Here is a 102,891-nt window from a genome sequence, read left to right on the forward strand (position 1 = left end):
CTGTACTTCTCATAACAGACCAAATTAGTACAGTGCTGGCTTTATCTGAAATTTCTGAAAGCTTTACTGCTTTCTGTATGTTAAATGGTAAACATAGTTCATGACAAAAAAAAAAAGGACTCTGTGTAAATCAATCTCCTAGCTGCCTCTTACAACAAGACTTCTGTCCTTAAGCTCTTCCCTTATGAAATTCAAAAGTGCTAATATTCACATCAGTTTAGTTTAGTGGCATATGACATCTCTTTCTTAAATAGTTCTCATGCTTCTGGTTAAAGATATTACAATAAAGTCAAGCATTTAATTTCACTCTCTCCTAAAATTCTAATGAGAGTAAAATGATTTTTAAAAAGACATAAAATCCACAAGGACAGAGAAGAGTGGAAAGCAAATAATAGTAACAGAATTTCATATGTTGAAAACCACTGGATGAGGGAGTGGTAATCAAGATAATCTTTACATAGTCTTCAACTCAACTAAACTTCAGACAGTTTCTTCCTGACTATGGACCCTGTGCCTCCACTTTCTTATAGAGCTTTACTCTCAAAAACTTGTTAAAATTTTTCCCTGCTCATCTGAAATGTAAATCTTCTCTCAGGCTCTGGCCAGTTTTACAATCTAGGGATCTCTTTCTCAATGACCTGGGAACCATCCCTTTGAAATGTAATTATTAAGAAAGCACACCTATCCTCCAGTCTCTGTGGGAGGATAGGGACCTAACTTTGATGGTCAGACAACAGACAGGCAGTTAGCAAGCACAGATGGTGTAATCATTTACTCAAGCCTCCTGGAACACCCTCCAGTACGTTGAAACTGGCTCAACTCAGCACTTCTGAGCTACCTTTTGTTTCAAGGGAGTTGAGTTCCATCTCTCTCCCCAACTGCAATAGTCTTTAACAAAAGCTTCCCTGTCTAGCCCTGTGTAGTACAATTTTTCTTTGACAGTGATAACAGAGTTAAGACATGGAAAAGGTTTTTTATCCATTTATTTACTGATGGGCACTTAGGGGTGCAGAGGTTCTTTTGGATTGGTGTTTCAAGGTTCTTAGGATATAATCCTAGTAGTGGAATTGCTGGGTCAAAAGGCGGCTCCATTTTTAGTTTTGAGGAAATTATTCCATACTGTTTTCCATAGTGGTTGCACCAGTTTGCAATCCCACTAACAGGGTTGGTACATTTACACAATGTATCACTGGTTGGTACATTTACACAATGGAATTCTACGCAGCAGAAAGAAAAGGAGCTCCTACCCTTTGCAACAGCATGGATGGAACTGGAGAGCATTATGCTAAGTGAAATAAGCCAGGTGGTGAAAGACAAATACCATATAATCTTACCATTAACAGGAACCTAATCTACAAAATGAATAAACAAGCAAAGCATGGCCAAATACATTGAAATTGAGAACAGGCTGACAGTGGCCAGAGGGGAGGGGGTATAGATAATGGGGGAAAAGGGTAAAGGGTTTACAGGAACTATTATAAAGGAAATATGGACAATAACAAGTGGGGGATGGAAACAGGGGAAGAAGATGGGGAGGGTTGGGGTGGGGGGGAAGCAGAAAACTGTACTTGAACAACAATAAAAAAAATATTTTGTACAGCTAGCTATACAATGTGTTTGTGTTTTAAGTGTTATTACAAGAGTCAAAAAGTTAAAAAAAAAGACATGGAAAAGCTGAATCCTACATTGGCAGTAGATAAAATAAAATCAACAATCTTGTCAACAGCTCCCAAATCTTCAAAAGCTCCCAAAACTGGAAGCCCTGATACCTCTGGATTCTGGTGTGAAAGGGAAATAAACTTAGAGGCGACAGCTATTTTAAAAGAAACTAGATCCCTGTATTTCCTTTTTTACCCCATGCTACAGGAATACTGTCCCTCTCCTAAACCAGGAAAAGTTGGGAGGTTTACATTCTGGAGAAGGTTGGGACTGGGGGTTGCCACATACAACTCAGATTAGTGATCTCTCTCTCTCTCTCTCTCTCTCTCTCTCACACACACACACACACACACACACACAGGAGAATTACATGAATTAAATGATTATACATGCACATCGAATGCCGAATGTTGAAACCCACAGTCCTTTATTATGCTTTTGCTCCCAGATCTCTACCTTGAGTACAGAATATTGTAAGACTTTTCTTTAGAGTCTGACTAGCTGAACAGGAAAGAACCATAAACATAAGGCAGTGAGGGTCCGTCCCTTCATCAAAAACGGCCTCCCAGCCAGACTACCCTACAGTGAAATTCAATGTTGACATCTCCACCTATAAGCACAGAGCTTCCAGCTAGTTTCCAAAACCTTTATGGTGTTGCAGCATGTATCAGTAAAGCATGTGAATTTGAAGTGCAAGCTCCTTGAATTTTCCATATGTACATACCAATGTAACCACTCCCCAGGCCAAGACATATAACATTTTCTTCAAGCCAGAGGCTCCCTCTTATCCATGATGAGGCACTATCATCTTAGAGGTAAGCACTTTTGTGATGCATGGAATTCTATGCAGCAGAAAGAAAAGGAGCTCCTACCCTTTGCAACAGCATGGATGGAACTGGAGAGCATTATGCTAAGTGAAATAAGCCAGGTGGTGAAAGACAAATACCATATAATCTTAGGGTAATCACCAAAGGGTTACTTTTGCCCTAAAGTTCATGTAAAAAGAATCGTATTGTATAACTCTTGTATTTGGCTACTTGAGCTCAACATTCATCTGTCAGACTCAATAATGTTGTTGCACATGGAAATTTGTTCTCTTTACTGCTGTGTAACATTTCATTATACAAATGAAACACTTTATTTTTCTGTCGATGGACATATGGATTGCTTCTGATTTGGCTATTATGAGTAAAGTTGAGAGAACATCCTTAAACATATCTTTTGTGGGTCTATATACTTATTTCTCTTGAGTATACCCCTAGATGTGATATTCCTGGGTAATATGGCAAACAATATTTAGCTTTAGTATATGTAGAAAAGTATTTTCCAAAAATATACAAATTTATATATATTATACAAAAATTATACAAATTTACGCTCCCTCCCAAAATAATGGACAGTCCTACTTGCTAAATATTCTCAACAAAACTAGTAGTGTCGGTCTTTTTTTCTCCAACATTTTACTACATTTTGAAAACATACAACAAATTTGATTTTTACAGTGAATACCCTTATAACAGCCATCTATTTTTAACCCTTAATATTTCATTATGCTTGCTTGTATCTTTGCTTGCTTGCATGTATCTATCTATAGGTAGATATCTATCTATCTATATCTATATATCTAATAGATATCTATATATCTATATATCTAATAGATATCTATTCTATCCATTCATTAATCTACCTTATTTTAAAATTAACTTATTGAAGTATAATTTACATGAAATTAAATGCACTCATTTATGTGCATCTTGCAAAGAGTTTCAACAAATTTGTATACCTATGTAAACATTACCACAATCAAGATATAGAGTATTTTTATCACCTTAAAAAGTTCCCTTGTATCCACATCCCAAACAAGCCCCTCTCCTACTTCCAGTCTCATGCAGCCAGCAACCTGAGTTACATCATAATAGATTAGATTTATCTTTTCCAGAGAGTCAAATAAATGGAATCTTACAGCACATACTCTTGCCTCTGGCTTTTTCTGCTCACCACAAAGTGAGATTCATCCATGTTGTGGTATATACTGATAAAAATGATTTATGTTTTCTATATTGACTGGAATTCTATTGTATTAATATACCACAATTTGTTTATGCCTTCTACAGTTGGCAGAAACTTGGCTTTGGAACCCAGCCATCATACTGTGAGAAAGCCTAAACTATGTGGAGAGACCACCTCTAGGTGTTCCAGCTGACATTCCCAGCCAACACTCAGCATCAACCACCAGACACGCAAGTGAACAAGCCTACAGGTGGTCCGGTCTCAGCCTTCTACTACCAAGTTGACATTGCATGAAGCAGAGAGGGGCTATCCAACCAGCCCTGTGCAAACTGACGATGAGAAAAATAAATGTAGTTGTTGTTCAAAGCCACTAAGTTTGGGGGTGATTTGTTACAGTGATAGATAACTTGCGTTACCATCATTGTAATTTTCTTCTTGCCAATATTTGTTAGCTTCATAAAATGAATTGGGAACTGCTGCTTTTTGTCTATTTCCTATAGCATTGTAGTAAGAGTAACTTTAATTTCTCTTTAAATAACCAAATCAAACAGCAAAACCATTAAGCCTGGATTTTTATTTGTGGGTATGTGTTGACATTAATTTAACTTTATTAATATATATATAAAGATACCATTTACCTCTGGGATTCTATTAAGGAAAACTGTAGAAATGTCTTACATTTTTACCTCTATGGTGGCTACATGGTTATGTATATAAATTCAAAAATTCAGTAACTTTGACAGGTATTGTGTTTATCACTCTCCTTAGTTTTTTTAAATGTAAAAACAATATAAGGCTATTATGGGCAACTTTTAGTTAATGAATTTCACTTACATTTGAAGTAAAATGAAAAGAATGCTTCAAAAATAAAAAATATATTAAAACCAACAAAAGAAAAATTCTGAGTAGCTTGATCATCTACTAAAGAAACAAAATCCATTATCAAACATTCCCAAAATGGGAATGTCAAGTCCCAGATGATTTTCCTGATGAATTCTTCCAAACATTTATGGATGAAATAACCAGTCTTACACAAACTCTTCATGAGAATAATCAAGGCAGAAATTGAGCCAAAGGATTTATTTCATGGTGATAGATTAGCTTAACATTTGAAAATCAATCAATGAAATCCACTACAGTGACATAAAAAGGAGAATAATCATTTCGAAATTTCAATAGACGCCACAAATGCATTTGATAAACTTCAATATCAATTGGTGACAAAAACCTATAGGAAACTGAAAATAGAAGGAACTATCCTTAATCTGATAAAGGATTTCTACAGAAAGTGTCACACAAGGAAGAAAGACTGAAAGCCTTTCCTGGGAATCAGAGTCAGGGACATTTCTGTCACTCTTTCTTATTTCTATTGACCATTCACTAGTGGTCCCAAACAATATAATGAGGCTAGAGAGAGAAATAAAAATGCATAAGAATTGGAAATTTTTAAAAAACTATTATTCTTATTAGACAACCTGACTCTATACCTAAAAAGTCACTCCAAATCTCTAACTTATTGCATTAATAAAAGAATATATCAAAGTCACTGGATACAAACTTGATGTATACAAACCAGTTGTATTTCTGTATATCAGCCATGAACAAATAGAAAAAACTTGAAACAGACTATTTACATTAGAATAAAAAGGAATACATGCCCAGGAACACAATTAAGAAAATGTTCAAAACCTTAAACAAAAAATTTAAGACTACAATTTACAAAATATTAAAACCATAAATGTTTAAAAGTATCATTGAAAGAAACTAAAGTAGGCATAAAGAAAGAGATATACCATATTAACGGAATGAAATATTCAGCACCATAAGGATACAAATTCCTCCCAAATTAGCCTATGAATGAAATCACAAAGTCCCAGCAGGAGGGGTGGGTGTGGGTGTGTGTGTGTAAATGGCAATTTTAATGCTAAAGTTCACATAAAATGCAAATACCAAGGCAGATCAAGGCACTTTGAAAGGAAATAAATTTAGAGGACTTACACAGATATCAAGACTTACTATACTGTGGTATTGGGCAAGGACAAACAAATTGACCAATGAAAGAGAACAGAGTCTAGAAATGACTCACAGACAAATGATCACCTGAGTTATTATAAATGTGACACTTCGACATGTCAGGGAATGACTGATCTTATCAATAAAGTATCTGAGTTCACTGGGTATCCAAATGGAAATAAATAATTTGACACTGACCTCATGCTGCATGTAAAAACCAATTCCAAATGGACTGATATATCAATAAAAGATAATAAAGATTTTAGGTGAAAACACAAGAGGGTATCTTCATAATCAAGTACTATGCAACTCTCTCTTGGGAGACGAACAGCAAACCCATAAAGAAAAAATAAATTGGACTATATTAAAATTAAGAATTTGTATTTATCAAAAGACACCAATAGAGAGAGTAAAATGCCAACCCTGAGAGAAGAAAGAGATACTTGTCATGTGTACACATCACAAAATACTTGTATATAGTATAATAAACACTTTCAAAGTAAAACGTGGAAGAAAACCTAATAGACTTGAAAAATGTGCCACAAAACATAGTATCATATATTTTAATAAATATGTAAAAAGTTTTTAACTTCATTAGTCATCAGGACAATATAAATTTAACAAACTATGTGTCACTACTACACACATACCAAAATAGCTAAAATCAGGGGGAAAAAGACACTATACCAAGTGTGAATGGGGTAGGATCAACCAAAATTCTCATATCCACTATTTTCACCATATTGTAATCATTTGGAAAAACTAAAGCTGAACACATGCAAAACCTAGAACCCCAAAATTCTACTACTAAGCACATCAACTAAAATGTATATATATTTATTCCCTAAGAAGCAAGTATAAGAATGTATATATGCCCACTATTTATGAAATACCAAACTGGAAATCATCTAAACAATGGTAAACAGTAAAACAGATGAATTGTGATTCACCCATCAGTGGAATATTAGCAGCAATTACAACAAATGTACAGCTATGTGCTCCTGTCTGCCCCAGTCCCACTCTCCCTCATGGAGGATTTGGACTGTCCATTGCAGTTTTCACCTGTCTGTATCTCCCATGTGTGAGGAGGAGGGAGGAGATAACTTATCTCTCACATTCCCAGGTCTGAGGAAACTCATTTTCATGTAGACCTCATTAAATTTTGGACATCGACCTAATGCTGCAATGAGATGAGATTCTGAAGCTCTTGGGAAAGAGTGAGTCCACTTGGAGTGTGGAAAGAATGTAAATAATTTGTAGCAAATTCAAAAGGGCCAGAAATTCTTTGTTAGATGAGATTAACTTTCTTCCCTTAGTTACAGGCCTGGCCTTGGTGACTTGTTTGACCTACAGAAGTCAGTGAAAGTGGGATTCTAGGATTTCTGAAGCTAAGTTTGACAAACTCCACCTTGGCCTCTTAGAATGCTTGCTCTGGAGACACCCGCTATCAGAACCCTGCTACCGTGCTGTGAAGAGGCCCAGCGGACACCGACAGGCCAAGTATAAATGCTCACAACTAACTATCAAACTGAAAACACATGGGTTATTAAAAACATGGTACTGATAAAACTAGCTATGTATGAAAAATTGAAAATAAAGGTAGATCTAGCCCTGGCTGGCGTAGCTCAGTGGATTGAGTGCGGGCTGGGAACCAAAGTGTCCCAGGTTCGATTCCCAGCCAGGGTACATTCCTGGGTTGTAGGCCATAACCCCCAGCAACCGCACATTGATGTCTCTCTCTCTCTCTCTCTCTCTCCCCCCCCCTTCCTTCCCTCCCTAAAAATAAATAAATAAAATCTTTAAGAAAAAAAGAATTAAAAAAAAATAAAGATAGATCTTTTTCTCTCACTACACCACAACATAAATTGCAAGTAAATTAAAATTTTACACATGGTATTTAAAATTTAGAAGAAGGAACTAAATGGATTTCCTTGATCGATGAGATATAATGGACTTTCCAGTATAAAAATGATGAAAAAATCACAAAACCAAATACCTACCAATTTTGACTACAAAAATAATTTTTAAAAATTTCTATACATATTGGAATGTAAACCACAGAAAATAAAACACCCAGAATAAAATGTTTTCATTATTCTTTACTGTCTTTAATATCCATTTTTAAAGGCACAGGCACCCCAATAGAAAAAAAAGGGCAAATATATTAACAGGATAATTTGAGGCATAATTACCCATGGTAAAAGATCAAATAAAACAAATATTAATCTTACTACTAACCAAAGACATGCAAGTTAGAACAATGAGATTATTTTACACCTATGAAATTGTTAGTAATTAAAAGCAGCAATGACCCTGGGATGAAGTATAATTGTTAGCAGCATGGGCTCCTGAGTCATGCAGGCCTAGGTGGGAACTCCACTTCATCATTTAGTAATTGTACGGCCTTGGTCAAATCATTTTCCTCCCTGGGCCTCGGCTTTCTCATGTGTAAAACTGGGAAAATAATAGTTCCTATATCCTAAACTCGCTGAATTCTGTGAGAACATGTAATGAAAGTGTTCAACAAGTACAATACGAGGCAGTAGTGATAAAATGCAGATGTCACATTTTCAGCAGCTGCTACATATCTCGTATTATGGCTAGTATGCTTTATGTAGGCTGCCTCATTTAATTGGGAGTTTAGGACTTGAGAGCATTGCTTCATATTAGGATTACCCTGTTTAGACAAACCTCTAGCAGAAATAGTCATGTCAGAATTTATGCCCCTGATGTCACCCTCAAAACTGTTTTCCCCAGGATACAGGACAGACATTAAACTGTCCAGTGTACAGACAGGAGCTTCCTGGAGGCCTCCAGCAAGAAGCTTCTGAATCACACTTCCAAGACCCACGTCTGAGACTTTAACCCCTGGGAAAGAGATGCCCTCGGTTTTCCCAGGACCCAGCCAGAGTTGGCTGGAGAGCAGGCTGCACAACAACTCTGAGGTTGGCTCTAATGAGCGCTTGAGGGGATAGTGTTTTAGGAGTCTTTAAAACCCTATGGAAAAACCTCAGCTTTACTGACTGAGCCAGAAAGGTCACAGGCAGTCCCTCGTTGTGAACTTTCCACTCAGAAGAGAACTGAAGATATCTGAAACCAATCCGTACTTTAACAGGTGAGAATCTGGAAGAGGTAGGGTTCCCGCATGCACGCACGCGCGCACACACACACACACACACACACTCCTCTCCCTTCCCAGCCCAACAACTAGGCAAGTTTCTTGGATAGATGATCTATGGGAAGTCTCTGCCTCAGATCAGAATCTTCTTTTTAAACCAAAAAACAAATGGAATACTCAAATATTCATAAAAGCTTCCAAAGTGGAATATGAAATCAATATAAGATCAATATGAAATGACCCCTCACACTAGCTTGCTTTGCATGCTAGGAGAGAAAAAGAAAAGCAGCTACTTTCAAGCCCAGAGAACTAGAGCCTGGTTTCTTTCACTTTTCCTTCTTCTGAAGAAAAGCAAGTATCAGAGGGATACGATGCAAGTGCAGAGGCGAAAGCACAGGCTTTGGAGTCTGGTACACCTGCACTTGACTCTCATTTTCTAGCTATCTGATCTTGAGCACATCAAATATCTCTGAGACTCGGCTTTCCCATTTGCAAAGTTGTTGAGAATGGTAATACCTACCTCGTAGCCTTGTGAGGAATAAAACAATGCCATCAAGGTGTCTATACTTAACAAGTCTCTGCAAATAGATACTTATGTGTTGATGTCCAAAAGAACAGGGGAACTGAAATGTTAGTTCCCACAGTGAATACAAGTGCTGAGGAGCAAATGGGGAGGTGGACAAGGATGAAGGAGAGTGATGAAGGAATGGTAGCCTCTGTGGAGGGGGGTCCTAACAGCACAGGGAGAAAAGGGGACATCACTGATACTCACTGCTTTGTCCCACATATCCTACACCCCCAGTTAGGGAAGAATACAGGGGCTGCCGCTGAATGGGTGAGGTCAAGTTCTAGGACTGAGAAGGCAAACAGAGAGCAAGTTATCCCGTCCTATCATTGTGTGTTTGGGCGAAGGGTAGTGTTGGGGATCATGCATCTCCTTTTTAGTAAGCTTAAATGACTTTTCCAATCTTGCCTCAAGGATATGTTCAATTCTCACCTCCTCCAATAAACAGCCCACACCAACTTCTCCCTCAAACCGATCTCTTTTCTCTGACCCTATGATAGCACAGAATGCACCATTTGTATTTGAATGGTTGTTATCTTGATTCTTCTCTAAATGTCCCAAGGGTATTTTCTTATAAGATCCATAAATGCTCATTGACAAGGTCCATTTATTCTCTTTTTTCCCAGCATTTTTTCTGGCTACAGAGAAACATCTGTAAAATGATTTAATAATTCAATTTTAAGGAATTTCCTCAAAACTAAAGATGGAACTGCCTTTCAACCCAGAGATCCCATTGCTGGGATTATACCCTAAGAATCCTGAATCCTGAATTCAAAAGAACCTATGCACCCCAATGTTCAAAGCAGCATTATTTACAATAGCCAAGTGCTAAAAACAGCTTAAAGGAGCACCAACAAATGAGTGGATCAAAAAAACTGTGGTACATTTACATAATGGAATACTACACAGCAGAAAGAAAGAAAGAAGGAACTGCTACCTTTCACAATAGCATGGATGGAACTGGAGAGCATTATGCTAAGTGAAATAAGCCAGTTGGTGAAAGACAAATACCACATGAACCCACCTATGAATGGAACTCAATCCATAAAACAATCAAATGAGCAAAACAGAACCAGAGACTTAGAAATAGAGAACAAATTAACAGTGACCAAAGGGGAAGGGGGTTGGGCATAACAGGGGAAAGAAGAGAAAGCAGCAAGCCAAGGAATATGAATAAAGGACTCCTGGGCATGGAAAATGCAGGGTGTTGAGTATGGGATTGGGGGAGATGGGGCACGGGACCACAATGAGGACAAAGGACAACTGTAACTGAACAACAATAAAAAAAAAAAGAGACTGGCCAAAGAACATATATGCATATATGCAGAGCCTATGGGAACAGAAAACAATGTGGTGAAGGCTGGTGGGGGTGGCTGGGACTGGATGGAAGGGGTCAAAGGAGGGGAAAATTGGGGACATCTATAATAGTGTCAACAATAAAAAAGCATATGATTTCTGTTTTGTTTTAAAAATAAAAAAAGAAAGCTTTGGAACAACATGCAGCATTACAACACCTGCATCTGGGGATTCCAAAAGGAGAAGAGAGAGAACAAGGGATCAAGGACCTATCTGAACAAATAATGACTGAAAACCTCCCCAACCTGATGAAGGAAAAAGACACACAAGTCCAGGAAGCTCAGAGAGTCCCAAACAAGCTGGACTGAAAGAAGCCCACACCAGGACACGTCACAATCAAAACAGCAAGGCTTAAAGACAAGGAGAGAATCCTAAAAGCCACAAGAGAAAAGCAGGTAGTTATATTACAGGGGAGCACCAATTCGACCATCATCTGATTTCTCAACAGAAACACTTCAGGCCAGAAGGGAGTGGCATGAAATATTCAAGGTGATGAAAAGAAAGGAACTACAACCAAGACTACCTTACCCAGAAAGGCTATCATTTAAAATCAAAGGAGAAATAAGGATCTTCTCAGATGAGAAAAGGCTAAAGGAATTTGTTAACGCTAAACCAGTACTGCAATAAATATTATAGGGTTTGATTTAAGAAGAAGTCCCTGGCTGGTGTAGCTCAGTGGACTGAACATGGGCTGTGAACCAAAGGGTCGCCAGTTTGATTCCCAGTCAGGACACATGCCTGGGTTGTAGGCCAGGTCCCCAGTGGGGACCAAGTGAGAAGCAACCACACATTGATGTTTCTCTCCCTCTCTTTCTCCTTCCCTGCCCCTCCTCTAAATAAATAAATAAAATCTTTAAGAAGAAGAAAAACAACAACAACAACAGAGGAAAACAGTTTACAGTAAAATGGCACTAAATACATATCTATCAATAATCACCTTAAATGTAAATGGCTTAAATGCTCCAAATAAAAGACCTAGGGTAGCTTAATGGATAAGAAAATAAGACCCATATATATATATGCTACCTCAAAGAGACCCACTTCAGATTGAAAGGTACACAGAGACTAAAAATAAAAGAATGGAAAAAAGATATTTCATGGAAAAGGAAAGGGGAAAAAATATGGGGTTGCAATATTTATATCTGACAAACTAGACTTTAAAACCAAGGATACAGTAAGAATCAAAGAAGGATACTATGTAATGATACTCCAAAACAAAAGGATATGACCCTAGTAAACATGTATGCACCCCATGTAGGAGACCCTAAATGTCTGAAGCGAATCTTGATAGATACAACGGGACAGATCAACAGAAATACAATCATAGTGGGGGAGTTTAACACCACATTAAGGTCAATGGATAGATCTTTGGAACAGAAAATCAACAAGGAGAGAGCAGCCTTAAATGGCCCACTAGATCAAATGGATTTAATTGATATCTTCAGGGCATTTCACCCCACAGCAGCAGAATATACATACTTTTCAAGTGCACATGGAACATTTTCTGGATAGACCCCATGTTAGGATGCAAACCAAGTCTCAATAATTTGAGTAGATTAAAATAATATCAAACATCTTCTCTGCCCACAATGCTATGAAACTAGCAATCAATCACTAGAACACTGAAAAACACACAAAGACATATAAGTTAAATAACATGTTATTAAACAATGAATAGGTCAATAAGAGCAAGGAAGAAACCAAAAGTTACCATGGAACAAATGAGAACACAACAATCCAAAATTTGTGGGGTGCAGGCAAAATATCCTAAGAGGGAAATTCATAGCATTACAGTTTTATTTCAAAAAAAGGAAGGAAGGAAGGAAGGAAGGGCGGGCTCAAATAAACAATCTAACTTTACAATAAAAGAAACTGAAAAGAACAACAAACAAAGCCCAAAGAAAGTAGAAGGGAGGAAATAATAAAGACCAGAGCAGAAATAAACAAAAGTCTTAAAGATGATACAAAATTTCAATGAATTTAAAAGCTGGTTCTTTGAAAAGATAAACCAGATTGACAAATCTTTAACTAGACTCATCAACAAAAAAAGAGAGATGACCCAAATTTAAAAAATCAGAATGAAAGAGGAGAAATAACAACTGACACCAAAGAAATACAAAGGATTGTAAGAAAATATTAGGAACAACTATATGCCAACAAACTGGACAACCTGGACAAAATGGATAAATTCCTAGAAACATGCAATCTTCCAAAACTAAATCAGGAAGAATCTGAGGATCTTAATAGACAGATTATAGTTAGTGAAACTGAAGCAATAATAAAAAAAAAAAAACTCCCAACAAACAAAAGCCCTGGACTTAATGGCTTTGCAGGTGATCTTTATCAAACATCCCAAGAGGAGGGAAGGCTTCCAAGCTCATTTTACGAGGCCAGCATTTTCCTAATCCTAAAACTGATAAAGACACAACAACAAAAAAAGAAAATTATAGGCTAATGTTCACATAGATCATATTCCAGGAATGCAAGGTTGGTACAACATTTGCAAATCAGTAAATGTAATTCACCACATAAACAAAATGAAGGATAAAACCCACATGATATGATCATATCAACAGATGCAGGAAAAGCATTTGACAAAATTCAGAACCCATTTATGACAAAAATTCTCAGCAAAGTGTGACTAGAGGGAATATACCTAAATATAATAAAGGTCATATATGACAAACCCACTGCCAGCATCATACTCAATGGGAAATAACTACAAGCATTTCCCTAGAGATCATGAAGACAGGGACATCTGCTTTCATCTCTCTTATTCAACATAGTACTGGAAGTCCTAGCTGCACCAATCTGACAAGAAGAAGAAATAAAAGGAGTCCAAATTGGAAAGGAAGAAATAAAGCTGTCTTTATGTGATGGTGACATGATACTATACATAGAGGACCCCAAAGATTCCACCACGAAACTATGAGGACTGATAAATAAATTCAGCAAAATAGCAGGATACAAAATTAATATCCAATATCAGTTGCATTTCATATGCCAATAATGAACTAACAAAAAGAGAAATTAAGAAAATCCCATTCACAACTGCTTCAAAAAGAATAAGATGCCTAGGAATAAACATAACCAATGATGTAAAAGACCTATACTTGGAAAATTATAACACACCAAAGAAAGAAGTTGAAGAAGATACAAATAAATGGAAGCACATACCATGTTCATGGATTGAAAGAATTAACATCATTCAAAAGTCTGTATTACCCAAAGCAATCTACAGTCAACGTAACTCCTATCAAGATTCCAATGATGTACACCAGAGAACTAGAACAAATATTTCAAAAATTTATGTGGAACCACAAAAGGCCCACAGTAACAGTGATCCTGAGAAAGAACAAAGTTGGAAGAATCATGCTACCTAATATCAAACTATACTATAAGGGTGTATTAATCAAAACAGCATGGTACTGACATAAAAACAGACACATAGATCAATGGAACAGAATAGAGAGCCCAGAAACAAACCCACCCCTTTATAGTCAATGAATATTCAACAGAGGAAGCAAACACATAAAATGGGATAAAGATAGTTTATTCAATTAATGGTGTGGGAAAATTGGACAGATATATGAAGAAAAATAAAACTAGACTGCCTTCTTGTACTACACACAAGAATAAATTCAAATGGATTGAAAACTTAAATGGTAGGCCCAAAATCATAAAACTTGTAGAAAAAAACATAGGCAGCAAAATCTTGGACATTGTTTGTAGCAATATTTGATCAGATATATCTCCCCAGGCAAGGGAAACAAAAGAAAAAAATAAACAAATGTGACTATATAAAACTAAAAAGTTTTTGCACAGCAAAGGAAAATATCAACAAAATAAAAAGACAATCCACAGAATGGGAGAACATATTCACTGATACATTTGATACAGGGTCAATATCCAAAACCTATAAACTACTTACAAAACTCAACACCAAAACAACAAACAACCCAATTAAAACATGGGCAAAGGACCTGAATAGTCACTTCTCCAAAGAGGAGATATAGATGGCCAATAGACATATGAAAAGATGCTCAATGTCACTTATTCATCAGAGAAATGCAAACTAAAACCACAATGAGATATCATCTCACACCTATTAGAATGGCTATCATCAATAAATCAACAAACAACAAGTGCTGGTAAAGATGTGGAGGAAGGGGAACCCTTTTGCACTGTTGGTAGGAATACAGATTGGTGCAGCCACTGTGGAAAGCAGTATAAAGATACCTCAAAAATTTATCACGGATCTGCCTTTTGACCCAGTGAACCCACTTTTAGAAATATATCCAAAGGACCCCAAAACACTAATTTAAAAGAATATAAGCACTCCTGTGTTCATTGCGGCATTATTTACTATCATCAAATTATGGAAACAGCCTAAGTGTCCATCAGTAGATGAGTGGATAAAACAACTATGGGACATTTATATACTGGAATACTACTTGGCCATAAAAAAAGAAAATTTTACCCTTTGTGACCATATGGATGGACCTGGAGAACATTATGCTGAGTCAAACAAGCCAGTCAGAGAAAGAGAAATACCACATGATTTCACACATATGTAGAATCAAATAAATAAAATGAACCAATAAGCAAAACAGAGACAGCCTCATAGATAGAGAACAGGATGACAGCTAAGGGAGTGGAGGGTTAGAGGTTAGAGGGAATGAGCAAAAAGGAAAAAGGACTCATGGTCTTGGGGATGTGAATCAACTAAGGCCCCTTTAGGCACAATTGCTAGTACAAGAGTCCCCCCTTATCTGTGGGGGATATGTTCCAAGACCCCCAGTGGATGCCTGAAACCTCAGATAGTACCAAACCCCATATATACTGTTTTTTTCCTATATATACATACCTATTATAAGGCTTAATTTATAAATTAGGCACAGTGAGAGATTAACAACAATAAAATGGAAAAATTCTGATAATATACTCTGATAAAAGTTGTGTAAATGTGGTTTTTCAAAATATCTTATTGTATCACCCTTCTTGTAATGATGTGACATGATAAAACACAACCACTCCTGAATCTGTGAAACCATCCCTTACTTGCCGTAAACAGCTTGGTGTCCCTTGTTCCAGGAGATCCCCTGCTGAAGTCTTCATATAGGCTCAATGGTTCCTGGTGCAACACACTACCCTCAATCAGAATAGGTTTTATGTTCATATTTCCCACCCACAAATTCAATGCCTTGCCATCTTAAGTACTTATCATACCTTGTGGCCATAACTTTTTCAGTTTGAGGTGCAACAACAAAACTAGCACACATTTTTTTCCTTCTTCAGAAATTCATAGAAGATCCACTCTTACTGTAGACCTTAGCAACCTCAGCATGATTTTTCTTCCCTTATTAACTTTAGAATTTTCAATTAAAGGAAGCACTTATGGCCTCTCTTTGGCATATCCAAATGGCTGGCATCCCTACTCTTGCACTTTGGACAAACTAGGGCTTACTTGAACAGAAGCACTGAAATATCATGACGACAGATCTGGTCACCAAAACAGCTACTAAGTGACTAGCAGGGCATTTTAGTGCATGCAGCGTAGATGCACGGGACGGACCAAGAGATGATTCATGTACCAGGTGGGATGGAACAGAATGGTGTGAGATTTTGTCACACTACTCAGAATGGGATGTGATTTAAAACTTTTGAATTGTTTATTTCTGGAATTTTCCATTTTATATTTTCAGACCATGCTTTACCTTGGGTAACTGAAATTTCAGAAAAGAGCATCTACTGTATATATCAGTCTAAACCCTCTGGAGTGTCACTGGGTAGTATCGGTTAATATATTCCCTGTGAATCAGCATTTTCATCCCTTTCATTACTTTCATTCCACTTCAGAAAATTGAACATATATATCTGTAAAATTCTGTAAACATTGTATAAAAGATATTTATAAGAATATTCACAGCTGCCCTATTCAAACTAGTCCAAAACTGGAAAACACTTAAATACCCATCCACATGATAATGGATTAAAAATTGTGGTATATTTACATAATAGAACAGAATGAAAATAAATAAACCAAATACATACTAAGCACTGATAAATCTCACAAACAAAATAGTGAGCAAAATATATATATCAGACAAAATGGATAAACTGGTCCACATTAAATTTAAGAATTTCTGTTCTACAAAAGACACCGGTTGCACTTGATGAGGATAATAACACACAAAAGGGTTAACATATCGGCTAAGATTCTTGGACTAAGACAATGTCAAGTTCAGACGAGAAAAGAGATGCCTCTTTCCCATTGTCCCCATCTGTTGACCCAAGTTCTTCCTCTCAGCCACAGATGGAAGTGAACAGGGCAACAGTGGCAGGCTCAGAGCGGTGCCTGATGAGATGATAGACTAGGGGAACATTCTCTGAGCATCTGCAAGTAGAACAGGAATCCCACTTGAAAACAGCAGTGCCCTCTCTCTTCTCTTTAGGGATTCAGAAACAATTAGTTTCTGTTTCCACTAATGAGAACCCTAGGGCCTCCAAAACTACTAAATATTCTCAACATAAGCCCCCTCTGGCCCTCTTGGTTCATTTATTATGGCCCCAGAAACCAACTGCACAGTTGCCTACACTTCTACCCAATAAGGGGAAGAGGCAGAGCCTCTAGAGAGGGCTGTGATGTGAATGTGCCATTGTCCAAGGGGAAAGTGTTAAGGCTGCAGAACCTCACGGCTCAGTAACATCCGAGATTGGCTGAGATCAGCTGGGTGAGTACTGAGTCAGACAGACCAGGGTTCTAGTCTGGGCTTTTCTGCTTGCCAGCTGCCTCATTTAGAACAAATCACTTCACCTCTTTATACTTTAGTTTCATATTTGAAAAACAGAGAGTTCACCTTATAAGATAGTGAAAATACAATGAGGTAAGGTAAGTAAAGCACTTTTTACACAGTGGCTGGCAGGATGTTAACAGCCAATACTTGTTGACTCTTCTTGCAGTTGCTACTATTATTGTTGTGATGTTTTGTAATTTGCCCAGAGTTAACAGATGACAGGGGCAGGATCAACACGCAGGCTTGTCTTACCCCAGGGTCTGCACTCATGAGCACTATGTCATTCTTTCTCTTTCTATGGAGGGAAAGACTCAAGAGAATGAAACTACGCTGGAAAATTATGAGTCAGCTACTCTGTCTTTCTGAAATGACACATCTCTTGACTGTTCCTTTCTCCAACTTCGTTCCAATGTTCACGGTGCAGATATATCTGTGCAGAATAGTTTCTGTTCCTTTTAACAAGGGTTTTGCAAGGATGTGGTGGTTAGGAGGCTGCCCAACTCTACCTGAACTTCAAATCCTACATGAACTTTTATCTTCAGAGCCCAAAACTAACTGGCTAAACTCTCTATATCACTACCTCCAAGTTTGGAAAAGAAAACCCACCTGACCCTATTTGAATCAGCTGATTCCATCGTACGTACCATCACCTGTGGCCAGAGAGCCCAGGTCATATTTCATGCAACTTATCATCCTGCTCACTATTACCAGCCACATTGGTCTTCCTGCAGACCCTTTTACCACCTTGGGACATTCATATATGCTGAAAAGTTCATATTCCTACTCTCCTTTCTTCTATTCATGATGTAGCTAATTACTAATCCAGGTACCGAATTATACTGAACTTTCTCAAAGAAATTGTCCCTGAGCTCTATAATCTAGATTAGGTCCTTCAATTATACTTTCTCAGTGATATCACTGATATGTATCTCTCCTTTTCAATACTAATCAGAGGTTTCTGACTATGTGTTCACTTGTTTAATTGCTTATTGTCAGTCTCCCAAACTAGCCTGTAAACACAGGAACTGTGCCTTATTTGATTAACTTTAAATATCCAGTGCCTACAGGCATTCCTGGCATAAGGAATATTTGAATAGGTGAAAAATGACAAACGTGGCTCCCTAGGCCCACTGTGGGGGCAGCTAAAGGACTGACTGCACAGTTACATTCCCAAAGTAGCTGACAAATATCTATAGTTCCCATGAGAAAATAAAGGTCTGCCTGCTTTAGGAAGTGGAATTGCATAATGGACTAAGTTCCAGGTTTGGTAGAAGAGAGACCTTAGTGTGAGTATCTACTTGTCCTCTTATTAGCTACATGATCTTAAGCTGGTCAGTTGGTCTCTCGGAGCTCTGTTTCCTGACCTGAGAATGTAAGATAAATATGGCACATAGGTTGTATGGATTACGTGGCAGACCATCATTGGAACACAATAAACACATCATAAGTGATTTCTAAATCTACAATCCTGCAAGTGGTCCCTGAAACCTTTGCCTTTTTCCTTCTCTCACTATCTGCAAGTAACACAGAAACATCCACATCTCTGGCTCCTCTCCTTTTAGTCCCCTTATGTTTCCAGGACATTCCTGGGACTCTGCCAGGAATGAGAAATATTCTAGAGATCATTTCTCTGATTCTTTCAGCTATCTAATTTTTGAACAGCACCTGTTGATAAAGGAAATGACCTAATTCTTCCTTTTTTACTTCAGAGAATTTCACTATTTGTACCTCTATGGGCGCAGCAGGAGGAGTGGAAACCTTTCACTTCACAGCCCAGAGCCTCCACTTACGGCTCCTTAAGCAAGTCACTAAGCTCTTTAAAACACAGCCCAAATTCACTCTGAATCCCCTATGTGTTTCCTTACTCCCTGTTTGCATTCCCACCCCTACAGTCCTTCTCTCCACAGTAGTAGAATGATCTTTCCATACCATAAGTCAGATAGTGGCTGTCTACTGCTTAAACATACACCCATGCCCACAGTTTTCCGTACTGAGAATGTGCATCTCTGGTCACATGGGATCTGCTCCTGCCTGCCTCCTCAACCTCCTCTCCTACCACTCTCCTTTGCTCACCACACTTCAGCCACACTTGTCTCCCTTCTGCTTCTCCAAATGCCTGTGTTCATCCCATGTTTGCATTTACTGTTCCTTGTATCTGAAACACTCTTCCACCCAGTTCTTTGGCGGTGCCTACTTATCTATTCCTTCATAGTAAGTTTTTTGCTGATAACAAATTTAAAGTAATCTGCTAGTCACCACTATATTTTGTTTTTATTTTAGCACTTTTTTGTTTGTGTGCTTATGGATGACTCCTCTGATGTGAATATTATTTACACAAGGGCAAAAACCTTACTGTATCTGTTACCATTGCTTCTCTGGTACTTATAGCAGGGACTGACACATACTAAATACTCATTGAATGTGGAATGAATAAATGAATTAGTTTGGGGTGCCTCATTCATTAAAGCCAGATCACTGAAGACTATAAACTCTAAGACTCTAAAATCAGAATTTCCACATTGAAACTTTACCTCTGTCTCTTTCTAGGAGACTCTTTGTTCCTTCATCGATAAAGTGGACATAATAATTACTCATAGAGTTAAGTTTTGGTCAGATCATGAATAGCTATTAACATCCTGATTCCATCTTTATTTTATGCCTTTCTTTTCATCAAGACGATATTAGGGCAAGAAAAATTTTTGAAGCTCCATCCTCCATTGTATTCCTTAGTTATACCAGCGGCATGAAACCAGGAAACCACACATTCAGTGTCTCCGAATTCCTCCTTCTGGGCCTGTCTGAGCAGCAGGGACAGCAGCCTCTCCTCTTTGGCATCTTCCTGAGTATGTACCTGGTCACCCTGGTGGGGAATGTTGTCATCATCCTGGCCATTGGGTCTGATCCGCACCTTTACACCCCCATGTACTTTTTCCTGGCCAACTTCTCCCTCACAGACCTGTGTTTATCGTCTACCACAGTCCCTAGGATGCTGGCGAACATCCTGGCCCACAGGCACACCATCACCTATGCTGCATGCCTCTCTCAGATCTACTTCTTCCTTTGGTTCATTGGTTTAGATGTTTTCCTCCTGGCGGTGATGGCATATGACCGGCTTGTGGCTATCTGCCACCCCCTTCGCTACACCCTGGTCATGAGTCCCAGACGCTGTATCCTGCTGGTGGTCATATCCCTAATCCTCTCTCATTCATACTCTCTAACCCACACCATTCTCCTGGCTCAACTATCCTTCTGCGCAGACAACATCATCCCTCACTTCTTTTGTGAACTTCTCCCCCTGTTGAAACTCTCCTGTTCCAATACTTATGTCAACCAATGTGTGCTGATATACTGGGGAGGGGCATTAACCATCCTGATCCCCTTGCTAATCATAATTTCTTACATCCGCATTGTGGCTGCTATTGTGAGAATCCCATCAGCAAGTGGGAAGTGGAAGGCCTTCTCCACTTGCGGCTCCCACCTCTCAGCTGTGTGCTTGTTCTATGTGTCTGCCATTGGGGTGTACTTCATTCCCTCCACTGATGATTCTGCCAGCAAGGACAGGATTGCAGCTGTGATGTATGCTGTGGTGACCCCCCTGCTGAACCCATTCATCTACAGCCTGAGAAACAAAGACATGAAGAGTGCCCTGGGGAGACTTCTGAGCCGAAGGGCACTGTGATCTCTGTGAGGCCAGAGACATCATTTGGGGAATTCAGGGGAAATCAGCTTATCGAGTTATCTTGGTATCTGTAGCCACTTGCTAGGTTTCTAATCTAGAGCAAATTAAATAACTTCGTTGGGCCACAGTTTCCTCACCCATAACAGGATGTAACAAACTATTGTCTATCATGCAGTAATTTGGAAAGGGTTAGAAGAAAAACTATCTATATAAATATGTAAATGTATTTGTTCCAAGTCTTATGGGTAGATCTTCATTACCTTCAACAATATTCAGTATGTACCTCTGAAGTAAATATTTGCATTGCACAGAAGAAAAAACAAACGCTCAAAAGGGTTCAATTATTTGTCCAAAGTTACACAGCTAATAAGAGGCAAAGCTAGAATTTGAACACAGATAACTGATTCCAAAATGCATACATTTAATAGCTACTCTATGCGTAAATAGACGAATCCACATGTTCCTCTCAATTACTAGCTTTCTTTTTTTCTTGCTTCCCTCACACTGTTCACATACACAGCTCCAATCAATAACTTCTTCCAATACTAGCGAATGATTTGAAGATGAGGCAAGGCAAATAAGAAACTAGAGGATGGAAGAGTAAATAGATTTGGAGATTCTGGTGTCCCCCACAAGGAAGCATGCCCCTCCTTGAGCATAAGTCTCTGGTTAGATATTCTGAAATGACTTAGGAATCAAGCCACATGATCAGAGAGAAGGATGCCTAGGCCACATTATTTGGGGTCCTCACTAAATTTATCCTACCAAACCTTCCTTCTTCAGCACTATGCCAAAAGTCTATGTTTAGATCTATCTTAAAAGATAACTGTATTGACAACAGTATGGTGGTCACCAGAGAGAAAGGGGTAGAGGAAGAAAAAAGGAGGGTAAAGGGAGTCAAATAGATGATAATGGAAGGAGACCTGCTTTGGGTGGTGGACATACAACACTTTACACAGATGATGTATGGTAGAGTTATACACTTCAAAACTTGTACAAGGGTGGGGCAAAAGTAGGTTTACAGTTGTTTGTATAAAAAATAATACAACAATTAATAAGTAATAAATAACTAGGGTACTCACAACTGTAAACCCACTTTTGTACCACCCTGTATAATCTCATCAATGTCACCCCAATACATTTAACAAAATTGTTTAAAAAGATAACTATTAATTTTATTATTGCATCTCTCCCAGGGATGCTGCTAAGGATATATCCTAACAACCCACAGAGGATTTTTCAGTAACCCACAGGAGAAGTTTTAGAAACTGCACTGCACTCTGTTGATTTCTTCCCTATATAATTATGACGCTACAGAGCTCCCGCTGACATATTCAGGTTTTTAAAATAGTTTTTTTAAATGAAAATAAGACATATGCTGGAGTCAGAAATACCTGGGCTAATGTGTTAGATCTACCATTCACAGCTTGTATGACTTTCAGCAAGTTATCAACATCCTGGAGTCTCAGTTTCAAAATATAAACAAGTGAATAGTAATAGTAATGACAGTAATTATCATCTAAAGCTGTTGTGAGAATTCAAAAAGATAACACATACAAAGCCCTTAGCAGAGTGTCAATATATATGCTGTAATATGCAAATACTGTTTAAAACACAAATCATACCCAATTTTCTCTTCTCTTTTTCCTCTCCTCTTCCTTCTCATACTTTTCCTTCCCTTCTCTTCCTTTCCACCCCCTCTCAGAGAGAAGCTTGAGTTTTGTCATTTTATTTTTTTATTTTATAAAAGACTTTATTTGTTCATTTTTTTTAGAGAGAGGGGAGGGAGGGAAAAAGGGAAAGAAACATTGATGTGTGAGAGAAACACTGACTGCCTGCCTCTCACATGCCCCCAACTGGGAACCTGACTTGCAACCCAGACCCTGGGAATGTGCCCTGACTGGGAATCAAACCAGTGACCTTGTGGTTTGTATGACGACACTCAATCCACTGAGCCACACCAGCTAGGGCAACATTTGCCATTTTAAATGCACAAGACGACATGCGCACCCTAACCTCTTCCTAGTGAGTGAAACTCTGGTATCAGAAAACTGCCTGCAACTTTAATAAGTGTTCTGAGGCAAACAGGTTGCCATTTGTCACACAAGTACTAGAAGGAAACCTGGTAAACTCCTCTTCAATTTCAGTGAAGAAAACATCTTTCATTCAAAATCAAGAGGTAATGAAATTTTGATGAATTTGACGATATAATTTAAAACTTTTCATGGCAAAGAAACACTGTAAACAAAGTAACAATTGACACACTGTAAAAGATATTTTCAATATATATTACAAAAAAAGACAAACGTTGCTTTAACCAAGAGACCAAAACAAACATCAATATTAATAAAACATGCCAATACTATTTACTTCCTGATATGATATAATAAAATAAAGATATAACTTCACTTTCATGATATGTCAAAATGCTACAATCTGAGTACAGTCAGGTAGAAACATCTGACAACCTCAAACTGAGGGACAGTCTACAAAACAGCTAACTGTCCAGGGCTCTTCAAATGTGCCAAGGTCATGAAAGACAGAAGAGCTACACAAAATTAAAGGAAATTTTAACAGTGAGAGGCACTGTGTGATCTTAGACTGGATCCTCGACTTGAAAAAAGACATGACTGGCAAGTGACACAATTTAAATGAGGTCTGTTGATTACTTAATAGAATTTTATCAATAACACTTGGATGTGGTAATTGCATTGTAGTAATTGAGGAAGCTTGTTTTAAAGTAGATACGAATGTTTTTTACTATTCTTGCAGTATTTTGCAAATCTAAAATTATTTCATAATAAGTGTAAAAAAATAAAAACAAAAGCTTTTCAAGAAACCAGTAACAATGAAATATGTGCAAAGCTATAAATATTTTAGTTTACTTTTATTGTTTCTCTTTTTCTTTAAGTGTATTTTATTGATGATGTATTCCACTTGTCCCATTTTTTTCTCCCATTTATCCTCCTCCACAAGGTACTCCCACTCCATACAGCAATCCCACCAATTCCCTCAACAGAAGAAGTGATGGATGGTGCTGCCTGCACAGAAAGAAAGCCTAGCCATAAGCAGCGTGTGTAAGAGGGCAGTGAGGCTAGAGAGAACCCAGCATGCTATGAGAAGGAGCACAAACACAAGAGGACTCATGAGTGTGGAGCAGTAAAGGGGCTTGCAGATCGTGGACATAGCAGTCATAGGCCATCACCCCCAAGGTGTCCGACCTTTTGGCGTCTCTGGGCCACACTGTAAAAAGAAGAGTTGTCTTGGGCCACACATTAAATACATAAACACTATCAAAAACTGATGAGCAAAGAAAAGGTTTTAAGTAAATTTATGATTTTTTGTTGAGCTGCATTCATAGGCCTGCATGCAGCCGGCAGGCCGTGGGCTGGACACCCCTGCAGGCCAAGAGGAAGTAGTCATCTAGTGCACCAGTTATCATGAAAAACTGCACCTGGGCCAAGCCCCCACCACATGATATGGTCTGACTATGTGTCTGGATGCTTGCCAGCATCTTAGGGATTGTGGTGGAAGAAAAGGAGGCATCAGCAAAAGAGAGGTTGGCCAGGAAGAAGTACATGGGGGTGTGAAGGTAAAGGTCAAAGCCGATGGCCAGGATGAGCAGGTTCCCCGACAGAGTGATCAAGTACATGCCCAGGAAGATGCCAAATAGGAGAGGCTACTGCTCTGGGCTCTTGGAGAGGCCCAATAGGAGGAATTCAGTGACAATGGACTGGTTGATTCTATCCATGTGCCACTCTTTATAGATAGAGAAAAAAGAGATATGGTAAACTTGCCAGAAAAGTAATGCTTGTGGCCCTCAATGATATAGTCATATTTTATTCAGGAGATTAGACTACACAGGTCCCTACACCCTCCCTCCTGGGTCTCCCCTAACTCTTCCCTACTCCTCAATTTACCTGGTAAAGGAGAGTAAGCAAGCAGAGAGATTAAAACACAATAGCAAAGTGGTAGATATTAGTGGGAATGTGAGTTCCAGGCTACTTCCATCCTTGCTATGTAGCATACAGGCATTAAGAATTGCCATTTGCTGAGCCCAAGGCACTGTACATTGCAGCATCGAACTGAATACTCTGTGAAGCATATGATTTTATTATCTGATATCACAGATGAGTTACACAAGGCTCAATGATATTAAGTCATTTACACAAAGTCACAAAGAAGAGAGTATGTACAGTGTGGACTCTGAAGCCATCTCCCAAGTCCTTGAGCACATTCACCTCTGAGCTTAACCTCTTCCTCACCAGGAGGCAGACATAGGTAACTCGAGCTAAGGGAATAGTTCCCACTGCTCATCTCAGGAAGTCTGGGCCAGAATACAGAGACGCTGACTGTCTGCCCCTTTCTCGCTGCACCCACCGTATTGATCTGGCCCAAACAGCATTCACCACCAAAGGAACCCACCCTGTGCCTGTGTTCTCCCTTTTGGTCTCAGAGGATCAGGCTTCAAGCATGCAGGGCTCTTCTTAGCCTATAGCAACTGAGAACGTTGAAAGGACCCAGTCCTGCTGGCTCCATTTACCTGCTGGCTCCATTTAGCCAGCTATAGAGCCACAGTCCAGATCGCAGTGGTGGGTGTTAGACATAATTGTGCACATTGTCATAGGACTATTTCTAGGTTCTGGGCCTCTGGAGTCAGATTCCCCTGGCTGATCCTCAGAGACAAACATGGAGTAATTGCTCCAGCTGCATACTTTGACTCCCTAGGCCAGCACTCACCCAGGAGCACAGGAGGAGAAAGTGCAGAGTGCATCAGTGGGTTTGCATTTGTGCCCAGGGATGTGTGTGTCTCTCTGATCTTAGTGCGGTGGTTGCTCTGGCGTATCTTCTCAGAAAACTGGAAATTGTGGCAGGAGGAGGCCAAGACTGAAGTTAGAGGTTTGGCCCCAAAACTGGCCAAAAGATTTTCAGGCCCTGCTACCTTGAGGGAAGGGGTGTTGTTAGACTTCTATGATCCTTTGGATTTCAGGTTGTTGCTATAGGTGATTAGCTTAAACAGCTGGTTTCTATCCACTGAAGCAATCCTTGAGAAACTGAAATCAACAAAAAACCCAGGAAATTATAACAATAATATTAAAACTGAGAAATCCCATGAGGATAAGGAAGACGATCATGAGCTGGAATAGAATGTGGGAGCAGAAAGCTAGGTTGAGAACTGGACTAGGGAAGAAGTCTATTGCTGCTCTGTGAGAGGATATTGGGGGGAAAGTTAATTCAAAGACCCTGACTGTAAGGGTAATAGGGGGAAAAACCATGGTGTCTTGTAGCACAAACAATTCAGAAAAGGGGCTCTGATGGCTTCTTACGCTCACTCCTCCTAAGAGGCCAGAGGACATCATTACCCTGTTGGCTTATGTATAAAAGGGCTGGCAGTGACTGGGGGTCCTCTTAAGTGTCATGGCATATCAGCATGCTAAAAGGCTGCCATCCTACCAGCTTAGGCACTGGGTCCATAAAGCAAATAAAGCAGCAATGATGGGGAATTTCCCTAATCCTGGTGACAGAGGTCTGATTACCCGGAAGAGGCAGTTTACCAGGAACTGGGTAGAGAAGACTCCTTTTAAGTATGTCCTATAACACTAAAAAAAAAAAAAAAACAATACAGCTAAAAACTAAAACAGAGGTCCAATATTTGACTTGATTGAAAATTCAAAATCTATTGAAGATTTTATGCAACTAGCAAATGAAAGCACGCACTGAATGGCTCTTGCACCTATATAGTTCTGGCTCGGAATTACCTTTAATTCCATGATCCTCAAACTAATATTGAATCCCCTCATATTCTCAAGTAATAACAGGATTCATTTCACTTATGGAAATGGGCATGCCAGGTCCACCCACCCCAACATTCACAGGTTTGTCTCCGATCTTTCTTTTGCTCCACTGGGTGTTCATGGCACAAAGAATTGCCCACGTTGATGCTGCAGTCATTACTGCACATGCCTCACCAAATGGAAAGCTTTAGAAGAGGGTCATCAGTTATTGAGGAAAAATGGTATGATACAATGGGTATATCTCTTTGCTGAGCACCCCAGTGGAGAAGCCCTCACCACTACTGAGCAGACTACCACTAACACTGACACATGGCAGCTATTCCTCAGGGAGCACCAGCAAATTCTAAGTCTTCCCTGCCCCTTTACTTAGTCAAGGTCACTGCAGGGCTGCTACCTTTTAATCCTTCAACTGGGACATCCTCGATCAAGGATGGAATACAAGCACATCAGCACAACTGGCTAAACCCCAGGCAGTCACTTTGGCATTGGAAGATGCCCCGGGAAACAACTGGCCCCAATTACACATCTTCAACAATGGCCATGTGATTTGGTCCAGCCAATGGCAACAATTTCTCATTCAGGTTGTCCTCTTTGGGGTAAAATGCTCTGGAAATTCCTTGCCTCTCAAATAACTGAGAGAAAGGGAAGTTTGTCTACAAAGGAACAGTAGTCATTAATCAACAGACTTAATAGCTACACTGAATGCACTGAAATATTTTTAATGCATAAACCTAATATTTTGAACCCAATATTTTATACCCAGCAAGTTGCCATTTGAATGTACAGACATATTCTATTCTTAGATATATAAAGACTCAGTAGGTTTGCCACACAGAGACTTATAGAAGAAACAGATACATTAAAATAGGATATAATGCAAGATATATGGAAATTGAAGATGGTCAAATATCTTGATAAAATTTGGGTTTTTTTAAAGGCTTAAACTAGAAATGAGAGAGCATATTTATTAAATCATAATTAAAATTCATACAAATCATTATCAAAAGACAATCATTCCAGTAAAAATGAGCAGACTCTTTTTACAAAGAAGATATAGGAGTGATGAAAATGTGCTTAACATCACTAAGAACTGGGGAAGTGTTCATTAAAACCATAATAACACTTCACATGCTCCAGAATGACAAAAATGTTAACTCTAAGATTTCTATTGTGAGAGAACATGTTGTTTTCTGACTTATCTACCTGAGAAAACCAAAGTCTAGAAAGGATAAGTGAACTTCATAAAATCACAGAGCAGTTCACTTGGAGTTTTGGGACTGGGATTGGGCAATGAACCAAGGCTTTTCCCACAATGGATATTTCAGAGACCAGTATTCCCAGGTGTCTCTGCAACTTCCATCAGAGAGCTCTGGGGACTGTGCTGCAAACTGCAGGTAGATAACTTTGTTCTTCCTGGGATCCTAGGCAGGCTGGCTGGCTGGCTCAGGACTGAGGATACTCTGCTCTCATTTCTCCTTCCTTAGAGCAGATGAGGGCTCCATGTTCCAGGGTCATTTATGCCTTAAATATAGGGGAAGACGCTGTCTTTCCATTTGGTCATCAAATACAACTTCTTCAGTCTTGACAAGTGAGAACTGACAACAGGATAGTCAAAGAGCTATCTCAACATGAAGAAATAAGGAGCAATTATTGACCCAACTAAGGACTGACAGTAAGTTATTGCCTATATGTCCCCTTTTCCAGTTAGTCAGGAGAAGCAGAGTAGTCCACACTTTCAGGAATCCTGTTTTTGATATCAGTTGTAGTGCTGAACTGGGACAGAGTACAGCAGCTCTTTGAGATCTGTTTACTCATTCATCAATAAAATAGTGGACTTAATGTCCTTTGGTTCCTAAAGGGTGGGGTGGCAAGGTAGCTATGATGAATTTGACCCTCTGGTCCCTGAAACCAGTTTCCTAAAACCTCCATGTACTCCTGAGAGGGGCCTGACATGTGGATGGAGCATGTCAGGCTGTGCTGGCTGTTTTTCAAATATGTAAATGCAAGAGAGTTGGGGGAACATTTCTCAGCACTGAGAAGGGGCATGTGAAGATATGTTCATGTTAAATCTGAGTTCCAAGCATTCCTTTTCTCTACATTCTTTTTAAATTAAAACAAAGTAATATTTAGTTCAAATATAAGATATAAACAAACCATGAGTCCAGTACTTGTGAAAATGCACAACTGATTACTAATTCAACACCCACACTTAGCATAATGTCTCCAGAGTAGGAGCTCCTTCTTTCTCTCTGCTGCATAGAATTCCATTGTGTAAATGTACCATAGTTTTTTGATCCATTCATTTACTGATGGGCACTTAGGTTGCTTCCAGCACTTGGCTATTGTAAATTGTGCTGCTATGAATACTGGGGTGCATAGGTTCTTTTGGATTGGTGTTTTGGGATTCTTAGAGTACAATCCCAACAGTGGTATTGCTGGGTCAAAAGGCAGTTCCATTTTTAGTTTTCTGAGGAAATTCCATACTGTTTTCCACAGTGGCTGTGCCAGTCTGCATTCCCACCAACAGTGCACTAGGGTTCCCTTTCCTCCACATCCTCTCCAACACTTGTTTGTTGATTTGTTTATGATGGCCATTCTGATCGGTGTGAAGTGGTAACTCATTGTGGTTTTAATTTGCATCTCTCTGAAAGTCAGGCAGTGAGGGACAAATACCAAGGGACAAATAGCATCATTAGTCACACATATTTTCACTTTCATGTGATCAATTCTGTCACTCTTTTCCTTTAGAGCTTTAGGGTTTATATTTTGCTGAGAAAGGGTTAATCCACCTACAAGATTATAAAAAATATTCTCCCATATTTGCATATTACACATTTATAGATTTTTGCCTTTTTTATCTTCCTATCTATATGGAATTTACTTTATATGTGCTATAAGGTAGAGATCTAAATTCGTATTCTTCCAATTGAATATACAATGGTCCCCAGTTTATCTTCCTGCCACATGCAAAGGCCAAATGTCTTTTTAGAGAGATCTGTTTCTGGATCCTACTCTGCGACATGAGTTCAATTATCTATTCCCATATCAATACTGTGCCATTTCAAGTAACAAAGCTTTGTTGCATGTTTTACTCACTTGGAAGAGAAACCCATCCTCATTGTTTTGTTTTGTTACTCAAAATTGTTTGTTACTTTTGTACATTTTCTCTCCTTGACAAGCTTTAGAGTTGACTTGACATATTCTATGAAGAATCCTACTGGGGGCTCCAGTCAAGATACCATACTCACATCCTCCCAAAGCCACATCAGAATTACAACTAAGCTACAGAACAACCATTATTCAGAACCTCCTGAAATCTAGGTGAACAGAAGTCCTACAACTAAGGATATAAAGAAGCCACACTGAGACTGGTAGAAATGGGCTGGTTCCACACCAACAGGAAGCAGACAAAAACTGGGAGGGATATCTTGGCTGCAGAGGTCCCGGCTGAGGAGTGAAGAGTCCCAGCCCCACACCAGGCCCCCCAGCCCAGATATCCACTGACAGGAAGAAAAGTCCTATAACTTTTGCTGTGAAAACCAGAGGGGATATGGCTGACTGAGATCAAGGGTTTCCGGAATCCCAGACAGTTCCTCTTACAAGGCCCCCACACAGACTTATTCAGACTCACTTCCTCTGAGCTCCAGCACTGGGGCAGCAGCTCTAAAGGACATACAGAGAAGAACCGAATTGTCTGGCATCAGGGTGAGAGCAGGACTAGCAGCTTTCTCCCAGACAGAAATGCTGGCAGAGCCCATTGCTACTTTTCTGAGCCCTCTCCCACAACAGAATCAGCAAACTCCACATATGAGTCTCTATCAACTTTGCTCACACTGTTTATCCTACCCTGCTGATTCCCTGAGACTCTGCCCCACCTAACTTGCTAGCCCACCCAAGCCATTTCCAGTGGCTTTTTCATACAATGAATGACCTGTCTTGACTCATGCTTTAGACTTTCCTAAAACTCCTAAAACAAGCAGCATCTGGCCTTGGCATGCCCCCATACCTCTCACTAAGAAGCCCCAGGTCTGACACTAGCAGCAGTTGGCCTTAGTTTACAGGTTGGCCTTCCCTGGGCACTTTCAAGCTCAGAACAAGTAGCAACCATCTGCAGATCACTTTGTAACTCATTCCAGGTGGCCCTGGGTAGAATGGTCAGCACCTCCTGGAGGCCCCAGAGCCAGTGCACCCAGTGAACTGCTTCAGACCATGCCAAAGCACCACACAACTACCTCCCCAAAAGACATACTCAAGGGGCAGACTCAGTGGGCACGAGGGGCTTGCTGAAGAAAGTCCTACTCCATGGGGTGGGCCCCTGCAGCTGGTCCTCCACAGTGGTCTCAGCCAGCTTTTGTAGCTGAATGGCCTGTGGGTGAATTTTTCCCACTGACATGCCAACAGCAGTCAAGGCTCAACTACAGCAGGAGAGGGCACACAGCCCACATGGGGCTGGGAAGGGTGCACTGGAGTGCCAGGTCAGGTAAACAGAGAAGGCTGTGCCACTGGATCCTCCAGGGTACCTACTCTATGAGGCCACTCTACCAGGTCTGGGAGACAACACAGAGAGGCTGCCAAAATGAGGAGACAAAGAAACATGGCTCCAATGAAAGAACAGAACAAAACTCCAGAAAAAAAAATAAACAAAATGGAGACAGATTGTCTAATCTGCTAGATGCAGAGTTCAAAACACTGGTTATAAGAATGCTCAATGAACTTAGGGGAAGAGTAGATGAACTTAGTGAGAATTTCAACAAAGACATAGGAAAGATAAAAACAGAACTAGAAAACATAAAAAAAGAACAAGTCAGAAATGAAGTATACGTTACAGGGAATCAACAATGCAGTAGATGAAGCACAGGATCAAATCAGAGATTTGGAAGACAAGGAAGGAGAAAACACCCAATCAAAACATCAAAAAGAAAAAAGAATACAAAAAAAAATAAGCATAGTATAAGAAACCTCTGGACCCTGGCTGGCATAGCTCAGTGGATGGAGCCCGGGCTGGGAACCAAAGTGTCCCAGGTTCCATTCCCAGCCAGGGTACATGCCTGGGTTGCAGGCCATAACCCCCAGCAACCACACACTGATGTTTCTCTCTCTCTCTCTCTCTCTCTCTCTCCCTTCCCTCTCTAAAAATAAATAAATAAATAAATAAATAAATAAATCTTAAAAAAAAAAAAAAAAAAACCTCTGGGACAAGTTCCAGTGTACCAACATTCACATCATGGGTGTGCCAGAAGGAGAGGTGATACAGCAAGGGATTGAAAACCTATGTAAAAAAATAAGGAAGATGAACCCAAAAAGGCCCATGCCAAGGCACATCATGATTAAAATGCCAAAGGTTAAAGACAAAGAGAGAATCATAAGCATCAAGAGAAAAGCAGTTGTTACCTGCATGGTCACTCCCATAAGACTGTCAGCCAAGATCTCAACAGAAACTATGCAGGCCAGAAGGTATTAGCAAGAAATATTAATTTCTACCAAGCAAAGCTACTACCATTTAGAATCAAAACACATATAAAGAGCTTCCCAGGCAAGAAAAAGCTAAAGAATTTCATTGCCACCAAACCAGTATTACATGAAATAGTAAAGGGTATTCTTTAAGAAAAAGAACAGGAAAAAAGATTTTAAAAAATACAAATAAATAAAATGGCAATAAATACATATCCAGCAAGAATTGAATCTTAAAAAAAAAAAAGAACAAGTGAAACAGAAGCAGACTCAAAGATACAGAGACACATTTTGATGGTTGCCAGATAGGAAGGTGAGAAATTAAGAAGTACAAATTGGTAGTTGCACAATAGTCATGGAGATGTAAAGTACAGCATAGGGAATGCAGTGAATAATACTGTCATAATTATGTATGATGTCAGACAGGTGTGAGATTTAGCAAGATGATCATTAGTAAATTATATAATGTCTAATCACAGGGTTGTACAGCAGAAACTAATATTATATGTCAACTGTAATTAAAACATAAAAATTATTTAAAGAGAAAAATCCTACTGGAATTTTTGAGTCTACTGAATATGTGTATTAATTTGGGGGAATTTACATTTTGATTCTATTATATTCCTAACCAAGAATATGGATAATGTGATCAATGGATCACCTTCTAAAACCTACTACTTATAGGGCTTTGTTGTCTTGATGGAGTTTATTAATACACAATCTTAGGTGTCGCATGTTTGAGAAATAAAGGGAAGAGACCTTGATACTTCACAGTAAAACGAGCCAGAGAGAACTACAGCAACAGCAGAGACACAAGCTCATGGGAAGGCCAGCAAGGACACTCAGTCTCAGAGCATGGGATCTTGTCTGAAGACAACCAACTATTCAGAAAGAAGCAACTCTCCTGAAGGATGAGGAATTTGTAAGCTTTCAGGTTCTATATGATCTATCACTAAAATTCAACAAAACTCTCATTCCATGCCATAAATATTTTTTAAATGCTTCCTTCTTCCCTCTGGAAAAAAATGAGTAAAATGGACATTCTTCTGCATTAATTCCATTAAGTTATATTTCATGACAAACCACTTTAAAAGCAGGTTGTCAGCAAAGAGGACAAAGGGGAGACTTTGAAGAATGTAGACAGAGCAGAGAGTAACCAAATAATTACAAAATTATTTCTGACTTATAAAGACCACTCTGGTCACCAGGTGGAAGATGAATGGGGTTGTGAGGACAGCTTCCATTTTCCCACATACTCTTCTCTCCACCCTTATCCTCCCTGCTCTATGCCCTATAAGGCTGATATGTGTCAAAAGGTTCCCTTTCTGAAATTCAACAATAAGAAAACTGATTATAAAATGGGCCAAAGACCTTAAAAACACCTACCAAAAAAATATACACATGAAATATAAGCATATGAAGCAATTCTCAATATCATAAGTCATAAAGGAAGTGCAAATTAAAACCATAGTATACTACCCTACAGCTATCAGAATGGTCAAAATTTGGAAGCAACCGAGATGTCTATTAGTAGGTGAAAAGAAAACTGTAGTATATCCAGACAATGGAATATTATACAGCACAAAAAGAAATAAGCTTTCAAGCCATGAAAACACATGGAAGAAACTTAAATTCATATTATTAAATGAAATAAGCCAATATGAAAAGGACACAGGCTATGTGATTCCAACTATATGACATTCTAGGAGAGGCAAAACTAGAGACAGTAAAAAGATCAGTGGTTGCCAGGAGTTAGAAAGAAAACGGAAATGAATAGGTGGAGCACAGAGGACTTTCAGGGCAGTGAAACTATTCTCTGTGACACTATAGTGGTGTCAATATACACTTGTCAAAATCCACACAAGGTACAATGCCAAGAGTGAACCCTAAAGTGGACTATGGACTTTGGGTGAAGACACAAAAATGAAGACTCATCAGTTCTAACAATGCATCATTCTGGTGGGTATGTTGATGATATGGGATGTCATATGTGCATAGGGGCAGGGAGTATATAGGAAATCTCTGTACTTTCTGATAAATTTTGCTATAAAGCTATAAAAAGAGCTCTAAAAAATAAAATCTTTACTTCAAGGGAAAAATAAAAGAAAAATATCTATGTAAAAGTTGTGATTGGTATGCCATTTGTGAGTTAGTGAAGCTAAATATCCTGCTCAAATTCACCCATTCAATAATTGGTGGAACTGGCATTCAAAAACAAGTAGACAGGCTTAAGAAACTGAAGCAATATAATATCTGAAAAAAAGCAAACAAAAAAAGAGAAATGAAGTTAAGTATTGCAAAACTTCACACAGCTTGTAAGAGGCAGAGCCAGCATCTGAATCTATTTCATCTCGCCCCAGAGCCAGTACCTTAACCCCTTCCCCAGAACACTACCCCTGCAGCCAGACAGTCATACATGCAGATCTAGGGCGTCAGAGATGTCAGAAGGCATCACATCTCCTTCCAGGTAGGTACACATAAGCCCACACACAGACATGCACATGAGAACATGCATGTACAAACAGGACATATGCACATTAAAATAAACATATATAGTTCATATGCATGTACATGAACATGGCTCCACCCCTGCTGTTGCATAGCCCTAATTCCCTTCCCAGGTAGAAGGCTACACCTCTGGGGCTCAGGTTCCCCACAGGCTCCTGGATGGAGACTTTCTGAGGGCATCGGAATTACTCTACTCTCCTGAGAAGACTGCAGGGCCAATGCCCCCAGGGCTCTCTCTGGCTTGCTGGGAGGGCAGGCCCCTGGCTTTCCCTTTCTATCAACAATTTCCTCAGTAGATAGAAGAACCAGCACATTTCTGAAGCTAGGTGAGCACGACCAGCACCCTCCATCCTCGGAGATTCAGAGCCTGATCTTAATCCCCTGGCAGGCACCAAGCATGTTCAGAACTCTGAATCTCCCGTCAGCCCACACAGGTAGGCAGGCTGAGGGACTGGGGACCAGAGACTATGGGGCAACACATTCATATGATCTTCCTCCCTTTTCCTCATCCTATCTTCTTCTGTATTCCATTTCAACAGCCAGGAAACAAGTAAGCAAAGAAGTCAGAATAATGCAAGGCGCGCACTCTGAAGCTGGACTCTACCCCATCTAGATTGTACACTTAGGCAAGTCACTTCAATTCCCTGTACCTCACTTTCACTATGGATAAAATAGTGGGCTGTAAAGACTCAATGACCTAATGCATGCAACGTTCTAAGAGCAGCATCTAGCATGTGTAATGCTGTGAGAATACACAGGGAAGGGGCTGCAATGGAGTGGGCATCTCCAACAGGTGAGGTGCTCCAACACTCCCGGGTGAGGTGCTGCAGCTCAGCAGAGGAACACAAGAAATTAGTTCCCAGCATAAGCCCTGCTTTATTCAAGCACCTCTGGTTGCTTGGAGACTAAAGGTATATTGAGACTGAGGGAAAAGAGTTATTCACACAAAGAATTCCAATGAACTTACTCATATTTTACTCGTATTTTAAATGTCCTCCTCCTTAGAATCTAGAACAGCTGGGAAGGGAGAGGTAAATCTCTAATCTGATATAGTTGTGAAACTAGACAGAAAAGGGAGACTTTAGAGAACTGAAAAGAGAAGCACCAGCCTTAAAAGGGCTTTCCCCCATTCCTAAACTGGTCAGTCATACCCGTCCAAATGCAAACAATGTAACATAAAGTTAAATATGGAATGAACTCCTTACTCCATCCCAACAATTTCGCTTCAGAATGAAGCCACACACAGACCACAACAAACACAAATATAAAGATACTTTTTTACCAAAATGGGATTATTCTGTAGGCTTTGTTCTGCAATTTGCTTTTATCAGTTAAAAAGTACCATAGACAGTTGTGTAATGGAGGTAACAGCTTAGCATGAGTAGCTTCCCCTCTGCCACCAGACTGGCTGAATTAAAATCTCAGCTCTACCACATCCGCACTGTGGGATCTGGTGAATTACTTAACTTTGCTAAATTCTGGGAGGTTCTTATCTGTAAAACAGGGATAATGATAGTGTCTATCTCATAGGATTTGGAGGAAATAAAATTATTAAAGACATGCAAAGTGCTTAGTTCAGTGTGGGGCATGTACTGACTGCTAAATGTTGGTTAACATCAGCAGTTACTTCTTTACAGACTGTATGACACTGAATAACGAGAATGCACTATAAATTTTTTAGTAATTCATCTATTTGGATATTTGCATTGTTCCTTCTATGGGTTGATTTGTTCATTTGTATTGTTATAAACAATGCTATAATGAAAATGTGTATGCATCTCTGTGCTACACACATGACTATTTTTAAAGGACAAATTTCTTTAAGAGGAATTATTGGATCAATAGATATTGATTTTCAATTCTGACAGAAACTACCAAAAGGTCTATACTGATTATCATCTCATTACCACAGTATATGAGGATCTTTTTCCCTTTAAATATTGCCCCAAAATTGTGTTGATGTGATGTGTGAAAATTATACTTCAGTGTAATTTATATTTTCTGATTGCCAATGAGGTTACACATTTCATTTTTTGTGGGGGAGTAATATTTTCTTCGCATCAATAGATTCATTTTAGCTTCACTTGCTGTCTCTTTGGGGGTAATTTTCACATTTTTCAGTATTTTGTCTATTGCATCAACATTTTACTTCTTGTCTGAAATGACATCCCCATACTGAGACCATTAAAATATGATCCTTTTTTTGGGGGGGGGGACTTTATAGTTTGGAATTTTTATTTTAGATTGTTCATTTATATGGGTTTTATTTTTATGTGTGGTTAGACAGAAATCTAGCCTCATTTTTCCAAAGATTCAGCCAACTGTCATAAATATTATTATCTATTCTCCCTACGTTGCAATGAAATAAGTTTGTATTACATTATTCTATATAGTTTAAGATCTGTGTATATGTATAAATACTGATACACAAAATGCATGTTGTTCCATTGATTTGTCTTTCTCAGTGTATTTTTATTGTTTTTCATTATTTGTGTTTTATTTGCTTATTTATTTTAAAGTATATTTTATTGACTATGTATTACAGTTGTTCCATTTTTTTTCTCCCCTTTATCCCCCTCCACACGGTACCCACACTTCCTCCAGCATTCCCCCACCTTAGCTCATGTCCATGGGTCTTACATATAACTTCTCTGGCTTCTCCATGTCCCATACTATTCTTAACCTCCCCCTGTCTATTTCATACCTACCATTTATGCTTCTTACCTGTACCTTCTCCCCCATTTTCCCCTCTTCTTCTCCCCTGATGATAACCCTCCATGTGATCTCTATTTCTGTGAATCTGTTCCTGTTCTAGTTGTTTGCCTAGTTCATTTTTGGTTGGGTTTTGTTTGTTTTTTTTTTTTTTTTTGGTTCAGTTGTTGATAGTTGTAAGTTTGTTGTCATTTTACTGTTCATATTTTTTAATCTTCTTCTTTTTCTTAGGTAAGTCCTTTTAACGTATCATATAATAAGGGATTAGTGATGACGGACTCCTTTAGCTTTACCTTATCTTGGAAGCACTTTTTTTGTCCTTCCATTTTAAATGATAGCTTTTCTGTATAGAGTACAGAATGGATGTAGGTCCTTGCTTTTCATGACTTTGAGTATTCTTTCCAGCCCGTCCTTGCCAACAAGGTTTCTTTTCAGAAATCAGCTGACAGCCTTATGGAAACTTCTTTGTAGGTAATGGTCTCCTTTTCTCTTGCTGCTTTTAAGATTCTCTTATCTTTAATCTTACATAATTTAATTATTATGTGTCTTGGTGTGTTCCTCTTTGGGTCCAACATGTTTGGGACTGCTGAGCTTCCTGGACTTGCAAGTCTGTTTCCTTCACAAGATTGAAGAAGTTTTCTTACACTATTTTTTCAAGTAAGTTTTCAATTTCCTGCTCTTCCTCTTTTCCTTCTGGCACTCCTATGATTCCTATGTTGGAACACTTAAAGGTGTCCCAGAGGTTCTTAAGCCTCTCCTCATTTTTCTGAATTCTTGTTTCTTCATTCTGTTCTGTTTGAATGTTTATTTCTTCCTTTTGATCCAAATCATTGATTTGAGTCCTGGTTTCCTTCCCTTCACTGTTGGCTCCCTGTGTATTTTTTTTTTATTTCATTTTATATAGCCTTCACTTCTTCCTTTATTTTGTAGCCATTCTCAATAATTTTCTATGAGCATACTCAACCTTAACCCTCCTGATTACCAGGGTTTTGAATTCTGCATCTGATAAGTTAGCTCTCCTTGTTGCTTAGTTCTTTTTCTGGAGTTTTGACCTGTTCTTTCATTTGGGCCATTTTTCTTTATTTCAGCACACCTATTATGTTGTAAGGGGCAAAGCCGTAGGTATTTGCCAGGGTGGGTCAACCCACTTTGCTGCATTGTGGTGCTGTATGTGGGGGAGGGGTCAGAGAAGGAACAATGTTGTTTGCTTGGGTCTTGCCCCACTTTCAGTCACTTCCCCCACTACCCACAAGTGAATTGTACCCTTCGAGGTGCTATCCTGGTGCTGATTCCCGGGTAAGTGGGCTTGTGTACATTCTAGGACTCCATGGGCCCCTCCAACAGACTCTCCTGTGAGACTAGCAGTTTCTCCTGCTGCCACAAACCCTACAGGTTTTTGTGGCCAGAGGTTGTGAGGCTTCCTTTTCCCAGCTCTGGAACCCTGGGCTGCACGCTCTGTCTCACTCCCCAGTTGCTCCTCCCAGTTTGTCAGCACACAAATGTGGGACTCCCCAGTCCGCCTGCTGCTGCCTTGCCTTGTGTCCTGCCTGTCCCAGCTGCCTGTCTCCACCCCTCTTACCAGTATGGCTGAATGTTGGGTCTTTAACTCCTTAGATGTCAGACTTCCATACAATTCAATTTTCTGGCTGTTCTGGTTGATTTTTGTTTTTAAACTGTTTGTTATCCTTTTGGTTGTGTGAGGAAGCAAAGCATATCTACTTACACCTCCATCTTGGTTGGAAGTCTATTTATGTACTTTGATTTTTAGATTAGAAAATTTCCGTGTTATTATTATAATTTTTTCCAAAATTATAATGCCTTTCTTTAGCCATTTACTCTACTAGATAAATTTTAGAATTAAAAATTCTCTGGAAGTATCATCGTTTTACACTGCTTAGATGTATATATGAAGGAGAAATGATGTACAAGATACTATAATTCAAACTGGCTAATAATTTAAAAGATGGTATTGTTTTCACAAAGCTGGATAGATTGGTATAAACTTGTATTACTGCAATACAGCAAGTTTGTTGTTTATTTTGTAATCAATTCTCAGCTCTTATGAAAGGAAATAAAATTTAAGGTGAAGATGCTCAACAGGTTGTGAAAGTTGTTTTAAAGGATTAATCTAAAATATTTTGACCTAGTAAAATAATCAACACATTAAAAAATCCCCTTGGGGTGTTATTACAGGTGCATTGAATTGTGTAATTTTTTAAAAATTTACTTTTTTCCAGCTTTGCTGAGATATAATTGTGCAAGTTAAGGTGTACAATATGATGATTTAATACATTTCTATACCGCAATATTATTAACACAGTAGGGTTAGTTAATAACCCCATCACCTTACATAATTAGCACTTCTTTTATGTGATGAGAATGTTTAAGATCTACTCTCTTAAGAAGAAATTGTGGTTACCAGGGCTTGGGGAGGGTGACTGGAGGAAATGAGGAAGTGTCGTTTTGAGATACAAACTTCTCATCAGTAGATGAATTAATCCTAGAGATCTAATGCACAGCACAGTGACTGTAGACAATATTGTAGTATAAACTTCAAGTTGCTAAAAGGCTAGATATTAATTGTTCCCACCACCAAAAATATAATTACATGACATGATATATATGTTAGCTAATGCCACACTGGTAATCATACAACAATATAAAACTGTATCAAATCAACATTTTGTATACCTTTAAACTTACAGTGTTATACATCAATTATATCTCAATATAAATAAATAAATAAATAAATAAATATCTACTCTCTTGGCAAATTGCAAACATGTCATGCACTATTGTTAACTTTATTCGCCATGTTCCACACTAGATCCCCAGAACTTAATCATCTTCTAACTAGAAGATTGTACCTTTGGTCCAACATCTCCCCATTTTTCTCATCTCCCACTACCAGCAATCACCATTCTATAATCTGTCTATGAGTTTGGTTTTTTTAGATTCAGCCATGAGAAAGAAGAAAATCCTTCCATTTGCAACACATGGATGGATTTTGAAGGCACTATGCTAAGTCAAATAAGTAGAAATAAAAGGACAACTACTACATAAGTAACACTATTACTTATGTGTGTAATCTATAAATTGCCATTCTCTAATATTGAATCCTCCCTTTTTAGGAGAGTATCTCTTTTTATTCAGATCACAACTTTAGTCCTTTATAGTTTCTTCAGATAGATCTTTCACCTTTCCTTTTACTTTCTCTTCTAGGTTTATTCCTAAGTATTTTTTAGACTTCTTGTCATTGTCAATTGAAATTTTTTCTCCATACCTTTTCTAATATAAGAAAAGTATTAATATACTTTTAATACTTTTATATTAACATTAATATAAAATATTAATATATTCACCATTTTGGTGAAATCTTCATATGTTTAAAGTCTTCAGACGTGTATCAGCACTTTTCTAGATATACAAGTCACTTAAAAATGATAATATTTTCTAACTTAATGTTCATGCCTCCTATTTATTTAATTTTTCCTTTTCATTGGCTCAGACTACCATTAAAGCAATGCAGTTCAGTAATGGTAACAGAGGCCATCCTGACCTGTCTTTCCCAAGATACTGGTGGGAATCAGACTTTTATATTCTAAGTTTTATATTCTGGTATTTTGAATGTTTAGAATAAAAACTTCATAGTTTTTAATCATAAAAATTAATATATTTAAATAATTAATCTTAGTAATATAGGCTATTCCTGATAACACTCCTATTTTGAGTGACATCCTGAACCAAAAACTTATCACTTAAGTGGCCAGATTCTATCAGCCAAACAGAGATATTTAAATACATATTAAGCAGATTTTTCCCTGAAAATTCAAAAACTCTCATCTAACTTCTGTGGATATCAAGAAGCAATGATTAAATCTGATGCTCATTTGAGTCCTGTCCCAACTCCCACAACCTCTGGAACTATCAGTAGAAGAGGATCCTAGTTAGAGGACTCATTTATGCAAACCCTGTATCTTTGAAAGCATCCTGATTAAAGGTGTGACCCAGCAGCCTCTTCCCCTGGGATTAAAAAAAGTGGCTAAGGAGTTGGTCAGGAAACAACCTCCGAAGAATCTTTAAAAAGAGAATTGAGAAGAACTCAAACAAATTAGGCTACATAGAAGGCCCTAAGAACACACGAGAAAACTTTAATTTCTCACCTAGGAAGCAACTTGGAATTTTCAAACTTCTCCCTAGTGGGATTTTACTCCCTATTTCTCTGTAGTTTCTTGAAGTAAACAATCTCTAAAATCCTAACAAATAGCAGTGGACTTTTTATATAGGCTGGAGGTTAGGGAATAAGCTGTATTGATCAAGTTGCCACTCATATCACTTCCATTTCTTCTCCAACCCTGCCCAGGAGGCAAGAACCATGGAGATGAAGAACTCCAGCAGCAGCACTTCAGAATTTATTCTCCTGGGCATCTCTTCCAACCTACAACTGCAGAAACCCCTCTTTGTCATCTTCCTTGCCATGTACCTGGTCACTGTAGCAGGAAATGTGCTCATTGTCCTGGTCATTTACTCTGACTCCCGGCTCCATACACCTATGTACTTTTTTCTCAGCAGCCTATCCTTTATGGATATCTGCTTAACAACAGTCATTGTGCCCAAGATGCTGGTGAATTTACTGTCAGAGACAAAGTCTATCTCCTATGTGGGCTGCCTGGTCCAGATGTACTTTTTCATGGCATTTGTAAATACTGACAGCTACCTGCTGGCCTCTATGGCCATAGACCGGCTGGTAGCCATCTGCAACCCCTTCCGTTGTGATGTGGTTATGAACCCGAGACGCTGCCTCCTCATGCTGCTGGGTTCTTGTGCCATCTCCCACCTGCACTCCCTGTTCCGTGTGCTGCTCATGTCCCGCCTGTCTTTCTGCGCCTCCCATGTCATTAAGCACTTTTTTGTGATACCCAGCCTGTGCTAAAGCTATCCTGCTCTGACACTTCCTCCAATCAGGTTGTCATCATGACTGAGACCCTAGCAGTCATCATGACCCCATTCCTGTGCATTCTCTTCTCCTACCTGCGAATCATCATCGCTGTACTCAAAATCAACTCAGCAGCAGGGAAATGGAAGGCCTTCTCTACCTGTGGCTCCCACCTCACTGTGGTAATCTTGTTCTATGGGAGTGCCATCTATGTCTATTTCAGGCCTCTCTCCATGTACTCAGTGGCGAAGGACCGGGTGTCCACAGTTATGTACACAGTAGTGACACCCATGCTGAACCCATTTATCTACAGCCTTAGAAACAAAGATATGAAGAGGGGTTTGAGGAAGTTAAGGGACAGAATTCACTCATAGAAAGAACAAGATTATGTAATATCATAATTGGGAGATGACCTAAGAGATGATATGTTATCCTCCTTCCTGCTGTTTCTCACATGGCACCCACAGAAGTCATGACAGGTGGTGCTGAATAGCAGTAAGAACAGTAACCAGGAAGCTATAACACTTGGTGTCTATCAGTGAATGTAGCCAAATATATGTTTAATCCTAGACTAAGTATTGCTAGAAATCTAGATTTTAGGAAAACAATTTCTTCCACCCAAGAAATGGTGGAATAAGGCTATTTCCAAATATGTTTTGTGTAAGTTTGACAGCAGCTAGTCCTCAAGGAATTCTAAAGTTCAATTAGTTTTCAGAATAAGAAATTGGGTGGATTTGGTCAGGGACTGGCAGACTCTTTGAGGAATGAACTAAGATTGTCCTTAAGGCTGGTTTGAACTTTTACAGATCAAAATTCATTAGATAAGGAAACAGGCAGAGAATTTCAAACAGTGGAAGTAACCCAAGTAGGCAGAGGCAATAAATACTGGATTGTGGCCTGACTGGTGTAGCTCAGTTGGTTGGAACATCATCTTGCAAACGGAAAGGTTGCTGGTTTGATTCCCAGTCAGAGCACATGCCTGGGCTGCAGGCCCAGTCCCAGGAAGCTGGGGCATATGCAAGAGGGAACCATTTGATGTTTGTCTCATACATAAATGCTTCTCTCCCTCTCTTTCTCCCTCCCTCCTCCTCTCTCTAAAAATAAATAAATAATATCTCTTAAAAATACAGTGTTTAAGAAACAGTGAAAAGCCCTGCGAAGCTTGTTCAATTAGAGAGCAGGAAGAATAACACTGGAAAGACAGACTATAGAAAGCAGACGTAAACTCTACCAACACCAAAGTTTTATCACAACGTTGAATACTCAGTACTTGACTCCCTTCTCTTTCGTCTTAATTGCTCCTTCCTCCACATGGCCAGAATCCTCACTGAGATGCCCCTTATACCCTGGGATAAGCAATGTGTACCAGTCAGGATAAGCTAGGTTATGCTGTGTAAAGCAAACAATCTCAAAAATCTTTGGAACTTAAAAACCAAAGGTCTATTTATTATTTACACTGCATGTCCACCATAAAAAAGTATAAGGATGTTGCTCATTTTATACACTCGGGGACCAAAGCTAATGGAGCAGTCACCTTTGTAAACATTAATCACTACTCTGTCAGAAGCTGTGATAGGTTCAAAGATTTTTTGTGAGAAATAGATACTCAGGTTCAGAAGTGACTTACATCACTTCTGACCGCAACTCATTGTCTCCAACTAATCTCATAGCCCCACCCAACAAAATAGAGCCCACAGCAAAATCCAACAGTATATCTGTAAAACGGAGAGCCAAAAGTATTTGGTGATCATCATTAATGACCATTACACAATCCTAACCACACACAAATGAGTAAGTGTAAACTTGTTGCTTAGTTAATCCTTCCCTGATTATGTTATTGTCAATAGCAACAGTAATGTAAGATATTGTATATGCTCTTGGGAACTCTTTTGCCTCCATTATTTCATCAAGTTTTTACAACCAGCAGATTTTATGGATCGTAAGCTTGTGGTTAGCAGGACCTAAAGTTGAACACAAGTCTTTTAGCTGCTGAAATAATACATCTTGAGCCATCATTAAAATATCAATAATAGAACAAAGAAGCCCTGGCTGGCATAGCTCAGTGGATTGAGCTCGGGCTGCGAACCAGGCATCGTAGGTTCGATTCCCAGTCAGGGCACATGCCTAGGTTGCAGGCCATGGCCCCCAGCAACTGCACATTGATGTTTCTCTCTCTCTTTCTCTCTCTCTTTCTCCCTTCCCTCTCTAAAAATAAATAAATAAAACTTTTTTAAAAAATAGAACAAAGAAATGATCATTGATTGTTCTTGTAGATATGTTCTCTTTAGAGAATGGTTGACTAAAATGTTTCTCCAATTTCCCTGCAGAGATTTTTAAAGAAGAAATTATTCACTGTTGGAAGACTGTATGTTTCTAGAAATTTGTCCATTACAAAGTGGAAAAAAATTAGGACAACTGTAACAGAATAACAATAAAAAAATATTAAAAAAAGAACTAGTTTTTTGAAATACAGCAAAATCTGAATTTAAAAATAAAAAGAAGATATGAGTAATGGAGGCTAGGCCAATTTATTCAAATGTCTTTTTATCATCACCTGTGGACATGCTTATTGATTTTAGAGAAAGGGAAGGCAAGGGGGAGAGGAGAGAAACGTTGATGTGAGAGAGAAACATCAATCAGTTGCCTCTGAGATGCACCCCAACTGGGAACAGAACCTGCAACCCAGCATGTGCCTAACCGGGAATCAAACCTGCGGCCTTTCGGTTTGCAGAGTGATGCTCCAACCAACTGAACCACATTGGCCAGGGCCTTTATTTTTTCATTTTTCAAATGAGAACAGGAGGAGTTCCACTTAAAAGAAGAACAGTTTTGTGAAAAAATGTCAAAAACCTGGCAACAAACTCAAATGCCCACCAACGTTAGAATAGATAAACACATTACAGTACAACCCCACAATGGAATGTAAGTCCACAATGCCACAGGTGTAATCCTAAAATCCAAAAACGAAGGAAGGAATTTCAGAGCGTTTCAGCAAACTCATTTTGTCACATGTGGAGTGATATATGGCTATTTAAAAATATGTACTTATCATATTTGGTATGATATTCATATGTGAAGGTTTACAGTGAACTCATTTTAGCAGGAAAACGTGACCTGAACTTACATGAAGCTATTAATAGTCTGTATTAGTTGAACTTAGTGTGACTCAGCTGTGGAAATACTATCTATTTCATGATGGAGTCCTCCCCCAGAAACTGCTCAGGAATCCTCGACAACATACACATAACCCCAAATCCTAAAGTTCTGCGACCTGAAAGTCAGCAGGGGGCGCGACTTGAGAATGAGCAGCGGTGACCTCCCCGAGACAACAGTAGACCAGAACGCGCTTCGGCTCTGTGCATCCACCGGAATAAATCTCAATGGATAAGGTTGAGCGAAACAAGCAATTTACGGAAGGCTACAGAAAGTTTAATTCCCTCCAGAAAAAGGGCAAAAGGGGGCGAATCCAACCACTACCGCACACAGTTAAGACACCTAGGTACGCCAGACGGCAAGCGAGCCGGCACCACGGAGGACCCTGAGCGCCCAATGAGAGAGACCAGGCCTCTCCAGGTCCGCTGGGCAGGGGGCAGAGTAACCAGCAAGAGAACTTACGCGGCTGCTCCCGGGTGCCACAAGGTCAGGAGGTCTCCGCCCCGGCCCGCTGGAATCTTCAAGTTACCCAGAGGCTTTCACGGGGTTGAGTCACGTGTATGGCGCAGACCGTCTCAACACCTCGCGACTCTCTCGAGGCTGCGCCCGAGAACACGTCTGCCACGGCGGGAATGGCGGGGAGCACTTCCGGTCCAAGCCGAGGGCGGGGGCGGTGAGGAGACTGCGATTGCCCGGATGAAGCTCTCAGGTCAGCCGGCGGTCACGTCCTCCCCACGACCACTGCCAACAAAGCACGTGATTTAAAAGAGGGGCTCACGAGGCTTCTAGAGGGTTCAGCTAGGTACTGTTTAAAGCTTAAAGCAGAGTGGCGGAAGAATGGACATTAATTTTATTATTATTCTTTAAACAGCACATAAATACTTTTATACACTCTTTTACATGCAAGATACATTTACAACGAAGATAAATAAATGCAGAATCGCGCCCTGGGCCTTAGATAGAGTCTACATATTATTCACATCTCTGTTCTCTGGGGTCATAGAAAATACGAATGTTGTCTCTTCTGCATGACATTTGAAGGCAATGATCCTGACCCCTAATCTATTTTATCTTTATTTTTTTTACATATTTTCTAGGACATAATGTATTTCATTCTTGAGGATTAGAGTCTTAATTAGAAAGAGTGGACTTCATAAAAGAGATGGGGCCTATTCAGGGTTAAGGCTGGAAGGGTGGATCCCAACCGCACCTCACCTGAGGGAGAGACCAGGAATACCCCACGGGGCCCAGCTCTGATCATTCTGAACAGAGCCATCAGTGACACTGCTGGAACTGATGGCCACAGTCTAAAAAGAAGAGCTGGGGGCTGGATAATTGCCCCGTCTTGTTTCTAAGGAAGAGGTTGGAACATAGGTCCCAGGTGACATGGCCTGAGAAAAGTCAGCAGCTCCTCCTGGCTCCTGTGCCTGAGATGTCATAAATACCTGAGCCTTCGGTCTGTGCTATTCCTAGAGGCAGATAAAGGCTCTGGGACTCCAGCTGTGACTTCTTGGGAAGACAATGGGACAGCAAACCCAATCTGCTTTTCTTTTTAAGATTTTATTTATTTATTTAGAGGGAGGTGAACGGAAGGAGAAAAACATCTATGTGTGGTTGCCCCTCACATTTCCCCTACTGGGGACCTGGCCTGCAACCCAGGCATGTGCCCTGACTTGGAAACAAACCAGCAACCTTTTCATTCAGAGGCCCACGCTCAATCCACTGAGCTATACCAGCCAGGGCCCCAATCTGCTTTTTGGAAATGTCAGAGACTGGGGCTAGCCAGCATCTCCAGGTAGCAAGTGAGGCAAAGGGATGGAGAGGGAGAGCAGAGTCTACCTAAGGCTCACATGTACACACACATGGGCACACACATACCCATGGAACATACACATACACACAGGGCAGAGAGCTTTTCCCTTTTTCTTTTTCCCTTTTCTTTCCTATATCCCTATCTGCCCATCATTTTCTAGCTCTCTGATCACCATGAGGGGCGTCTAGTCCTGGTGTTCATCACATCCCTGACAGTCCAGACGGAAGGCACGGTGGAGAGTGGGTCTCGGACCACCCTTCCCCAGCCCCATCAGTAACCAGGGCATAGCCCTAGCACAGTAACATAGCCTGATTCACTCTCAGTCCACTCAGACAGGCGTGCTTCCCAGAATCACTCTCAACCGCCACGCTAGGCCAATGCCAGTGATTACCTCCTCTACATCTGCTTAAAGTTGACTACCCTCATTCATACCCTTTCTTTTTCATGAAATTTGAGTCAGCAAATAACTGTTAAGATAGACTTATTTATTCCCATTCTACAATTAATAATGCGGGGACTCTTATGATGAAGTTATTTGTCTAAGCTTATACTTGGTTTCCAGATGCCAAAACAAGTACTTTGCCATTGACAGTTCTGAGTAGTCATAATCCTTCAAAGGTGATGTTGATAATGATGATGACAGTGATGACGATGATTTTTAGTATTGACATCTCACGACTTACAAGCCGAGCCTGCAGGCAGTGACCAGGACACAGCGACAAAGCACCCTCACTTTATTGGAATTTCTCATCTTCATTGCACATCATGGTCCATGAACAAACTTCAACTGATTCCAGATTTTGGTCTCTTCAACAGGCTTATCAGGTGGGGTTTTATCTTTATCTTATAGATAAGAAAGGCGAGGGTCAGGAGGAGTAAACATGTCCCAGGTTTAAATGGCGTTGAGGAACAGAGCTGTAAGGAAACTCATCTGATGCTTTTTCACTACATCCTGTGTCTCAGGTTCACAATTCATCAACTACTGCTGACCACGACAGTCACGCCACTCCCCTTAATGGCAGCGTAACTGGCCCTCCATATGTGTTATTGTGATAATAACTTCAATGATTCTATGCCATCATGGAATAGACTGCCAATGTGGTTACAAACCAGGAAACAGAGATCAGAGTTAAGTAACTGGCCAAGGTCGGACTGAGAACTAGAAACAGAGAAAGGATTTCCATCCCAACATCATATGCCAAAGCCCAGAAACTAAACAAAAGATGTTAATGGTGAGATTGATGATTAAAATAAAAATGATGTGCCCTTACGATAAAGTGCTTTTCCATTTGCAACATTGTCATAAACACACTAATTAAAATGACCTTCAACACCAAAGGGGGCCAGAGCCCTCCCAGCCCACCTGGAGAGCCCTAATTCTAAGCTGGCCCCTGCTTTCATCTCCCCAAATACACACTCACAAACATATAGACTGAGCACCTTGTTTTGCAGAGTAAATCCTAGTGTATACGTGGCCCCAAAATGAGCTCCACACTAAGATGATGAAATTAAGAGTAAAAGTGTTCCAAAGTTTTTTAAAAGTGAATTACATTTGTAGATGTTCTTTCAAGTGAATCCCAGTTGGGTCTCTTTCAGACAAACCACGGGGAAAATTTGCAGGAATCTAGAACCCAAAGTACATTTCCACCCTGATGCCTCATTATCATAGTCTATAGCCCTCATATCTGGACAGGTGTGCAAACCAGCAGTTACAGCTACTAGTGAATCTCAGTGACTTCTTCAAGGAATAGAGAAAACCAGACCACAGTGCCTGGACTCTGCCATATTGAGAGTCTATCTTTCCTTAAGGAAGATCCTTCTCTAATTTCTCTGCCTTAAAAGGAAATTAGGAACCCAAGCAGCGTCTCGGACTTCTTGCTCCTAGGCTTCTCTGAATGCCCAGAACAGAAGTCCCTCCTGTGCTGGCTCTTCCTGGGCATGTACTTGGTCCCCCTGGTGGGAAACCTACTCATCCTCCTGGCCACAGCACTGGCCAGCACCTCCACACCCCCATGTACTTCTTCCTGGCCAACCTGTCCTTCATCAATACCTGCTTCTCCTGCTCCATTGTCCCCAAGGTGTGGTGAACATCCAGACACAGCACCACACCATCTCCTATGCTGGGTGCCTCATGCAGAGATATTTCTTCATGGCGTTGGCCCTGCTGGATGACTCTCTGCTGGCTGTGATGGCATATGACCGCTACACAATCAGCTGTCTACCCCACAATTCCATGTCCCCAGCACTGCCTGGGGGCTGGTCTCTGCATCCTGGCCCTGCTCCCACCTCCTGGCCTCCTCACTCACTCTCCTGTGTTTGTGCCTCCCATTCCATCCCACGCTTCTGTGATTTTCACCCATTCCTCAAACTGGCCTGTTCACACACTCACCTTTCAGGCCACTGCAAGCAGCCCTTTCAGGTGCAGTCCCTCAATCCTGCGTCCTGGTCATTTATGCCCATGTGATCCACACCATCCTCAGGGTCCCCTCTGCTTGGGGGAAACACAACATTTTCTCCACCTGTGGCCCTCTCCTGTCAGTGGTCACTCTCTTCCATGGTACACTCTTTCTGGAATATTTCCATCCCTCATCCTCCTATTCAGTAGACACTGGAATGGTGGCACCTGTGATATACACAGTGGTGACCCCCATTCTAAACCCCTTTCTCTATCGCCTGAGGAATAGGGACATGAAAGGGGCTTTGTGGAAACTCTTTGGTTGGGCAAGATGTTCTACCCCATACAAATCTTTCCCCAGAGTAGAAGTCCAGACTTTTCAACAGACCTTCTTCCCTGGACTTGACCCTTAGAAATCTGAAAGACTCATGCTCACGATGGATGCTTAGCCTTACAAGAAGATGCAAGAAAATGAAGACTCTGACTCTGCAGGACTGGCATTGGACCCACTGGCCAAGGACAGAGCTGCAGCCTAGAGGGAAGGAGTGACCAGAAGTCCCTACAAGGCGACTTGGTACGTGGATCTATGTTTCCAAGCACATTCTACCCAGAGCTGGGAATACCAAAGATGCCAGCAAACACTTGGCTTCTAAGAAGAAACCCAACAAGAGCATAGTGTTGGACTGTGAATTTGTCCCTGACAACAAGAAATGATGGCAAGACTAGGCAGGTCAGAACCTCAGTCTAAGTCACTGGGCTTCAGAGACCAATTCTGACCCTGCCTGGGAAGAAACTCACTCATTGGTCTTGACATGGAGAATATGACACCAAGTACATAGAACTGTGTGTGGCCTGAAAGGGCAAGAATATTCTAGAAAAGGATCCCAGGTCCAGAAAGATTTAGAGATTTGTCTACTGTCACATATCTGGGATTAGATCTTTGTCCCTGATGGGTGATTCTGTTTCTTATTTGTTAGTTGTGACCAGTCTTTATTCTTTACTTTTTAAACTCTGTTTTATTTTTTTCCAACTGAGAACTCATTCATGTCATTATAGTAAATGTCTAAAATATTTAAAAAATAATCCCTTCTTAAAAGAAACCACTGTGAATACTTTACACAAATTCTTATGGCCCTTTTCTCTGTGTGTTTATCTAATATTGTTAACCTGCTGACTTTTTCACATGATCTTATAAGATAATGTTTTCTATACTATTATTATTAAATCTTCATAAACATTTTCATAATTAATATTATAGCAAAAGAAGGTACCATATTTATATATAATCTTCCATTATGGATTATTAGAGTCTTCTAATTATTCTCACTATTCTAAATAATGACACAATGAAAATCATTGTAAATAAACCTACGTACATAGATTTTCCCAGGTTCTTACAGCAAATTTTAAGAAGTGAAGTTGTGGGGTGGAACATTTTTCTAGTTCATGATACATGTTGGCAAAAGAGTTGACAAAACTGGCCCTGGCCAGGGTGGCTCATGTGGTTGGAGCATCATCCCATACACCAAAAGTTTGGGGGTTCAATCCCTAGTCAGGGCGCATGCCTAGGTTTTGGGTTTGATCTCCAGTCAGCGCATGAATGTCTCTCTCTCTCTTTCTCTTTCTCTCTCTCTCATCAATAAACATATGTATTTTAAAGAGTTCACAAAACTGTTAATGATTTGCATTCCAGCAGACATTCTTCAAGAGTCCTCTTTTCTCTGCATCCTACTAGTACTTTCTGTTCTATTTTTTTACTTAATTGCTGCAAATATAATAAGCAAAAAGGTACCTCTTTTTTGTTTAATTATTTTTGCTTACTAACTGTTGTCTATAAATAAATTTTATTTGTTCTTCTGTTCATTATTTCTTCATGCCATTTAACTACTTTAAAGATTTCTCTCACTCCTTTCTATATTAGAATTTTAAACTCTACACTTTCTTACTTATGATGCAAGCTTTGCCCAATCACCTTTGCTTCCCTCAGTTTTCTTTTTGATCTTTCAACATACATAATTTTTCAACTTACATAGATGCAACCGATTTAAAAAATCTCCTTGTGACCCTCCTGCCAGTGTTATCATGGGAAATCCTCCTCTGTGCAGAGTTCCCATGACCTGTTTTCTATTTTCAGTGTGACCTGCTATTTTTAGTGTTTCATTGAGACACAATCCATATGCCATAAAAGTCATCCTTTTAAAAGATATGGTTCAGTGGTTTTTAGTATATAATGTGTTATTTTTACTGAAATGACATAGGACTTTTAAACAATATATTTTAGAATAATATCAAATATTAAAGTAATCATCTCCCTCACATCTCTCATTTTCTACAGGAGTTTCTTCCCTGTTCCATGTCACGTGATTATTAGAAAATGGGAGGCTGAGTACCTCTGACCTGTCATTCACTCTTATACACCATACGCTTTTCTCCCCAGAGCCTCTGGCCTGAGTGCTATTTTTCCCTCTGTGGCACCTCCCTCCACTCCAGGCCCACCCTGTTTGAGTCCCGCAGGGTCTGCAGAAAAACCCCCTCTCACCCCCGTTCACTCTGATCACCTGGACATGATCTGTTTCTCTTGTGAGCTCCTCTGTTGCTTCATCTACGCTTCCCATTCCTGCCCTAAGACCAAGAATAACATAAAGGAGATGTTCACAATCGTTGAGGTTGGTCACTTTATTCTCAACAAGGCTGCCAGGACCATTGGACGGAGAAAGAGTCGTGTTTTCGACAAATGGTACTCGGACCACTGGTTACCTCAATGCAAAAGAATGAAGTTGGATCTTTACCTCACATCACACACAAAAATTAACTCAAAATGGATCACAGACCTCAGTGAAGAACTAAAACTACAAAACTCTTAGGAGACAGCATGATAGTGAATCTGTGACTTACCTCACATGATGGCTTCTTAGGTATGACCCCAAAGGCATAAGCAGTAGTAGAAAAAAAAATGGATAAATGGACTTCATCCAAATAAAAAGTTCCAGCCCTGGCTTGTATGGCTCAGTGGGTAGGGTGTTGTCCTGCAAACTGAAAGGGTGCCAGTTCAACTCCCAGTCAGGTCACATGCTTGGGCTGTGGGCCAGGTCCCTGACCAGGGGTATGCAAAGGGCAACCGACTGATGTTTCTCTCCCTTTCTCCCTCCCTTCCTCTCTCCCTAAAAATAAATAAATAAAATCTTTAAAACAATTTTTTGAAGTCCTGTGCTTCCAATATACCACTAAGAGAATGAATAGACAAGCCACTGAAAGGGAGAAAATATATGTAAAGCATATGTCTGATGAAATATTTAGATTAAGAATACACACCTAACTGAAATGGCAGCCCTGCCTGGAAGATGCCCAGAGCTTTCCTTAGTGTCCCCAGCATTCTGCCTGCTCAGAGGCAGCTTGCTGCGCCTATCCCCAGTGCCACAGGTGCCCCTTCTTCACAGGTTGCCATCATCCCTATCTTGGACTGTGACCACGCTGCTCACTCATGTCCCTTTCAATCCCTCTGCTCACAGCAATCAGAGTGATCTTTTGAAATGAAAATTTCGTCATGTCTCAGTCCTTCCTTAAACCTCTCAGTAGCAACTCACTGCTTTTAGGGAAAAAAACGAAAATGAAAACTTCAGCATGGTCTGTCCGTGTCCCCTGTTTGTCCTTTACCTGCCTTCTGGCTCAGTCACACCTCGGTCCCCATCCTTCTCCGAGTCCCAGCCCCACTGACTTTTCGGTTTTTCAAACGTTCCATCTACATTCCCACCTGCAGGCTTTTGCACAGTTCATCACTCCAGCCTAAAACACCATCTCCTGAGTTTTTATTTAGTTAATTATGACTCTCCCTGTAAAATCCATGGGAAAAAAAGGGGACCATGGCTATTTGGTTCATCTTTAAGATCTTAAATTTAAGCCCAGCACATGGTAGAGTGCAATAAGCATGAGTTAGGTGAATTAATGGACACTCTGCTAACATAAATGGCAAGTTAGCCATAAGATGCACTGTAGAAATGAGGTGATTCCACGTTGCAGCTTCCCACCCCGTAATGGTCTACTCCACACAGGCAGAGCCGCTCAGCCCTAACCACAGGGTCACCCCATTCCCATCTTTTAGGGGATGTTTCTCAATGCTAGGTGGATGTCCCAAGTGGTTTTCAATCCTAGGAGCTTTAAAAACTCAGCCACGCCTACCCCCAATCCCCACCAAGGGCTCTAATTTAATTTCCTGAGTGCAAAGATATCTATGAATCAATATGGAGAAACATTTGGATATATTGGGTTTTTTTCTTTTTTTTAAATTTTATTTTAATCATTGTTCAAGTACAGTTTTCTCCCTTTTACTCCCAATCCAGCCCACCTACCCAACCCTCCCCACTTCCCTCCCATTACCACCCTCCCCCTAGTTTTTGTCATGTGTCCTTTAAGTTTGTTCCCGAGAACCCTTCCCATTGTCCCCTGAAATTCCCTCTTCTCTCCCCAGTGGTCACTGTCAGCCTGTCCTCTATGTCAGTGTCTTTGGTTATATTTTGCTTGTTTCTTTGTTTTGTTGTTCAGATTCCTGTTAAAGGTGAGATCATATGGTATTTGTCTTTCACTGCCTGGCTTGTTTCGCTTAGCATGTTTTCCAACTCCATCCAAGCTGTTGCAAAGGGTAGGAGCTCCTTCCTTGTTTCTGATACATAGAATTCCATTGTGTAAATGTACCACAGTTTTTTGATCCATTCATTTACTGATGGGCATCTAGGTTGCTTCCAGCATCTAGCTATTGTAAATTGTGCTGCTATGAACATTGTGATGCATAGGTTCTTTTGGATTGGTGTTTTAGTATTCTTATGATAGAGTCCCAGCAGTGGAATTGCTGGGTCAAAAGGCAGATCCATTTTTAGTTTTCTGAGGAAGTTCCATACTGCTTTCCATAGTGGTTGTACCAGTCTGCAGTCCCACCAACAGTGCACTAAGGACCCCTTTTCTCCACAACCTCTCCAACACTTGTTTGTTGCTTTGTTTATGATGGTCATTCTGACTGGTGTGAAGTGGTATCTCACTGTGGTTTTAATTTGCATCTCTCTGATAGCTAGCGATATTGAACATTGTTTCATGTGTCTTTGGATTTTCTGTATGTCCTCCTTGGAGAAGTGTCTGTTCAAGTCCTTTGCCCATTTTTTAATTGGATTTCTTGTCTTCTTAGAGTGCAGTCTTGTAAGTTCTTCATATATTTTGAAGATTAAACCCTTGTCTGAGGTATCATTGGCAAATATGTTTTCCCATACAGTTGGTTCTCTTTTAATTTTGATACTGTTTTCTTTAGCTGTGCAGAAGCTTTTAATTTTGATGACGTCCCATTTGTTTATTCTTTCCTTTATGCTCCTTGCTCTAAGAGACAAGTCAGTAAAAAAGTTTCTGCGTGAAATATCTGAGATTTTCCTATCTATGTTCTCCTCTAGGACTTTAATGGTGTCATGTTTTATATTTAAGACTTTCATCCGCCTTGAGTTTATTTTTGTATATGGTATAAGTTGGTGCTCGAGTTTCATTTTTTTTTTTTTTTGCATGTTCCTGTTCAGTTCCCCCAACACCATTTGTTGAAGAGGCTATTTTTACTCCATTTTATGTTGCTTCCTCCTTTGTCAAATATTAACTGACCATAGAGACTTGGGTTTATTTCTGGGCTCTCTGTTCTGTTCCATTGGTCTATGTGCCTGTTTTTATGCCAGTACCAGGCTGTTTTGATTACAGTGGCCTTGTAGTATAGTTTAGTGTCAGGTATTGTGATCCCTCCTACTTTACTCTTTTTTCTCAAAATTGCAGCAGCTATTCGGGGTTGTTTATGATTCCATATAAATTTTTGAAGTGTTTGTTCTATGTCTGTGAAATATGCCATTGGTACTATAATAGGAATTGCATTGAATGTGTAAATTGCTTTGGGTAGTATGGCCATTTTGATGATTTTAATTCTTCCAATCCATGAACACAGTATATGTTTCCATTTGTTTGTGTCTTCCTTGATTTCTTTCCTGAGTGTTATGTAGTTTTCTAAATACAGGTCTTTTACCTCTTTGGTTAGGTTTATTCCTAGATATTTTATTTTTCTTTTTGCTATTTCAAATGGGATTTTTTCATTGATTTCTGCTTCTGCTGTTTCATTGTTGGTGCACAGAAATGCCTTTGATTTCTGGATATTGACTTTGTATCCCACTGTTTTGCCAAATTCGTTTATTAGGTCAAGCAGTTTTTTTGTGGAGTCTATAGGATTTTCTATGTACACTATCATGTCATCTGCAAACAGTGACAGTTGTGTTTCCTCCTTTCCAATTTGGATGCCTTTTTTTCTTTTTCCTGTTTGATCACTGTGGGTAAAACTTCCAGTACTATATTGACTAGAAGTGGTGAAAGTGGACAGCCTTGTCTTGTTCCTGATCTTAGTGGAAAAGATTTCAATTTTTGCCCATTGAGAATGATGTTGGCTGTAGGTCTCTCATATATGGCCTTTATTATGTTGAAGAATGTTCCCTGTATTCCCACTTTGCTGAGTGTTTTTTATCATAAATGGGTGTTGTACCTTATCAAATGCTTTTTCTGCATCAATTGATATGATCACGTGGTTTTTGTCTTTGCTTTTGTTTATATGATGTATTACATTTACTGATTTGCGAATATTGTACCATCCTTGTATCCCTGGAATGAATCCCACTAGGTCATGGTATATGATCTTTTTAATGTATTGTTGGATGTGGTTTGCCAGTATTTTGTTGAGGATTTTAGCATCAATGTTCATCAGTGATATTGGCCTGAAGTTTTCTTTCTTTGTTGTGTCTTTATCTGGTTTTGGAATTAGGATGATGTTGGCCTCATAAAAAGAGTTTGGGGGTCTCCCATCTTTTTGGATTTTTTGGAATAGTCTGTGAAGGATAGGGGTTAGCTCTTCCTTAAATGCTTTGTAGCATTCTCCTGTGAAACTATCTGGCCCACGGCTTTTGTGTGTTGGGAGTTTTTTGATTACTGCTTCAATTTCTTTTGTTGTTATTGGTCTTTTCAGGCTTTCTGCTTCTTTTTTATTGAGTTTTGGAAGATTCTATTTTTCTAGAAATTTGTCCATTTCACCTAGGTTTTCAAATTTCTTGGCATACAGTTCTTTGTAGTACTTTCTTACAATCCTTTGTATTTCTGTGGTATCTGTTGTAATCTCTCCTCTTTCATTTCTGATTGTGATTATTTGGGTCTTCTCTCTTTATTTTCTTGATGAGTCTGTTTAAAGGCTTGTTGATTTTGTTTATCTTTTCAAAGAACTAGCTCTTGGATTCATTGATCCTTAGAATTCTGCTTTTAGTCTCTATGTCATTTAATTCTGCTCTGATCTTGGTTATTTCCTTCCTTCTGCTTGCTCTGGGCTGTCTCTGTTGTTGTTCCTCCAGTTCTTGTAGACATAGGGTTAGGTTGTTTGTTTGGAATGTTTCTAAATTTTTTAGGTGGGCCTGTATCACTATGAACTTCCCTCTCAGGACTGCTTTGGCTGTGTCCCATAAGTTTTGGGGTGTTATGAGTTCGTTTTCATTTGTTTCCAGAAACCTTTTGATTTCTTCCCTAATATCATTCTTGACCCATTCATTGCTTAATAGCATGCTATTTAATCTCCATGATTTTGAGTGTTTTTGGTTTTTCCTTTGGGTTGGTTTCTAGCTTCAGTCCCTTGTGATCCAAGAAAATGCTTGGTATGATTTCAATTTTGTTGAAATTGTTGAGGCTTGTTTTGTGTCCTATCATGTGGTCAATCTTTCAAAATGTTCCGAGTGCATTTGAAAAGAATGTGTATTCAGCTTCTTTTGGATGGAGGGCTCTGTATATATCAGTAAAATCCATTTCATCAAGGCCATTGTTCAATGCCACAATATCTTTGTTGCTATTTTGTTTGGAAGATCTGTCCATTTTTGATAGTGAGGTGTTAAAATCTCCCACTATAATTGTGTTGCTGTCCATATCTTTCTTGAAGTCCTCTAAGATTTTCTTTATGTATTTGGGTACTCCTATGTTGGGTGCATATATCTTTACAGTATTTATGTCTTCTTGGTGGATTCTTCCCTTGAGTATTATGAAGTGACCGTCTGGGTCTCTCTTTATGGACCTTTTTTGGAAGTCTATTTTGTCTAATATGAGTATTGCTACCCCAGCTTTTTTTTCCTGTCCATTTGCTTGGAATATTTGTTTCCAGCCCTTCACCTTCAGCCTGTGCAGCTCTTTTATCCTGAGGTGGGTCTCTTGTAGGCAGCATATATGTGGGTCATTTTTTCTTATCCATTCAGCTATTCTATGTCTTTTGATTGGAGCATTTAAACCATTTACGCTTAAGATTATTATGTATAGGTACTTACTCATTGTCTTTTATGTACGTGTGTTCCTCTCTCTCTCTCTTTTCCTTCCCTTCCTTAAAGCAGTCCCTTTAGAATCTCTTGCAGAGCTGGTTTGGTGGAGGCATATTCTTTTAGACTTCTTTTGTCTGGGAAGCTTCTTATTTGGCCTTCTATCTTGATTGAGAGCCTTGCTGGGTAAAGTAGCCTTGGTTGCAGACCTCTGGTTCTCATTACTTGGAATATTTCTTGCCATTCTCTTCTGGCTTGAAGTGTTTCCATTGAGAAGTCAGCTGCTAACCTTATTGGGGCTCCCTTGTATGTTACTTCCTGTTTTTCCCTTGCTGCCTTTAAGAGTCTCTCTTTGTCTTGAAATTTTGCCATTTTAATTATGATGTGTCTTGAGGTGGGCCTCTTTGGGTTCCTCTTGATTTGGACTTTCTCTGTTTCCTGGATTTGTGTGACTTTTTCTCTTGTCAAATTAGGGAAGTTTTCCTTCATTACTTTTTCAACTAGGTTTTCTATCGCTTGCTCTTCTTCTTCTCCTTCTGGTATCCCTATTATACGGATATTATTACAATTCATATTGTGTTGCATTTCTCCTAATCCCTCTTCATTCTTTCTGAGCCTCTTTTCCTTTTCTTGCTCTCTCTGGGTGTTGTTTTCTACTTTGTCCTCTAGCTCACTGATCCAATCTTCTGCTTCATCAATCCTGCTTTGCATTCCTTCTACTGTGTTCCTCAGTTCAGAAATGGCATTCTTCATTTCCTCTTGCCCTTGTTGAGAGTTTCTAATTCCTTTTTCATGTTTATATAGTTTGCAATGAGATTGTTGTAGCTCCCCTCTAGTTTCTGATAGCTCATTGTGAGTTCATTCAACTTCCTGATAATCATTGTTTTGAACTCGCTATCTGATAGTTGAGTTGCCTCTATTTCATTTAGCATTTTTCCTGAGGTGTCCTCCTTTCCCTTCATTGGGGATTGTTTCTTTGTTTTCTCATTGTTCGTGGGTTTCTTCTTGTTAGCCTCTGTTTCTTAAATTGATCTGTTCTGGTTCCCTGTAATTATGGTGTGAACTTCTGTGGTAGAATACCTGTGAGATTCAGGGGTGCAGCCTCCTTCATGTATCCTGGTGTTCACAACTTCCCCCTACTCTTTTTTGTGATCAGTTGGAGGAGTAAGGCAAAATGATTTAAGACAGCAAGACAGTATACTATGATATTTACATTAGCAGCCAGTAGAGAAGAGATGGGTTATCCTTTGGCTCCTTATAGTGTTAACCGTGATCCTACACCCCACTATCCATGTTTTAGAAAGGATGGAAAGAAGGTAAGACTCTTAATGGGGACGAGAGGATTGTTAGTTGGAATTCGCAAGCTGTGAGGCTGTGGGAGGTCAGATTCTAAGGTAGGGTTGGAATAAAGATTAGTAAATAGGAGTAGTGTGTAAAAGAATAGAGACAACCCCCACAATAGTATAGTTCAGGAAATTGCAAAGTGGGCTGAGATCAGGTAGGGGTGTTGAGTAGTAATTACAATTGTATGAACTAGGTCTTATTAACAGTAATAGTAAAGCATCAGTCTTGTGGCAGAATCGATGAGATCTAGATAACAAGAATAAGGAGTATTGAACCTTGAGAGGTGTATTAATGGAACACAGATGAAGGATAGTAAATTCTCAGCACACTGTGACTGAGATACGAGGGGGAACCTATCAAATGACAGTATAACCAGCCAAGCAAAGAAGATTATACAGAAAGAAAAAGAATACCAAAATACTATTAAAATAAAAAATGTCGAAAAAGTGAGAAAAAGATAATACAAATTCACAGTAACTCGCAAGATCAAAAAAAAAAAAGAAAAAAAACAGAAGATGGAGTGCAGGAGAGATAAATTTGGAGTGGAAGGAATAATACTAGGATGAATGGAAGAGAAACATAAGGCATTGCGAGATATAAAAATAATAAGAATTGAAAAATAAAATGTCACTTAAAACACAAGATAAAAATCAATCAACCAACAGCCACAAAACAAAACAAAACAAAACAAAACAAAAAAACCTCTTGTTGGTTTCTAACTGGCCAGGCCAGTTTTTCTGATCTTGCTGGCTTCAGCTGGCTGAGGGACATTTGAAATGCTTATCACTCTTCCCAGCCAAATCTCAGTAAGTCTCTCAGGTACTATCCCCAGGGCATTTCTGACTTTCCCCTACAGAGCCCTGGGCGTTCCCGAGCACACTCGCTCTCCGGAGCTCACTGCCGAGTTCTCCCGGGCTCCGGGGTCCTGGCAGGGTTCCAGCTCTATGAGCTCAGGAAGTACCCTCGACGTTTTGGGATTTACTGTGCCATCTCTGGGGATCATAAAAGGGTGCGCCCATCCACCAAATTTTTGAGTTTCAGGCTCTAGGAATGCACTAAGTGCCGAGTCCCTTCTGGGTTCACAGTGCAAGAGTCAGGATTCCCGATGGGGTGCGCGCTTCCACAGTTTAGCACTGCAGGCTCCAGAAACCTGAGGACACCTGTGCCCTTTCCTGGATCGGGGCTGCAATGTCTGAGTTTTCCACCGATCCACACTCCCACAGGGCTAGGGGTTGGGGGCACTCTGCCAGGCTGCCCCTGGTAGTGCCGGCTGGAGGCACTCACTTCTCAAGGGCTCTGGGTGGGTGTTCACAGCCCCTGTGTGATTTTTCCCCCACAGTCCAACCGGCCTCTCTGTGCCTTCAAGCAACAAGGTCTCCCCTGGTGTTGCTCAAGCCCCATATTCCGGGGAGGGAGCTGTGACTCCCCTCTCCAGGGAGCCCTGAGGCAGACCCCTGAGCACCGGGCCTGGGGACTGCAATCCCCCTGGTCCCCGCACTGATCCCTGGGTCCCTTTTGTCCTGAAGCAGTCTCCTTACCGTCTGGTTTTTCAATGATCGCAAGAATTTTTGATGTCCTGTTTCCAAAAATGTTTCGGTAACCTAGGCCACTTGCTCTGTTCCTTCACCGATTCACGAGTTTTCCTCCTCTTCACAGAAGCCGAGAATCATGCTGCCTGGAGTAAAGCAGCCATCTTTCCCCCCCTGGATATATTGTTAAATGGAAATAAGCAGCATGCAAAAGGGCACTTATAGTACTGAATGTTTTTGTAAAAATTAAGGGGATACAAAATATATATATGTCTGCCCATTTGAGCAAAAAGAAACACAAGAAGAATAAATCAGAAACTAATGAGGTGATTACCCAGAGAAGGTGGACAGAAGAGATGGGAGGTAAGTATAATAATTAGCACGGTTATGACCATGTTGTCTTTTGCCACTAGAAAATAAATAGAAGAGGTGGTGCATAAAGCAAAATAGAATCAAGAAGACAAATGAACCTAACTATGTCTTAAATAAATACCATAATTAGACTAAAGAGGAAAATAATGTAAGTACCCTAGTAATTCTTGAACCCGGAATTTTGTCTATATACTCTCACAATAAAAAAAAAGGAAACAAAATCTTAAGCTGTACTTAGCGTGTCATTAACAGTGGTATGAGTTCAAGATTCTGAACTACTTCCCATGTGTCCAACATTCGGCAAGCAAGTAACACTGAGGATATCTCTGATGTCTCTTTCTCATCTGTCACTGTCCCTAAAATGCTGATGACCATGCAGACTCACCACTTCATTTCCTACCCACAGTTTATTTCTCAGTTGTATTTTTATTTATTTTTTGGTTGTCTTGATCATTTTCTTCTGGGGCAATTTTGGTTCTGTACTTTTCTTCCTCATTAAGCAGTGATGGCATATGACAGGTATGTGGCCATCTGTCACCCTCTACAATACACCACCATCATGAGGGAGAGGCTGTATGTGCTGCTGGTGGCTGGTCCCTGGATTATCTCCTATGGCAGTGCACTGTTGCACACCCTCCTCCTTGCCCAGGTGTCCTTCTGTGCTGACAGCATCATTCCCCACTTTTTCTGTAGTCTCTCCATTCCACTCGAGCTGTCCTGTGAGCTGGTCATATTCACTGAAGGGGTTATGGTTGTCATTTTTCCACTGAGTGGCATCCTGGTTTGTTATGGCCATACTAGAGCCTCTTATCCTGAGAGTCCCTCTACCAAAGGGATTGCAAAGCCTTGTCCACCTGTGGCTCCCACCTGTCCATGGTGTCTCTCTTCTATGGGGCAATTTTGGTTCTGCACTTTTCTTACTCATCAAGCAACTCCACTGACAAGGACATGATCGTCCCTCTGATGTACACAGTAGTCATCCCTGTGTTAAATCCTTTCATCTACGGTCTGAGAAACAGAGATATGAAATTGGCTCTGAGACTATTGTCAGAAAAAGTATCCTTTTTGCCAAGTTCAAATCACCTAATTGTGTTCTTATTTCACACTCTGACCTTGTTGGACATCCTGAAAAATGGTGTGTTGACCACCCATCTCTCTAACATCCTCTCAACTTCCTTACTGGATCTATTCCCTTTTACTTTACTCTTATTTGTTGTCCTCTTATTCTTCCATAATCCGAAATATGCCATTTCCCACAACACACATTCAACTTGTAGTCTTCAAACTCCTTATTAGTCAGGCATGGCCTGATCATCCTGAATAGCTCACACTGTTGTGTTCTGCTGCTGAGAAGAGATGGAACACTTGCTAAGATCACAGAGCACACCAACCACCTCTCTCAAAAGGAAAATGGCACCTGCACTTTATGCTTCCTTCTAAAAGATAAAACTGGTTTAGCTTCAGGCTACGATTACAAGTGTGAAATGTGGCTATTTCTGACTCCTATGTGGCAGAGAGCAGAATTCCCAAGTGTGTTACAGTGCCTCACTTTGTCTGTAATGCAGTGAACAACTGGCCCTTCAAGCAAAGCCAGTTTTTTAAGTTTTGTGCAATACTGTTTTGATAGGTAAGAAAAAACCCTCTTACCTGTAAGAAAAGGTAACATGACTCGCAATCATAACTGTTTCTGTTGTTGAAGTAAATGAGATATAAATCACTTCCCTATTTCCCCTTTCTTATCTATTGTTTCCCAAAACTACAAATATTCAGCCATGTTTCTAATGTTTAGTTTAATCAAGTCTAGTACATTTACCATTTTAATGTAGTATATAGTTAATAAAATACTTCTGATGGTTTCCTAAAAGCTAAATAAATTTAATTTCATTGTGTTTGTGATAAAAGCATACCAGGGGAGCACTCCATAGGAAACTGTAATTTTTGCCTTTGAATTGGATTTTTGTGGTGAGATCAGGCTATGTCTCTCTGATTAATGGTAGTCTGGGAAAATATTGTATTGTTCCCAAACTGAGAGCTCCCATTTTGGATTCCTTTTATAAGAAGAAATTTTATTTATTTTTAGAGAGAGGGGAAGGGAGGGAGAAAGAGAGGGGGAGAAACATCGGTGTGAGAAACATTGACTGGTTGCCTCTCGTATGTGTCCCAACCAGCGACCAAACCTGCAACCAAGGCATGTGCCCTGACCAGGAATTGAATTGGCAACCCTTAGTTTTTCAGGACAATGCCCAACCCACTGAGCCACACTGGTCAGGGCGAGAGCTCCCACATCTAATAGGGAAAAGCTAAGTGCATGAGTTCCTATTTCATGCATATAAAAATTCATGCAACGTATTTGTTGCATGGCTACTCTGTGCCAGGAGATCTTAGTTCTGTGAATACAGATTTTTATATAGATCCGCAAACTCATCCCCATGTGGGACTTACACCCCAGCCCTCCTGCCTCTACTCATTCAGACTTCTTTGTCTTCATAGCACTTTCTAATCTTCTAACACACCTTAAATTTTACTAATTTCCTTTCTTGTCATTGCTTCTTTACTGGAATGTAAGCACTACACAAGATGGGTTTGGGGTCAGAAATAAAGAAATAAACTGTAAGTTTTCCTTATACGTAAATACTGCTATGAATAAAGGAAATGTAAAATGGGGGAGCAAGATGGCCATCAAAAAGAACATCTTACCCTTTGCGACACCATGAATGGACCCAGAGGGTGTTAGGCTAAGTGATATAAGACAGCCAGACAAGGACCACATAATTTCACTTACATGTGGAATCTAAAAACCAAAATAAATTAACAACAACAACAAAAAGTCAGAAGCATACTCACAGATATAGAAAACAAAATGATGGTTGCCAGATGGGAAGGGTATTAGGAGAATGGGTGGAAAAGCTGAAGGGATTAAAAATGTACTAATTGGCAGTTACAAAATAGTCACAAGGATGTAAAGTACAGCATAGGAAGTACAGTCAATAATATTGTAATGGCTGTGTATGGTGTCCATAGGTACTAGACTTATCAGGGGGATCACTTTGTAAGTTATATAATCATCTAACCACTAAGCTGTATACCTGAAACTGCTATAACATCAAATGTCAACCGTAACTAAAAAAAAGGAGGGAAGTAAGAGTGCTGGGGGTGTTTATAATTTACATGTGTGGTTCTGGTAGACCTCACTGGAAAGGTAACATCCAAAGACCTTAGCGAGGACAAGGGAGTGAGCCATAGGGATCTCTGGGGATGAGCATCCCAAGCACAAAAATCAGCAACTACATGCTCTGAGGTCAGACGGTGCCTGGCTCATTGCAGGAACATTGAGGGGGCCTCTGGAGCCGGACAGGGCCGATTCCAGGAGGGACGGTAGGCGGGAAGTTTAGAGATATCAGCATACCAGATCTGTAGGGCACTTAACAATCACAGTATCAACAGGTGTATTAGTCAAGGGTGTCCAGATAAATAGAACCAACAGAGTGTGTGTGTGTGTGTGTGTAGGAAGAGAGATTTAAGGAATTGGTTCATATAATTGTGGAGATCGGTAGTCCAAATTCCGCAGGGTAGAATGAATGGGAGACTGTAAACATGGGAAGAAGTTGCAATTTGAGACTAAAGGCCTCTGCTGACAACATTGTCTCTTCCTTGGGGGGAGCCAGTCTTTTTCCTGTTGCCCTCAACTGACTGGATGAGGTCCTCCTACATTACGGAGAGCAGTCTGCTTTACCCCGAGTCTGCTAATTGCAATGTTAATCCCATCCAAAATGAGAAAACCTTCATAGAAACATCTAGAATAATATTTGATCCAAATATCTAAGTAACACAGTCAAGCCAAGTTACCACATAAAATTGACCATCAAACTTGAGTTTTTGGTATTCAGTCTGAGTAATTTGGGAACCCACTGGAAGGTATTCGACAAAGGAATAACATGAGCATACTTAATTTTCTCACTGTTTCTTTAACAAACACCAGGCTTTTTTGAGGTATACTTGACATACAATGGATTCCACATATTTAAAGTATACAATTTGATCAGTTTGGGCATAGGTACAGACCCATGAAACCATCACCATGAGCTGCCGGGATCATGAAGTTGCCCCAAGCCTACACCTGCTCCTTCTGCGCTGCTTCCAGCTGTCACCCAGAAAATCACTGGTCTGTTTTGTTCACATCAACTAGTTTGCATCTTCTAGAAGTTCCGCCAACTGGAATTATACAGAATATATTCTTTTACTGTTCTTTCACTCAGCATAAGTATTCGAGATTCACCTATGTTGTAATATGTATCAATATACGTTACATTCTTCTGCTCATTGGTTCATTCTTTTTATTGTCAAGTAGTACTCCACTGCATAGATATACCTCTGCTATTTTGCCCATTCATCTGTTGATGGATATTTAGGATTCTCCCTAGCTCTGAACCTGGTTTTTATTATATCCCAGCAACTTTTGCCATTTACCCATCATTTATTTCACATAAATTTTTTTCTGAATCCCCTACACGTCCATGTGTGTTCTTCAAGAAGAATTTCTATTTGATTCACTGCTATGTCTCCAGAGTATATATCACTGTCTTACTTTTGTGAGAACCTTACTAATTATTTAAGAGAATGAGTGACGGAATGAACAAATGAATTCATTCTACATTACAAGTGCCTATTCAAGCCACAGCCGATCCCCAGGGATACACAGACATTGACAATGCTGCTCAACACTTAGTAGTCTTTCATTACATGCTCACTTATCACCCCTCAAGCTCACGTGGAGACTACTATTATTATTTCCACTTTGAAGAACCCGAGTCTCAGAGAACTTTGATCAATAATTCAGGTATTCACTCTTAGTAAATGCTGGGGGCAGCCCCGAGTCTTTCCTCCAGAGTGCACAGACTCAATCACCTTACCCCAAGACAAGGCACAGACCCTACCCTCCAGGACCCTATAGGGGAGTAGAAAGAGCAGCCCCTTCAAAGGGGCTTTAGGTTCTAGGGGAGGTCTGTGTCATGTTGTGGGAGTCTGCTGAAGGCCACACACTGCCTGGGCCATGTGCTGCTGTGCAGAGAAGCTGAATCATGATGAGATGCCGCAGGCACCTGGGCCCTTCCTGCTTCCCATCTGGAGACCTGGCCAGAAGCCTGAGGCATCACTGACATTAAGGACACTCTCTCCTGTGACTCCAGTTGCAGCCCAGCCACTCTGGACCCTGAACAGGCTCCTTCCCAAGGGCCCAGGAGGAGTTAGGCAATCATCCCAAGTGGACTGCTTCTCTAGTCAGGGACTTGGGGATGTGTCCCTCTAGGGCCTCTGTGGGTAAAAGGAGATCTTCTGCTCGTCATTTTCAAGCTGATGAACAGACATGAAAGTCAGCAGAAAGTCAGTCCTTGGGCCACTGTAGTCTGATCTCTGTCCTTTAATCCTGAGTCTGCTGCACCGAAAGTGAGGACCCACATCACAGCACGAAGCACAAGGTATCAGAATCATAGCCTGGTATACATCAGAAGGGCCCCAGAAATCAACAGTCATGTGTGTGTGTTGTATAACTTTGTGTGTGTGAGTGTGTATGTGTGGCTGACTCACACACTGAATGCCTCCGACCAGGACCCATGTAAACCAGGGGAGGCTGGAAACCTCCTCAGTGATGTGAGCCCTTATTGTACTTTTGTTTTGTTGCTTGTGTGCTGTCTGTAAGACCTTGTGCGTCACTTGTGATTTGAATATGTGCGGCTGCTGGTGACTACAACGTGTGTGGTGGAGGATGCTTGATAGTTCTCTGTGCACTGTGGTATACATGTGAGAGTGTACGTTGTGTGAGTTTTGCACAGGTTTCTGTGACGTTGACTCACACTGTCAATGTATTTACCCACCCCAAGTATAAACTGGAGAGAGAAGTCTGTATGTCTCCTTTGTTAAGTGTGTGGCTGTGAAAGTGTGTGAGTGCTTTTGTGTGTAACAAACTCACATCTTGATTTCCTTCACACAGATGTGTAGGATAGAGACTTAAAACCTAATACAAAAAAAGGCCAAAAAAAGTTGTTTTGATACATTTGGACTCTCCACTTGCTAGAGACCAGAATCCACAAGGCAGCTCTAAAAATTCCCGTTTTAAAAATCTGCTGGGGGCCATTTTTCAGTGATTTGAGTAACACAGGAGGGCCCCTGGAAGTCCAGCAGTTTTGACACTCTTTTGCAATTTTGTTACATAGTTTAGACACTAAATGCTCATTTCTGATGTTGCAGGTGTCTACATAAAGTCTTGGCATTTTTTCCTACTTAATAGCTTTGTGACCTTAGCTTTGGCCTGTGTTGCCCATCAGCCTCCACTGTCAAATGGGAATACTTTTAATCGCTATAGAATCTTGTAGGTAGGTGCTTCGGTTCAGGGCACATTGCCAGCACTTAGGAAACTACAGCCTTGTAGAGGCCGAGACAGTGGACTGTCCATTTCCTGACCTCTCAGGAGACGAGACTTGGTACAAAGCCAGGAAAACCAGGTCCATCCATAGACTCTCTCCCCAACTTCCTGGTAGCGGCTTCTCTGTACGATGGAGCACGTCCCCAGTCTCCTCTTTTGCTCGTGACGCTGAAGGAATCCGGCACCACCTCTGTGCTGTTCCCTTCCCTTCAAATTGGGTTCGTCCACGAGATGCTGGAGATCCCAGTTACTTCCTGGGATACTTAAGACGGTCAGCTACTCACACAACAATGTCCATATAAAGTTCCTCTCGAAAGCATGTGGATATTTTAACATTTAACTTTCACTTAGTGTTTTTCCTCCCATGGGAAGAAATGGGTGGATTCTCTTCCTAGTGAACAGAGGATCAGAAAATCTATCTTTGAGTCCAGGCCCCACTATGCGATGTCTATGTGGAATTCTGTAAGCTATTTCACTACTCCTGATAGTAAATGAAAGAAAAAAAACCACTGTCCTCTCTGCTTCTCAGGCATGGAATTAACTGTCAGTTGGCTGAAACTGAAGGTACATGCAACCATATGCAAACTAAAGGGCTGCAGGAATATGAGTGGGGACTGTTGTTGGAACAGAAGGATTCCCTTAAATCCTGAAATAATATTTCTTAAGGCCCTGGATCTTTTGTATAATTAAAGAGAGGGAGAAACAGTAGGATCAGAGGAGCAAAGATGCCAATAAATTTAAGACACAGGAAAAAATTGTGACCATAGCAGTTACTAAGGTCCTTGCTCCTTCTGATCATGTATATAAACGAAGTTTTAATAACACCTACCACATAGGACTACTGAAAATTTAATAAGGCAATAATGGAAAAATGTATTTGCTTGACATACTGTTCATTAAATGCCAATTATTATAAATGTGAAGATCAGTACTGGGAAAGAGTGACGGTCAGGCAGGTAACTGAATTCTAATAGGCACTTCCCATGCTTCAGTGCCCCCAGTGCTCAAAGCCAGATCTCAGGTATCTTGCCGTCTAGGAATACTCATTTCTGAGCCTACATGAGGCACCAGATTCACAAAGAGATGAATGAACTGAAGTAACGTTCATTTTCTGGCATACAGATGAACATGGACTAAGACATGTTATCACCAGGGAAGGTGAGAGCTCAGGTAAGTCAGCACCAACTGACCTTTGTGCTGACCTCTCATACATCTCATGATGATTCAATTCCTGCAGTTGATCTTGGCTTTATTTGGATAGTTACTCCATCATATATACAATGGTTAAAATTTTGTGTTTATTTTATACAGGGCACTGTTCCTAGACACTGATGTCTTGAATTAGAATCCTCTTATTAACTCCAACAATGTGTGATGTGTGTGATATTGGTAACTTCACATCACAGGCCTACAGCCTGAGGCCGTGAGAGATTCAGCTGCTCCAGTAGTCCACCCAGAAAGCGGTGGGGCCAGACTGGCAGCACAGGGAATCTGCTGCTTTGCTTACCTTTCCTCAGTCCAGCCAGTGTTCCTGAGGGTCGGTGAGCTAAGGGAAGAGCTCCTGTGTGTCCCATTTATTCTTGCAACTCCAATTATTACCATAGTGCCAGAAACCTGGTTTATAAAAAAAAAAAAACAAAAACAAGAATGAGTTTGCTCTGGTTTAATTTGAAGGAAACCGTGCTGGGAATTGAGGGTATGATGCCTGCTTTGGTAGCACTAGCCAATCACATAAATGCAAGGTCTTATTCCATTTTTCAGGAGAAAATAAGTAAACCTACTGTGGTGACCAAAATCACACTTTAAAAATCTCTGCCATTTTTCACTGCCCTTTAATCCCCAGAAGACAGAGGAGGACCATGAGCAGGAACAACCAGAGCAGCGTGTCTGAGTTCCTCCTCCTGGGGCTCCCCATCAGGCCAGAACAGCAGGGCGTGTTCTTCACCCTGTTCCTGGGCATGTACCTGACCACAGTGCTGGGCAACCTGCTCATCATCCTGCTCATCAGGGTGGACTCCCACCTGCACACGCCCATATACTTCTTCCTCAGCCACTTGGCCTTTTCTGACTTTTCTCTGTCATCTGTCACTGTCCCAAAGATGCTAATGGACATGCACACACAGCAACAATCCATCCCCTATGTGGGATGCATTTCTCAGTTGTATTTTTTCATACTTTTCGGTGGTGTTGACAATTTCCTTCTGGCAGTGATGGCATATGACAGGTATGTGGCCATCTGTCACCCTCTACACTACACCACCATCATGAGGAAGGGGCTGCGTACACTGTTGGTGGCTGCCTCCTGGATTATCTCCTGTGGCAGTGCCCTCTTGCACACCCTCCTGTTGGTCCGACTGTCCTTCTGTGCCAACAATGTCATCACCCACTTCTTCTGTGACCTCACTGTGCTCCTGAAACTCAGCTGCTCAGACATCTCCCTCAATGAGCTGGTCATCTTCACTGAGGGAGGAATGCTCTCTTTCCTGCCTTTGGCTATTGTTTTGGGCTCATATATCCGTATAGGGACCATCATCCTGAAGGCTCCCTCCACTAAGTGACTCTTCAAAGTCTTCTCTACCTGTGGCTCCCATCTCCTTGTGGTGTCTTTATACTATGGGACATTTGCAGGTGTTTACTTTTTGTCCTCTTCGTGGGATTCCAAAGATGTAATTGCTTGGGTCATGTATATGGTTGTTACCCCTATGCTGAACCCCTTCATCTACAGCCTGAGGAACAGAGATATAAAGCAGGCCTTAGAAATGTTTGTCACCAGAGTTAATGTATTTAAGTGGAAATCACTAAATCCTCTTACTGCAGTCAGGAGCAGAGTGAGGCACATGTCTTAACACTATTGTAAGGTCGACATATCCCCACAACTTTAACAGAATATCCCTTGTGCGATCATGTATTAGTGTTGCTAATAAGTCAACGAGGTCAGGTTTGATACTGGGATTATTTATAATTCTTTATTTCTAATTAACACTTTTCACTTCATCATCTCTTATAAGGTATGTGTCTGGCATGAGAGCAACAGTTTGAAGGCAGCTTTCTCCCAGAGGGGAGTACAGGCAGATCCCATGATTTTTTGTCCATGTACTGTCATAATAAAAAGAAAAAGGTGGGAACGAAGTCTTAAGCTGTAGTTCATGTGTCACTAACAGTGGTATGATTTGAAGATTCTGACACTACTTGCCACATATCCAAAGATTCAGCAAATATGTAAACACTGAGGAAAAGGGAAGTGATGGCTTACTCTCACAGGAAAACTGTTATGTGCGTGGAAATGCAGAGGCTGGAGAGAACTCTCTGGTGTCAACCTAGAACTGGAGATATCGATTCAAACTCATGGGTCTTAAAAATTATACATTGATGGAAATTTGTATATGTCAGTATCTATACTGTTCCCACCCCCATTCTTCCTGATCCACTCTGTGGGTAAACATTCCTTTAGTTTCCTAGTTCCTACTTTTTACTTCTGTTTCTTTTACATATATTTCCTACATGGCTCTCTAAGATCATTTAGAATGCTTGTAAGCAATCAACACATCTAAAGCTTCAAAATGAATCAAAGGGTTGGATTATAATTGAAAGAATGGGAATTCATGAGTCCATAATAAATAAGTATGTAAGTAAATAAATAAATCAAGGAAATGAGTGGGGAGTAAGGGGAGGTTTCTTCTTATAAGAAAATACAACTAAAAAAATACAAGAAATGATAGAATTGGAAGAATCACCAATGGTGACTACTTTTGCAAAATTTCGTCATGTAACAATCACCAATGGATGTTAAATAGTCAGTACAAGGTTAACATGGAAAACACTATGATTGTCTAGTTTCAAACTATCTACCCAAATGATATCTATTAACTACAAGGTTAACATAGTAACTTTAAAAAATGGTAAATTTGCAACAGAGAACCTGGCAGACACTATCTTAGCCATTTGATCAAGGATAAAAACACTAGCAATTGAAAAAATTAATATGCCATGGTTTCTAATAATATGCACTGTGGTGTATCTGCCCAAACTCTAATAAGTCTGAAACATACATACATTAATACATACATGCACACAGAGGGTAAACATAGTAAAACATTAAACATTGGGGAATCTGGATTAAGGCCTTTCCACAAATTCTTCATGCCATTTTTACAACATTTCTGTATCTTTAAAATCATTTCCAAATGAAATGGTGAAAAATCCTTTGACCGAGCTGGCACATGCCCAAGAAGAAAGGACTCCAGACATCACTGGAATCAGGGTCACTGTCCCCTAGGACTCCAGTCCCTCTGGCTCTTGGACACCCAGCTCCCTAAAGGGCAGGCAGAAATTAGCCAGAAGCTTGGGGACTGGGTGTCAGTCTCTCATTAGTCAGGGTTATTTTTGAATCATTTCTCTGGAGCTGTTGAAACAAAATGAAAGTCTGTAGAAGCACCAAGGCCCCAGGCATTTCTTCTGTTTGTGAAGAAAACACTGCAATTGTGTTGCCCTGAGGAGCTGGGCACACAGTTTGGAGTGGGTGACTGAACTCACCAAAGACGAGCACAGGTCAGAGGGGCTGGATGTCTGCACTGGGGACGTATCTGCCTGTGTGCCAGTAGGTTCATATGTGACAGTCTGCGTCCATGGCTCTGTGTCTCTGTAAGTCTGCAGGTACTGTGTATGCTCTTGTACATGCTGTTTGATGGCTGCATGTGTGTGCACATGTGTTTGTTTTCTATCTGACTCAGTCTGACTCTTTTCCTGAGTTAGACGTAACCTGGCCCTATTTTAGCCCATATACACCACGTTACCACACCCCTGTGTGTGATTAGGGACTCCTGATTCATGACTGTGATTTTAAGTACTTGCATCACAGCTGAGCATCTGAGGTGACATTGTTGGCTCTGCTGCTGGACAAGAAGATGCCTGACCTCAGAGGAGCCAATGGCAGGTCAGAGAGGGCTCACACCTCTGCTCAGCAGCATGTGCTGGTGCATGTGTGAGCTGTGTCTGTGGGTGACACATGAGTGTGTGAGAGCAGGAAGGTGTATTTTTTGTTTACTCTGTGTATGTATGTTACTATGTGTGTGACCACGTGCATGGGATGTTGGTGCTGGTTTAACGAGTGCACCTGTGACTGAACAGGCTTCACTGCCCCATGCTGACAGCCTTCCTCCAGGAAGGGGATCAGTGAGAAGGGGCAGAAGCATGCCTGCTTTTTATAAGAGGGTGTGTGCTGCTTGTTGTAGAGAGTGTGTGGCTGGGTGTGCATATGTGGTCTTTGTGTGTGTTTCTGGTAAGATTTTTGAATTTTTGTAGTTGGTGTGGTTTTGGTGATGTGTCTATAATGTCTGAGTTTTGTATATGTGGTGAAAGAGTGTTCACCAGGTGTGTCATGAGTCAGGTGTATTGATGTGCATTGCCACTGTGTTTGCAGGTGAATGGCCCATCACTGTGTGTTGTGTGTGTCTCGTTTTGTGTTACTGATGACCTGTATGTATGTATTTGTTTGACCAAAATATTCATTTGTTTTTCTCCATAAGATGGCTCTTATTGTACTTAGTTGTCTTTCATTCATTTGAAAGGATTTTGTTAGACTGTATTCTGACAGCTGTCATCTCAGTGTGCATTTTAAAAATGCTCCTCAAAATTGGTGCATTTTTGTGCAGCCATTTTAATACTGAAGATGGGAGAACATACCCAACATTTTCAGCATATTATGTTTAATTACTTCAAGGAAGGTAACAATGCAACTGAATGAAACACACACAAAAAAGATTTGTGCAGTGTATGGAGAAGGTGCTCTGACTGAAAGTGTCAGAAGTGGTTTGTAAAGTTTCTTGGTACTACTGACATTTTGGGCAAATACTTCTTTGCTGTGGGGCTGTCTTATGCATTGGAAGATGTTTAGCAGCACCCCTGGCCTCCATACACCAGAAGCTAATAGCAAGAGAGAGCAAGATACTCAAACTACTCACATCAAGAAATTTATTGGTGAAAATAAAAAATGTCTTATTTTACATAAAAAACCTAAGAGAGTTTTTGGCCAACCCAGTATATGAATGTTTATGAGCTGAGCCACATATTGGGTTTTCTTCCTTTAGCATGGGAAACTTGTCACAGGTGACAGAAATTGACAAATCAGCACTGTGTGTGTGTGTGATCTGCATCCAGGACCTTCAGTGTTTCCTTAAGTGTCCTCATTCTGGAGCACCATTAGCTCACGTAACCAAACTGTAAGCAACTCTGTTTCTTAGACCAAATCGGCTATCAGTTTCATGTAGCTGAGTATGCTCAGAATTTCCCAACCCTTTAGTTTTATTAAACTTTGAGGGCCTCCCACAAAAAAAAAAAAAAAGAAAGAAAAGAAAAGATAAAAGAAGGAGAAAAGAGGGAGAGGAGAGGGAGAGGAAGGGGAGAGGAGAGAAAAGACAAGAAACGAAAAGAAGAGAAAAGAAAAGAAGAGAAGAAAAGAGAAGAGAAGAAAAAAGAAAGGAAAAGGAAAGGAAAGGAAAAGGAAAAGGAAAAGGAAAAGGAAAGGAAAGGAAAGGAAAGGAAAGAAGAGAAAACGGCTCCAGGCATCCTGCTGTGTGAATGTATTGGACAGAATCACCATCAACTGGTGATGAGACCTTAGAAAGTTACTTCAATCCTAGGCCTCATTTTCCACATTCATAACGTAGGAAAAATTATATTGGCCTTTTGAACCTTACAGATGTCCTCACAAAATAGTAAATAAACAGAAGTTCACGTGCATAATTTTTTGGCAGTTGAAAAGTATATAAAAATGAAGGAATGAAATTATCTAGTAAGAGGACTAAGAAAAGTTTGGACAACTTTCAGTCCTCACAGATGATAGCATGCTTGGCTCCCCTAACCAATAAATGGGAAGTTTCCATGTGAAATGGTTCTGAGGATGGGTTCTGATCACATGGATGCATTACACTGAACCCTATGAAGTACCTAATGCATGCTAATTTTTAATTCATAGGAAACAGAAGCCCCTGGCTGGTGTGGCTCAGGGGCTTCTGTGGCAGCCTGTGCACCAAAAGGTTGCTGATTTGGTTCCTGCTCAGGGTGGGCCAGGACCCTAGTAGGGGGCAAATGAGAAGCAACCAATTGAGGTATTTCTTTCATATTGATGTTTCTCTCTCTTTCTCCCTCCTTTCCCTTCTCTCTAAAACTAAATAAATAAAATCTACACACAACTGAACATGTGATTATCAACTATAAAAAAGAAGATACAAGTATGCATCATGGTTATACATATAACTTGTAATATAGACGGATACACACACATGTGTGTGTTCATTTTGTCCCCACCCTGCCGCTGTGTGCCTACAGAATTGGTACCATTTAGGTCTCTATTTCTAAAAAGCTAAAATAGGTGAAAAAACACAAATTCTTAGTGCAGCTGTGAAGAGGTCTGAAATTCTGGGAATATAAGTCGAATGTGTGGATTGAACTAGGAAACACAGGTAAAATCCTTAGTCTACTACCCAGATATTCACCAAAATGTTCAGCACTGTCACAAAAGACAGCTTGTGGACTTTTCTGGTTTTGGAGCTATTGTGGCATCAGGTGGCTTTAAAAGGCCACCAATTCCTAGAGTGTCCCTGAGGTTACAGCTGTAGGTCAATGGGACTTGGCAGGTTCACAGGAAGAGAGTCACATCATTCCAACATCTTCTCAGCACTGGAGTCTCATGTTTATTCAGGTGACACAATTGATCCAGGTTTTCAGGGCTCACATTCCAATTCTGCTGCAGTGAATTGTGTATTCCCTGGACTAGTGTACAAAGTCTCCCTCCATGCTCATTGAGATCTAACCTCCCAGAAATAGGGATTTTGCTTTTCCTGTTCACTGTGGCATCTCAGTCCTTAGTAGAGGGTCTGACACAGGTTTCTAATAATATGCATTGTGGTATATCTGCTCAAACTCTAATAAGTCTGAAACATACACACGTTCATATATACATGCACACAGAGTGTAAACACAGTAAAACCTGAAACATTGGGGAATCTAGATTAAGGCCTTTCCAAGAATTCTTAATGCCATCTTTACAACGTTTCTGTATCTCTAAAATCATTTCCAAATAAAAAACTGAAAAATCCTCGTCCCAGCTGGCACATGCCCAAAAAGAAAGGACTCCATGTTCAATCAGTAATGGCCGAATGAAACAGTGAACACATCCCGCTTCTGTTCAATGAGGTCTTGTTGGCTGCTTATGGGTTTCAATGATTTCCAGGAACCACAATGGGTTACTGTGGAGATGGATACTTTTACAGGTCTAACAAATGAATAAACGTGTAGAAAAAAATTCATGATTTTCCCCAAAATTACAGTATGAGATGTGATGGTCCTAGTTATTTTTCTAGGTTCCTGAGATTCCCCAACCTCCTTCATCTCGGCAGACAGAAGAGCAGCATGAGGCCTGAGAACCAGAGCAGCGTGTCCGAGTTCCTCCTCCTGGGGCTCCACATCCAGCCAGAGCACGAGGGTGTGTTCTTCACCCTGTTCCTGGGCATGTACCTGACCACGGTGCTGGGCAACCTGCTCATCATCCTGCTCATCAGGCTGGACTCCCGCCTGCACACGCCCATGTACTTCTTCCTCAGCCACTTGGCCTTCTCTGACATTTCTCTGTCATCTGTCACTGTCCCTAAGATGCTCATGAACATGGAGACTCAGCAACAATCCATCCCTTATGTAGGATGCATTTCTCAGTTGTACTTTTTCATACTTTTCGGTAGTCTTGACAATTTCCTTCTGGCAGTGATGGCATATGACAGGTACGTAGCCATCTGTCACCCTCTACACTACACCACCATCATGAGGGAGAGGCTGTGTGTGTTGCTGGTGGCTGCCTCCTGGATTATTGCCTGTGACCATGCACTGTTGCACACCCTCCTGTTGGCCCGACTGTCCTTCTGTGCCAACAATATCATCACCCACTTCTTCTGTGACCTCACTGTGCTCCTGAAGCTCAGCTGCTCACACATCTCCCTCAATGAGATGGTCATCTTCATTGAGGGAGGAATGCTTTATTTTCCACCTTTGGCTATTGTTTTGGGCTCATATATCCAGTATAGGGACCATCATCCTGAGGGCTCCCTCCACTAAGAGACTCTTCAAAGTCTTCTCTACCTGTGGCTCCCATCTCCTTGTGGTGTCTTTATACTATGGGACACTTGCTGTTGTTTACTTTTTGTCCTCATCATGGGATTCCAAAAACATAATTGCTTCAGTCATGTATACAGTAGTTACCCCCATGCTGAACCCCTTCATCTACAGCCTGAGGAACAGAGATATAAAGCAGGCCTTAGAAATGTTTGTCAACAGGGTTAATTTATTTAAGTGGAAATCACTAAATCCTCTTACTGCAGTCAGGAGCACAGTGAGGCACATGTACTAACACTATTGTAAGGTGGACATATGCCCACAACTTTAACAGAATATGCATTCTGTTGTCAAATGTTAGTGTTATTAACAAGACAATGAGGTCAGGTTTGATACTGGGATTATTTATAATTCTTTATTCCTAATGAACACTTTTCACTTCATCATCTCTTATAAAGTGTGTGTCTTGCATGAGAGCAAGAGTTTGGAGGCAGCTTTCTCCCAGAGGGAAGTACAGGTGGATCCCATGGTATCCATGTACTGTGACAATAAAAAGAAAAAGTTGGAAACAAAGTCTTAAGCTGTAGTTCATGTGTCACTAACAGTGGTATGAGTTCAAGATTCTGCCACCACTTGCCACATATCCAAAGATTCAGCAAATACGTAAACACTGAGGAAAAGGGAAGTGATGCCTTACTCTCACAGGAAAACTGTTATGTGCGTGGAAATGCAGAGGCTGGAGAGAACTCTCTGGTGTCAACCTAGAACTGGAGATATCGATTCAAATTCATGGGTCTTAAAAATTATACATTGATGGAAATTTGTATATGTCAACATCTATATTGTCAACATCTATCCTGTTCCCACCCCTCATTCTTCCTGATCCACCTTCTATGGGTAAACATTCCTTTAGTTTCCTAGTTCCTAGTTTTTACTTCTGTTTCTTTTACATATATTTCCTACATGGCTCTCTGTGGTCATTTAGAATGCTTGTGAGCAATGAACACACCTAAAGCTTCAAAATGAATCAAAGGGTTGGATTTTAACTCAAAGAATAGGAATCCGTGAGTCCATAATAAATAAGTATGTAAATAAATAAATAAATCAAGGAAATGAATGGGGAATAAGGGGAGGTTTCTTCTTATAGGAAAATACAACTAATAAAAATACAAGAAATGATAGAATTGGAGAATCACAATCTGGTGACCACATTTGCAAAATTTTATCATGTAACAATCACCAATGGATGTTAAATATAGTCAGTATAAGGTTAAGATGGAAAAAGCTATGATTGTCTAGTTTCAAACTATCTACCCAAATGATATCTATTAACTACAAGGTGAACATAGTAACTTTAAAAAATGGTAAATGTGCAACAGAGAACCTGGCAGACACTATCTTAGCCATTTGATCAAGGATAAAAACACTAGCAATTGGAAAAATTAATATGCCGTGGTTTCTAATAATATGCACTTTGGTATCTCTGCTGAAACTCTAATAAGTCTGAAACATACATATGTTAATATATACATGCACACAGAGGGTAAACATAGTAAAACATTAAACATTGAGGAATCTGGATTAAGGCCTTTGCATGAATTCTTCATGCCATTTTTACAACATTTCTGTATCTTTAAAATCATTTCCAAATGAAATGGAGAAAAATCCTTTGAGCCAGCTGGCACATGCCCAAGAAGAAAGGAGTCCAGGCATCACTGGAATCAGGGTCACCGTCCCCTGGGATTCCAGCCCCTCTGGCTCTTGGACACCCAGCTCCCTAAAGGGCAGGCAGAAATTAGCCAGAAGCTTGGGGACTGGGTGTCAGTCTCTCATTAGCAAGGGTTATTTTTGAATCATTTCTCTGGAGCTGTTGAAACAAAATGAAAGTCTGTAGAAGCACCAAGGCCCCAGGCATTTCTTCTGTTTGTGAAGAAAACGCTGCAATTGTGTTGCCCTGAGGAGCTGGGCACACAGTTTGGAGTGGGTGTCTGAACTCACCAAAGACGAGCACAGGTCAGAGGGGCTGGATGTCTGAACCTGGGGATGTATCTGCCTGTGTGCCAGTAGGTTCATATGTGACAGTCTGTGTCCATGGCTCTATGTCTCTGTGAGGCTTCAGTTACTGTGTATGCTCTTCTACATGCTGTTTGATGGTTGCATGTGTGTGCACATGTGTGCAAATGTATTTGCTTTCTATCTGACTCAGTCTGACTCATTTCCTGAGTTAGACCTAACCTGGCCCTATTTTAGCCCATGTACACCAAGTTACCACAACCCTTGTGTGTGAGTAGGGACTCCTGATTCATGCCTGTGATTTTAAGTACTTGTATCACAGCTGAGCATCAGAGGTGACATTGTTGGCTCTGCTGCTGGACAAGAAGATGCTTGCCTTCACAGGAGCCAAGTCAGGTCAGAGAGGGCTCACACCTCTGCTCAGCAGCATGTGCTGGTGCATGTGTGAGCTGTGTCTGTGGGTGACACATGAGTGTGTGAGAGCAGGAAGGTGTATTTTTTGTTTACTCTGTGTGTATGTATGTTACCATGTGTGTGACCACGTGCATGGGATGCTGGTGCTGGTTTAAGAAGTGCACAGGTGACTGAATAGGCTTCACTGCCCCATGCTGACAGCCTTCCTCCAGGAAGGGGATCAGTGAGAAGGGGCAGAAGCATGCCCACTTTTAATAAGAGGGTGTGTGCTGCTTGTTGTAGAGAGTGTGTGGCTGGGTGTGCATATGTGTTCTTTGTGTGTGTTTCTGATGAAATTTTTAGATTTTTGTGGTTGGTGTAGTTTTGGTGATGTGTCTATAATGTCTAAGTTTTGTATATGTGGTGAATTGAGTATTCATCAGGTGTGTCATGAGTCAGGTGTGTTGATGTGCATTGCCATTGTGTTTGCAGGTGAATGGCCCATCACTGTGTGTTGTGTATGTTATTTTGTGTTATTTATGCCTTATATGTATGTATTTGGGCAAAAAGTTCATTTGTTTTTTCCATAAGATGGCTCTTATTGTATTTAGTTGTCTTTCATTTTTTGTTAGACTGTATTGTGACAGCTGTCATATCAGTGTGCATTTTAAAAATGTTCCTCAAAATTGTTGCGTTTTTGTGCATCCATTTTAATACTGAAGATGGGAGAACATACCCAACATTTTCAGCATATTATGTTTAATTACTTCAAGGAAGGTAACAATGCAACTGAATGAAACATTTAAAAAGATGTGTGCAGTGTATGGAGAAGTTGCTGTGACTGACTGAAACTGTCAGAAGTGGTTGCAAAGTTTCTTGGTACTACTGACATTTAGTCAAATACTTCCTTGCTATGGGGCTGTCTTATGCATTGGAAGATATTTAGCAGCACCCCTGGCCTCTATACACCAGAATCTAATAGCAAGAAATAGCAAGATACTCAAACTACTCACATCAAGAAATTTATTGGTGAAAATAAAAAATGTCTTATTTTACAGAAAAAACCTAAGAGACTTTTTGGCCAACCCAATATATGAATGTTTATGAGCTGAGCCATATATTGGCTCTCCTTCCTTTAGCATGGGAAACTGGTCACCGGTGACAGAAATTCACAAATCAGCACTGTGTGTCTGTGTGATCTGCATCCAGGACCTTCAGTGTTTCCTTAAGTGTCCTCATTCTGGAGCACCATTAGCTCACGTAACCAAAGTGTAAGCAACTCTGCTTCTTAGACCAAATCGGCTATCAGTTTCATGTAGCTGAGTATGCTCATCATTTTGCAAGCCATTTAGTTTTATTAAACTTTGAGATCTCCCATCCAAGAAAGAAAGAAAGAAAGAAAGAAAGAAAGAAAGAAAGAAAAGAAAGAAAAGAAAGAAAGAAAGAAAGAAGAAAGAAAGAAAGAAAGAAAGAAAGAAAGAAAGAAAGAAAGACAAGAAAGGACAAGAAAAGGACAAAGAAAACTCCTCCAGGCATTGTGCTGCGAATGTATTGGGCAGAATCACCATCAACTGGTGGTGAGACCTTGGAAAGCTACTTCAATCCTAGGCCTCATCTTCCACATTCATAACGTGGGAAGAATTATACTGGCCTTTTGAATCTTACAGAGGCCCTCAGAAAATAGTTAGTGCATCAACAGAAGTTCATGTACAGAATTTTTTGGCAGTTGAAAAGTATATGAAAATGAAGGAATGAAATTTTCTAGTAAGAGGACTAAGAAAATAAAATTTTCTAGTAAGAGGACTAAGAAAAGTTTGGACAACTTTTGGTCCTCACAGCTCATAGCTTGCTTGGCTCCCCTAACCAATAAATGGGAAGTTTCCATGTGAAATGGTTCTGATCACATGGATGCATTAGACTGAACCTCATGAGGTAGCTAATGCATGCTAATTTTTAATTCATAGAAAACAGAAGACCCTGGCTGGTGTGGCTCAGGGGATTGAATGGCAGCCTATGCACCGAAAGGTTGCTGATTTGGTTCCTGCTCAGGGTGGGCCGGGCCTAGTATGGGGCAAATGAGAGGCAACCAATTGAGGTATTTCTTTCATATTGATGTTTCTCTCTCTCTTTCTCCCTCCTTTCCCTTCTCTCTAAACATAAATAAATAAAATCTATTCAAAACTAAAAATGTGATTATGAACTATAAAAAAGAAGATACAGAATGCATCATGCTTATACATATAACTTGTAATACAGACACATACACACACACGTGTGTGCTCCATTTTGTCCCCACCCTGCCATTGTGTGCCTACAGAATTGGCATCACTTATATTTCTATTTCTTAAAAGCTAAGTACGTGAAAGACCACAAATTCTTAGTGGGTCTGTGAAGAGGTCTGAAATTCTGGGAATTTGGTCAGGTGTGTGGATTTAACTAGGAAACACAAGCAAAATCCTTAGTCTGGTATCCAGATATTCACCAAAATGTTCAGCACTGTTACAAAAGAGAGCTTGTGGACTTTTCTCGTTCCAGAGCTATTGTGGCATCAAGTGGCTTTAAAAGGCCACCAATTCCTAGAGTGGTCCTGAGGTTACACCTGTAGGTCAATGGGACTTGGCAGGTTCGCAGAGTGTCACATTGTTCCAACATCTTCTCAGCACTGAAGTCTCATGTTTACTTAAGGCAGACACCACTGATCCCAGTTTTCAGGGCTCATCTTCCAATTCTACTGCAGTGAATTGTGTATTCATTGGATTGGGGTACAAATTATCCCTCCATGTTCATCCAGATCTAACCTCCCAGAAATGGGGACCTTGCTTTTCCTGTTCACTATGGCATCTCAGTCCTTAGGAGAGGTCCCAACACAGACTCCATGTTCAATAAGTAATGGCTGAATGAAACAGTGAACACCTCCTGCTTCTGTGCAATGAAGCCTTGTTGGATCCTTATGGGTTTCAATGATTTCCAGGAACCATCCTGGGTTACTGTGGAGATGCATAATTTTACAGGACTAAAAAATGAATAAACGTGTAGAAAAAATTAGTGATTTTCCCCAAAATTACAGTATGAGATGTGATGGTCCTGGTTGTCTTTCTAGGTTCCTGAGATTCCCAAACCTCCTTCATCTTCGGCAGACAGAAGAGCAGCATGAGACCCAAGAACCAGAGCAGCGTGTCTGAGTTCCTCCTCCTGGGGCTCCCCATCAGGCCAGGGGAGCAGGGCCTGTTCTTCACCCTGTTCCTGGGCATGTACCTGACCACAGTGCTGGGCAACCTGCTCATCATCCTGCTCATCAGGCTGGACTCCCGCCTGCACACACCCATGTACTTCTTCCTCAGCCACTTGGCCTTCTCTGATATTTCTCTGTCATCTGTCACTGTCCCTAAAATGCTCATGAACATGCAGACTCAGCAACAATCCATCTCGTATGTGGAATGCGTTTCTCAGTTGTATTTCTTCATATTTTTTGCTACTCTGGACAATTTCCTTCTGGCAGTCATGGCATATGACAGGTACATGGCCATCTGTCATCCTCTACACTACACCACCATCATGAGGGAGGGGCCTTGTGTGCTGTTGGTGGGTGCCTCTTGGATTATTGCCTGTGACCATGCACTGTTGCACACCCTCCTGTTAGTCCGATTGTCCTTCTGTGCCAACAATATGGTCACCCACTTCTTCTGTGACCTCACTGTGCTCCTGAAACTCAGTTGCTCAGACATCTCCCTCAATGAGCTGGTCATCTTCACTGAGGGAGGAATGCTTTATTTTCTACTTTTGGCTATAATTTTGGGCTCATATATCTGTATAGGGACCATCATCCTGAAGGCTCCCTCCACTAAGAGACTCTTGAAAGCCTTCTCTACCTGTGGCTCCCATCTCTTTGTGGTGTCTTCATACTATGGGACATCTGCAGGTGTTTACTTTTTGTCCTCTTCATGGGATTCCAAAGATGTAATTGCTTCGGTCATGTATACGGTAGTTACCCCCATGCTGAACCCCTTCATCTACAGCCTGAGGAACAGAGATATAAAGCAGGCCTTAGAAATGTTTGTCAACAGGGTTAATTTATTTAAGTGGAAATCACTAAATCCTCTTATTGCAGTCAGGAGCACAGTGAGGCACATGTCCTAACACTATTGTAAGGTGGACATATCCCTACAACTTTAACAGAATATGCATTCTGTTGTCAAGTGTTAGTGTTGTTAACAAGTCAACGAGGTCAGGTTTGATACTGGGATTATTTATAATTCTTTATTCCTAATGAACACTTTTCACTTCATCATCTCTTATAAAGTATGTGTCTGGCATGAGAGCCAGAGTTTGGGGGCAGCATCCTCTCAGAGGGAAGTGCAGGCGGATCCCATGGTTTTTTGTTCATGTATTGTCACAATAAAAAGAAAAAGCTGGAAACAAAGTTTTAAGTCATAGTTTGTGTGTCACTAAAAATGGTATGAGTTCAAGATTCTGCCACTACTTGCCACATATCCAAAGATTCAGCAAATACATAAACACTGAGGAAAAGGGAAGTGATGCCTTACTCTTACGGGAAAACTGTTATGTGCGTGGAAATGCAGAGGCTGGAGAGAACTCTCTGGTGTCAACCTAGAACTGGAGATATCGATTCGAACTCATGGGTCTTAAAAATTATACATAGATGGAAATTTGTATATGTCAACATCTATATTGTCAACATCTATCCTGTTCCCACCCCTCATTCTTCCTGATCTACCTTCTATGGGTAAACATTTCATTATTTCCTAGTTCCTAGTTTTTACTTATGTTTCGTTTACATATACTTTCCACGTGTCTCTCTGAGGTCATTTAGAATGCTTGTGAGCAATGAACACACCTAAAGCTTCAAAATGAATCAAAGGGTTGGATTATAACTCAAAGAATAGGAATCCATGAGTCCATAATAAATAAGTATGTAAGTAAATAAATAAATCAAGGAAATGTGTGGGGAGTAAGGGGAGGTTTCTTCTTATAGGAAAATAAAACTAATAAAAATACAAGAAATGATAGAATTGGAAGAATCACCATCTGGTGACCACATTTGCAAAATTTTATCATGTAACAATCACCAATGGATGTTAAATACAGTACAAGGTTACGATGGAAAGAGCTATGATTGTCTAGGTTCAAACTATCTACCTAAATAACATCAATTAACTACAAGAATAACATAGTAACTTTAAAAAATGATAAATTTGCAACAGAGAACCTGGCAGATGCTATCTTAGCCATTTGATCAAGGATAAAAACACTAGCAATTCGAAAAATTAATATGACATGGTTTCTAATAATATGCACTGTGGTGTATCTGCCCAAACTCTAATAAGTCTGAAACATACATACGTTAATACATACATGCATACAGAGGGTAAACATAGTAAAACATTAAACATTGGGGAATCTGGATTAAGGCTTTTCCACAAATTCTTCATGCCATTTTTACAACATTTCTGTATCTTTAAAATCATTTCCAAATGAAAAGTTCACAAATCCTTTGTCCCAGCTGGCACATGCCCAAGAAGAAAGGACTCCAGGCATCACTGGAATCAGGGTCACTGTCCCCTAGGACTGCAGCCACTCTGGCTCTTGGACACCCAGCTCCCAAAGGGCAGGCAGAAATTAGCCAGAAGCTTGGGGACTGGGTGTCAGTCTCTCATTAGTAAGAGTTATTTTTGAGTCATTTCTCTGGAGCTGTTGAAACAAAATGAAAGTCTGTAGAAGCACCAAGGCCCCAGGCATTTCTTCTGTTTGTGAAGAAAACACTGCAATAGTGTTGCCCTGAGGAGCTGGGCACACAGTTTGGAGTGGGTGTCTGAACTCACCAAAGACGAGCACAGGTCAGAGGGGCTGGATGTCTGAACCTGGGGACGTATCTGCCCGTGTGCCAGTAGGTTCATATGTGACAGTCTGTGTCCATGGCTCTATGTCTCTGTGAGTCTGCAGGTACTGTGTATGCTCTTGTACATGTTGTTTGATGGTTGCATGTGTGCACATGTGTTTATCTTGTATCTCACTCAGTGTGACTCTTTTCCCAAGTTAGACCGAACATTGTCCCATTTTAACCCATGTACACCAAGTTACTAGACTCCTTGTGTGAGTAGGGACTCCTGATTCATGCCTGTGATTTTAAGTACTTGCATCACAGCTGAGCATCTGAGGTGACATTGTTGGCTCTGCTGCTGGACAAGAAGATGCTTGACTTCCCAGGAGCCAAGGTCAGGTCAGAGAGGGCTCACACCTCTGCTCAGCAGCATGTGCTGGTATGTGTGTGAGCTGTGTCTGTGGGTGTGCACAAGTGTGTGAGAGCAGGAAGGTGTATTTTTTGTTTACTCTGTGTGTATGTTTGTTACCATGTGTGTGACCACGTGTATGGATGTTGGTGCTGGTTTAACGAGTGCACCTGTGACTGAACAGGCTTCACTGCCCCATGCTGACAGCCTTCCTCCAGGAAGGGGATCAGTGAGAAGGGGCAGAAGCATGCCCACTTTTAATAAGAGGGTGTGTGCTGCTTGTTGTAGAGAGTGTGTGGCTGGGTGTGCATATGTGTTCTTTGTGTGTGTTTTTGATGCAATTTTTGAATTTTTGTGGTTGGTGTGGTTTTGGTGATGTGTCTATAATGTCTGAGTTTTGTATATGTGGCAAATTGAGTGTTCACCAGGTGTGTCATGAGTCAGGTATGTTAATGTGCATTGCCACTGTGTTTGCAGGTGAATGGCCCATCACTGTCTGTTGTGTATGTCTTATTTTGTGTTATTTATGCCTTGTATGTATGTATTTGGGCAAAAAATTCATTTGTTTTTTCCATAAGATAGCTCTCATTGTACTTAGTTGCCTTTAACTTCATTTGAGAGAATTTTGTTAGATTGTTTTGTGACAGCTGTCATATCAATGTGCATCTTAAAAATGCTTGTCAAAATTGTTGCGTTTTTGTGCACCCATTTTAATACTAAAAATGGGAGAACATACCCAACATTTTCAGCATATTATGTTTAATTACTTCAAGGAAGGTAACAATGCAACTGAATGAAACATAAAAAAGATGTGTGCAGTGTATGGAGAAGGTGCTGTGACTGATTCAAAGTGTCAGAAGTGGTTTGCAAAGTTTCTTGGTAATATTGACATTTTGGGCAAATACTTCTTTGCTGTGGAGCTGTCTTATGCATTGGAAAATGTTTAGCAGCACCCCTGGCCTCTACAGACCAGAAGCAAGTAGCGAGAAATAGCAACATACTCAAAATATCCACATCAAGAAATTTATTGGTGAACATATAAAATGCCTTATTTTACAGAAAAAAAGTAACAGACTTTTTGCCTAACCCAGTATATGAATGTTTATGAGCTGAGCCACATATTGCCTCTCCTTCGTTTAGCATGGGTAACTGGTCAGAGGTAACAGGAATTCACAAATCAGCACTGGGGGTGTGTGTGATCTGCATCCAGGACTTTCAGTGTTTCCTTAAGTGGCCTCATTCTGGAGCACCATTAGCTCAAGTAACCAAACTGTAAGCAACTCTGTTTCTTAGACCAAATCGGCTTATCAGTTTCATGCAGCTGAGTATGTTCAGAATTTTGCAACCCGTTAGTTTTATTAAACTTTGATATCTCCCATCCAAGAAAGAAAGAAAAGAAAAGAAAAGAAAAGAAAAAGACAAAGACAAAGAAAATCCCTGCAGGCATCCTGCTGTGTGAATGTATTGGGCAGAATCACCATCAATTGGTGGTGAGACCTTGGAAAGCTACTTCAGTCCTAGGCCTTATCTTCCACATTCATAACGTGGGAAGAATGATATTGGTCTTTTGAATCTTACAGAGGTCCTCAGACAATAGTTAGTGCATCAACAGAAGTTCATGTACAGAATTTTTTGGCAGTTGAAAAGTATATGAAAATGAAGGAATGAAATTTTCTAGTAAGAGGACTAAGAAAAGTTTGGACAACTTTTGGTCCTCACAGCTCATAGCTTGCTTGGCTCCCCTAACCAATAATAGGAAGTTTCCATGTGAAATGGTTCTGAGGATGGGTTCTGATCACATGAATGTATTAGACTGAACCCTATGAAGTAGCTAATACATGCTAATTTTTAATTCATAGAAAACAGAAGGCCCTGGCTGGTGTGGCTCAGGGGACTGAATGGCAGCCTGTGTACCAAAAGGTTGCTGGTTTGGTTCCTACTCAGGGTGAGTCGGGTCCCTAGTAGGGGGCAAGTGAGAGGCAACCAATTGAGGTATTTCTTTGATATTGATGTTTCTCTCTCTCTTTCTTCCTCCTTTCCCTTCTCTCTAAAAATAAATAAATAAAGTCTACACAAAACTAAAAATATGATTATCAACTATATAAAAAGAAGATACAGCCCTGGCTGGTGTACCTCAGTGCATTAGTGCGGGCTGCGAACCAAAGCATGGCAGGTTCCATTCCCAGTCAGAGCACATGTCTGGGTTGCAGGCCATGGCCCCCAGCAACCGCACATTGATGTTTCTCTCTTCCTCTCTTTCTCCCTCCCTTCCCTAAAAATAAATAAATAAAATATTTTTTTAAAAAGATGCAAGTATGCATCACGGTTATATATATCACCTCTAATATAGACAGATACAAACACACGTGTGTGCTCCATTTTGTCCCCACCCTGCCGTTGTGTGCCTACAGAATTGGTATCATTTGTTTCTATTTCTTAAAAGCTAAAATAGGTGAAAAAAACACAAATTCTTAGTGCGGTGATGAAGAGGTCTGAAATTCTGGGAATTTAAGCTGGGTGTGTGGATTTAACTAGGAAATGAGGGTAAAATCCTTAGTCTACTACCCAGATATCCACCAAAATGTTCAGCACTGTTACAAGACAGCTTGTGGGCTTGCCTGATTTCGAAGCTATTGTGGCATCAGGTGGCTTTAAAAGGCCACCAATTCCTAGAGTGTCCCTGAGGTTACAGCTGTAGGTCAATGGGACTTGGCAGGTTTACAGAGTGTCACATCATTCCAACATCTTCTCAGCACTGAAGTCTCATGTTTACTTAAGGCAGACACCACTGATCCCAGTTTTCAGGGCTCATCATCCAAATCTGCTGCGTGAATTGTGTATTCACGGGACTGGGGTACAAATTACCCCTTCATGCTCATTGAGATCTAACCTCCCAGAAATGGGGACCTTGCTTTTCTTGTTCACTGTGGCATCTCAGTCCTTAGGAGAGGTCCCAACACAGACTCCATGTTCAGTAAGTAATGGCTGAATGAAACAGTGAACACCTCCTGCTTCTGTGCAATGAGGCCTTGTTGGCTCCTTATGGGTTTCAATGATTTCCAGGAACCATCCTGGGTTACTGTGGAGATGGATACTTTTACAGGTCTAACAAATGAATAAATTTGTAGAAAAAAATTCATGATTTTCCCCAAAATTACAGTATGAGATGTGATGGTCCTGGTTGTCTTTTCTAGGTTCTTGAGATTTCCAAACCTCCTTCATTCTCGGCAGACAGAAGAGCAGCATGAGGCCTGAGAACCAGAGCAGCGTGTCTGAGTTCCTCCTCCTGGGGCTCCCCATAAGGCCAGAGCACCAGGGTGTGTTCTTCACCCTGTTCCTGGGCATGTACCTAACCACGGTGCTGGGCAACCTGCTCATCATTCTGCTCATCAGGCTGGACCCCCGCCTGCACACGCCCATGTACTTCTTCCTCAGCCACCTGGCCCTCACTGATGTCTCTTTCTCATCTGTCACTGTCCCTAAGATGCTCATGAACATGCAGACTCAGCAACAATCCATTCCCTATGTGGGATGCATTTCTCAGTTGTATTTTTTCTTACTTTTCGGTGGTGTTGACAATTTCCTTCTGGCAGTGATGGCATATGACAGGTATGTGGCCATCTGTTACCCTCTACACTACACCACCATCATGAGGGAGGGGCTGTGTGTGCTGCTGGTAGCAGCCTCATGGATTATTGCCTGTGCCCATGCACTGTTGTACACTGGCCTCTTGGTCCAACTGTCCTTCTGTGCCAACAATGTTGTTACCCACTTCTTCTGTGACCTCACTGTGCTCCTGAAGCTCAGCTGCTCAGATATCTCCCTCAATGAGCTGGTCATCTTCACTGAGGGAGGAATGCTTTATTTTCTATCTTTGGCCATTGTTTTGGGCTCATATATCCATATAGGGACCATCATCCTGAGGGCTCCCTCCACTAAGAGACTCTTGAAAGCTTTTTCTACTTGTGGCTCCCATCTCCTTGTGGTGTCTTTATTCTATGGGACACTTGCTGTTTACTTTTTGTCCTCGTCATGGGATTCCAAAAACATAATTGCTTCAGTCATGTATACAGTAGTTACCCCCATGCTGAACCCCTTCATCTACAGCCTGAGGAACAGGGATATAAAGCAGGCCTTAGAAATATTTGTCAACAGGGTTAATTTATTTAAGTGGAAATCACTAAATCCTCTTATTACAGTCAGGAGCACAGTGTGGTACATGTCCTAGCACTATTGTAAGATTGACATCTCCACAGAAGTTTAATAGAGTATCCACTCTGTTGTAACGTATTAGTGTAGTCAATGTGTCTACAAGTCATGTTTGCTACTCAGGGTATTAATCATTCTTCATTCCTAACTGACAATTTTTCTTATCATCTCTTCTAAGCAACATGCAAAGCCTTATGGCAAATACACTGCAGAATTATAATTGTGGATTTGTCTTTTTCTCCCTTTAGTTTTGTCAGTTTTTTCTTATGTACTTTTACACCGTTTTATTGAGGACACACTGATTTAACACCATGATCCACTCCTGCTGAACTTTTTTTTTTGAACTGATTCTTATGCTGGCTTTTGTTGGCTTCAAGCTGATTGCATGCATGTCTTCCCAACATACATTCAGTGGCATCTTGTTGGTAGAGTGCAGTGAGCCATGATCACAGTATTTTCTGTATAAAAATTGGCATGTGGTATATAAAGTAAGGCTTTTAACAAAAGAGACAGACTTTAAAAAAAAACTATGGTACATTTACATGACAGAATACTACCTAACAGAAAGAAAGATGGAGCTCCTCTCCTTTGCAAGAGTATGGATGGAACTGGAGCAAATTATACTAAGCGAAATAAGCCAGGTGGTGAGGGACAGATACCATACAATCTCACCTTTAAGTGGAACTTAATCTACAAGACAAACAAGCAAGCAAAATATAACCAGAGACATTGAAGTTAAGAACAAACTGACAGTAACCAGAGAGGAGGTGGGAGAAGATAATGGGGAAAAAAAGGGGAAGGGCTTTCAGGAACAAGTATAAAGGACACATGGACAAAACCAAGGGGGGTTGGAATCAGGGGAGGGAGGTGGTGATGGCTGGGGTGGGAGTGGAATGGTGGGGGGGGGGCGGGAATACAGACATCTGTACTCGAATAACAATAAAATTAAAAATAAATAAATAAATAACAAAAACAATAAATGAACAGTACATGACTTTCTTTATAATTCAGATATATTGCTAGCAAGTGGTCCTACCGTAATACCTTATGCACTTCTCACATTGGTATAGGTACCTTATATCTACTCTTTATATACGTGTGTGTGTGTGTACACACACACAGATATAGAGATAGGGATACTCCATTACAAAGGTAGTAAAGATTCCACTTCCATTCTCTTGTGCTTAGTATTTACATGGTATTTCTTTTCCCTTACTTTAAACTTTTCTATGTCCTTACACCTGTGAGGTGTTTGTTGTTAAAAGTGTAAAGTAGGAATTTGCTCTTCTTATGTATAGCAACAATTATTTTATTTCTGGAGAATTTTATCCATTGACACCTAATGTAATCATAACATATTTGAATTTATATTTTCTGTACTACTAGATTTTATTTGACACATCTGTTTCATATTGATTCTCTTTTGATTATTTATATATATATATATATATTTTGCTATTTGATCTCCTTTCTCTTATGATTTGTAAGTTATTATTCTTCTATCATTCCTTTATCTGCTTTATGCAGAAATTACCACCTACTCTTTAATTTTTTAATTTTAGTTTATTTTACAAAACATGAAATTGACCATTCTGGCCATTTGAGGTACACAATTCAGTGGCATTTAGGAGACTCATCACCAATATCGCATTCTAGAACCCCTACAGGAAATTCTAAAGAGCATCAATGCAACTGAGTATTTTGCAACTGCGAAAAAAACAACAAAAATATCTATGAATCAATATAGAGAGGTATGACGATATATCGTTAGATGAAAAAAGCAATGTGTAAAAGAGCAATTATAGCATGCTACATTTTTTGTAAAATAAAGGAGAAACAAAATATACATATGTCTGCCCATTTGAGCAGAAATAAACACAAAAAGAATAAATCAGAAACTGATAAGAATATTTATGTACAGGAGTGGGAACAGAAGAGATGGGGAAATGAGCATAATTATTTGTATAGTTTTGACTACGCTGTCTATTGCCACAAAATAAAAATAGAAGAGGTGGTGCATAAAGCACAACAGAATAAAGAAAACAAAGGAACCTAACTATATTTGAAATTAGTATCATAATTAGATGAAAAAGATAAATAAAATGACTCACAAACAATTCTTGAACCCTGAATTTTACCTTTATACTAACACAATAAAAAAACTGGAAACAAAGTCTTAAGCTGTAGCTAGTGTGTCACTAACAGTGGCAGAAGTTCAAGATTCTGAAACAACTTCCCATGTATCCAAAGATTCAGCAAATAAGTACACATTGAGGAAAAGGGAGTGACTCCTCTCTCACGGGAAAGTTGCTATGTACATGAAAAAGGAGAGTCTGGAAAGAACTCTGTGGTGTCAAACTAGAACTAGGGACATCAATTTGAACTCATGGGTTTAAAATATATACATAGATAGAAATTGATAATGTTGCATATCAACAGGTACACTGCTCCCATACTCTGCTCTTTCTGTCCCTCTCCTCACCCACCTCAAGTGGGCAAACATTCCTATACTTTCTTAGCTTCTAGTTTTTACTTTTTGTGTTTCCTTTTTTAAAATTTATTTTTTGGGTTTTTTTTCCATTACCATTTATCCCCCTTATATCCTCTTCCACCTCTAACTACCCACTTCCTCCTAGCAATCACCACACTGTTGTCCATGCCCATGAGTCATTTTTTTCTTTTTGCTTGATCCCTCTACTGCATACCACCCTCTTCCCGAGAGTTGTCATCTTGTTCTCTATCTGTGAGTCTGTCTCTATATTGCCTGTTAGTTTGTTCATCTGTGATATTGTCCTGTAATTTTTTATCTACTGGAGCTCAGGGTAAAGTGGCTTTAAATGAAAATTTTATGCATTGGACCTTTATGAGGCTTTCTGAGTCTACAGCTGTCCCTTCCTGGCATATAGAAACCCTGCTGCTTTTCCCAGCTGGATGGTATCTGGGTTCCTTACTGGCTCTGGTGCTGTAGGCTGGGGAGCCCAGCGTGGGGTCTAAAACCCCCACTCTCAGGGGAACACCCTGGCCATTGTGATATGTCCCTCCAGAACTTCAGCCACCACCCATGGGAGCCCAGCCAGCCCTTACATGCTTCCTCCACACTCCCTGCCAGTCTCATTGTGCTGAAGTTATTTCTTCTGTCTGTCTGTGGTTGTAAGGCTTCTCTCTAGCTAGTGTTCAGTTGCTTATTCAGGACAATTTCTCTACAATGTAGTTGTAATTCCAGGTTGGTTTTGGGAGGAGGTTAGTGTAGCTTCCATTTACTCCTCTGCCATCTTGAATCTCAGGACCACAATTCTGTTTCTGTTCTGCTTGATTTTTAGATTCAATTGTTGATAGTTATGTATTTATTGCTATTTTAATATTCATAGTTTTGATCTTCTTTTTCTTAAATAAGTGCCTTTAACATTTCAAACAATAATGGTTTGGTGATGATGAACTCCTTTAGCTGTACCTTGTCTGGGATGTGCTTTATCTGCCCTTCAATTAAATGACAGTTTTGCTGGATAGAGTAATCTAAGTGTAGGTCCTTGCTTTTCATCACTTTGAATAATTAATGCCAGTCCCTTCTAGCCTGCAAAGTTTCCTTAGAGAAATTAGCCTGCAATCTTATGGGAACTCTTTTGGTGGTAACTATCTGCTTTTCTCTTGCTGTTTTAAAGATTCTCTCTTTATCGTTAACCTTTGGCAACTTAATTACGGTGTGTCTTTGTGTCATCTTCTTTCCATCCATCTTGTTTGGGACTCTGTGTTTTCTAAACTTGTATGTCTATTTCCTTCACCAAATTAGGGAAGTTTTCTCTCATTATTTTTTCAAATAGGTTTCCAAAGTCTTACTCTTTCTCTTTTCCTTCTAGTACCCCTATCGTAAGAATTTTGGTACACATGAGGTTGTCCCAGAGGCTCCTTACCCTATCCTTATATTTTTGGTTTCTTTTTTCTTTTTGCTGTTTTGATTAAATGTCTTTGCTTTATTTTCCAAATCATAGGTCTGATTCTAGTCATCCACTCCACTGTTGATTCCCCCAATAAATTGTTCTTTATTTCAATTCGTGTATCCTTAGTTTCTGATTGGATCATTTTTATGCTGTTAAAGTACCCTCTGAGTTCCTTGAGTATCCTTATGACCAGTGTTTTTGGACTCTGTAGCTAATAGATTATCTCCATTTTGTTTAGTACTTTTTCTGGAGTTTTGTTCTGCTGTCTCATTTTGGCCATATTTCTTTGTTTCCTCATTTCACCAGCTTCCCTGTGTTTGTTTCTATGTATTAGGTAGAGCTGCTTTGACTCCTTGTCTTGGTAGCATGGCCTAATGTAATAGTTGTCCTGTAGGGTCCAGTGACTCTGCCTCCACTCTTACGCAAGCTGGGCACTCAAGGTGCACTCTCTGTGTGGGCTGAGTACTTCCTTCTCCTGCAGCTGAGTATTGGTAGCTGTTGGCAGATTAATGGGAGGGATTTGCCCAGGCCAATCAGCTGGTAGAACTGGCTGTGATCACTGGCTACCAACCACTTCCCTCTGTGGCTTGTAGAGGTGGTGGTGTTCCAATGTGGTCTATAACTGTCCACTGGGTGCACAGGCTCTGGGGTTCCTCAGGTGATACAGGCCAAGTTCAGCCACCACCTGTATTCTTTCTGGGGCCACTTGACATAAGCTATAAAGTGATCTGCAGGTGGCTGCTGATAATGCCAGTCCTAGGACCTCTTAGCAAGAGGTAAGGGGTTTGGGCTCATCTGTTGCTTTGAGCAGATTTAGAAAGGTTGGAAGTCTGTGCCTACCTAAGCCATTTATATGGGAAAGCCACTGTTAACAGCTTGGTGGGTCCATAAGTTGGATAGGGCATAGACTTAGGTGATCACCAGGGATAAGCAAAACATGCGAATCAGGTAGCTGGAATCTAAGATACAGTGCTACCACACTGTGGCTTTGTAAGGGAGACGGCTCAAAAAAGGAACAATGGCTCCTACCAGAATGAAGCTGACCCCAGTTTTCACCCTGATGCCAGATGCTTCAGTTCTTCCTCCTATGTCAGTGGTGCCCTTCAAGCTGCTGCCCCAATGCTGGAGCCCAGAGGGACTAAGTTCAAGTAAGATTATATGCAGTGCAAGGCCCTTTAAGAGGAAAGGCCCAAGAATCCCACAGTTTCTTCCACCAACCCAACTGCCACTTATTTTTATAGCCAGAAGTTATGAGGACTTACCTTCTTGGCACTGAAACCAGAACCAATGGCTGGGGAATCTGGTGTTGGGCTGGGATCCCTCGCTCCTGAGGTCTTCCTCCCAACTTTTATCCACCACACATGTGGGACCAGCCTATTCTTCATCTCCAGTTCTCCATGTCTCCACCCCTCCATCCCTCCTACCTATCTGGATGAATGTGGTTTCTTTAATTACTCAGTTGTCTGACTTCCATACAGTACGATTTACTTACAGTTCTGATTGATAGTTGTTCTGTAATTTAGTTGTAGTTTTGCCCTGGTTTTGCAGGGAGGTGAGCTCTGTTTGCCTATGCCTCCATCTTGACCACAAGTCCTCTAATCATGTGGTTTTTATCCTTCATTTTGTTTATGTAGTGAATCACATTTACTGATTTGGGAATGTTGTATCAACCTTGCATTCCCAAAATAAATCCTATTTGTTCATGGTGGATTATCTTTTTGATGTCTTGCTGTATTTGGTTTGCTAATATTTTATTGAAGATTTGAGCATCTATGTTCATCTGGGATATTGGCTTATAATTTTTTTGTAGTGACCTTATCTGGTTTTGAAATTAGTATAACGCTGGCCTTGTAAAATGAGCTTGGACCCTCCTCTTTAATTTTTTGGATTCGTTTGAGAAGGAGAGGTGTTAGTTCTTCTCCAAATGGTAAAATTCAGCTGTAAAGCTATCCAGCCCAGGGCTTTTGTCTGTTGGGAGTTTTTTGATGACCACTTCAATTTTACCTGGTGTAATCTGTCAATTTGACTAGGTGTAATCTGTATGATTCTTATTCTTCTTGACTTAGTTTTGTAAGATTGTATGTTTCTAGGAATTTCTCCAATTCATCCAGGTTGCCCAATTTGTTGGCATATAGTTAGTTGTTCATATTTTCTTACAATCTTTTGTATTTTTCTGGTGTCAGTATTCATTTCTGATTTTATTTGGGTCTCCTCTCTTTTTTTCTTGATGTGTCTGTCTAAACACTTGTTAATCTTGTTTATCTTTTCAAAAACCAGTGTTGGGTTAAACATTATTTATATCATATTTTAGACTTTATATACTTCTTCTCTGATCTTTATTATTTCCTTCCTTCTACTCACTTTGGGCTTTGTTATTCTTTTTCAAGTTCCTCTAAGTGTAAAGTTAGACTGCTTTTCTTGAGTTTTTTCTTATCTTGAGATAGGCCTGTAATACTATGATTTCCATCTTAGGAATGCTTTCCCTGTGTCCCACAGATTTTGGGTGGTTGTGATCTAATTTTTATCTGCTTCAAGGCATCTTTTGACTTCTTCCCTGATTTCACTGTTGACCCATTCACTGTTTAATCTCATGTTATTTAGATTACATGTCTTTGTATATTTTTCAGTTTTTTTTCTTATGATTGATTTCTAGTTTCACAGCATTGTGGTCAGAGAAGATGTTTGATATGATTTCAATCTTCTTAAATTTATTGAGACTTATTTTGTGTCCAAATATGTGGTTTATCCTAGAAAATGTTCCATGTGCACTTGAAAAGTATGTACAAGGTTTATCTGGAAAAAGTTGAGCCATTGTTAATATAACAAGAAACCTTTACACAAAACTGGTATCACCTGGCTGTGCACTGGAATGAGCATGCATGAACAATGGTGATTTCACTGTATCAGTCAGTGGGGGCAGTAGACACTGTTGAGTGAGCACGTGTACTGTGTGACTTTTGCATTCAAAATAACTGAGTTATTTTGTATCAATGAACCTGCAATGAACCTGCATCAAATTTTGTGTGAAGCTTGAACATTCCTCTCTGTAAACTATTTGGCTGATACAGAAGGCCATAGCTATGGGCAACTGCTGGTTGTCATCTTCGTCACCACAATGCACCCACCCGTGCATCAAGTCTCATGCAAAGTCTTTTGGTGAAACATCCAATCACCCAGTGACTCAGCCTCCCTATAGCCCAGATTTTGTGCCCTGCACCTTCTGGCTTTTCCCAGAGAAATTTCAGACCATTGATGAGATTCAGGAAAATACAATGGGGTAGCTGATAGAGATTGGAGAGGTTGGGAGATCCCAAGTTACCTACTTTGAAGGGGACTGAGCCATCATTGTCCTATGTACAATGTTTCTTGTATCTTCTTCAATAAATGTCTATTTTTCATATTTCATGGATGGATACTTATGGGTAGACCTTGTATATTTTGCTGCTTTTGGGTGAAATGCTGTGAAGATATTTATTAAATCCATTTGATCTACTGTATTAAGGATGCTGTCTCCTTGATTTTCTGTCTGAAAGATCTGCCCACTAAAGTCAATGGAGTGTTACAATCCCCAACTATGACTGTATTTCTGTCAATCTCTCCCTTATGTCAAGAATTGCTTTACATATTTAGGTGCTCCTATATTGAGTGCATGAATTTTACTAACATTATATTCTCTTGCTGGATTGTGCTCTTTATTGTTATCTTGTGTCCTTTTGGTTTCTTACTATAACCTTGGTTTTAAAGTCTACTTTATTGGATATAAGTATTGTGAAACCAGTTTTCTTTCCATTTCCATGAAATGTAATTTTCCACTCCTTACTTTTAGTCTCTGTGTATCTTTCATTTTGAGGTGGGTCTCTTGGAGACAGCATATATATATATGAGTCTTGTTTTCTTATCCTTTCAGCTACTCTATGTGTTTTGATTGGAACATTTAAGCCATTTATACTTAAAGTCATTATTGATAGATATGATTTATTGCCCTTTTATTTTTAACTACTTTTCTGATTATTTTTCTTTTTTCTTTTTCTTAAAGCAAGCTCTTTAGCATTTGTTGCAACTCTGGTTTGGAGGTAACATTCCATAGGCTTGCTGGGTAAAGTGGTCTTAATTGTAGGTCCTACTCTTCATCACCTTGAATATTTCATGCCAAGTCTCTTGGGCCTGAAATGTTGGTCGAGAAATCACACGACAATCTAATGAATTCCTTTACATATTTAGGTGCTCCTATATTGAGTGCATGAATTTTACTAACATTATATTCTCTTGCTGGATTGTGCCCTTTATTGTTATCTTGTGTCCTTTTGGTTTCTTACTATAACCTTGGTTTTAAAGTCTACTTTATCAGATATGAGTATTGTGACACCAAGTTTTTATTACACTTTTATAAACTCTACTACAGATTTATTCTTTTAGATTTAAACAGTTAATTATATTTTAATGTGACTTAAAATTAACAGCATTTGTTTTATATGTATCCACATGTTTACTATTTCTGATATTCTTCACTCAGATTTCAATTAAAACCATTTTCTTCTGCCTGACAGCCTTTCTTTACATGTTTTTTGGTGATGAATATTTTCAGCTCTTTTACATCTGAAAGTCTTTTTTTAAACCTTTATTTTTTTCAATTTATTTTATTTCCCCTTCCTTTATGTCTTACTACTCTGAGAGATGTTGCTTCATTGGCTTCTCGCTTGAATACCATGAGAAATATGCTGTTATTCTTATCTTTCTTTAAAATGTATACCATCTCCTGAGTCTACTCTCAAGGTTTTCTTTTTATCACTGGTTTATTGGGTTTTATTGTAATTTTTACATTTAAAAACCCACTTGAGCCCTAGCTGGTGTGGCTCAGTGGATTGAGAGCCAGCCTGCAAACCAAAGGGTCACCAGGTTAGATTCCCAGTCAGGGCCCATGCCTGGGTTGCAGGCCAGGTCCACTAGTAGGATGGGTGCAAGAGGCAACCACACATTAATGTTTTCTTACCTATCTTTCTCCCTCCCTTCCCCTACCTCTCTAAAAGTGAATAAATAAAATCTTTAAAAAAACCCCACTTCATTGAGGTATGATCAGCTATAGAAAGCTGTACATATTTAATGCATATAACTTGATAAATTTAGAGATTAAGTATACACCTATGAAGTCATCACTACAATATATTGAATAAACATATGCACCCTCAACAAATTATCAGTAAACCAAATTCAACAACACCTTAAAAGGATTATACACCATGATCAGCTGAGATTTATTTCAGGGATGCAAGGATGGTTCAACACCAGCAAATCAACCAGTGGAATACACTACATTAACAAAATGAAAGATAAAACCACATGATCATCTCGATAGATGCAGAAAAGGCACCTGGCAAAATTTCAACATCACTAATCATTAGGGAAATACAAATCAACACTACGATGAGATGCCACTTGACACCCATTAAGATTATTATTATTTTTTTAAAATAGGAAACAACACATGGCAATGAAGAAGTTATAATTCTTGCACACTAGCAGGAATGCAAAATGGTACAGCCACCATGGAAAACATTATTAAAGGTGAAAGTAACCCATGTGTCCATTGACAGATGAATGAATAAACAAAATATTGGCATATGTATATATAAAATGAAATATATTATTTAGCCTTATAAATTGCCATACATGCCAAAACATGGATAAACCTTGAAGATATGCTAAGTGAAAAAAGCCCAACCTAAAAGGGAAAAGGTTTTATGTTGCCACTTATATAAAATGCCTAGAAAAGTAAAATGCATAGAGACAGAAATTAGAATGATTACCAGGAGCTGAGGGACTGGGGAATGGGTAGTTACTTTTTACTGGGTACAAAGTTTCAGTGAAGAAAAGGTGGTGGAGATGGAGAGTGGTGACAGCTGCACAATAATGTGAGTACTTAAAATCACGAAACTGTACACTTAAAAATAATTCAAATGATAAATTTCTTGTTATGCATATTTTACCACAATACAATAAAAGGGATTAAGAAAAATATACCATGAAAACACTAATCAAGAGTAATTGGAGTAGCTATTTAAATGTAAAAGCTGATTTCAGAACAGAAAAATTATCAGGAATAAAGAGTGCTAAAATTACATAATGGTAGAGAGGTCAATTCACCAAGAAGAAATAACAATCATTAATGCACAGGCACCTAGCAACAGTGTCAAAAACTAACAGAATGGCAAGGAGAAATAGACAAATACACTATTACACGTAGCTGGAGATTTTAACACCCCTATATTAGTAAGTGACAGGTCCAGCAGGCAGAAAATCAGTAAGGGGATAGTCGAACTGAACAGCATGATAAATCAACTGGATCTAACTGACATTTCTAAAACACTTCATGTAGCAACAGCAGAATACAGACTTTTATCAAGTTCACATAGAACATTCTCCAACAAATCCCAAATTTTAAGCTATAAAACACAACTTAATAAATTTAAAATAATAGAAATCATACAAAGTATGCTCTCAGACCACAAAGAATTTAAACTAGAGGTCAACAGCAGAAGCATAGTTGGAAAATCTCAAAATATTAGAAGATTAAGCAACACACATCTAAATACCACATGGGTCAATCAAGAAGTCACAAGACATACTTAACATATTTTAAACTAAATTAAAATGAAAACACAACTTGTGGAAAATGGTGGCATGAGGCAAAAGCAGTGCTTTGAGGGAAATTTACAGCATTAAAATGTATATATTAGAAAATAAGGAAGCTCTAAAAGCTTCCACCTTAGACAACTAGAGAAAGACAATATAAACTTAAAGCAAGAGATGAAAGGAAATACAAGAACTGGAGCAGAAATAAATAAAACTGAAAACAAAAAGTTAATAGACAAAATTAATGAAACCACCTTCTCACTGTACTTTCACATGGCCTTTTCTCAGTGTGTGCATGTGGAAAGAGAGTCTGAGATCTTTGGTGTCTTTTCTTATAAGAACAGTGATCCTGTTGGATAGGGTTCCATCTTTATGTTCTCATTTAACCTTAGTTATGTTCTTAGAAGCGCCATCTCAATATACAGCCACACTAGGGGTTACGGCTTCAATATATAAAGTTTGGATGAATACAACATCACTCTGTAACAATACATATACATAGAAAATCTTTGTACCTGTATTTGTTCACATTATTGGGAGTTTTACTTTATTTAATTTCTGTAATTCACTAATGTGGCACTTACTCATTCTACAACAGTCCTTATATAAAAAACCTCATTTGACTTCTTAATGAACATTTTACATTGTTATGGTACTGTGAACAATGTTGCCATGAACCCTCATACTTATGCCCCCAACTGGATATGTGCAAAACTTTTTAGGATATAGAACTTGAGAGGGACTGAACAGTCCAAGACAATGAAGATTTTTCTATTGTAAAACATAATGCCATACGGTTTCCCTCTTAGAAAAAGTACACACGACTGTCAACAAAGAGCAGCTTCTGACGTAATTTTTCTATTCTATTGCCGTATTTTGCTGCTTATAATGTGCTCCTGTGTATAATGTGCACCCATGTTTTGGGCCCAAACTTTCAGGAAAAAAATCTTTCATAGGAAAATATGCAGGTTAATGGTATCATTATAATTGCCTGATTTTAACACAAAGCAGAACAAATTAATAACATGAATATTCACAGAACTTCACCTCAAATAACAAGCACATGATATTTATCTTCTAGGTGGCTTTGAAGAAATGGAGTTGGAGATGAAATACATTTGGAATCAATTTTGCAAGAGGTTCAGTGGAAAACAGCTCTTGAATGGTAATTCTAAGGCATCGTGAGAAAACTGCACCAGAGAATGCTGACACCACAGCTTTTGAGCAGACCAGGATTTACAGAAACCTGCAGTCCATTCCTAGGCTCCCACTGTGATGAGGGGATATAATGGTCCTCATTCTTTTGTTCGGTGAGTGTAAGTATTAGCATGTTTTTGCTATTCTTGAAATAGCATAGGGCTCAGAAACAAGAGATTTTCATTAACACACTCAACTTCCAATTTGGTTTGTTACAAACTCAGAATTACATTTTCCCTAATGTCAACCAAGAAGGAAAAGGCTTTTTGGAATCACCAAGTTCCTAGTTGCTGCTTTGAGGTTATTATCATTAACTCTCCAAGGATGAATTCTCCTATTGCCTGCTATCAACAAACAGTTCTTCCCTCAAGGGAACCAAAGGCCAAGAAGCAATTATTTCATTTGTCTCTAATTTGGAGGTGGGGGTGTGGAGTTGGTCCCTCACCCTCACCTGGATTTTTTCTCTATGATTTGTAAAGTTAGAACTCACATCCAATGCTCAGAGTTGTAAACAAGTGTGTCTATGTATCTATGTCATTTGGTTTTCAACTGATAATTCTCCCTGTTGTGATGCATCTCTGAAACCCTTAGAGACTCCACCTGCTTCATTATATTCTGTGTCTTCTTAAGGAAGGACCTAACCTTCCCAAGCTTTGTAGCTGAAGGCATACATGCTCATCACCTAAGAGGCAATGAAAGGTCAGGAGTGGAATTCACATTCAGTAATGTGACTGCATGTGTTTGTGTGTTTGTGTATGTCCAATGTAAGTTATTGATCTCTAGATTAGCTTCATACACCTCACACCAGATAAGAGCAGAAAGCTCCACACAGTGACACTTTCTCAGCTCTCAAAGAAAAGAACCTTTAAAGATTTTATAATTTATTTTTAGAGAGAGCGGGAGGGAGAGAGAAGAGAGGGAGAGAAACATCAATGTGTGAAAGAAATTGGCTATCTCTCGCACACCCCCAACCGAGACCTGGCCTGCAACCCAGGCAAGTGCTCTGACTGGGAATTGAACCAGCAATCTTTCTTTGCAGGCCAACACTCAATCCACTGAGCCACACCAACCAGGGCAAAGAGAAGAACCTTTAGGATTGAATGTGTTTATATAGAAGATAGATTCTATTTTTTAGTAAACAGACCATCCTGTTCTCTTTCCCTATTATTTTTATATTCACATGGGCAAATCTAAGATTTGTT

General features: G+C 40.0%; 6 protein-coding genes and 1 pseudogene across 7 annotated transcripts; 6 read left to right on the top strand and 1 right to left on the bottom strand.

Moving 5' to 3' along the window:
* The first annotated feature begins 20,109 nt into the window (after positions 1 to 20,109).
* Positions 20,110 to 21,274, top strand: LOC114489704 (olfactory receptor 1361-like). The gene has a single exon (XM_028503563.2). The coding sequence runs from the start codon at positions 20,262 to 20,264 to the stop codon at positions 21,195 to 21,197; it is 936 nt and encodes a 311-aa protein (XP_028359364.1). The 5' UTR covers positions 20,110 to 20,261; the 3' UTR covers positions 21,198 to 21,274.
* A 2,935-nt stretch (positions 21,275 to 24,209) lies between these two features.
* LOC114489702 lies at positions 24,210 to 25,105 on the bottom strand (annotated as a pseudogene).
* Positions 25,106 to 42,007: 16,902 nt separating this feature from the next.
* Positions 42,008 to 43,242, top strand: LOC114489709 (olfactory receptor 1L4-like). The gene is given in 2 exon segments (XM_028503570.2): positions 42,008 to 42,567; positions 42,570 to 43,242. Coding segments are annotated over 2 exon segments (933 nt in total). The 5' UTR covers positions 42,008 to 42,038; the 3' UTR covers positions 42,974 to 43,242.
* A 2,906-nt stretch (positions 43,243 to 46,148) lies between these two features.
* On the top strand, positions 46,149 to 63,234 carry LOC114489703 (olfactory receptor 1J4-like). The gene is given in 3 exon segments (XM_028503562.2): positions 46,149 to 46,461; positions 61,850 to 62,380; positions 62,383 to 63,234. Coding segments are annotated over 3 exon segments (1,302 nt in total). The 3' UTR covers positions 62,841 to 63,234.
* A 6,382-nt stretch (positions 63,235 to 69,616) lies between these two features.
* LOC114489706 (olfactory receptor 1J4-like) lies at positions 69,617 to 71,008 on the top strand. The gene is given in 1 exon segment (XM_028503566.2): positions 69,617 to 71,008. A coding segment is annotated over 1 exon segment (987 nt). The 5' UTR covers positions 69,617 to 69,821; the 3' UTR covers positions 70,809 to 71,008.
* A 5,363-nt stretch (positions 71,009 to 76,371) lies between these two features.
* Positions 76,372 to 77,359, top strand: LOC118498651 (olfactory receptor 1J4-like). Its single transcript, XM_036017278.1, is given in 2 exon segments — positions 76,372 to 77,031; positions 77,033 to 77,359. Coding segments are annotated over 2 exon segments (987 nt in total).
* Positions 77,360 to 82,511: 5,152 nt separating this feature from the next.
* Positions 82,512 to 89,946, top strand: LOC114489707 (olfactory receptor 1J4-like). Of its 2 annotated transcripts, XM_028503567.2 has the most exons (2): positions 82,512 to 83,117; positions 88,962 to 89,946. In XM_028503567.2, the coding sequence occupies exons 1-2, from the start codon at positions 82,621 to 82,623 to the stop codon at positions 89,944 to 89,946; spliced, it is 1,482 nt and encodes a 493-aa protein (XP_028359368.1). In that variant the 5' UTR covers positions 82,512 to 82,620. The 2 variants fall into 2 exon arrangements, with proteins under 2 accessions (XP_028359368.1, XP_028359369.1); XM_028503568.2 differs by lacking the exon at positions 88,962 to 89,946 and having other exon boundaries at positions 82,512 to 83,745.
* Positions 89,947 to 102,891: the final 12,945 nt, after the last annotated feature.

The sequence above is a fragment of the Phyllostomus discolor genome, unplaced genomic scaffold, assembly GCF_004126475.2.
Source record: "Phyllostomus discolor isolate MPI-MPIP mPhyDis1 unplaced genomic scaffold, mPhyDis1.pri.v3 mPhyDis1_scaffold_24, whole genome shotgun sequence".
NCBI lineage: Eukaryota > Metazoa > Chordata > Mammalia > Chiroptera > Phyllostomidae > Phyllostomus > Phyllostomus discolor.

Excerpts from the sequence above, each read along its gene's own strand:
- LOC114489707 (XM_028503567.2), top strand. The coding sequence starts at position 82,621 with ATGAGACCCAAGAACCAGAGCAGCGTGTCTGAGTTCCTCCTCCTGGGG. Across the intron at positions 83,118-88,961 it reads ACCCTCCTGTTAGTCCGATT|CATGAGGCCTGAGAACCAGA; the intron begins GTCCTTCTGTGC and ends ACAGAAGAGCAG.
- LOC114489704 (XM_028503563.2), top strand. The coding sequence starts at position 20,262 with ATGAAACCAGGAAACCACACATTCAGTGTCTCCGAATTCCTCCTTCTG.